General features: G+C 43.8%; 3 protein-coding genes and 1 long non-coding RNA gene across 17 annotated transcripts; 2 read left to right on the top strand and 2 right to left on the bottom strand.

Annotated features, from left to right (window-relative positions):
* Positions 1-9,630: 9,630 nt before the first annotated feature.
* TPRKB (TP53RK binding protein) lies at positions 9,631-29,702 on the bottom strand. Of its 9 annotated transcripts, none has more exons than XR_014516619.1 (10): positions 29,118-29,261; positions 27,155-27,226; positions 25,914-26,097; positions 24,406-24,528; positions 23,502-23,678; positions 19,334-19,458; positions 16,814-17,061; positions 14,717-15,733; positions 14,513-14,580; positions 9,631-11,503 (listed from the first exon to the last, which is right to left on the bottom strand). XR_014516619.1 is itself a non-coding variant. In XM_083463798.1 (6 exons), exons 3-6 carry the CDS (start codon positions 26,055-26,057, stop codon positions 22,025-22,027), a joined length of 531 nt encoding a protein of 176 aa, XP_083319924.1. In that variant the 5' UTR covers positions 26,058-26,097; positions 27,155-27,226; positions 29,118-29,261; the 3' UTR covers positions 21,690-22,024. The 9 variants fall into 9 exon arrangements, 2 of the variants coding, with proteins under 2 accessions (XP_083319924.1, XP_083319925.1); XR_014516621.1 differs by lacking the exon at positions 14,513-14,580 and having other exon boundaries at positions 14,717-14,904; positions 15,606-15,733; XR_014516623.1 differs by lacking the exons at positions 14,513-14,580; positions 29,118-29,261 and adding an exon at positions 27,468-28,886 and having other exon boundaries at positions 14,717-14,904; positions 15,645-15,733.
* On the top strand, positions 11,387-14,731 carry LOC310687946. Its single transcript, XR_014516667.1, has 2 exons — positions 11,387-11,510; positions 14,243-14,731. It is a non-coding gene; the product is annotated as an uncharacterized lncRNA (long non-coding RNA).
* On the top strand, positions 29,204-41,785 carry ALG10 (ALG10 alpha-1,2-glucosyltransferase; the record flags this gene model as incomplete). Of its 4 annotated transcripts, XR_014516609.1 has the most annotated exons (4): positions 29,204-29,368; positions 33,600-33,794; positions 34,967-37,321; positions 37,442-41,785. XR_014516609.1 is itself a non-coding variant. In XM_083463647.1 (3 exons), 3 exons carry the CDS (start codon positions 29,204-29,206, stop codon positions 36,020-36,022), a joined length of 1,416 nt encoding a protein of 471 aa, XP_083319773.1. In that variant the 3' UTR covers positions 36,023-41,785. The 4 variants fall into 4 exon arrangements, 3 of the variants coding, with proteins under 3 accessions (XP_083319773.1, XP_083319774.1, XP_083319775.1); XM_083463647.1 differs by having other exon boundaries at positions 34,967-41,785; XM_083463648.1 differs by lacking the exon at positions 29,204-29,368 and adding an exon at positions 29,563-29,656 and having other exon boundaries at positions 34,967-41,785.
* LOC310687917 (uncharacterized protein) lies at positions 36,978-106,132 on the bottom strand. Of its 3 annotated transcripts, none has more exons than XM_083463874.1 (5): positions 105,784-106,132; positions 105,347-105,474; positions 61,171-61,296; positions 53,615-53,669; positions 36,978-43,108 (listed from the first exon to the last, which is right to left on the bottom strand). In XM_083463874.1, the coding sequence occupies exons 2-5, from the start codon at positions 105,368-105,370 to the stop codon at positions 42,933-42,935; spliced, it is 381 nt and encodes a 126-aa protein (XP_083320000.1). In that variant the 5' UTR covers positions 105,371-105,474; positions 105,784-106,132; the 3' UTR covers positions 36,978-42,932. The 3 variants fall into 3 exon arrangements, with proteins under 3 accessions (XP_083320000.1, XP_083320001.1, XP_083320002.1); XM_083463875.1 differs by lacking the exon at positions 105,784-106,132 and adding an exon at positions 105,619-105,776; XM_083463876.1 differs by lacking the exon at positions 36,978-43,108 and adding an exon at positions 52,318-52,824 and having other exon boundaries at positions 105,784-105,919.
* Between the last annotated feature and the right edge of the window lie 20,521 nt (positions 106,133-126,653).

Genomic DNA, 126,653 nt, shown 5'->3' with positions numbered 1-126,653 from the left:
TGAACGAAGAATGATCCGATATAAAAACATGAACTCCAAAAGAGAAGATTCACCTGCAGATGGAACAGCAGGTGCTTCAAAGTTCTGAAGAAACATCGGGGGGGGGGGCAAGTTTGGCCCAGGGTCAAGGTGGGTGGGTTGCCATGGGAAGAATGACCTGCCCTCCTTTGTGACATCTCTTGCTTCCCCTTTAAAAGCCACCAACTACAGGTGTCCATTGTGGGATAGTGAGGAGAGACAGAGAGCGAGTTGTTGTGCAGTGCATTTGGATTTGACCATGTTCAGAGCGTAAGTAGTATTTCTTCCCCTTCTCTATGTCTCCTGGGGTGGGATCCTGGAATCCCCTGCACAGCCTCAGCCCCCTGAAATTGCCTTGACCAGTCACTCCCCTCCCGAAGAGCTCAGCTCCTCCACACTCTTTCCCTGCCTTCCTATTTCCTCTCCTCTCCCATCTCATCAATTACATTCATTGTTTACATTCATAGGCCAGCCATCCTCCCAGGAGCTCAAGATGGCATACATGGTTCTCCCCGCCACCAGTTTTTACCCCCTCATCAACCCTGCAAAGTAAGCTAGGCTGAGGGAAAAAAGACTGGCTGAAGGTCAATCAGTGAGCTTCATGAAGATTTGAACCCTGGTCTTCCAGGTCCCACTAGTCCAGCACTCTAACTACTACATGTCTCCCCGCCTCCATCTTCCATCTCTCCGTCAAGCCCTTTCTGTGGGTCTCTGTCTGTAAGCAAGACTCCACCACTTTCCTCTCTCTGCCGCCCAGGGTTGTTCTGCTCATCTTCTTGGACCCCTTGATGCTTGGAGGACCCACCTAGCAGTCTCCTCCCTCTCTGGGCAGGGCTGTCCTTCAAAGACTAGGCAGAGGCACCCTTTAAATGCTGGCATGCTTCTCTTTCCTTCAGGGTGGAGTGTTGCAATCCCTCATGGGATTAGCATAGCAGGAAAAGGAGAGCAAAGGCCTCTTTGGTCCAGCGGCCAACCAGATGTCTCCAGGAAGCCCACAAGGATTGTCCTCTAACAGGTGGCTTCAGTGGTAGATTGCCTCTAAACCTGGAAGTTCTACATACTGTAGCTATTTCAGATCTTAACTGCAAATACTCTCCTCCTCCTCCATGAAGAGGTGTGACCCCCTCTTTCCAACCTTGCAAGGCAGTTGTCCTTTGCATATTTTGGCTGCCAATTTCACAAACCAATTAAGTGTTATGTGAAGAAGTGCCCATTGATGTTAATGAATGACCCAAAGCTCTGCTATTCGATGGGGCAAAAATCTCTCCCATGTTTGTTTCATAAAATCTATATACCACTTCATTGTGTACATATATCTCACACCTCGAAGCGGTTTACAAGAGGGTAAAACAATGTCGACAAGGCCTCGTTCCTGTCAGCAATCATGCTGCAGTATCCTGCACTAACTGCAGCTTCCAGGTCAAACGCAAGGGAAGCCCGACGTATAGTGCATGGCATCTAGTCTTGAAGCAATCAGGGCCTGAACTATGGTAGCCAGGCTCTCTCGGTTCTGGAGTGGCAGGAGCTGGTACCTCTTTTCTCTCCAAGCCCTGAATGCTCTTGGCTGCCTCTCTGCAGCTGTTATGAAGTCCTACAGTTCATTCAACTGCAGAAAGAGGGAAGGAATTGGGAGGGATGTGCTGGCAATTCTCTATTAGGCTAAATGTATCTCTGTTCTGCATCATCTCTTCTAGGTTCAAGCAACTGAGAAGCTTCATGCAGCCAGAAAGGAGCAATGAAGTGGCCCCGCTCCAGCACAAGGAACAGCCTGTGGCCAGTGGCGGAGGAAGCCAGAACATCAAAGAAGACGGGCACCCAGAGGAGGGGCGATCTGCCCACCGTGATGGGGGGATTCGCCCTTCTAGGGTGCCATCGGGGGTGCCCAATGCTCTAGGAGGTGCCATCGCCTCAGAAAGAACAGAAAAGTGGCCCCGCTGCAGTGTGAAAAGAAGCTTATGCCTCCAGGTGAGGAAGTTCCCCCCGCGCCATTTTTGGAAGGGCAGGAATAGGCTAGGGTGGCAGCTCAGGGTATAGGATTTGTGGGGGAGGGGAAGCTAGTAAGAAAAAACCAAAAGAGCCAGACTGCTGGATCCAACCCAAGGTTCATCTGGTCCAGCATCTGGAAACCCACCCCAGTGGCCAGCCACTTTTGTGGGGTTGATGAAGATGCTATTGACTGAGAGAGGAGAGGAAGCATTTCTAGTGGAAGCTGGAGGCAGAGGCAGCTGGTAGGACAGGGCAGGGGGACAGCGGTCAGCTAGAGGGCCACATTCTCTTGTGAGCCGCATTGTCGAGTTGCAGCTCGGCATCCAGAGAAAAATCAGTCTCACACCAAGATAGGTTCCGAAATATGGCTGCTCCTACACTCTAGGAATATTGATACCCCTGATAGATAAGCTCCCAGAGGTTCGTTTGCGTAACAGAAGGGAAGTACAATCACCTATTTCTCAATATACAGGGACAGCCATTTCTAGGTCTCTTCTGCCTTCTTTAGGTGCAGCCATGAATTACCGTGATTTGCATAAATTGGCAAACTGGACAAAAAATTTGTTTAATTCCACCATTTTGGCTTTAAAAATGATTAACAAAGAAAAATCAGTCTCACACCATGATAGGTTCCGAAATATGGCTGCTCCTAGGGAAATATGGCAGCTCCTAGGGCTAATGCAGCACAGCTTTTATTGTGTGAAATAGCAAGATACAAAAAATACAAATCAAGCAATTTGTTCTAGCCAGCAGATAAAGACCTTGGTACTAGACCATGCGAGCGATCAGGCCATGCTACGTTAGCCAATCATATGGGACAGCACGAGCTGTTCACGCGCTATTCATGCTCCAAGGATGCTTCTAGCTATGAGATCACCCTGTAACAATAAGAACTTTGCTCATGCTCTCATGTACAAGCAATCATTTTCCCACATGTCCTCTTTTCTTGTTTATATTGTTAGAGGAAAAGAGGGACCATTAGTCCAAATCGTACACTTCATTGCCTAAGCGTCTACACTTTGCAACATAAATTCCTCTTGTACCCCTGTGGTGGGCCGTGGTCGGTACCACCATGCAGTGCATTGGGAAATCAAAGAGGGTATGCATTGAATGCAACAACACACCATAATAAAACCAACAATACATGCAATTACAATCAATAATATTTTTCTTAACCATACTCCATTGGGTAACCAAGAAGACAACCACTCCCATGGATCAAAACCTTCAGGTGGATTCAAAGGATTATGGGCTATCATTTGTTCCATATGATCAATAGTAGCAGAGATATTGGTTGATTGATCAGTTATATACATGCAGCAATGAGAATGAATTAAGGCACAAATTCCACCTTTAGAAGCAAGGATCACATCTAAAGCATAATGATGTTGAAGAACTACATTTCTTATTTCTGATATTTCTTTGTTAATCATTTTTAAAGCCAAAATGGTGGAATTAAACAAATTTTTTGTCCAGTTTGCCAATTTATGCAAATCACGGTAATTCATGGCTGCACCTAAAGAAGGCAGAAGAGACCTAGAAATGGCTGTCCCTGTATATTGAGAAATAGGTGATTGTACTTCCCTTCTGTTACGCAAACGAACCTCTGGGAGCTTATCTATCAGGGGTATCAATATTCCTAGAGTGTAGGTTCCAGAAAAGGCAAAGGGGATTACTGCAAGCAACAAAACACAGGTGATAAACTTATACGATTGTCCTTCATATTATTGCTAATCTTAAATGAAGCATTTACTGGAATGCTAGAATACCACCACCAAAAAAAAACCTCAAAGCTTCAAGAAGCTTTTAAAAATCATTTTTCTCAGCAGCTAAATGGCACTAGCCAAGCATATTTTTTTTCAAGCATATTCCACTTGCTGTAACTAAAAAGATTGCAACAAGGTCGAGAACAGAGCCCATTGTCTACGCGAGCCTTACTAAAGAACCACATTGCAACTCGCTTTCTGTCCGGGAACCATGCCAAAGCACAAGAATGAAACAACTGGAACACACTAAAATCCCCTCACCCCCTCCCTTGCCAAGAGTCCACAATAGTTCCAAGACAGCCCTCTGTACATGCTCAGGGGAACACATAATAGGGCAGGACTCCTGAGGGAGGAGAAAAAAGGAAGAGATCTGGGGGGTAAAATCCAAGTGATGTCAATAAGGATGAGAATGGTAAATTAGTCCAATGGCTACTTCCGAGCAACCTGTGTGATATTTCATGGCTCGATTATTGGCATGTAAAAACCACAATCCAGAAGAAGTCACACAACCATTTCTGCAGATACAGGAGCCCATTTGCTGTAAATAAGTCTGATGTATTGCTCCTTGTACTGCTGAGTCAAAAGTCCAAGCCCAACGAAACGTGGTGACACAGATGGGATGGTCGCTATTGGGAGGCAGCAAAACTATAATGATGTTTGGTGGTTGAAGTGGCTTCCCAGGGAAAAGGGGGGCCAATGCAGTAGGGATGAAGATGGCCTTTCAGCGTGCCAGGAAACACTGGAACAGCTGTGGAAGAGCCTCTTCCATCGCAGAGGTGATTGTGATCTTGTCTGCTGGATCCTTATGTCCTTTAAGGGCAGAAAATAGTGGAGACAGAGTAGAGGTGGGCAGGTCCAAATAACTCTTTATCCAATTCAGCTGTCCAAGAATTTGTTGTAAATCCACCAGTTTAAAATCAGGAAACTGTAGTTGAGGCGTGACTGGAATGGCTGCAGATGCTGGCAGCTTGTGTCCCAGGCACGTAATAGGTAAGGTCCGCTGGATTTTTTCCTTAGCCACTGTCAATCCAACAGGTTGTAGCCTTTGCAGGATTTTGGGACACGGCGGAGGATAAGGCCGTGGCTAGAAGATGAGCTTTGTGCGTCTCAGTGCCCACTGACTGGCAGGCTGTAAGGATATCAGCAATGGCTATATTTGATGTTGCCATTAGAGGGCGCAGCGCTTGCTCATGTGCATTATCAAACGCAAGCTGGCGTACAATCAGTTCTTGTGCTGCCAGGTCCTGAACTTGCCGCTTGAAGGTATTGTACAAGCGATCAACAAATTGTCCATAGGGCTTTGCAGGATCCTGTCTGATGCTTCCCCATCGGCCATCTCGCTCATTCTTGTCATCAGGGACAGAGGCCAAAGCCTCTTGGGCAGCAGTAAGAAAATTGCCTCCTCCCGTCAGCCCATCGAGAACATCGGTTTGGGTCAGCATGACGGGGGCTGGGGGTGCAGGAGCAATCACAGGAAAGTGATTTGGAGTATCAGAATCAAAAGGCAACAACGGAGCGGTGGTACAAAGAGTCTCTTCTTGGAGAGGAGTAGTGGAAGCGGTGCCAAATGCCTTGGGCGGAGGAGGTGGAAGAACGGGGGGTGCTGCAGAATTTGAAGAATGCAGGGGAGTGACAGGATGAGCCGGAGAGAGAATGTCCGGCGGTTTAGGAGGAAGGTTTGAGGCAGGCAAAGCGGGAACCGGGGGGGCGTTTGAAGAATCTGTTGCCGCAGCCAGAAGAATGTTTGAAGGAGTTAAGCACGACATAGCTTTGTAGACGTTACTCCAGGCATGCAAAACCTTTACATCAATCTGCGGATGATTTTGAAAGAAGTGTCCAATTTTTTTCCAATCGTCTAACTCCCAGTTTCCGTCCTGGGGGAACCACGGACAGTGAGTGTCCAGGGCTTTTATAAGGGACTTAAGGTCAGCTTTCCGAACAGCAAGGTTGTTACTGGCCAAAAGGAATTTAAGGTCTTTAAAAAAATTTTTCTGTGGTGCAGAGAGAGATTTTCCCATGATTGCAAGAGTTGCAAAAAGAGCAGGGAGCACTTACCGAGGGATCCGTAGGAGGATGAGAGAGAGGCGCCTTTTGCCCTGTCCGGGCGGAGATAAGTGCTGATAAGTCCGTAACGTAGTCCAGAATCACATTCACACGGGAGCTCTCACCGGGGATCCACTACGTGGATGAACGACGCGTCTGCAGCCCTTGCGGGGCGAGGTGAGAGCTGAACGTTGTACACACGGGAGCACTCACCAGGGATCCACTATGTGGATGAACGACGTGTTGGTGAGTGCTGAATAATGAAAAACAGGCAGTCACACGGGAGCACTCACCAGGGATCCACTACGTGGATGAACGACGTGTAGGTGAGTGCTGAATAATGAAAAACAACGTGAAGTCCGAAGGCCTCACACGGGGCACCAAATGTCGAGTTGCAGCTCGGCATCCAAAGAAAAATCAGTCTCACACCATGATAGGTTCCGAAATATGGCTGCTCCTAGGGAAATATGGCAGCTCCTAGGGCTAATGCAGCACAGCTTTTATTGTGTGAAATAGCAAGATACAAAAAATACAAATCAAGCAATTTGTTCTAGCCAGCAGATAAAGACCTTGGTACTAGACCATGCGAGCGATCAGGCCATGCTACGTTAGCCAATCATATGGGACAGCACGAGCTGTTCACGCGCTATTCATGCTCCAAGGATGCTTCTAGCTATGAGATCACCCTGTAACAATAAGAACTTTGCTCATGCTCTCATGTACAAGCAATCATTTTCCCACACCGCATTTGGGGGGCTGCAGGCCAAGACTGGCCCCCAAGGCCTGGGATTTGGTACCCCTGTAGTAGGAGTGTAGAAGCAGGGAAATCAAGGAGAAGATTACTAGAATAATCTTTGAAGCTGCAAAGGGACAAACTAACCTGTCCCCATGTCCTTCTCTTGTTGCAGTTGTGCCGAAGCTCTTCGAGACTCTTCCGAAGCCTGAGGTTAGTACTGGGGGGAACAAAAGAGGAGGGACTGGATCCCCCAGACCCTCTGCCCGCTGACTGTGGTCTTTGTTCCCAGTTCTGTAGTCTCTGAATACTTCCACCCCCACCCTCCAAAAGGCTCCCAAAGCAACTAATGCAAATAATGTGGCATGTGTCCCTGGGGTGTCAGGATGATGCCAGAGGCATGTCCTGCCCTCTTCCCTGGTGCTGCCCTTCCACCTCTGCCCTTCAGGAGGCTGCAGGGCCCATGGAGGTCCTCTGGGGCAAGGGATGGGGCCCAAGCCTGAGGGAGGCCAGTCTTTCCTGGCTTGGGCCTCCTTGTGGGCTCCCTTGCACCTGTCAATGGTGGGTTTTGTAGTTTCACCAAAGGCGTCTCATCCAGCTCTTTCCTCTGCAGAAGGCAATAGCTCTACAACAGCTGCCACACATGTGCCCAGCACCTGAAGAAGGTAAATGAATCTCCATACCTTGGGACTTTTCACTTAGTAGCTTTATGGTTCATGCCCGGGAAAGACCTCCCATTTGCTGTGCCTTGCAGGCCTTTTTCACTTCGCCTCAGTAGGCAGCCCTGACTGACTCCAGCTACAAAAGCTGAGGTGGCTGAACCCTTGGTTTTGGGTATTGTTTAGAATGCTTAGTTGAGAAAGGCTGTTAATTCAGTCTCTCTTTTTCATTCTCTTCCAGAGGACATCATTGTCGAAGATATAGAATGACCTTGATTTGGAGAACTCTTATACCTTTCTTGGATACAGAAAGTCCCTCTTTTTCATTCTCTTCCAGAAGACCTCCTTATTGAAGACCTAAAATGAGCTTCTGGTGTGCTGCGCTCAGAGACGGGTCGAGGGAAGGTGCTCTGCTATGGTGGAGCACACCATATCGCGGAAAAAGGGAGTTAGGGGAGAACGAGAGTGATGAGATTGAGATTGAGAAGAGCCAGGAGAGGGAGAGGCAAGACGACGCAAGATTGCCTTGAGAGTTGGGAGGAGAAACGCAGGAAGGCGAATGAAGACAGGGAAGGAGGGAGAAAGGATTGAAGAGAGGTGAAAATGGCGGGGACAAATGCTGACTGCTGACTCACCCTTACCGTGTCAGGAAGAAACCGGAAACAACAACAAAAATTAGTCCTTTTGGGGATGAAGTCTATTTAGAACTCTAAACCTCAGAATGTATCATAAGTTGGTATCATAGTGGCTTTATGATGTGGAGGGTCTTAGTAACTCATTGCCAAATTTCATCCACCATATAAACAAGCAGGGAAGGAATCTGCAGTCCAGGGATAGCACAACACCTCTTCTTCTTTGGCGATCCCTCATAGCAGAGTAAGATTGTCTTCCATAAACACGGTTTTAACAATGAGTCCGTAAGTGACTGTGGAGGCCAATTCTGGATCCACACGTCCTTCCACAGTGGGGACATTGGTTCCCTTGCGTCCTGAGTTCAAGTGCCTTCAAAGCCCATGACACGTTTGGTAAAGGCTGTTCTCCAATTGGAGCGCTTGCAAGCAAGTGTTTCCCAATTGTTGGTGTTTATACTACCATTATATAACCATATTTAAAGATTTGCCTTGAGACAGTCTTTAAACCTCTTTTGTTGACCACCAGCATTACGCTTTCCACTTTTAAGTTCAGAATAGAGTAGTTGCTTTGGAAGACAATAATCAGGCATCCGAACAACACGACCAGTCCAACAAAGTTGATGTTGACGCATCATTCCTTTGACACTGGTGATCTTTGCTTCTTCCAGTACACTGGTAATAAGTTCGCCTGTCTTCCCAAGTGATGTGTAAAAATTTTCAGAGACACCATTGATGGAATCTTTCGAGCAGTTGGAGCTGGCGTTTATAAGTGGTCCATGTTTCACAAGCATACAGTAAGGTTGGTAGTACAACAGCTTTGTAAACAAGCATTTTGGTTTCCCTGCAAATGTCCCAGTCCTCAAACACTCTGCACTTCAATCGGGAGAAAGCTGCACTCGGAGAGCTGAGCCAATGCTGGATTTCGGCATCAGTGTCGGTCCTTGTGGAAAGATAACTGCCCAGGGTCTACATTGGTATCTGTTGCCCCTGTAGATCATGCCACCTGAGGCCTCACCTTGCCTCTTGGGAGGGCCGGCCATGAATTAGGGCCCTGCTCTGCTGCCCTCTGTGATGCCAGTGTTGTGCTCCACTGTTCCACTTGCTGAATGTGTGGGAACGGGGTCCCTGGTGGCAGCCGCCAACAGCAATCCCAAAAACAGGGATTTCTGTGGGTGAGAAGGAGCTAAGCTAGCCTGTGGCACCTTGGATCCTGAACTGGGGCAAACCATGTGCTCTAAATGCAGTTTTGACTGTTATTACAGCATTGCACATGGAGCAGGGGGCGCAAGCCTGAGGTAAAGGCTCTCATAAGGCCATCTAGCAAATTTGGGGCTGGACTGAGCTTTCAACTACGAGCTTTCAGCCCATAAATTTAGTCACGAAACTTATTCTGGTTCTCAGTGCGGAACGATGAAGCATGTTTAGTGCGTCACTGAAGCCATAGCACAATTTGTCCTGTTTCATACATTGCAATTAGGAATAATATGACTGGAGATGATTTCATAAATATCTTATCAGTTTCATCTTGGGACCTCGGTTCCATTTCTGCAACCTTCTCCGGATTTTTACTGTTGGTTTTTACGATTCCTTTTCCACTTACGAGCGCTAGAAAAGAAGAGCAGATGATGGATTGCTTTCATGAAAGTTTTCCAGGCAAGTCTCACTTTGAGTTTAAATGCACAGTGCTTTTTATACGTTGTGTGAATCATTTTAAAGTTTCTCCATAAATTTCAAGCCCTAAAGACCCTTCACACCAGTTTTTGTTTGTTTGTTTACATTTTTTTTTAAAAAAAATCTCTTGATGGCTGCTCCTATTCACATTATTAGCTGTGGGTGAAGTATAATTTGTTTTGGCTCAGAAAATGTATGCTACAGAAATGCCAGGGCTTTTCAAAATGTGTCAGAGCTAACGGCTCACATTTGCACAAGCCAAGAAAAACTATGACAAAGAGCATAACAATGGCTTTTGAACTTCTGTTGGAGAGGAAGAAAATCCATCTTTCTATTTTTGCTTTTGGCAGCGGAGAGGCAAACTTGACATACGTTCCCCACCCTCAGAAAAAGATTTGAGTGAAAGCGCTGTCTCTGATGTCGCTCTGCCTCTTCTGTTCTCTCTCCTATCTTTGGCCAGCCAGAATAGCTGGATTTTCACACTGAAAATTTAGAAAGTACAGGATGAAGGAACTAGGAAGGTGGCCCTCCATGTGTTCCTGTTTTCCAAGAACAGTCCCGGATTTACAGAAGCTGTCCTGGTTTCTGATTTGATCCTGGAATGTCCTGCTTTTCCTTAGGACGTCCCTATTTTCATCAGAGAATTGTTGGAGGGTATGAAGTTCTGCAACCCCTGAGCCAAGGAGATACAGCCTTTAGAAGACATCTGAAGGCAGCCCTGTAGAGGGAAGTTTTTTTGATGTTTAATATTTTATTATGTTTTTATATCTTTTAGAAGCTGCCCAGAGTGACTGAGGCAACCCAGTGAGGTATAAATAAATTATTATTATTATTATTGAATTGGATGTCCCTATTTTCATCGGATAAATGTTGGCGGGTATCAGATTGGTAGGTCGCAACTTGTATACGCCTGATTTAAATAAAGAAGCCTTACTGTACTAAAGATCTGAGCAGGTAATGTAGGAAACCGTACTCCTTTTATTCTAAACCTGCTGGTATAAAGCCGTACATGTTCGTTGGGCCATGTACTGTGTGAGGACTGAGGAGGGACTGCTGGAGTTTGTTTATTTAGGGCAGGGTCAGCAACTTTTTTCAGCCATGGGCTGGTCCACTGTCCCTCAGACCTTGTGGGGGGCCAGACTATATTTTGGAAAAAAATAAATGAACAAATTCCTATGCCCCACAAATAACCCAGAGATGCATTTTAAATAAAAGCACACATTCTACTCATGTAAAAACACCAGGCAGGCCCCACAAATAACCCAGAAATGTGTTTTAAATAAAAGGACACATTCTACTCATGTAAAAACATGCTGGTTCCCAGACCATCTGCGGGCCGGATTGAGAAGGGCCTTAGGTTGCCTACCCTGATTTAGGGGCACACATCTGTCGTTCAAAGTGGTGCAATTCCAGCAGAAACGTGTCATTGTGTAGAATCCAAAGTTAACTTCCGAGAAGTGACTTTCAATAAGCCTCCCGCTCAGACTGGCTATTGCGAGCCCTTGGGGTACCTGTGAGATCTGTTTGAGAAATTCCCATGCTCGTATCGCAAGAGAAGAATCGTGGAAAGGTGTCTGTGTCCTGCATAAGGGTTGGCTTGAAAACAGAGCGGTCTATTTTGTCAGCCAAGTGTCTCCCCCACTTCTCGCACACCTCCCTTTTGCACACGTGCATGCTACAAACAGGGAGGGCTTCTTTCATTGCTCCACATTTGGCAGAGACTTAGCTGCTTCTGTTTATAAAGGCCCAAGCAGTCAGCGAGGGGAGAGAACGTGCTATTGGTTTAGTTAGTTCATGACTTGCAGCAGCAGCAGCAGCTCCAAAGTTGTATCCCGGAGGATCTCAATTCTCCGCTCCTCTTTCAGCTGTGCAAAGTCAGCATCACTGCTACCGACTGAGGGCTTTCAGGTCACTGATTGACGGGATCTCGGCTGGTTTCGCGCTTTCAGGGAAGAGTTGCAAGAGCAATCCACCGAGGAAAAAGAATGCATGCCTCTAGAAGGTAGGTGAAACACGTTGGTAAAAGGGAAAGCAGAAGGAGAGCACGTCATGCAGAGCTTTCCATCCTGACAGGCAAATATTATGGATGCTGGTGCTATATAATCAAAACTTTATTGCGGTCCCACCAAACAATTTCAAAACTAGATATGGTTAAAATGACCAGACAGACAGAAGGAAGAAACCAAGGCAGTCATTTTGTTTTATCTAGGGCATAGTGATCTTTGTTTCTTATAACCTCTGAAAGAAACTTTGCCACGGCCAGTGTACTATCATCTGACCTGTCTTCCAAAATATATTTAATATGGGAGGCTTTGGATTTTCCCTGCAAATTTGCCAATGAGGGTTTACTCAGTTGATCCCTTGCTTGCTCATATTGCCCACAATACAGAAGGATCTGTTTCATGCAATCAACGTCCTGGGAACATAAACAAAGCCTATTCTGATAGGGGATGCCTCTTAGCCTGCCATTTAGAACTTCCGAGGGAAATACGTTTAGTCTGGCTTTGGTAAATAAACGCCGATAGGTAGGTACAGTGGTGCCTCGCAAGACGAAATTAATTCGTTCCGCAAGTTTTTTCTTCTTGCGAGTTTTTCGTCTTGCGATGCACGGTTTCCCATAGGAATGCATTGAAAATCAATTAATGCGTTCCTATGGAAACCGACTTCAGACCAGGTCCGGGGACAATCTGTCCCCCGACCTCTTCTGAAGGCTGGGGGGGGCGAAAGTCTTTGCTCCCCCCCCCCCCACGGCAGCATTTTAAAATCGCCCCGGACAGCGGAGGACTTCTCCGCTGTCCGGGGCGATTTAAAAGCCCTCCCGGGAAGGCAGCCAGGGGGGACAAAGATTTTCGCCCCCGGACAGCCTTCAGAAGAGGTCCAGGACCTCTTCTGAAGGCTGTCGGGGGGCGAAAATCTTTGTCCCCCCTGCCTGCCTGCCTTTAAAAGCCCTCCCGGGAGAGCGGAGAAACGCAGCGCGTTTCTCCGCTCCCCCGGGAGGGCTTTTAAAGGCAGGCAGGCAGGCAGGCAGGGGGGACAAAGATTTTCGCCCCCCGACAGCCTTCAGAAGGCTGGGGGGCGAAAGTCTTTGCTCCCCCCCCCCACGGCAGCATTTTAAAATCGCCCCGGACAGCGGAGGACTTCTCCGCTGTCCGGGGCGATTTAAAAGCCCTCCCGGGAAGGCAGCCAGGGGGGACAAAGATTTTCGCCCCCCGACAGCCTTCAGAAGAGGTCCAGGACCTCTTCTGAAGGCTGTCGGGGGGCGAAAATCTTTGTCCCCCCTGCCTGCCTGCCTTTAAAAGCCCTCCCGGGAGAGCGGAGAAACGCAGCGCGTTTCTCCGCTCCCCCGGGAGGGCTTTTAAAGGCAGGCAGGCAGGCAGGCAGGCAGGGGGGACAAAGATTTTCGCCCCCCGACAGCCTTCAGAAGGCTGGGGGGCGAAAGTCTTTGCTCCCCCCCCCCACGGCAGCATTTTAAAATCGCCCCGGACAGCGGAGGACTTCTCCGCTGTCCGGGGCGATTTAAAAGCCCTCCCGGGAAGGCAGCCAGGGGGGACAAAGATTTTCGCCCCCCGACAGCCTTCAGAAGAGGTCCAGGACCTCTTCTGAAGGCTGTCGGGGGGCGAAAATCTTTGTCCCCCCTGCCTGCCTGCCTTTAAAAGCCCTCCCGGGAGAGCGGAGAAACGCAGCGCGTTTCTCCGCTCCCCCGGGAGGGCTTTTAAAGGCAGGCAGGCAGGCAGGCAGGGGGGACAAAGATTTTCGCCCCCCGACAGCCTTCAGAAGGCTGGGGGGCGAAAGTCTTTGCTCCCCCCCCCCACGGCAGCATTTTAAAATCGCCCCGGACAGCGGGGGACTTCTCCGCTGTCCGGGGCGAATTTAAAATGCTGGCGGGCGGCAGCGAAGCCTTCGCTGCCGCCCGCCAGCATTTTAAAAAACCTCGGGACAAAGGAGAAGTCCCCCGCTGTCCCAGGGTTTTTTTAAATGTTGCTGGGCGGCAGCGCTGCCGCCCGCCAGCATTTTAAAATCGCCCCGGACAGCGGAGAAGTCCTCCGCTGTCCCGGGGTTTTTAAAAAACCTCTCCGCCCCCCGCCAGGCTTCAGAGCAGCCTTCCGAAGCCTGGCGGCGGGAGGAGGTCCGAGGACAGTGGCAAGACGCCCTGTCCCGGAGATTTCCCTATGGGCTTTCGTCTTGCGAAGGAAGCCCATAGGGAAATTCGTTTTGCGAAGCGTCTCCAAAACGGAAAAACCTTTCGTCTAGCGGGTTTTCCGTCTTGCGAGGCGTTCGTCTTGCGGGGTACCACTGTACAGACAAATTCCTAAGGTATGAGGATATCTGAAAGTCATACCCATATTGGATTCCAGCTGCAACCGGGCTACAAATCCCATAAGATCGGGGTGGTGCTATATTTTATCTGCAGCTTCAGACTACTGTGATGAAAGACCTACTAGGGGATAAATAATGAGGCTGCTGAAACGGTGGTTTGGTTTTGCAATGGAAAGAACTAAGGGTTTCTTCATACAACATTGTTAAGACACAAGTAGCACAATTAGGACACTTCCTGGGGGAAGGAAGGGCCATAGCTTTGTAAGAGAACATCTACTTTGCATGCGGAAGGTTAGGCTTAGGCTTTAATCTTTAGCATCTTTAGGTAGGCCTAGGAGAGACTCTCTGTAAAATAACACCTTAAACGTTAGTAGTGGCAACAGGCTAAATCTATTGTTTCTTTTTTTCTTTTGGCAGAATACACTGCCTTCGCGCTCACAGGCCAAAACCTGCTGCTACCACTGGAGAGGCAGTGCAGAATTCTTGTGGGTGCAAACAGCGGTGTCGAAATGAGCAAACTGCCGTCGGTACACTCTACACACTCATTGTCATGGTCATCCTAATTGCAATTTGGGGAGTCTGGGCCAGGAAAGATTTCTGAGCATGCTGAAGGAAGGCGTTCGATATCAAAAGCTCAGAGAGACCCTCTTAGGGACAGGAAGGGCAAAATGCTCGACTTATACACACCGGAACTGTTATCGAAGGACAATTGCTGATGGATGCAAAGTCTCTCTCTGCCCCTCTTTCTGGCAACACTCAAAATTCAAGAGAGAAAAGAATGCAAAGTGATGATTCTTTCGAGACTGCTTTGTATAATGATGATCATAAAATGATGCAGCTTTTGTAAATCCTGTAAATGTAAAGTATGTAAAATATAAATATAAAATATACCTATTTTAAGAAGGCTGGGTCAGTGTTTTCGCTTGGTGTAATTTCTTCTTTGATTTAACAGGCTCCCAGTTTTGTAGCACCGAACTTGGGCGGGGTCATCCAGAAAGAGTGGAGTGGTTAATCATATCATTGGATCTCAGTAGATCTGGTTCATTATCTAATAACTCACGTCAACATTCGGTCAATCCCTAAAATAGGACAATGACAACAAGGATGTGACTGCTCTTCCTGCTGCACAATGGTAATAAGAGAACTAGACTTGATGTTGTTGTCATTTAATTCATTGTGTGATGCTTTGGCTGCAAGTTGCAGGTGCAAATAAGTCTCTCTCTGGGCACAGCACATAGACCATGTGAATCTCTGCCTTAGTGGAACACACCCACCCCACCTCACACCACAGAAATTAGACAGTCTTCTTCCTCATACCCAAGCAATTTGCTGAACAAACCACACATGCATTGAGCCATAGGAAAGAACATTTCATTAGGTATCTATAGGGCAGCTAAGTTGTTCAGGCGACCCCTGGGCATGTTGAAAGTGTGTGTGCACAATGCACAGCGTCTTTCAGTTAGAACTGTTCCATCTCTTGTGGGGTGTGCATGCAGTGTGGAACAGAACAGATCACCCATCAGGCCCAAACATCATGAACAAATTCCAGTGATGCTATTGAACAAGGGTAACCATCATAAAACTCTTCGATTGTTGTGGACTACAACTCCCATCATCCCCGAGTACCTGTTGGCAATGCTGACTAGGCCTGCTGGGAGCTGTAGTCAAACACATCTGGAGGGAACCAGGTTGGTTACACCTGCTACTGAGTACCACTGATATTATCTGATCCCCTTGCATGATGTGAGAGAGCAGGAGCACAAATGAAGAGGAGAATCACGCAAGGAGAGCTCAAGTCCATATATTTGTAGTTCCTCACCCAGATGTAATGAGATCCAGACCTGCTTAGTTTCCACAAGGTGCTGCATTTAGACTATGCACTCAATTCTGTAGAGGAAGACTTTGGTGCTGTGGGAAAGGCAAAGTTGCATCTACATATCAGTTGTGCTGCTGACTCAGTAGCTGGCATTTAGAAAGCCCTTAACCTCTCTATTTTATCTGTAACGTGAATGTGTAATACTTGCTCGTCTTGATGGGTTTTTGGAGAGGTGAATTAATTAACATTACCAAAGCACCGAGCTTCTGTGATAAAGGTTATGTTTAAATATGCTATGACTGTAATGTTGCTTCTTTCCTAGAAGGTCAACACTTCGTTTATTGCCTCTCATTTTAATTTGTGGGGGCTGGCTGCACCGTATAGACTTATGTCAATAACAATAGGGGATATAAACCTGAAGATCTGCGTGAGACCTGAAATAAAATATTGCAGTGGATCACAAGCCCCCAAGAGGACAGTTCCTGTTTATAGCTCCAGCCCCCCTGGGAGAAGAGCCCTGTAGCCTGCACAAGGGGGTCAGTTGTGAGAAAGGAGAAAACAACATTTTCCCTCAATCCCCACAGGCTTTCCCTAGGTGCTAAACAACTTGAAAGTCCTGCACTATTAGCATGGGTTAATGTTTTCCCTCCAGCAAGTTTCCACAACCTGTTGCCCATTCAAGATGTTGGGGGCTGCCACTCCCACCATTGCTGACCATTTGGCATCCTGGCTGAGGCAGTTGGGAGAGCTGTGGCCCAAGACATCTGGAAAACCCCAGGATGAATTTTCTGCCAAAATATAGGCATTCATCAGCAGATAAGGCGATGTGAAAAGCATTTGTTACAGGCGGACAGTTTGGTACCACTGCCTCAGATACCATCAGCTCAGATTTAAAGCAATAAAATTTATTTTCCCTTTAGAAGGATAAAATGATCCGTACAGCTCTCTTGACAGCATCCTTCTAACAAAGGAGACATGAGCAAAGTATAGCTGGTGTGTTACTTAAAGGGCAGCAAAAGCATTCATGCAAACCCTAAGGCACTGTTGGTGTGTTTCAACTCTAGGGGCACAAGCGGTGAAAAGGAACGGTTTTACGATCCCTTCTGTTTATGTTAACTGGGCTGGAGTGATTTTTCACACATGTTCAAAAAAGGATATGACTTGAAACGTACCTGCTTGCCGTTAGTTCAAACTACCAAAAATAGTGTCTGCTCTCCAGCCAACAAGTTGGATGATATATTCCATGTGCCATTTGCTTTGTCAGGCAATGAAAACAAGCCTTTAATTTTCCATGATAATACTGCTGAAGTGTTGTTTCAGAAGCTTCAGCTCCTTCCCTCTTCCAGCTCTAGATATTATCCTACAGATCCCACACCCCCACACCGCTCCAGCTTTTGAAAAGACAGATTATCCTGAAAACCTGTGAAAACAACGAAATTGTTGGCACTACCATTTCTTCCAATCCCTTTCAAAGGAAAATATTGCAGCTAGCATAATCTTTAGCATGGGGTCCCAATTTGGAAGAATTCTCTTCTAGCGTTAATGTATTGTTTCTTTTAAGTTTTGCAAACACAGGAGCTTAGGGGAAGGCTGCTAGGCTTGCCAAATAATTAAGTGACTTTTATTTTAAGAACCGATCACTACACGATTCCTAATTAGGGAACACTTATAAATGAACATCTTTCCTAGACCAGCTCTCCATTTAAATACCAAGTTACTCTCCTCATAAGTCAAATTTAGGGCTTCTGCTCTTCAAAGTTATTGTTATTAGTATTATTATTAGTATTGTCAGATTTTTATCACACCCTCCTGTCTGAAGGAGCCTAAAGGGGCAAAGTTGTGGTATTTATGGGACCGCCTCTCCTGGTATGCCCCACAGAGGACCTTAAGGTCCATGAATAACCATAGTTTAGAGGTCCCGGGCCCTAAGGAAGTCAGACTATTCTCCACCAGGGCCAGGGCCTTTTTAGTGATGGCTCTGACCTGGTGGAATGCTCTGTCCCATGAGACTAGGGCCCTGCAGGATTTAACCTCCTTCTGCAGGGCCTGTAAGACCGAGCTATTCTGCCTGGATTTCAATTTGAATTTAGCCTGATCTTTTATTCCTCTCTTTTCCCTCCCCCTCCCCTTTTTATGAAGATTACCTGCTCTGGGACCCCACATCTAATTTTCCCCTGGCCTCGCTGGCCCAAATAGGACTAACGTAACCAGCTAGCCCTGGTGACCATCTAATGTTTACTGGATGGATTTCCTTCCAACTTGATTTTTGAACTTTGAATTTATTGTTATTCACGCTTTTATATTGTATTTTATGCTGTTTTTTGTTGTATCACAATTAAGTGTTTTAAATTTGTTGTTAGCCGCCCTGAGCCCGGTTTTCTGAACCAGGAAGGGCGGGTATAAATAAATTATTATTATTATTATTATTATTATTATTATTATTATTATTATTATTATTAAATTTGGAGTGTGATCTCAGCAGCAAACCCTCACAAAACATCACCCCTAAGTAGTAAATGGTGGTTTGTATTTGCCTTGGAAACCACGTTTAAACCCAAGTCTGCAATTATGGTTCACCGTCCATGTTAGTTTGGATGTAACTGCAAACTACTGTATAGTGTGTTGCAATCCAGGAAAAAGAGGAGCCATTAGTTCCTGGTCTTGCATTGCATGTACCTAATGTAATATGTTTATTGTATTAAGGTTAAACCAGCAATCTTTAACAAATACAGAACAGGGTACGATATCTTACAGGACAGAGATGGGGAGCATATGGCTTTCTAGGTATTGTTCAATTCCAGCTCCCACTAATATTTCCAATGGTTAGAGGGTAAGAGAAGCTTATAATAGGGCCAGAGTTTTATCTGTTTGACAAAATATCTTGACACCTTAATATTAGGACAGATTCTAAGTTTCTCAATCCCTTTTGCCAAATTCATTCAAATGGTGACTTTTACCATCTCTGCAACATGTCAGTTAATCTTCCTTCTGTTTACTCCTCCATCGAATACAGGGTTTTGCAAACTTGGGTCTCCAGCTGATTTTGGACTACAACTCCCCATCATCCCTTGCCAGCAGGACCAGGGATGATGGGAACTGTAGTCCAAAAACAGCTGGAGATCCAAGTTTGGGAAACCCTGATCTAATACTATGGCTGGCTTGTGACTGGCTTCACATTCCTCATGACCTCAAAGCTGAGAGAATGCCAGACCAGAGACCAGCAAGCCCTATCCTTTCCCTGATCAATGCCATGCAAGCGTCCCTGAATGGAACAGATGAACTGTGGTAGGATCAAGGGGCATGCGCAAACTGAATAGCACTCACAGCTGCTGTGTTCATATGGAGGCTGGAGCCAGGCCTATTTTAGCACTTATATGCAAATAAACACATAACGCTGCTGTATAATGAATACAGGTGACTCTTGGCTTATGCTGGGATTACGTTTTGGGGATATCGCATAATGCCCAAATGCTGTATAGTAGAAACTCATTGGGTTCTATATATATCTATATTGAAATATCTATCTATCTGCCAAGTGCATAAAGCTGAATGTGCCCAAGTTAAATGTGTGCAAGCTGCCAGTTACTTACACCACTAAAAGAGCTAACATGTGCTCCCTTCCATTTTTCCTGGGACACCAGAAACAGTAATAATCAGGGGCAAGGGGGCATTTAATAACCAGGTGAATTTACCTTGAGACCACTGGTGGAAGGTGTTTGCTTGCGTTCAAGCTCCAATATTTCCTTTCAGGCAAACAAAGATGGCATTTTTCATTGGGCCAGACTGGCAAGTGTCCTCGTGGTTTTTTTCTCTTTTCCTGTGGTGTGTAAGCACAGCCCATTGCAAAAGTTGTTGGGAGCAATTATTGTACAATGTGCATCTTTGCTGTGTGGCCAGACTTGGACAGGCTTGATTTTTGCAGGGCGGGGGATGCAACAGGGGTTAATGGAGGGTAGGGTACTAAATGGTAGCCCAAAATTTAGGTCCTTTCCAGCTTTCTAATACCCTCTGAGAAGAAGCATCTGCAGATCATCATCTTGTTATGATTTGTACAAGCATGTGGGTTTTGTTGCATATACAGCTGCCTTTCTGATTTCAAAACAACCTAACTTCCTAGGAATATACGAAAGATGTCTAACTTTCCCTTGTTAATCAAAATACAAGCACTGTATACATTATAAAGTGTTGGATCCAAAGCTTAAATGATCTCTGGGCCATTTTGCTGATGTCATTGTAAAAAAACCTGTGCATCAGATCTATCCAGTTAAAATACTATCACGTTCCAGGAGCAAACTTGGTACTAAGGCCAAGTATGAGAGGACATTCTCTATCAAAATACTACAGCATATGCAAATCTGTTTACCCTTAGCTTCTTGTACAACTATGGGAGAAAAATGAAGACTCAGCACACTGTCCAAGTTGCACAGACTGACATTCTCAGAATCTATAAGCTACAAAAGATATGAATTATACAGCCGTACCTTGGTTTTCAAACAGAATGTGTTCCAGAAGGCCGCCCGACTTCCAAAATGTTTGGAAACCAAGGCACAGTTTCCGATTGTGCAGGCGCGCTGGAAACAATAGCGGAAGCCACATTAGATGTTGGGCTTCCAAAAAAAACCCTTTGAAATCTGGAAGACCCACTTCCGGGTTTCGATCATTTGGGATCCGAAACATACAAGTACCAAGGCGTTCAACAACCAAGGTACAACTGTATATCCTAAACTCCTCTTAATGCTCCTCCCTTGTAACATTCAGATGATTTTTTGTAATATACATCTATACAGCAGCAAAGGAAGATAAAATCCTCCATCTTAATTCTGAGTACAGTGGTACCTCTGGTTACATACTTAATTCGTTCCGGAGGTCCGTTCTTAACACGAAACTGTTCTTAACCTGAAGCACCACTTTAGCTAATGGGGCCTGCTGCTGCTGCCACTCCACCGGAACAGGATTTCTGTTCTCATCCTGAAGCAAAGTTCTTAACCCAAGGTAATATTTCTGGGTTAGCGGAGTCTGTAACCTGAAGTGTATGTAACCCGAGGTACCACTGTATTGGTTTAAGGCACTAAATGCTTTTGTTTCAGCCTTGGAAAAAATACCTTAAAACAGGAATGGGGAACTTGTAACCTTGCACTACAGCTTCCATAAGCCCCAACCACAAGTCCAATGATCAGGGATGATAGCAGTTGTAATCCTGGATGGTGATAAGGGTTTATTCTAATGAAGAGAATATTGCAGATAGGGAAATGTTTTAAGGAAGCAGCATGAATACTGAGGATCGTAAGCAGGGAGTGTGCTGCTGTCTTAAGTCCTGCTGGCAGACTTCCTGTTGGAATATGGTTGGCCACTGTAAGAAAAGGATGCTGTTCCAGATGGGCTTTTGGCCCTGATCTAGCTGCTCTTCGAGTACAGCAGCATCAGCCTCTCTGCTCAGTGGCACAATTTGGCAATTTTAGACTATGGCTTCAACAGTCCTATTGTGGGCGAATTTTTTTGATGACAGTGTGTTTTCTTCTTTGGCGATCACTCGTAGCTGAGTAAGATTGCCTTCCATGAACACGGTTTTAACAGTGAGTCCGTAAGTGACTGTAGAGGCCAATCCTGGATCCACATGTCCTTCCACAGTAGTGACATAGGTTTCTGGATGGGAGTTGATCACGGTGAGGATTTGCTTGCGGTATCTCCAAATTTGGGAGAGATGTGTACAGCTATTAACCAAATGAAAAACAACAAAGCCAGTGGACCTGATGGGATACTTGCCGAAATCTTCGAAGTGGACAGAACTGAACTGATACAACACCTTCACAAGCTCATCTGGTAATGTGTACCACTTGCTTCAAAGTGTGGTAAGCCAGCCATAGTTCATTTGAAGGCCCCTGTCCTTGTTTTGCTGAGGGCAGCCTCCACTTCTGCCCAAAGTCCTTATCTGACAGCGCTACTAGCTCCACCACACCCCCAAGGGTTAATTCAAAGAACTGTGTTAACTAAGGGGGAAGGAGAAGGCCAAGCCACAATGCCCACACCATTCGCACGTAGCAAGACCAATAACCCGAGAGAATGCTGTCATTTTATTGTTTTGCTTTTTGTATCTTTTACTCTCTCTCTCTTTTAGTCTTTTAAATTGTGCACCGCCTGGCGTACATTGCCAGAAGGGCAGTATGCAAAAATACAGTGAACAATAAACTTTTACTTCTTGATTATAAAATAATCACAATACCCAAACATTCTTCCATGTTTGTAATAAAATTGTGACAGCTTCCGTTTTCAAACAAAATAAGAGTTAGACTTCAGGGCATTTTAACACTGGTTCGACCAAACAGAAAAATTGAAAGAAACATTTGTTTCAGGCTAAAACTGTTTCAATGTCCTAACTTTTTTTTTCATGAAACATCTTTAGTTGCCATTCTACAAATGATGCCATCCAGCAGCGTGCCTATTTTTTCTTCCTGTGGGGTTAGCTTGTACAACTGCAAAGAAAATGGAATAGTCACTTTCCGGAGGAGCAAAAGATTGTCCAGCTTTATAGGTCAAGTTGAAAAAATGGGCACAGCAATCCTATGGCAGGCAGAAGGGAGAATCCAAAGCATAGCTACTATAACTTCCAATGCCCTTCTAGAGCAAATAATAAAATCTTAAGAGTTGTAGAGTTGGAAGGGACCATGAGGGTCATCTAGTCCAATCCCCTGGACTATGCAGGAATCAAATGCAGGAATCAAAGCTGGGGAGGAGACAGCTAGAACGGAAATAAGTATGGCAGCTCCAAGGCTGTCATATTTTTTCGCACCCTTCTTAGGGGAATGGGGTGACTTTTGATTCTATGAATCCAAGATCTCGCTTGATTCAGCCCCATCGTGCTCCTTCTCTCTCTCTCTCTCTCTCTCTCTCTCTCTCTCTCTCTCTCTCTGTCCCCCCTGCACCAACAGTGGAAGAGGGATGGTTTCAGAAGTCTCCATGGCTGAATTGAGAAGATCTCCAGGGGTCTCCAGGGGTGGACCTACTTTTCTACTTCTGGACCTCCCTCTACACCCACAAAAAATGGCAACATAAATGGCTGCTGGGATGACCTCTCCAGGGACCATGGGACTGCACCCTAATGTACTTTGTAGTCAAAACTCTCAATACAGAGTGGGGGAAATGTAAGACACAAAAGAAGATTAAGAAAATGTAGGGGTATGCTTGCATTCCTAAGGATGCTTAAAGGTAAAGGTAAAGAACCCCTGACAGTCCAGTCGCAGACGACTTTGGGGTTGCGGTGCTCATCTCACTTTACAGGCCGAGGGAGCCAGCGTTTGTCCGCTTCCACAGACAGTTTTTCCGGGTCATGTGGCCAGCATGACTAAGCCGCTTGTGGCACAACGGAACACCGAAACCAGAGAAGCGCACAGAAATGCCATTACCTATTTATCTACTTGCACTTTTTCAGCGTGCTTTTGAACTGCTAGCTTGGTGGGAGTTGGGACCTAGCAACGGGAGCTCACCCTGTCGCGGGGATTCAAACCGCCGACCTTCTGATCAGCAAGCCCAAGAGGCTCAGTGGTTTAGATCAGTGGTTAGGTCCCCTCATGCTTAGCTGGGGGGGGGGATCCAACTGGATTTAGTGAGCTTAAGACTGCACTATATGTCCATCTATCTCAGAAATTAATACCTTGTGGCCCACCACAAATTGAATTTCAACTCCCATTTGCCACACTCCTTTTAGTTTGGGCTGTGGGAATCTGGAGAGTCACAGGTCCGTCCCCTCCCACTCTGTACTAAAAGTAATTGCAAAATTACAATTACAAACTGTCATTACAAACCGAATAAAATGCTATATTTTGTCTTATCTCAACCCTTAACCCGGGACAAACTTGTACAAACCTTTTTAACTTTCTGTAGGTCTGTTATTTTGGGGAGGTCTGCTAATGGGACTTGCTGGCCTTCCACTTGACGTATTACGTCATCCAGATTCACGGTTTTCTCTTGGTCTTCAACCAGAACAACGAGTACGGCAGTGTCACTGTCGGAAATGCCAAACTTTCTGAAGGCATCTGAAATCTAAAACACAGAATTGTGTGTTCTTATATACGTCAGTCACATCCTAGCAATCCAAAGCATCTCACAAAACATATTTTCCCATTTATTTGGTTCCAAAGCTCTGAAAAGATTAAATTAGTTGTTAAGTGAAATGTTAACTATCTCACAAGATAAATACTTACAACAAATATTTTATCATAGGCAGTTTAATATTCATTCATTTGTTTTCAAGTCACTATATGAGGGACATGCAGAGGATTTTAATGTCAGATTTAAAGAATGATAAGCTGTGTCAAGGGATGGGCAGGAGTGGTATAAACTTCCTGTATCTCATAAAATGAGCACCCAGATTACATATTTTATGAACTCAGTAAAAGGGTAGCAGTTGTGAAGCCTAAGACTGAATGCTTTGTTAAGACCTTGTTTCAGTCTTGCAGAGACGAGGGTGGCTTAGTAAGAGGGTATGTGTGCAGGCAAACTGATGGTCAGGAAATATTTTGTGTGGTGAATAATATACATAACACCTTTCAATTAACAGGCTTCTTCAGGGACAAGAAAATCTTATTTCACTGTTACAGTCAGGAGGTCCTGCTCAAATTCTTCCCATAGGCACCTGTTTGGCCACTACGAGGCCAGAATACTGGACTAGATGGGCCTTTTGGCTTGATCTAGCAGGGCTCTTATTGTGCTCTTATTGCAAAAAAATAAAAAAAAAAAATTCAGAGTATGCTGTAGGCAGCCATCTTACATTATTGTTCGGGGAAAGGTTGAATATTATTTCAGCGTTAAGAGTTCTTGTCTTCATTTTATTGATCTTGTAGAGATGTACAGCTTTATTAGTTGCCACGAGTAACTGAAATGGATCAACAATCTGCCAAAAAATACAGAATAAAGTTTGGTTTCCAGGGGTAGGCCTTAAAATAGACCCACTGCTTTCCTTAGCTCAACAAGGAAAAATATACTTTAGAAATGGCAAAGAGCCTGTTATGCCATCAATTAAATGTTGAAACAAGGAGCAAAGGGGGGGGGGGGCAATTCCACACATTGTAAATAACTTTGGTCTATCACTAAAACCATGTCTGAGGTCTAAACATACAGTAGTAACAGTACAAGTAGATATTTAAATGAAAATTAAATTCACACATCACATTTCTACCAGGGGAAACTGGAATCCTATTAATACAGCTCTCACTATCTTGTAAAGAATCAGAAAAAAGCCTTTTGCAGAGAGTATAGCAGTATAATGAGAAGAAACAAAGAAGAAAAAATCATGAGAAAATGTGGATAAACATTTAGAAATCCTGAGGAAAGTGAAAACTTTTCTACAGCTCTTCTCTCACCCAGATGTGAAATTTCTATTTTGCAGGTTTTTTTAAAAAATGAGAAACTGATCTAGCATATTCAAAATGGTTTAATATGAGAACAAATAAACCAAAGTCCAGATAAGAAGCAAAAATACAGCCAGCAGGGCAGTGCTTCTCAAACAGTGGTTTTGGGCCATTTTCAGGCAGCCATCAGCATCTAAACATATCCAAAATAAAAAAATTCATTCCAGTAGCACCTTAAAGACCAACTAAGTTAGTTCTTGGTATGAGCTTTCGTGTGCATGCACACTTCTTCAGATACACTGAAACAGAAGTTGCCAGATCCTTCTATATAGTGAGAAGGTGGGGAGGGGTATTACTCAGAAGGGTGGTGGGAATGAGAGATTGGCAGATAGCTGAGATGAGCCTGTTGACAACTCTTAACGACTGCAATAGGCATATCCAGTATTTCCTCATTTGTCTGCTCTACTCACTAGCCATGCCAGCACAGCAGTTTCCAGCAAAGACATCTGGGAGACAGAGGGAGCAATAGAGATCAAACACGGTTGGCTTGAACCAAGGATGGGTAGAGAACGAACACACCCATTAAAATCCCCTTTCATTTTACTTTGTGTTCAGCAAAACACAATGTTTCTTGGATGCAGGAAAGTTGCTACAGAAAGGGCAGAGCGCCCCGGTAAATGTTCCATCCATTCTCTCACACAACCTTTCACAAGTTTCCTGAAAGATCTGTACTTTTGTCCAACTGGGCACAGTTAACATTCTCGCTGACCTGCTCCTACCTGAATAGCAATCTATTGCCTTCTCCTTCAAATCTAATACAGCTCCTGAAACTCGGAATTTCACACAGGCAGGATTGCAAAAGCTCTGTGAGTTTTGCAAACCTTGCGTTACCACAGTAATGAATACATAAAAAAATTAGTTTGCTCACCATTGCAGGATTAATTAATGCTCCATCAATAGCTCCTTCCATTGCTTTTTTTCTTAGCATGGCAGCATTTTTCACATCATTAAACAGGATAAGAGTAACAAGGCAGTCAGGAAACAGTTCCAGTCGATGTCTTAAACACTGCATCTTGCAACACAGCAGTACGCTGCTTCCGAATCAGTCAAACCTGGAACATTTATAAAAAGTGACCAATGGGTATTGTTGATACTTTTGTGTTTGCTCTTTGCCTAGTAGTTTTACTTAATTAAGCTTAAGGCTACATTCCATAGAGACGTTTCAAAAGTTGTCAAGTCTGCACAAGATTAGTATGAACTTGGCCTAGTGACCGTGTTCCATGTCAGCAGCTGGAAAAACCGAACTACTTTGAAACGTTTATGCTCTAAATTTATTCTGATTTAAGCAGTCTGATCTTGTAAGTATAAAGGGTTTATGTGGCCTGTCATTCTTCGACAAAGACACAGTGCAAAAATGCAAAACGTGCATCAGCTTTGGGAATATCGCTCATACTAATTTTTATAGTTATATTGAGCTTTTCTGCTTTAAACAAAAATGTAAGACTCGTACCCTCTCATTGTGCAGAAGTACAATACATACATGACTTTCACGGCCAAACCAGCATTTAAAAATACGTTGCATTTCAGTGTTTATACATTTTGGCTCAGCCGGTCATTATCTGGAGTTGTCATTGACCCATTCTCTGGAAAACCCTGCAGAAGCTGGACTCCAACAGCCATACTGTGTTTTTGCAAAAGGCAGCCTGAGTTGTTATCACTGCTTTTTTTCTTTTCCAAACCATACACAAAGTGACAGCAGATCCACCCCGCCCCCCCAGTTCTCTGAAATGTGCTGGGACTTTTGTGATGGACAGAGTCTGTTCACAGAGTGAACTGGTGCATAGTGTTTCTTTAAAAAAAATCTACAAAATTCCATAGAAATGTTATTGCTTAGAATAAGAGACACTCATTATGGAAAGAGCGTTCAGGAGTGATGGGTCAAATGACATATGCTCCCCCCGCCCTCTGTTTCTCTCTCTCTCTCTCTCTCTCTCTCTCTCTCTCTCACACACACACACACATCCCATCAGTAAGCTTAAAAAATGTTTCCAAATGTGTTCTTGAACTTTTCACTTGACAAAGGGATGATTCTGATGCAATCTTTGCTATTAATGGGCAATCTTTGCTGTCAATAGGGTCACTTTTAAAATAAATTCCATAAATGAATACCTTTAGCGTTGGTGATCCAATTAATTTTTCCGAGACGATCCTGTGAGTAGTTTCAGTGAGTCACAGTTGGTCCTGTGCAGAAGCAGATAAGCAAAAACAACAAAATAAGATCTTAATAGACAATTATCTTTCTTCTACGCAAGTGTGCACAGCCAAGGGGTGGGGCAGGAGGGTCTTTTGGCCTGCGGCCTCACAGGGGGCCTCAAATTTAGACCCTTGTTTATATTCTGGCATTTAACAATTTCTACAACTCCCCCCCCCCTTGCACATCAGATCAAAATGCATGGAACCTCAAGATTCAGGGACAGTCTACCTCTGAATAAAGTGACTGGCTGGCTGACGACAGGAAAAGGATGTTCACTCTCAAACCTCCTTAGGGATGTCGTAAAGAAAAGTGGGGTATTCAGAGTTCAAATTGAAAAGCGTGATGGCTTCTGTAAATCCCTTGAAAATAGGAACCTTTGGGAGTGCTACAGGAATTCTAAGATCTCAAATATAGAATAAATGTTGATGATTGCACAAGGTAAACACACATATGTAAGTATACGAACCACGTGTCTAAAATAATACAGGAGAGCAATCCAAAAGCCATCTTGGCTCTCCTAAAGACTGCAAATATTTCCTCTGCTTCCTTAATCCCCCTTGCCTGAGAACAGGTAAGCAGATAGCCATCAGGGGAAGTTCCAGAAGGGATTCATCTCCTATATCTATGAACCTCCTTTGAATTAATTGTCACTGTTTGCCCAGATTGAGGGATGCCTGACAGGCATCCTGATGGTCTTATAAAATGCTAACGTTTTTGTGTAAACTGGAACTATGTAAAACTTGCCAAATCCCAAGGATTTGCCACAGTAACCCCATCTTAGGTGGGATGTAATTTCTGCCTGTTTGTAGAGGGGATGTCCTTCTCCATCCAAAATGCAAACCCTGAAAAGAGATGTTCTGGGTCTCTCTCACCTCCTTGTTAGGAGGCGGAGGGAACTCTGCTGTAACAGAAAAATAAAGATCCGCCTTGCTTTCCATTGGATCCTGCCTCCATCCATTCATCTCTGACTGATCCTGGACTTAGGGATCCTGGGGAGTTGGCCAGCAAAAGCCAACCACCCCTATTTTTTCCTATATCAGGAGGGTCTGCAATCTGCACACAGGAAGCTTACGTGTGACAAGTCCCAGCAAAGGAAAAATGGATACAAAAACTTATGGAATATGCAGAAATGGGGTGAAACTTACTGGAAGAATAAGAAATCGAGATAACATTTTTTAAAAAAAATAAAAGAATGGAAATGCTTTACTGAATATTTACAGAATAATAATAATAATAATAATAGTAGTAGTAGTAGTAGTAGTAGTAGTATTATTTATACCCCATCCATCTGACTGGGTAACAGGTATAAATATTGGCAGGATTATTGTAATAACATGCCGTTTTCATAAGAGTATATATTTAAAGAAGATGAATAAATGAGCACACTGAGTTAATTTGCAATACGCAGAAGATATTGAAAATAAAGTTATGGAGCCGTAGAAAGAGGGGAAAGGAAGTCCAAGTATTGAAATGTGAAAAGGACTGTAAAATGAGTGAAATGTATAAAGCTGGTGAAATGCATAAACTTGAAAGTATAAATAATTTTTCAAAAAAGAAAGGATTGTAAAATGAGTGAAAGGTATAAAAACGGGTGAAATGCGTAAACTTGAAAAGTATTTTTTAAAAATATTTTTTTAAAGCTCACACGCGACACGGAAGCCGTTGCACAAAGTGCGGCAATAACACACACACACACACACACCCTTTCAAGGCGAGCTTGACAAAAAAGGGAGATATTCGCCAAGCGCCCGGCCTGGCGGTCCCCGGCAGTCCCTTCCCCGCAAGGCTCGGCTTGAAGCAGCGGCTTTCCCCGCCTGAGAGGACAACGCCGAGCCGGGGGTTGGGCGGCCGCGCGAGGCAGCAGCGCCTCAGGCTTACCGGGCTCGCCTTATCCTGAGACAGCGGGCGGGCGGGCGGGCCTCGCGTTTCGTGCCCGGTTCCCCTCCGGACCCCCGGCGCCAGCAATGGAGCGCTCCGAGGCCTACTACTTCTCGGCGGCGCTCAGCTGCGCCTTCCTCGCCTCGTGCCTGCTCTTCTCGGCGCTCAACCGACAGCAACGCTCGCCCTACATGGACGAGGCCTTCCACGTCCCTCAGGCGCACGCCTACTGCGAGGGGCGCTTCCAGCAGGTAGGTAGGCCGCGCGAGCCGCGGGGATAACCAAACCGCCTCTCTTTGCCACGGCCGCCTTCCTCGCCCTCTTTTATCCCCCGCGACTAAAAGGGTTTGTTCAGGGGTGGCTAGGTCGGGGGGGGGGGGCGCCGGGCCACAGCTGGACTACAACTCCCATCATCCCTCTGCGTGGCTCTTGATGGCGGGGGTTGATGGGAGATGGAGTCCGACGACCCCCCCCCTACTTTCACCTGCTCTTAAGACGCCCGCCTTGAGTCAAAGCAGAGGGGTAGTTTGTCGGATCTTGTAGGTTTTAAACCTCACGCATGTACCTTTCCATTTATGATTTGCAGGGCATCTGTCAAGGGGTGCAGGGAAGCCAATGCTTAATAATAATAATAATAATAATAATAATAATAATAATAATAATTTCATTATTTATACCCCGCCCATCTGGCTAGGTTTCCCCAGCCAGTCTGGGCGGCTTACAGCACGTTAAAGAAATGTCAAGCATTAGATATAAAAAATTTCCCGATACAGGGTTGCTTTTAATGTTTAATAGGTTCTTGTATTTTACTGTATTGTGTTTTGTTGGAAGCCGCCCAGAGTGGCTGGGGAAACCCAGCCAGATGGGTGGGGTATAAATAATAAATTATTATTATTATTATTATTACTACTACTACTACTACTATTACTACTACTCAAGCCCTGCAAATCCGAATTTGGCCATCAGGGTTTAGAACAAGGGTTAACACTTTTGTTCTGGCAAAATATAGGGTGGGGTGGGGTGGGGCAGTTGGGTGATTATCAGTGCTTTTTCCACTTAAAAAATGTTTAGGGATACTCTCATTTTCCTACTCGTATTGAAATATTGCCCCTCAATGAGGCCAAACTTAGATTCACAAAATGTTTAAGGGTATGCATCCCCCCAGAAAAAAGCACTGGTGATGATGATGATGGTGATTTTCCTCCCCTAAGTGACTTCAAAGCAATCCATTGTCATCTATTGCAGCCTTTTAGGGTAGCCCGTCTGGAATTTGTCGCATGCACACACATACACATGAATTTATAGATCTGTCTGTGCTTAAATGCACAGCTTTTCAAACACGTTCCTTGGGAGAGGATCTCTAACTTGGCAAAGAGAGGGGAAGACCTGAAATGCAGGACAAAACTGTTACCGATACAGGACGTAGAATTTTACATTGAAATATGGGGCAATCCTGTACTATACAAGACAGGTGGCGAAGGACAACTTCTGTTATACATCTATAAGAACTAAATCATGTGCGTAAAAGGGCTGCTTTCAGTCTGCAAAGCTCTTCATGTGTTTCACTTTCCCAACGGCACCGCAAGGTCTTGATGGTGCCCAGTTGTGTCCCAGAATTCTGATTTTTAAGATAAGTGCTGGGGCTCAAAGTGCCCCCAAACTGCACCCTTTGATACTGAAAGTCCACCCCCAATTCCAACCCTAATTGGTGAGGCATTGTACAATGCAATCTGCTCACGTTCAGAGACTCCTCCCTTTATCAAAATCAATTTACATGTTTCCCGTCTGAGCCCTGGCATGGGAAACAGATTCTGGAGCTGCATGTGTGCTGCACTTGCAGTTCCTTAGAAACTCCATTTCCCCCCTTTATTTGTGCAGCCCAAGGGATTACAGTCCTAATCTCTCTAAATCCTTCCCTGTCCACTTTACTCACCCCCTCAACTGTCCCCAGTAAATCTGCAGCAGCAATCTGTGCGCATCATACATGAACATCGAAGCAGAGCACATTAACAACACAATTCTACACATGGGTATTCAGAAGTAAATCCCATTGAGTTCGATTGGGCTTACTCCAAAGTAAGTGATACAGGATTGTTGTATGAGGCAAAATTCCTGCCTACATGTGGGAAAATGATTGCTTGTACATAAGAGCATGAGCAGAGTTCTTATTATTGCAGAGTGATTTTACAGCACGAGATATTGCTAAGAGCTTGATGAGCACGTGAACACCTCATGCTAGACTAAATGATTGGCTCACGTAGAATAGCACCCTCTTTGTCTGCGGGCAAGGGCAAGGTTGCATTCCTTTTGATTGTTACTTTTGGGTACGAGGCAGAACAAGCGCTGTGCTGGAGGAGAGAGGATGAATTATTTTCACTGCGCACAATAAACATTGCTGCTGAAGCCAAAGCTTTTTCTTCAAGTCATCTTGGTGTGAGACTGATTTTCTTACTGATGTCGAGCTGGTTCTCGACACCTACAGTTATTTCAAAGACCCACTTAATTTATACATAGGCTCCACCTACAAGCCTTCCTTCAGAAATAATAGCATAATTTCAGTGGCAGCTTATAAAAAGGTATATGCACTTAAAAATGGCATGTACTTGCATTAAATGGAATATGCAACACCACTCAGATCTTGCTTCACACCCAGTGACTATTACCACGCAATTTGCCACTTTCCCGATATAAGTAGCAATGGGTAATAAATAGAATAATCAAAATAAAAAAATTCCTTCCAGTAGCACCTTAAAGACCAACTAAGTTAGTTCTTGGTATGAGCTTTCGTGTGCATGCACACTTCTTCAGATACCAGTGTGCATGCACACGAAAGCTCATACCAAGAACTAACTTAGTTGGTCTTTAAGGTGCTACTGGAAGGAATTTTTTTATTTTGACTATGGCAGACCAACACGGCTACATATCTACTACTGGAAATAGAATAATCGTTAGACTGCACAAGTTCTTCTCACCGAAACAGAATGTCTAGTAGCCATTTTGGGACAAGACAGCTCTAAAGTCATATTTTTCAAAAGACTGGCTGACTGCGATTGATTATCCGTTAAGCATCTGGCTAGTTCTGATGAAACCTTGAGCTAGGTTAAGAACTTTGGGAACTTAAAGAAGAAAATTCACTTTATCCAGGGACAGTCCACATATATATTGACCCATTCCTACCTGTTATGATCAATGGTGATCAGTTGATCAGCACTGAGAGGGAACCCTGCTTGCAAAGGAACAATGAGGACCTCACCTTATGCAGCCAGTTGCTAGCTGCACCCATACCTGCATCACACGTGACATCATATATATGATGCCGGCTGTGGGGCAGAGTGGCAGCTTGTGGGAACTGGCCTCAAGTGTCAAATTCGGACCTGTGCCAGCCTAGTTAGGCCAGCTGGCTGGCAGTTCCCCATTGCTGCCCAAATAGCTTTTATGCAGGGATTAGCACATATAACTTTTCTAGCCTGTTGCAACTGTTTGGCAGTAAGCATGCAGTGGTGCAGAGATCGGCTTTACATGGACTTAGCGGTTGGGATAGTCAGAAAGCGACAAATTATTATAATATGTCAGGAAAAAACACACTAGATTCTTGGCTAGCGGTTCAGAATGAGCTATCAGAGACGTTTCAGAAATGAAACCCAGTTGCCTATATGAGACAGCTAAGAGGATGCAAGGGCCAGTTCATCCATAACACTAGATCATGATTTGGAAACAAGGCTTAATTTGTAATTTCCCAGTTTGTACCCAGCGCTGTTTGGCATTAAGGGTTAGCCAACTCATATAGTCAAATATTGACATATCAAATTGTATAGCATACAGTGGTACCTTGGGTTACGTATTCTTCAGGTTACAGACGCTTCAGGTTACAGACTCCGCTAACCCAGAAATAGTACCTCGGGTTAAGAACTTTGCTTCAGGATGAGAACAGAAATCATGCTCTGGCAGCGTGGTGGCAGCAGGAGGCCCCATTAGCTAAAGTGGTGCTTCAGGTTAAGAACAGTTTCAGGTTAAGAACAGACCTCCGGAACGAATTAAGTACTTAACCCGAGGTACCACTGTATAAGAACCAGCTAAATGGAATTCAGTTAAGATGGAACTTCGTCTTCTGTTTAAACAAAAATTCTAAAACATGACTTCGGCAGACTGCGTCCTTAGCAAAAGAAAAGTGACACAAATGATGTGCATTTCATTTTCGAAACTGCCAATGTAATGTGAATCAGGGATTTTCATCTCTCTCCCAAGATGATTACATTTCCCATATACCTGGAACACTAATTTCTGCACAGGGAGATGTACAAATCTCTGTTTCTCCTCCTCCTCCTCCTCATAATAATAATAATAATAATATACATGGGAATAACAGAAAGAGGAAGCAGGAGTTTAATTGAATTCATTAATTTTGCATTCTGTTTTTCTAATTATAAAAACACATTTCTGAGCTGTTTAATTTTATTGTCTTTCTGTTCTCTCTTTTTGCAGTGGGACCCCATGATTACTACACTTCCTGGTTTATATTTGGTGTCAGTTGGAATTGTGAAACCTGCAGCGTGGCTCTTTGGGTGGTCTGGAAGCATAGTCTGCTCTACAGGAATGCTCAGATTCATCAATCTTCTGTTCAGCATTGGGAACTTCTATTTACTATATTTGCTTTTTTGCAGGATGCACCATAAAAAGGTACAGGGCAAATGTATCACACTTAAAAGAGTGTCATTCCTATACACAGCAGCACCATTAATGTGTCAGAGGCTTGGCAAAACTCTGAACTCTTCCATTATGATGTAGCTGCATTTTATTCTTTTTCTGCAATAACATTTGGATCGTCCCAGCATCTTAGATTATGTTGCCTTCCTGTTTTTCTAAAAGCAAGTACTTTTAGAAGCTTTTTGCGCACGTGGCAAGCAAAGACTTATGCATGTGCTTAATATTACACCTGTGACTACAAGTCACATTGGTTTTTCATAGGCTTGTAATGCAGTCATAAGGACTTTTTAAGGATTTTGCGATGGTTTACACTATGTTATGTTCAGGATCTTAGCAATATTCATTTTGGGTGCAATCCTATACAAGTCTACTCAGAAGTAAGAGCCATGTAGTCCCAGGTTTAAGGGAATCCAGTCTTAATCTTGATGGGTCATTTGGTCAGAAATGTGGTTTTACTAGGGTTGCAGCGCTTGGTAGATTAATTGGTTAGGATTAACCAGTTAAAAAATAATAGTAAGTGAGAAAGTTATCCCTTTCCATTAATCAGGTAACGTACTTTTTAAAAGAAAAAATGTGCTTCTAAATTTTAAACTCATTGAAATCAGTGGGAATAAGCACACCCAATTCTCTGTTAGATTTAAGCCGTTATTTTTAAAATACAAATGCTTATATAAACTGCAAATTACAAACACCCTCTTAGAACGGGGATTCTTTGTGCCTGTGAGAGAAGGGGAAATCCTTTTTTTTAAAAGAGGATGCCTACTGTGACATATATGAGACCTCTGGGTATAGGGCAGTATATAAATTCAAATAATAATAATAATAAGTGCCTCACATAAAAGCAAAAAAGCATTCTTCTTGCTTCCGAAGTATTGTTTTTATCAATGCATGATTTTAATCAGTACATTAATCAAGTGAAATGCACTTGATTAAAGATGATTTAACTTATTTAATCAGTTGGCAATTCTGTTTTTAGCAGTTGAAATCCTGGAAGTTACCTTAAAACATAATGGTTTGCGACAAATGAGATGCCTGTCCAATTCAGTGGTGCTTGCGCAAACAAAGTTTCCAATGGTTGTCCATTTCGTTAATAATTTGTAACGGAAGCAACAGTCCTAATTATTCTTTTTCGTCGCCCTTTCTAGGCTGCCTCTGGATTCCAGAGAATTCTGTCAACCTTGACGCTCGCAGCATTTCCAACTCTTTATTTTTTTACATTCCTTTATTATACCGACACAGGCTCAACCTTTTTCACTCTCTTTGCTTATTTAATGTGCCTTTACGGCAATCATAAAACGTCGGCCCTGCTTGGGTTCTGCGGCTTCATGTTTCGTCAGACCAACATTGTATGGACTGTGTTCTGCGGAGGAAGTGTTGTTGCACAAAAACTAAGCGAGGCCTGGAAGACAGAGCTGTCGAAAAGCAAAGAGCAGAAGAACTCGCCTGCGAAAGGATCCTTTTCAGAACTCATCAGACTCTTCAGGTTTCTCCAGGCCTACCTCATGTCACTTAAAAACCTAAGCACTCTCTTTCTCTTGACATGGCCGTACATCATGATGGTGCTTGTTTTCTTTACTTTTGTGGTCCTCAATGGCGGCATTGTCGTTGGCGACAGGAGCAGCCATGAAGCCTGTCTGCATTTTCCCCAGCTTTTCTACTTCCTTTCTTTTACTCTCGTTTTTTCCTTTCCTCACCTAGTAACCCCTGGCAAAATGGTCAATTTTCTCCGTTCCGTCCAGAAGCATTTTTTGCGATACAGCATCCTCACCATCATCTCTCTATTCCTCGTCTGGAAGTTTACATTTGCTCACAAATACTTGCTTGCAGACAACAGGCATTACACATTTTACATATGGAGAAAGATCTTCCAAAGACACGAACTGGTGAAGTACATATTAGTTCCAGTCTATATATTTGCTGGATGGAGTTTCACGGATTCACTGAAATCAAAATCTGTTTTCTGGAATTTGGTATATTTTTTATGTTTGTTTGTTGTCACAGTTCCCCAGAAGCTATTAGAGTTCCGTTACTTCATTTTGCCATATATCATATACAGGCTGAATATTCCTGTGCCATCGCTTTCTAAACTTTTCCTGGAATTGGCCTTTTATATTTTGGTGAACGTGGTGACTTTCCATATCTTTTTGAACAAACCTTTTCAATGGCCGAACAGCGAGGAAATCCAAAGGTTTATGTGGTAGTTTTGGGCAATGGGATGACTAAATTCTAGGACTTTTCCTGCAGCAAATAAGAGTCTGCAGGCTTTGAAACTCTACCAAGGAAAAAAGAAACATTCTGGATGTTTGTAACTGGCAGTGAATGTGAAATCTGATGCACTGTTTTTGCAGATATTGAAAAGCCATTTTTATACAGTTAAAATCCTGGGAATTAATAAATATAAGATCAGGGAAATTAAACCACAAAAAACTAATGTGAATAAATTTGTTTACATCATGCTTCCTATGTTGTAGGGGCTATAAATCTGGGATGCTTTCAGTAGATCTATGTGTGTTCCTAGCTGTATGCAATGAAAAGGTGGAAAACAGTGGCGTAGCTTAAGTCCAATAGGCTAATTTTCGATATGGTTCGTTTACTGCAATGCGGCTCCTAAACATAGTTTTTGCTTAGTGAGGATGCCTTGTTCCTGCACTTGTGCTATCAAGAATTCAGATTTTACTACTTGGACAGCATGTCTTCTCCAAAATGGGTTGAGTCTCACATATCAATACGTTGAAGCTCATTTGCAGGAACTGTTCACCATGGAGCAATTTACGCGTGAAAGTTAGCGGATGACGATGACCTTTACTGCAACCCAAATGAACCTAAAAATGGGGTTTCAGGAATAAAATGGCAAGAATAAAGAACACTGAAATCTACTGCGGGCTCAAGGACCACAGCTGATTTACACATCATGCAATTAACCTAATCTGCATGTCACTTAACATGCCGGATGCCAGACTGAAGTTCTGATGAAAGCAATGAAGTTTAAAGTATAGCTGAGTATTTTAAGGTTGCGTTCCTATGCACACTTTCCTAAGTAAGCCCCACTGAACACAGTGGGTCTTCCTTCTGAACATGCATAGGGTTATGCTACAAGGTTTTAAGTCTCATAACTTATCAGAAAGTTCCATTGAACCCAGTAGAGTTGTGTGTGTATTTTTAGCATAAACACCCTTAAGACTTGAGAGGTTCAACCTTCCTTGTCTCAATGCCTTGCCCAACTTTTGTGCCCACTGCATTGATTCTGCAATGTTTTGAGAATTTTGTATCCATTGAGGATGAACAGGCAAGAATTTCCAAGGGCTGCCGCCATTTGTTCGCTTTCAGTGTATGCCAGTACCCAAAACGTTGTAGAATTATCTTCCTTATTGTTTCTATGCTTGCTTTTGTTACTTTCTGCTATTTCGTAATTATGGCAGCTGGAAATTTATGGTTTCTTTTAAAAATAAAATCACGGGTTCCCCATCTCTCTCCTAAGATAGAGCAGGGTATATGCATTTGCCAATCCATTCCGATAACCTTGGGCCTCCAGCTGTTTTTGGACTACAACTCCCATAATCCTCAGCTAGCAAGACCAGTGGTCAGGGATGATGGGAATTGTAGTTCGAAAACAGCTGGAGGCCCAAGGTTGGGAAACACTAGAAATGGGCTCCAAGCAGTTCTTATGTGAAATAACAGGATGAAATTTAGCAATGAAAGATTTTGAACTTTAAACCATTTCCAAGCAAATGCCGTTAAATATCTACATGATAAATAATACTAAAAATATTTCAAAAAAATCTGATTAACTTTAGTGGCTGATGTCCAGGGTACAGGGCTTCAGAATACAACATGAATTTTCCTTATTGGTTTAACAGGAACATCTTACGCCATGCAGGATGGGAACATTTTAAATTGAAACACAGGCCAAAAAGAATAAATTACTTAGCTTACTGGTTTAATAAAAATAAGATGCAGCTGAAGTTTCCTAATCAAGGTTCTTGGAGGAATAAACAAAGCAATAATGAGCTGTTTGTTATTGCTTTCAGCAATAACACTAATCTGCTTTTTGAGATGAGTCTTGTGGGTTTGATTGGAGTCTTTTGGAAAGGCAGTTCAGAAACTCAAAAGTCAATAGTACAAAGATAACTGGCATTGTTCATTGCTTCTATTAACTGTAAATGAAATCCGCAGGGCTTCTGAAATGATGCGCACAACTTACAAAAGATTGCAAAATAAGCATCTTCCTTATTATCACGGACCTTTTAAATTTACCGTTCTTCAGCGTGCCAGTATAATTGCCGCTTGTGGTTAATACAAAGTTTTGATTCATAATTCTTCATTCCCATTCCAGCCACCACTAGGAATAGGCACTGGTGGCACAGAGCATCTCTCCATGCTGCAGAAATGCAACACCGAACTGATCCTGCAGCTTCGAGTGCTGGGGAAATCTCTTTCAATAGTTGCGTGTAGAGTACCTTCACATATTGACTTCAGTTTCCTTCATTTTGGAGGATTTTTCACCTCTGGGAAAAACTCATAGCTCAGTGGGAAAGTGCATATTTTACATGCAAGTCTCAGGTTCACTTTCTTATACTTCTAATTAAGGATCCTTTTGGAGCAGTGTTGGGAAGAGGTTCCAGAAGATAACCTTTGAGAGCTGTTGCCATTCAGAGTAGTCCCTTTGGGACACTTTCTTTGGACTTTAAAAGCAGGCTATAAATCTAGGTTAGGTTAATAAGTAAGCTAAAACAGTTCCCTGTGTTAACTAGCTTTTTGGAAAGCAGAAATCCAGGAGGTGTATTATCTGCATTCTAGAAAGAACTGCACCTGTTTTTTTTCTACCTGACATGTTGAAGACACAGACAGAAGCTGTGGATAATAAGGCATGGCTGAAGTACCTTATGCTAACTATGATTTTGCAGCAAACTTCTCTATAACTTTACATAAGTTTTATATCAGAAAATGCAATTGGAAAGACTTCTAGCATACAATAATGTCTTAAGAAATCTATTTCAGACTACTGTTTTTTGTCCTAAACCAAGCTGCACATTGGCATAAATCTCTCATCTCTCAAAACATGAAACCTGGGCAGAGTTTCTTAACCGAAGGTTGTGTCACACCAGCTGTTGCAAAGTCCCTTCTTTGTGGCAAATTCTTCCTCTGCTGCACTGTGACAGTATTGCACTGCGAAATGTGGACATGAATGACTATGTAAGGGGTATTGTGCACTTTTGGTATCAAGGCCTGCCATTTTTGTGCGATGCAATTACCCTGCAGCACAACATGCGGGAAATTCAACCCAAAAGTAATAATAGACTTTGTCCCACACGGGGATCAAACCTGCAACCTTGGTGTTACCATAATCTAACCAGAGCTAGGACTATCTGCATAACCCCTAGTTGAGAAATCCCCCAGGATCAATTTAATTGTTTTGCCCTGTTTTGCAAAACAGGGAGACATATTTGTTCAGAATTTATCATTTTATTCAGTGTTTAGCATGGGAAGAGTGAGCAGTGTTTCTAAGGGCCGGACTTGTGGCTATTTTCAGAGGAATAACTGAATTTTTATACCTTTCCCCTAACCCTTTAACAAATTAAGTGCTTGCTAATTAGAGATGCCCCCTCTTCCAGATGTTTATTGTCAGTGGTTTTAAATAGATTAGATTAAAGATATGCATTCCATAAAAAAGCCAATATAACCCTAAATTCTTTAAACAGCAAGGAAGAAATACTGGTTAACTAAATTCACAAGGTGGCACTGTTGAGTTGTCTTTTCTATTTGTATGTCTAGCAGGGTTTTATTACTCTTCTTTTTAGAAATTTTATGTCACTTCTAGAGTTATTGAGGTTAAAACATTTGAAGACCATCACGTTCTGTGATTCCCCCCCCCCCAGTAATTTGTGTTTATCTTAGTCTAACGGTGTGTTTCAAAAATCAGCTTTTCTTAATGCATTGTGAATATATTTTTTTTAATAGTATTTGTAGACTGCAGTGTTTAAAGCAGTAGAAATCCTGTTGAATTTCTAGAAAATTCCTGTACTTTATACTTAGGATAATCATTCTTTCCCTATGACAGGGTTCATCTAGTTCTGTTACGGAAAGGAAGAGCACCGTATTGTTCAACTAGAGCAGAAGGCCTCTCTCTAAAATATTAATTATTTTTTAACGGTGGAGTAAGTTGGGCTTAAAAAAGATGTATCCTCAGAGGGCTTGGAGCCATCTGCTAGTTTGACTTTGTGTGTTAAATGTCACCTACATTCTGCTGAGGCGTGCAGAACCAAGGAGGTTTGCTTCCCAGAATATGTACATCTGTCACATTTCCTTAATTCTCGACAACCACAACCACCTTTTCTTTCTCTAGATAGTTTCCTTTTGCCAACATATCACATGGCAATAGGTTCCCAGTATGTGAAGTGGAAAAGTTATCATTGGGATGATCGCAGAATGGAAAGGCTAGGTGCAGCTCAGTCTTATCTATAGATAGTCAACTTGGTTTTGCAGTCAACTAACTCCCACTTTGGGAGGGACGCGGGTGGCGCTGTGGGTTAAACCACAGAGCCTAGGATTTGCCGATCAGAAGGTCGGTGGTTCGAATCCCCGCGACAGGGTGAGCTCCTGTTGCACGGTCCCTGCTCCTGCCAACCTAGCAGTTCGAAAGCACGTCAAAGTGCAAGTAGATAAATAGGTACCGCTCCAGCGGGAAGCTAAACGGCGTTTCCGTGCGCTGCTCTGGTTCGCCAGAAGCGGCTTAGTCATGCTGGCCACATGGGCCGGAAGCTGTACGCCGGCTCCCTCGGCCAAAAAGTGAGATGAGTGCCGTAACCCCAGAGTCGGCCATGACTGGACCTAATGGTCAGGGGACCCTTTACCTTTACTAACTCCCATCTACTGGCATTTAGGCTTGGCATAGCAGACGATAAATTTCTGCAACCCGTTCTAGACAATACCGAGCTACATGGACCAATGTCCTGGGAGCTTCCTGTGTCAAAAAATGCAAAGATAAGAAAACAGTCCTGGGATTATGGGCCAGGACTTTGTGTACTCGCCTCTTGCTTTTCTGTCTTGGAAGAGAAGGCGAATATGTTTCTCTCTGCTGGGCACAAGAGGAAACAAAAAAAGTAAAATAGTGGGTTTGGAGAGATGCTATCAATTGTGCCTGCAGACTGTGAGTAGTGATATGACCAGGTCAACAAAGTTTGCACTAAGTATGAACCCATTTTACCTATGGGTATGCCTGATCCGTAACCACTAAAGGCCAAAGTGGCTGAACAAGCTGACCATAAGGTTTCTTTTCCGCGGAAATGTTTGGAACGAGTTCTACAGAACGTTATAGAATGGCTATAACGTTATGTGGAGCTACCATGCGATAGGAAAAAGTAAGGGAATCTGATCCAACTTATCTATTGTGCGCCGAGAAAGAAATAGTTGTGTTCTTAATGGCTTGTTGTACATTAACCTGCAGTATAGAGAGTCCTGTGTGTCTTGGCTGCTGCATTTACTTCAATGGAGAGGGCAGCTCTGTGTGTGCAAAGGGGTGTATTTGTGAAAGGGCGCGCCCTTGTAGGTTGTATATTTATTGCTGTGACTGTACTGCGTACACAATCACTGGTTTAAGATGCTGCTTTTTTGGATAGTTTAGGATGCCATATAAATTGCAAGGCAAGCCACTGGAGATGTCCCTTTATAGAAAAAAAGTGGCTCTGGGACTAGATAGCTGGTCTCAATTATGAGAATGATCTAAATACAGGATATATGAAACATGAAGGAATCACTTTCATGTTAAAGATGCCAAATCAAGACTGCTGTTGTTTGTGAGTATATAAAATAAAGCAACTGCCTCTTCATTTTTAGGAAAATTGTTGGTTTTTAAAATTGTAACCTTGTGTCCTTTTGTTACATTATACGTGTGCTTTCCCTTAATAATTTTGGAATACCCGCATTATTGTGGGTGCGATGTTATAATAAAGAATTTCACTAAGGTGGCTTGTAGTGAGGATCTTTCATTTACATGCTATTTGATTACTAAATTAATGTAGTATCATTCTTCGGCATTGTATGCACCATATGTCTGAATCGAATGGATTGATCGCGGAATATTAACAGTTTTACAGTTCATATTTCTACATCGGCCACCTTCAGTGTTTTCACTGATTAGGTGCCTTTTGCTCTCTCTAAATCTGCAGCTTTCCTGATTTTGTCTTTGATTAGCTGTCATATTTAATTGGTGGAATCTATGAAATGTTTAACACTGCCTTGTCCTTGTATCCCCTTACAGCTTTTAACTGTGATATGTTATTACTTTATACAGACCATTTTTTATGTTGCTGGCCTGTGACTGAGTGAAGGTTTGGGTAAGCAATCTGGTTATTTGGCCATAAAGTTTGGCCAGTGTTAGGAAACACTGTAAGCAGATGTCCCACTTATCATCAAGCCTTCACTTTCTCATCCAGCATTCCCCATTCCTATTTTGTTGCATATATTTCTTTTTTAATCTCACAATTATCTCTGGGCATATTTCTAGTGCCGCATGGAGGATCTGTCCTGAATCCAGGGTTGGGTGAATCAATCAGTTTTGGTTTCTCTTGGTTTCTCATTTTTCCAACCATAAGTTCTGTTCCCATTTCCACATCAGTTTGTGAATTGTTTTTAAAGTCCTCATGGAAATTCTTTAAACCCATCAGCTGATTTCTCCTAAGAAGATTTTCCCTAACGGAGTCATTTTTGAAAAGCGATTTCCCCCAGTATAATGCATTTTTCAGCAATTTGCATACTTTATCCTAGTATGTGCATTTTGGGCACGTTCCTTGGCTGTAGAATGACATTTCTAAATTCAGAGAAGTGTAAATTTTGAGGTATGGCTATGTTTCAGTTTGCATATTGTTTTGGAAGGTCTGAATTTGGTAGGTTTCTCTCTAAATGCGAATTTAATCCCTACCAATACCTGCATCCTTCTCTGAACATTGTCTGTCTGTCACTGCCTCCCCAGCATTTTGTGGCATCTTCTTGCAAACTGGACAGGAGCATTTTCATTGGGAGAAATGAAAGGAAATCTTAACTACATTCATTCATTCATTGAAACGTCGGTCTTTTGTCCAAAAATCTTCCAGGAAGCTGGGAGCTGGTGCTGTTTCATACAAAGTATATTTTCTGTCCGTGCAAGGATATGTAATATATGAAGTAGCAGATAAAAGGAATTAAATCCACGGGCAAGTATAAGGCATGGCAGCAATTCTTCCAGCCACAGGATTTGCAGGAACTGATGCTATTTATAACTACGGCCAACCAGTTCTTATATTCCTTTCTCCCTGCAAAAGCACACAAAGAGAAGGTACAGGGCAATTTGTGGGTGAATTCGAATAAGTTTTACTCAGTCAACTCAGTGAAATTAATGAACATTGAAGCCTTTTCCCTAGGTATTATAGGTGAAGAGTTTCCAAGAGAAGATAAAATACTTTTTATGTATGCAACAACGGCAGCGAGAAGGCTACTAGCTCAAGGATGGAAGGAAGAAGAAATGCCAACAAAAGAATGACAGATGAAACTGATGGAGTACGTGGAAATGGCAAAACTGACGGGGAGGATCCGAAACCGGGAAGATCAAGTATTTTCCAAAGACGAGTAAATTTGTCATTTACTTAAAAGACCACTGTAAACAGTTAAAGTCTTTGGCAGGGATATAAAGACACTTGTAATGTGGAATTGTTTTAATGGTAATTATGGTTATACAATAGGTAAAGGTAAAGGGACCCCCTGACCATTAGGTCCAGTCGTGACCGACTCTGGGCTTGCGGCGCTCATCTCGCTTTACTGGCCAAGGGAGCCGGCATACAGCTTCCGGGTCATATGGCCAGCATGACTAAGCCACTTCTGGCGAACCAGAGCAGCGCACAGAAACACCGTTTACCTTCCTGCCGGAGCGGTCCCTATTTATCTACTTGCACTTTATGTGCTTTCGAACTGCTAGGTGGGCAGGAGCAGGGACCGAGCAATGGGAACTCATCCCGTCACGGGGATTTGAACTGCCAACCTTCTGATCAGCAAGTCCTAGGCTCTGTGGTTTAACCCACAGCGCCACCTGCGTACCCTTATCTAACAATAGTTAGATAAGGGTAAAAGATGCAGTAAATTTAATCTTAAAGATGGAACCCATGGAAGGAGAGAAGGAGGTCTAAGGGTTCGAAAGAACTCTGTATTTTAATGTTTGAAATCGCTATGTTTTATATATATAATTTTTTTAAAAAAAAAAACTTAATAAAAATTACACACACACAAATATATATATATAGATACACACACTAGTAAAAGCTATGGTTTTCCCAGTGGTGATGTGTGGAAGTGAGAGCTGGACCATAAAGAAAGCTGATCGCCGAAGAATGGATGCTTTTGAATTATGGTGCTGGAGGAGACTCTTGAGAGTCCCATGGACTGCAAGAAGATCAAACCTCTCCATTCTGAAGGAAATCAGCCCTGAGTGCTCACTGGAAGGACAGATCCTGAAGCTGAGGCTCCAAAACTTTGGCCACTTCATGAGAAGAGAAGACTCCCTGGAAAAGACCCTGATGTTGGGAAAGATGGAGGGCACAAGGAGAAGGGGATGACAGAGGATGAGATGGTTGGATGGTGTTCTTGAAGCTACCAGCATGAGTTTGATCAAACTGCGGGAGGCAGTGGAGGACAGAAGTGCCTGGCGTGCTCTGGTCCATGGGGTCACGAAGATTCGGACACGACTAAACGACTAAACAACAACAACAGATACACACACACACATATATGAGAAATTAATGAACATTACCAAGATAGGTCCATTAGTTTCAGTGGGTCGACTCTTGAGTAAAACTTAGTTGAGTCCCGCCCTGTGTGAACAAGCTCAAAACTGCATGCAGAATTATGGGACGTAAACAGCAGGAGCAACTGGGATCTACTGATGCTGGATTTTTTCTGTCTTAGATCCCCTAAACTGCTAATACAAAGACCATAAGAAGTTCCCCATTTAAAGGCTTATGCTGAATGCTCTTACTATGCCTGTGCTGTGTTTCCTTGAGCCAGTTACCTCTGCCCTGTGTTCATAGTGGGCTCGTAGAAATCAAAATATAAAAATAAAAATACCCCGCACATATAAAGACATAATAAAACGTCAAACATTAAAAACCACCCAATGCAGGGCTGCCTTCATATGTCTTCTAAAAATTGTGTAGTTCTTTATCTCCTTGACATCTGAAGGGAGGGTGTTCCACAGTCAAGAAAACCTTCTGCTTTGTTCCCTATAAATTCACTTCTTGCACACATACACACACAACACATATGCAGCTGGTTGGCAGAGCCAAACAAATCTGCCGAGAAAAGCTGTTTTTAAAAATGAATGAATGAATAAATAATGTTTGTAGACGTATTCCAAGCAGCGATGAATTCTATTTAGCCTCTAAGGAGAAGAGAATTTTGGTCACACCTATTTTATGAAGCAACAAAGAAAAAACAGACTGTGTCGGTTCAAAAGCCCCAGAGAAAGATTTTAGGCTTTCTGTGTAATGTTGAAAAATGGGAGCAATTAGGGATTACACTTAACCCCAAGTACATATCATTTTAGACTGCTGGTTTGTTTTGTTTCCAGGCAAGCCCTGGAACAAATGAAATTGCCATTAGGGTCAAGGGAGGACTGTTCCTGCCGACCTGCTTTTCCCTTAGACAACTCCTCTCAGTTCAGCTTTGCATTGATCCTTTTCGTTGACTCTTCCAGAAAGTACCGTATTTTTTGCACCATAACACTCACTTTTTTCCTCCTAAAAAGTAAGGGGAAATGTCTGTGCGTGTTATGGAGGGAATGCCTACGGGTGGCATGCCTACAGATTTTCCTCCTCTAAAAACTACGTGCGTGTTATGGTCGGGTGCGTGTTATAGAGCGAAAAATACGGTACTTTCTTTTCCTTCTCGTGTTTAGCTTTCAACCTACATTCTCTGGGAGTGTAACAAATGCTCCTCTTTACCCACACAATCCCTCAGGTCTACGCTTCTCAAAGTGTGAAGTACACTTCCCTATGCAGTCGCCTTGGCTTCAGGTCACTTCAAACGTTGAGCGAGAGCCTCCTGTACATAGCTGTCAACTTACAGATTTGAAAATAAGGGACCAGCAGCCTCAAAAATAAGGGATCAGCAGCCAAAATAAGGGATTTTGGCTTAGCTTATACAGAAATCCGCCACTGATGGAGCCAGGCTGCTTTGGCTGCCACTGACTGTGTTTTGCAGGGGATTGGACTAGATGATCCTAAGGATCTACAACTCCCACCAAAGAAGAGGGGCAGACAAAACTGATGAACAGCGTTGAGATGGCAAAGCTTACAGGCAGAATTAGGAACCAGGAAGAGGACCTCTTTAATAAAGAATGGGGAGAGTTTATAATTTAGTTGAAAAGCTATTGTAAAGAGTTACATACATTGGTAGGATTGACAGAAAACTTGTAGTAAAAATTTGAACTACAGTGGTGCCTCGCAAGACGAAAATAATTCGTTCCGCGAGTCTTTTCGTCTTGCGATGTTTTTCATCTTGCGAAGCACGGTCTGTTGCAACTGCGCCTCTTCAAGCGGCTTTAAAAAAAAGCGCAAGACGTTTTCGTCTTGCGAAGCAAGCCCATAGGGAAATTCGTCTAGCGAAGCAACGCAAAACCGAAAAACCCTTTCGTCTAGCGAGTTTTTCGTCTTGCGAGGCATTCGTCTTGCGGGGCACCACTGTATGGATGGACAAATGATTGTTAAAAATAGAGTTATGAAAGGGATGCAGAGGGGGAAATCACTACATTAAGATGCTGCACTGGTTGGAGGGGATGCTAAGCAGCACGTTGGGGCTGCCGTCATCCTGGCGCGAGGAATTCCATCGGCCCTTCCCCACCCGAGAGGGAGGGAGGGAGAGAGACTCTCATGCTACCCGCGAGCCCAGCATGAGGCGGTTGCAGCGCTGCAGCAGCCACTAAAGCGCCGCCCTTCTGCATCCCTCCCCATCCCCTCCTCTTCCTCCTCCCTCAGGCTGCCTCCTCAGCCGCTGCCGCCACCTCCAGCTTCCTCTGGCAGTGGCGGAAGTCTCACAAGACCCCTGGACCCTGGGCAGGAAAGTACGTGCTTCAATGCGTAGCGTATAAATGGCATATGTAAAAATGGAAGCCCATCACAGCAGTCAGAATGCATTTGTGTTCAGATTCCCTGCCAAACTCTTGCCTGTCGAGACTTGAAACCTTTCCAGTTGTATCTGTGCATATCTGTGATGACGGCAGCTGTCTGAAAATGGGATATCAAAAGTTGGTTCTTGTAGTCAGCATTCTTTCCCCCTGCAAATAGGTTTAAAGGATTTGTGACTGCATTCGGCACGATGGCTTTCCTGTGACTGATTCTCTCTGATGGCTTTTTAAAGCTGTCTCTCTGAAACAGACATTTTGATCTTAAAACTGACTGAAGTTATATGTGCTTTCCCTTCAAAGAATTGCTTTTCTTTTTTAAAAAAAATGTGGGTGGTATATACACGCCCAATGGCTTTTATGTGGGCACTGTTAAAAGACATTTAAACCCTTTTTAATGAATAGTGGAATCATATGTGAGGGAAGAGTTTTAAATTTTGGGGAGCAGGTGCTTTCAAACATCACCAAGGTGTCGCAGGTTCCTGTCAATGCTAGGTGTCAAAACACTAAGCTGGACAAATTGGGTTGTGGAAGAGGGGATCATAGTCACAGGCCCCTTCTCACAGACCTGACTTGGCCATGCTGGTAATTTCCAGATTCGATTACTGCAATGCAACCCTTCCAAGTGTCTCTATTTTCCAGGACCAATCCCAGATTTAGTTGTCCCGGTTTCTGATTTGATCCCGGAATGCCCTTCTTTTCTTGAGGGGATCGTATTTTTATCAGAGGAACGTTGGAGGGTATGGAGTTATGTGCTCTATATCCTTGAAGACGACTCAGAAACTTCAGCTGGTCAAAAATGGAGCAACCAGATTACTGGGGTTCCATTTAAAATTTACATAAACCCTTGTTTTGAAATTGCTGCACCGGGACTGTCCTTGTAAAATAGGGACACTTGGAGGGTCTGTAGCATGTGAAGTAGCCGTAAGAGAATAATGTAAGAACCAATCCTCACTTGGGAGGAACAGATAACTCCTAGGAGTCATATGAGAAGACAGTTGAACAAATTCATCATCAGGGTATCTAAAATTCTGTAGCAAGGAAAGCCCACAACTTTTGTTTGAGCAATGAAAAGAAACAGCAAATCTTTGAAGGGAGAGTACCTATAACTTGGGTCACTTCTAAGGTCAAAAGGTGTGTGGTTTGGATGCCAATGCCATTTTGAATCATTACAGTGGACCAAAATGTGACTTGGGTGTGGCTTGCCCGGTTTTTGGCATGACAGGCCTAAATTCACAAATTACACTATCTATTTAGCAATGACAATTTTTTTGGTTCCTAAAAATTCCCAGGCAGTGCCAGGCACTCCCTGGCTACTATTATATCAACTAATTCCAGCCTATTAAACACAGAGAAAGTTGTTGCAGTGACAGCAGGATTGTGATTGGCAAGGCTGGAACAAGCATCATATTATCTCTTTTCACAGAGACAAGCTCTCTTGACCCAGTGGTTTTTTCAAAGAGGGCTCAAAGTTGTTGAGCTTTTTTTAGGATTTACCTCAGGAAATGATAAACTAATAAACTGCCACAGGGGCTGGATTAAACTGACTGGAGGGCCGGATTAGGCGCCCGAAACGGACTTTGGACATGCCTCTGTATGCTTTCTTCTTCTTGCAAAGATTTACTCCTTGCTGTCTGCCTCTTGTCATGTTTCTCTGCCTGGCTGGGACAAAAAGAGCAACCAAGAGCCTTAGAACAAGCACCCCCTGAGAATCTCTGCTTCTCTTTGACTTTAACCCTAGTCTAACCAATTCTTTCTAACTGTCTAATAATATGCCTCTGGTACTGCCTAGCTGTAGCACAGATACACATGGAAAAACTATGACTTATCACAGCGCATGCCACATTCAATGAAAATCTTGACCTATTATTTCTTGGGGCAAGCAGAAAAGTGAACATCAGGTTCATCGCAGAAATAGCAAGCAGGCAACTATTTAAAATAAAAATGGATTGCCTATCCCAGCATCATCATTAATCGGGATCAAATATATATGTATCTCAAAGGGCAAAATCCCCCACCCCTGATTTTCTCCCTTTTTAAAAAAGAATAGCAGTGTTTGTTTTTATCACAGGATATTTCAGAGATGTTTTTATGTTTAAGTGGCAAACATTACTCTTTGCAACGATTTGAACAAGTTGGCTGGCAGATTCCATGGTAAAGATTTCCATGGACCCTTTAGCATTATTTAGCTCTGATATGAGGAAATGGAGAGGGATGCTAATGCAATGCAGCTTTGCAATAATCAGGGCAGGGCTGTGGTTTCCGGCAGTTCCTCCCTTGTCCTCTCACAGCTTTTAGCTGCCAATAATTATTTTAAATTATACTGTAGTCAAAGTGCCTTGTCAGCCAGAGTGCAGGGATACTCTACTGTTAACTGCCACCCACAGGTTATTGTTTCCTCGTCACAGCTTCTCGGAATCACAGAAAATAGATGAGAACTGTTATGTACTGTTTAGTTCAATCTCTATTAACCGAGACAGGATTCACTAGAGCTGCCACTAAACAGGGTGGGGGATGGAAATGTTTAGTAACGAATATCCTGAATTTGGATTAGATGTCTCTGTCTCCGTTAGAAGCTTAGTTTATAACCATTTAAAGATCATCATTTGCAACGGCACTTATTAGGAATAAGCATATTAGATTGTGCCTGCTCACTGTTCTTTCCCAAGTAGCTATTCCAGGTGAAGCATATGGTAATTTTCAGTCGGTATAGCACAATGGCTTTTGGCGTGGACTGGTTCTCTCTCTCTCCACCCTAATTTCTACCGTCAGATATCGGAGGAAACGAACCTGCCCTAGAGCAGTGAAGTAGCATGGGGGAAGCATAGGGGCAGTTGCCCCGGGCACAAACTGGTTAGGGAGCACAACATTTCAACACCTGATGCTGACTCAATACAGCTGCATGCTTCCGTCGCTGGGCTCCGTTGAAAACAGCTTCTCTGTGCGAACCAGGAAGTGACCTCTCCAGACAACGGAACGACTCTTCTTATTTCTGCAGCTGTGATCTCCTGGGTGACGCAGACGCCGTTAGGCAGTTTAATGCGCATGCATAATCTGTCCGTTTCCCTGCCTCTGCACAGCCCAGGTCACTGGCAACCCACGCTACACCACTGCCCTAGAGTAAAAGGTTTGGAATAGACTGCCTGTGGGACCCCTTCCAAATCATTCTCTGTGGTAGGCGTGTCTCCCATTTCTACCTTAAGGACCACACTAGGAGTAACCAATGTGGTACCTGGCAGATGCTGCAGACTACATCTCCCATCACCTCTGATGGATAGTCCTATTAGCTGGATCTGATGGGAGCTGTATTCCAAAACTCTTGGGAGGGCAGCCTGTTGGCCAACTCACATGCCTCTGTGGAACTACATAAAGGGCATACCAGTCTCCATGGCACAGAACAGAGGCTGGAAGTTGTCAATGACTCCAGCTCCAACAATTGATTCACAGTTTTAGAAACAAGACCTAGCATTTACGCGGGGGTGGAAAGAGGCAAACAATCCATGTGTAGGAGGTTAAGATTATACCAAAGAGCGCCTTAATCGTTCTATTCTTATCCCTTGCAAAATACAGCACAAGTGGAGAGGGAGATGGGGGCAGGGTGGAAGAAAAGGGGGGTATTGCATTGAATTGTCACAATTGCCTTGTGGGGGAAGCCATTTTAGAATTATTTTTAAATCCGTGTAGAGGTCTCTTTCTTTTTTAAAAAAAATCTCTGTAGGAAGATACAGGATGCAGCTAGGTATTTTTTCCGCTTTTCTTAATTGCTCTCAACATTCATGCCTACCAGGAGGTGAATGAGTAACACAGGCTTTTGTTTTATTATCACTATTAAATAGAAATTCCCTGTCTTAAATATACAGCCTACTTACTTCCAGGAGTATTTGTTTTGGTGCTAGGACACATTGACAGGTGCCTTTTATCAAGGACCTGTGTTGGTGTTGTCTATACAGCACTGCATACCCTCCAACATTTCTCCAATGTAAAGAGAGGCATCTTATTTAATAATAATGATAATGATCATCATCACCCATCTGAGTAGGTTGCCCCAGCCATGCTGGGTGGCTTCCAACTTTTAAAAAACATAATACAACATGGTGCTGGAGGAGACTCTTGAGAGTCCCATGGACTGCAAGAAGATCAGACCTATCCATTCTTAAGGAAATCAGCCCTGAGTGCTCACTGGAAGGACAGATCCTGAAGCTGAGGCTCCAATACTTTGACCACCTCATGAGAAGAGAAGACTCCCTGGAAAAGACCCTGATGTTGGGAAAGATTGAGGGCAGAAGGAGAAGGGGACGACAGAGGACGAGATGGTTGGACAGTGTTCTCGAAGCTACCAGCATGAGTTTGACCAAACTGCGGGAGGCAGTGGAAGACAGGAGTGCCTGGCGTGCTCTGGTCCACGGGGTCACGAAGAGTCAGACACGACTAAACGACTAAACAACAATACAACATTCAACATTTAAAGAAATCCCTATACTGGGTTGCCTTCAGATGTCTTCTAAAGATTGTATAGTTACTTATCTCCTTGGCTCGAGGGTTGCATAACTCTACAGCCTCCAACATTTCTCCGATGAAAATAGAGATGTCCTAAGGAAAAGCGGGACATTCCAGGATCAAATCAGAAACCAGGACGGCTTCTGTAAATCTGGGGCTGTCCCTAGAAAGTAGGGATACTTGGAGGGTCTGGAATTGACTGGCAGCAGCTGTCCAGGATTTCAGGCAGGGATCTTCTCCACCTGTACCTGGAGAGACCAGGGATTGAATTGGGGACGTTTTGCATGCACAGGACATGATCTGCCACTGAGCTCTACCCAAAGAAGGCTCAGCTTTGGAATATATTAAACCACCACCAACATCCTGGCCTCCCTCCATGGAATTTAGGGTGGTCTGCATAATCACCCTGGGAGGTAGATGGGAAGGACCACCCTACTGCACCCTATGTTCTTGTGGGAATGTTGTGGACAACAGGAGAGGATATATTGATTAATATTATCCTTCCTAACTCGCACTAGCAAGTTTATTCAGATAGCACAGTGCGTTCCCCTATCACACAACAGGAAGCTGGTTGCAGACTCGTTAGAATCTCTTAAGATAATAAGCAATCCAATCTGGCTTGCCCAGATTGGAGTATGTTCCTGGTAAGACCCCTTTGATTCCCTCATAAAAGAATAAAGACACAACAGTCTTATTCATAAGCAGTGCTTTTTCTGGGGGTACGCAGGGATACGCATACCCCTAACATTTTGTGAATCTAAGTTTGGCCTCATTGAGGGGCAGTTTTTCCATATGAGTAGGAAAATGAGAGTGCCCCTAAGCATTGTTTTAAATAGAAAAAAAGCACTGTTCGTAAGTAACAACAAGAAGTTTTATTCACAATCAGGCAGAGCACAGTGATCCCTGAAGGCAGGCATAAGTCTTGATGTTATAAATTTGTACAAATAGGTTTACCCCATATAGGAGATAACCCACAGCCAGCAGTGCAGTCCAGGTGAAGCAGGAAGCAGAAAAAGGAGAAAGGGAAGATGGCTATGTGACTGGGCCTTTTACCAGGTCTGGAAAAGTCATGCTAGTCACATGCAAAGGAAGGATGCTCCAGCCAGGTGTAACAGGAAGTTCGACTGGCTGGACCAACATCTCCTACATGTCCACTCTAGCAAAACAGGTAATGTTGTACTTGACTGCTCCGGTGGATTACACCCCAAAGTTCCCACCTATGAGGATGCAGAATTAGGACCCCGTTTCAGATGTTGTAAGCAGGGACTCAGATCGAAAACACCTGGAGTTAATCATCACCATCATCTGCAGCTGCTAGGACTGGCCTTGTAAAAGCCACAGATCCTTCCGTTGTGAGGGTCCTCCCTGGAGGGCAGGCTAGAAATGTGTTAAATAAATAAAGGGAATTCTTCAAACCTCCACTTTATTTGCATAAGCAGCAAAGAATTCGCATAATATGCAAACAGGTTGGAGGTAGAGGGACTAGAAAATGGAAATTTCAGCAGATGCCACCTTTTTGCTTCAGGACGAAGCCATTCCCCAGGTTATCTGCAGAGATCAACCTCCCTCCGTTTAAATTAATGTGACATGTTTCGCCCACAACACTGATATAAACTATAAATTCCCTTAATGTCCCCCAGGACAGATGGACGCTTCAGGGTCAATTGGGTGACATGCTGTTATTCTGGCATTTCACGACATCATAGACCCTTGAGAGGAGCTACATCAAAATTTAGTCAGAGGCATTCTGCTTTATTCGCATGGGTAGAATGTGAAATACTGATTTTCACAGGATTAAATTGATTCCCCGACACTTTGGAAACCGAACGCAATCCCTAGAAAGGTCTTTATCAAACTATCCGAAACAATTTGCTTTTGGATTTGGACGAGGCGTAAGCAATGCCATTCCAAACAGTGACACCTAAAGAAAGTGACAGTAACTCGTCCCAGTCTGTAGGCGAGGATTATAATGTGATGGGTTCGCAGCAGACTGTCACTCAAAATGAAAATTATATTGGAAATGTTCTCAAGCATGCTGCTGCCTTGTGCATTGCTTTCCTTTCCTGAGGCAAGAAATAGTTGCATGCTCACTTTATGAGACGGGAACCGGCAGGTCATCTCAATATATCATGAAACCGTAAAATAAGCATCCTACCTTTTGTAGCTTTAGCAACTCCCTGAAAACATTGAAAAGTCCCGTTAATCAGCTCCTGAAATGAAAGCAAGAAAGGCATGTTAGCCATAACCATAGAACCCAGTCGGTAGCTTTAACATTAAATGAGACAGCCAACTCCTAGGCTCCGGAAGTTCATCACAGACAGTACAGAAAACATTCCCTCCATTAACTGCTTGTGTAAGAACAAGTACATCCAGGTACATTTTTTTCTTAAAAAATGTTTAGGGGTACTCTCATTTTCCTACTCATATTGAAATACATCTCCAGGGCTTTTTTTCAGGTGGAACTCTCTGGAACTCAGTTCCGGCACCTTTCAGGTGGACATCATTGCCATTCTATAAGAATGTTCACAGTGAGATTCGGCACCTCTTTTTCTGCAAAAATAGCACTGAATTCTACACCTACCTACCTACCTACCTACCTACACACACACACAAACACACGGGCTTCCTTTTTATTCCACATCCATGATGATTTGGGCTCTTGATGCTAGTGGGGCAGTCACATGTGATCTCACTTTCTAAATCAGACAGAGGCAAACTTGGCCCTCCAGATGTTTCGGGACTACAACTCCCATCATCCCTAGCTAACTGGACCAGTAGTCAGGGATGATGGGAGTTGTAGTCCCAAAACTTCTGGAGGGCCGAGTTTGCCTACGGCCGTTCTAAGTTATTTGTATCCGCAAAAGTTTTGAGGCAGTCACACTGCTTCATTTCCCAAAGAGCTAGTATTGGTGTGGTGGTTAAGAGTGTTTGACTTGGATCTTGGAGGTAAAGGTAAAGGGACCCCTGATCATTAGGTCCAGTCGTGACCGACTCTGGGGTTGTGGCGCTCATCTCACTTTACTGGCTGAGGGAGCCGGTGTACAGCTTCCGGCCCATGTGGCCAGCATGACTAAGCCGCTTCTGGTGAACCAGAGCAGCGCACGGAAACACTGTTTACCTTTCCGCCGGAGCGGTACCTATTTATCTACTTGCACTTTGACGTGCTTTTGAACTGCTAGGTTGGCAGGAGCAGGGACCGAGCAACAGTAGCTCACCCCGTCGCGGGGATTCGAACCGCCGACCTTCTGATCGGCAAGCCCTAGGCTCTGTGGTTTAACCCACAGTGCCACCAACGTCCCCTTTTATGATTATTACTTTGTTAAAATAAAATTAAAGAAGAAGAAAATAAGCAGACACTGTTCATTCCATGCTGCTATTTCCAAAACACGCCTTGCTGCTGCTGACGGCCTTGTACCTCGGCCAAACCTATGGGCATTTTCTGGGCCTTAAGGATCATTCTGCAGCAATCGGGGGGGGGGGGATTCCTCGTTCTGCAATTCTCACATTTAGAGGGCAAATGCACCCCCAAAAGCATCCAGAACGTGTATTAGGGGAAACAGAAGTCAAGCGCATGCTGGGCATCTATGCTAATGAGAGAGAGCAACAAAGACACAAGCGAGCATTTCACCACAGGCAATGCAAGGCATATCAAAAGGAAAGGAAATAAAAGAGCACAGCAGAGGACAGAGATGCTTGTGGAGGATAGTTGAAAATAGGAAAAGGCAATCAAAACAAGCAGCTAAGACGGCAACCGTACTTGTTCCCACCGTCTGAAAGCACCTCATATCAGCAATGAGAATAAAGAGCTAATTTATTGGACCTGTGTACAAAAAATGCCACAGTCTGATCAAACCATCCAGTGCTGATTATCAGGTAGGAGGGTTTCTGTGAAAGACCAGAGAGGTTATATGTGATGATTATAATTGTGTTCAAATCTGGTGGTTCCTTGTTTTCCACTTACATTTTGCAATCAAAAGGTAGCTGTTCCAGAAAAACGTACAAGCAAAACCGATTAACTGTGAGCGTTTCATATAGCAGGCCTCACAAGCTGACCTTTTTAAATTGTCAACTCTCATAATGCAGATTTCTTTGCTGCCAAATGAGCAAGTAATAAAATGCTGCCAGATTACATCATTCCTTCTCTTTCTGAATCTTGGGTGGTGAGCGACATTGCTTAGGAAGCTGAAACTACGTCACACATGCACAGGAGAGAAGCATTTAGCAGGATCGAGGGACCCCTAGATTCTTAAAAGTACAAAAACGTAAGAGAGGGAAAGTATTTAATCCCCATTTAATCTACCCTGTGCGGTAGGTTAGGCTGAGAGGCATTGATTTGACCAAGGTCAGCTTCATGGCTGAGTGGGGATTTGAACCCAGATCCAATGGGACACAGGTGGCGCTGTGGGTTAAACCACAGAGCCTAGGACTTTGCCGATCAGAAGGTCGGTGGTTCGAATCCCCACAACGGGGTGAGCTCCCGTTGTTCGGTCCCCGCTCCTGCCAACCTAGCAGTTCGAAAGCACGTCAAAGTGCAAGTAGATAAATAGGTACCACTCTGGCAGTACCTAGCTATCATAATTTGTGCATCTGTCAATAAATTTGTGAGCGAGTCCTTCATAGCCTGCGAACCTTCCACCCCATCGTAAGTTGATAATAATGCTACTTCTGGACTTTCGTTCAGTTGTAACCCAGTGATTTCTGTTATCGCCTTGAATACCCAGTTAGAGGTGGAGGGGTTATAACCATGCCAGTAGATGTGGGAACCAGGAGGGTATTGGTCTGCGACTGATATCATAAAGACCTTGAAACCTGCATGTGCATATTATATAGCCTTGTTCCCCTCACAACTGTCCTTCTTTGAAGAGAGAGGCTCCGAGGTGGAAGGTTTCTTAGATAACAGCTCTCACCTGCTAACTTCGCTATCTGAGGCAGGTGAGACCAATGAGAGCGAACAGAAGTGTTACGTGGGGAAACAGGACATTATATACAGAGGTTTTAAATAAAGGTGGGGTGAGCTGTGGCGTGGAATTCTGGAAATACTACTAATAATAATAATAATAATATCTTTATTGTCATTGCCCCCTTCAGGGACAACGAAATTACTTGCCTGCTCCATAAAAACACTAATTAAACAATACAGTATAATACAGCAAGGGAGATTAGATGACTTTCAAAGTCCGGGCTTCCCATTCAGGGCCGAGATCGCTCTGGAGAAGAAGCTGTTCTTAAGACGGCTCGTTCTTGTCTTCATCGTCCTGTATCTCCATCCCGACGGCAAGAGCTCGAAGAGACAGTGACCAGGATGCGATGGATCTTTTACTATGTCCAGTGCCTTCCTATGGCACCTTGTAGCATAAATCTGCTCTAAGGTGGAGAGTGGGCAGCCAACAATGCTCTCTGCTGCCTTAACAACCCTGCACAACCCCATCCTGTCCTGGGTAGTACAGCTTCTGTACCACACACATAAGCCATAAGTGAGCACGCTCTCAATGGCACAGTGATAGAAGGCAAGCAGCAGTTTCTGCGGAAGATGGTTTTTCCTTAGTATTCTCAAAAAGTACAGTCTCTGCTGCGCCTTCTTCACAAGCCCCCTTGTGTTGACACTCCAGGACAGATCCTCTTGTAATTCAATGCCCAAAAATCTGAACGTTGTTACCCTCTCCACACAGACCCCATCAATCAAAAGTGGCTGGACGTTGCTCTTCTGTCTCCTGAAGTCCACCACAAGCTCCTTTGTCTTCCTTCTATTTATGAGCAAGTTGTTAGCTCTGCACCACTCTGTCAACCGCTCCACCTCATCTCTATAATCTGTTTCACCCTCCCTTTCAGGGATGAGCCCAATCACAGTTGTGTCATCGGCAAATTTGACAACCCTATTACTAGGGTGAGTAGCGACACAATCGTACATGTAGAGAATATAAAGGAGCGGACTGGGTACGCATCCCTGTGGTGTTCCTGTGTTAGTCTTAAGCGTATTAGAGGTATAAGGGCCCAACCGAACCCTCTGGGGGCGGTCTGACAAAAAGTCCAATATCCACCCACAAAGTGATAACGGAAGCCCCAGATCTTCCAGTTTAGACATCAGACGTGGTAGAATGGTCTAAACTTTGAAATACATTTCAAAGTCTTGTGTAGCACACTTCAAGGCTGCTTCTTACTGCCATGGATGAGCAGAACAAGCCGGAATGGGTGACTTTGGACTTTTGCCGAAAACCATATTCACCCCCACCCCAAGTAATGGCTCATGGACCAGCAGCATCATTTGACCACACCATACTGTGAGTTTCCCCACTGCTATGCTACATTATTGGCTGCCACTGGTCAGGGCAAGGAAACGCGCAGCAGGGTCGTGTCATGTTACGGGGTTCAAGGAGAATGAGATATTTGTGGGATGTTTTCAGCAGCAGCCTCAAGTGACCCACTCTGTCTGATTCTGCTCATCAATGGCAGCTACTGTAGGTGCCTTTGGAAAATCACAGCAGCTCTGCGGCGTACTTTGTATGCAAAATGCAGGTTTACTCCCTGGCCTCTCCAGGTAGGGTTGAGAACAATCAAGAAGGACCACAGCCATCTTCAAAGAAGATGGTACTGAATTGGGTGAGCCAATAATCTGACTTGATACATGGCACCTTCCCATGCTTTCCATAAGATCTTGTTTGAACATTATACACTCTTTATACAACGGCATGAATCATGTCCCCAGACAGGTATTATTAGTATTAGTATATTAGTATTAGTATTTAAATTTGTATACCAACCTTCATCCATAAATCTCAGGGCAATTCACAACATAAAACTGCTGCTTACAAAGCAGACAGAATCTAATAATTGAGCCATTTTCTTCCCTAAACAAGGATCTAACCTGAGTATTAACTTGGGACTCAGCTATACAGCTGCAAAGATAACATTTTAAGTGTGTTTTCAGTGCATTCTACAAATGTGACACTAGATGGCGCTGGTGGGCTAACAACAAATTCCATATATATTTTAAAATCTTTTTTAAAAAGCATTTTCACAGTGTTTTTTTAATATATGTGTGTAGATTCAGCCTTGCAGAAACAACATCGCTCAACATTTTTACGTTTAAACTTCCAACAGGATGGGATTGTAGTCTGGTAACTACTGGGAAATAATTTATTTTAAAGCTGCTTAGCCCATCTTTGTAAACTCACTTGTGCGTTTTCTCCTTTTTTCTTTTTAATAAATTCTATTTTCTGCCATTGCTTCTGCAGCCCTGTATTTCAGATGACAGCTTTTGGCCTATTCCCCCCAGACTTCATTATTCTAAAAGGGAAAAGAGAAACATTTGCTTGCTTCTCCTTGGCATGCGCCGCGAAACGTGTGGGCCGAGCTGCGTTTGCAGACAAAGAGAACATACTTAAGCAAGGTAATTGAGCAGATCAGTACAATGATGATATTGGAAGATATTAAACCGGGAGGCTGACGTTACAGTATGTGCCTTTGTAAACAAAATTAGCGAGCTATTTAAAATGGCATCATTAACATAACTGTCAGGAAAAGGAAATTCTCAAGAGCTCAGAGCTTTTAAAAGCCCTGGCTGTAAAAATACTTAGGGTTTCTGTTGAAAGATGCTGTTTAAAATCAAGCAGGGGAGAACATAAAAAAACAACCCCCAAAACCCCAATAACTGGATGAGTAAGAATGATGAGACAAGGATGTTTTAAGGTTTTCCTGTCAAAACACTTGGGAAACAAACGAAGGCATGAATTATTATTTGGGGGGGGGGATCACTAAGAAAAGCATACAATCTGTGCTAAATACTCTCATTGGTTCCTTCTTCCAAAAGAATAACAATAGAAGATGGTTTTATCAAGGGATTTAGGGGAAATGATAGGAGCATCACAATACAAATGTAGATGGCTCTCCCCTCCTCTTCATTTAGGGATTTGAAAAATAAATTACTGTATGCACCTTTTCAGCATCTGTTCCTGAGCACGAGCCAACCTGTGCTTAATAATGATTATATAGGCTGAGACAACCTTATGTTGGGATTTCAATGAGACAGTTAGGGGTTGCCTCCAGGTTGTCAGTATTTCGTGGTTCAATCACCGTACTGGAAATGGAGGTTTGTGCAACTAAAGTAGATGAAAGTGTTCTGTTGATCTAGTGCTCTATCAGTTTGAATGTGCTTTAAATGTATAGTAGTACCTAAGGAGTAAATCTGAAGCAGCGATGCAGTTTAGGTAATGTTAGCCTCTGGGCTGAATGACCTTACAGGGACTGCCCACTTTAGATGGCAATGTGTATTAAAATGGCATTAAGCCACCCCTGCTGTGTTTGGGATGCCTCCTGTTCATTCTGCTGAAGTGCGCCCTAGAGTCCTACAGGCTGAAATGAATAGGACCACCTCTCCCCATAAGAACCGCCCCCAACCTTGTTATGATCATCTTAGGTCCTTTTTGGTGTGCTTCTGCCACAAGACGTCCAGAGGGTGGCAATGCAAGAACAGGGCCTTTTCTGTGGTGGCTCCCCACTTGTGGAATGCTCTCTCCAAGGAGGTTCACCAGGCACCTTTGTTACATATCTTTAGGTGCTGGCAAGAACATTCCTCTTCTCCCAGGCCTTTGGCTAAATAAATGATCTATGGCCTTTTAAATTCTGGGTGGGTATTGTTTTTGCTTGTTACTTTGTTGTTCCTTTTTGTGATTTTATACTGTAAACTGCCCCATGATGCTCAGGTGAAAGGGCACTATAGAGATTTAATAAATAAAATACCAGTAATAATAGCATCTTTAGATACACTAAAGGTCATGTCTTCAAAATGGTAGCCAAGTCCAGACCTTCCAAGTATCCCTATTTTCCAGGGACAGTGCTAGATTTACAGAAGCCATCCTGGTTTCTAATTTGATCCTGGGATGTCCTGCTTTTCCTTAGGACATCTCTATTTTCAAAGGAGCTATGTGACCCCTGAACCAAGGAGATAAGTAAATACACAACCTTTAGAAGATAGTTGAAGGCAGCCCTGTATAGGGAAGTTTTTTCAATCTTTAATGTTTTATTATGTTTTTATATCTGTTGGAAGCCTCCCAGAGTGGCTGGGGCAACCCAGTCAGTTGGGCAGGGTAAATAATAATAATAATAATAATAATAATAATAATAATAATAATAATATCATCATCATTATGGAGTAGGATGTCCCTATTTTCATCAGAACGCGGGTGGCGCTGTGGGTTAAACCACAGAGCTTAGGACTTGCCGATCAGAAGGTCGGCGGTTCGAATCCCCGCGACGGGGTGAGCTCCCATTGCTCGGTCCCTGCTCCTGCCAACCTAACAGTTCGAAAGCATGTCAAAGTGCAAGTAGATAAATAGGTACCGCTCCAGTGGGAAGGTAAACAGCGTTTCTGTAAGTTGCTCTGGTTCGCCAGAAGCGGCTTAGTCATTTTGGCCACATGACTCGGAAGCTGTACGCTGGCTCCCTCGGCCAATAAAGCGAGATGAGCGCTGCAACCCCAGGGTCAGTCATGACTGGACCTAATGGTCAGGGGTCCCTTTACCTTTATTTTCATTGGAGAAATTTTGCTAAGTTCATTGCCTGCAATCAGCCTGGAATCAGCTTGAGATCAGTCAAGATGTTGGCATCATGGTATATTGTCATTGGCAATGACAAACGCCATGGCGTTGTTTGAATTAGAAAACCAGCACATAAGTCAACCGTAAATGTTAGGGCAGATGTGCTATCCTTACTTACCATTTCACATCCCCCAGTAGATTCCTTCTTCACTTGTAGCAGTCTGTTGGCTGACTCTTTCAGAGCCCCCAGAGACCATGTGCTGGGGGATCTTTTGGCATTAAGCTGTTCTCCGAGTAGGCGAGTCTAAAAGGGAAAACAGATGCCACTATTAAAAATGAAAAAGTGATGTGGTTATTTTTGGCCAAGATAGTTGCTATTGCCAGACTAGGTAGCTTTCCTCTCCTGCTTGAGCCAAAAATATGTGCTGTAAAACAGCAACTTTGACGTCGCTGCTGTTTACAAAAAACTTACGAATCACGACCAAATCCCCCACCACCTGCACACCTATTTTAAACTGTGTTTAAAATATGCTCAGATTCATCAGTTTTAATGTCAGTAACTTCCTAAGAAAATGTTGTTCCTCCTAACAGGTGTGAAATGTGCAAAATGTGTCTCTCATGGGGAAAGAGAAAGAGAGAGAGAGAGAGAGATTAATTTGCAGTTAATTTATTTTACAGTAGTCTCTGTAAACCCAATGACCACATTTTATCCTGTGTCAGCTTGCAACCAATGAGCTGCTCCGAAGCAAATAGGCTTTGCATAGTTAAACTGCGATCATTTGCATATCCTGCACATTAGACTGTGCCTTTTTCCTCTGTCCCTTCTGATTTACAGAAAAATGCAGAGGAAACCACAACAGACCCAAAAGTATTTCAGGGAGCAAAGGACTTGGTAGGGGGAGGATTCTTAAAAGAGCAGCAGTCTGTGTTGGCGGAACAATCTCCCACATCCTGCAGCCTTCCTTGCAAACAAGCCCCTATAAATTGCTTTGTGGTCCAGCAATTTATCCTTAGGTGTGGCCATCACATGCACAACATTTAGTTCTTTGTGGGCTACAAAACAGGCAGATCCACGGATACCAGGCTCCCTGATTGGTTGTCCTGGGACCGTGGGTCCCATCAGGGAAGAATTTTGGAACAGAAGCCCCCTTAGCAGAATGAGCTGCAGGGCCGCAAAATAAAATAAAATGCAACAGGACTGGCTTGCTACATTTTGATGCACATGCAGCATTCATGCACTTCCTAAAGAGCCCTTCTGTCAAGACAATCTCTCTCCCTTTCCGCCTTATCTACAATGTTCATTGCATTATTATTATTATTATTATTATTATTATTATTTTCAGGGTAGCTATACTTCTTCATTTCCAACATGTACATGTCCCTGGAGGAGACTGATCATCTAGATCCATTTCAATCTGGTTTCAGGCCTGTTTAGGATGAGGGTGAACTGACTGAAGCTTAATCCAGACAAGACAGAAGTCAGAAAGCAGTACAGGGAATGAGGGATTCAGCCTGTAGCTTTTTATACTTCAAATGTTCCATTTTTAAAATGCCTTTTTAAAAAGCGTTTTTAAAAAATACATTGAATTTTCCATAAGGCTCATCATTGCCATCTAGTGTCACATTGTATATTGCACTTAAAATACACATAAAACATTTTATTTGCAGCTGCATTGCTGAGTCCAAAGCGTAATTCTTAAAACAACAATGACAGGAGGGTAGCAAAATAACATCGCCTGTAGGACAACATGGAGATTACCTATTAAAATGATGATTCCCCTCATTTCTGATAGAGATGACCTCCGATTTCAGCTTAAAAGAAACCACAAAAAATCTCGAGAGGCATCACTTAGCTTCCAATTTACACCTATAAAACATTGCACAGAAGTTCTAAAACCCTCCGCTGTGCACTAATGACTTTCTCCTGTGAAGGGAAAATATTCAAAGAAGACTGCAGCCTTCTTGAAGGCTCAGGAGCAGGAAAGGGGGAGGGGGTGATGGGAAGGAAGCTTCTCAAGTTTGGCACACTTTGAAATAAATTGTGCAATGCTATCTGCTATACTTCAATGGGATGATGATATGATCTCCACTGATGCCAAACAGGACCAGCAAATGTCCCTGATGGTTAAACTACAATCTATCAAGTTTTATCAAAGGGAAACACTTCGTTTATTATCTGTGCTTCAGAACGGAGTCAATGTTATTTCCATAATGCAAAGTGTTACCGTTTGCATCTGGAAACAACCTGGAAGGATAGGAATTCTCTTCCTTGGTGAGCTCCAGTTTCCCATAAAGCATATATTTGGGGATTCTGCCATCTTCCATGCTGTGGGCATGACCAAGCCAGGATCGACATCACTGAGACAGGCGTGCAAACATAGGCAATGTGTTTCTTTGTCTGAAACTCTGTCCTGCTATGTGATACCCAAAATCTTCCTGACACAGCACATGTGGAAAGCACTGAGGCATCGCTCCTGACGGTTGTAAGTCGCCCACGACTGCCAGGCTGCTGCCAGCGACTCCTGGCCGGTTGCCAGGAACGTACAAAGACAAGGAAATGATTCTTACCGTCCAGTATTTACAGAGAGAGGCTATATAACCCTGCCTCTTGGATAATGGCGTTGTCCCAAGTGAATCTCCAGCCTCTGTCTCTCCTACTTCCTCATTCATCAATCTCATTGTCTCTCATTGAGAGCCAGTGTGGTGTAGTGGTTAAGAGTGGTAGTCACGTAATCTGGGTAACCGGGTTCGCGTCTCCACTCCTCCACATGCAGCTGCTGGGTGACCTTGGGCCAGTCACACTTCTTTGAAGTCTCTCAGCCCCACTCCCCTCACAGAGTGTTTGTTGTGGGGGAGGAAGGGAAAGGAGAATGTTAGCCGCTTTGAGACTCCTTAAAGGGAGTGAAAGGCGGGATATCAAATCCAAACTCCTCTTCTTCTTCTTCCTGCTAAGTGCCCTCTGCCTTTGAGCTTTTTGCTCTCCTACTTTCAAGGCTCACCAGGTTCTGGGATAGGTGGGGATCTGGAATGCTTTCTAAAGGCACTGTGTCCATCAGCTGCCACCTCCCTGGCATAGCTGTCAACTTACAGATTTGAAAATAAGGGACCAGCAGCCTTGAAAATAAGGGACCAGCAGCCAAAATAAGTGACCTGCAGCCTCACTTGTTCCAGGCACTCCAGTCTTCCTGTCCTCCTGCAGTCTGGTCAAACTCATGCTGGTAGCTTCAAGAACACTGTCCAACCAACTTTGTAACCAGAGGTTCAACTGAATAGAATCTGAATCACATGCACCACAAGGCCTATGCAGCCTCAGCTTAAGATGGCTCCCCAGCCTGGCTTTGCACTGCAAAGTTTGCAGCAGCACGTGCAACAAAATGGCGTCCAGCATTCAAAAAAAACCCCTCAGCTTGCATTAACTAGCCCCACACAAGGCATGCAAGCTCCACCCCCCAGTCATTCTTAGACTTCTTATTGGATGAGCAACACAGCCAAGCAACACAGTTGGAGCCTCCCTCCCTCCCTGCTGGCCAGCAGGGAGGGAGGGAGAGAAGCTGTTTCCTTTGAAATTTAAGGGACATCATTTAAGGGACATCCATCAATAAGGGACAGCAGCGGGACATGGTGCTGGAATAAGGGACTGTCCCTTCAAATAAGGGACACTTGACAGCTATGCTCCCTGGTGCTTCCTCCTTCTCCTCTCCCATCATTTCCCAACTTTCCCCCTCATCTTCCTCTGAGCTGTGGTCTCCCTCAAACCCCTGTTGTAGAGCTAAACTGTCTTCCTCCTCCCTGGAAGGGTCAAGCTGGGGAGGCGGTCTCCACCATTCCTCCTCTGCCCAGTCCTTGACAACTACTCACTTCCATAAAGCAGCGGGCTCAACACACAAGCCTGGTAGACCTTCGTCTACCAGCATCACATTCTCCCATACCCTTTTGGAGACGTGAGCCATTGCCATAGCTGCCTTGCCAACATACCTACCCTGCTCAGCATCGATATAAAGGCTGCTGGTTGTGGTGAAACCCAGTTAGACAAAATTGCCTCCCACCATGACTATGCCATTTTTCTTTTTATATATTCTATCACAAGATTCTGGAAAAAAAAAGCTCAGGATCCTATGACTAGATTATTAACAAATAATTGGTTTCATATTAATTATATGGTGGCACTGCTTGCCACAGCAGCTAGAAAATGACATGCAAGTGTTTTAACCGTAGTTTGAACTGAATTGATTAAGATGCAGCAAATGTGGATTTTAATGGTGGTTGATTTTTGTGAATATAGTTAACACATTATAATAATGATAATTATTAATATTTATATCCCGCCCTCCCCAGCTCAAGCCGGGCTCAGGGCGGCTAACAACAATAAAATAGTGCAACATTCTAAAAACATTCTAAAAAAAGTTACTTTTGACTGTGTTTATAGGATGGAATTGGATGAAGTGAGAGGTTTCACAAAGGTCTTGGGCAATATGCAATAGCATTTTACTTACTTATACAGTGGTACCTCAGGTTGCAAAAGGGACGCGGGTGGCGCTGTGGGTAAATCCTCAGCGCCTAGGCCTTGCCGATCGCATGGCCGGCGGTTCGAATCCCCGCGGCTGGGTGAGCTCCTGCCCACCTAGCAGTTCGAAAGCACCCCTAAAGTGCAAGTAGATAAATAGGTACCGCTTTCTAGCGGGAAGGTAAACGGCGTTTCCGTGTGCTGCGCTGGTGCTGGCTCGCCAGAGCAGCTTCGTCACGCTGGCCACATGACCCAGAAGTGTCTCCGGACAGTGCTGGCCCCCGGCTTCTTAAGTGAGATGGGCGCACAACCCTAGAGTCGGACACGACTGGCCCGTACGGGCAGGGGTACCTTTACCTTTTTACCTCAGGTTACAGACGCTTCAGGTTACAGACTCTACTAACCCAGAAATAGTACCTCGGGTTAAGAACTTTGCTTCAGGATGAGAACAGAAATCGCACGGCGGTGGCGCAGCGGCAGCGGGAGGCCCCATTAGCTAAAGTGGTACCTCAGGTTGAAAACTGTTTCAGGTTAAGAACGGACCTCCAGAACGAATTAAGTTCTTAACCTGAGGTACCACTGTACATGTAAAACAAGCAATGTCTTCTTTCCTTTCCATTTAACTCACGGTTCAGTACTGGAAAATGCCTCAATTTTCACTCTAATTTATTTGTGGCCTTGCACTATGACCTAGTTAAAGAATCTGGTCTAACCTCTGCCTCAAGCCAAAATACTTTTCCTATTAACCTACATACACACCATATGGTGGTCTTGAGATTAACCCCTCAACAGCCAGATGACAATGTCTCACAAGCAGAAATCAGAATGAAATAGAACAAGCTGTGTTAAGACGCTCAAGAACGGCTTATCGCACCAATCTGGACAGCTCCAGAAACTGGAACAAGTCACATCCCAACAAGAGAAAGCAAAACATGCTCCTCACTGCTCCCAACCTAGAAGACTATTAGAAACCAATGTTTTCTAATCTGGGTGAAATTTTATTCTCAGCCTTCAAAATGGCAGCCTTCCATTCCTTAACCTTCAACATGGAAAGACTGTGGTTCAGCAGTAGAGCATCTATTTTGCAGGTAGAACATCCCTGGTTCAATCTCAGGCATCTGAAATCAGGAGGAGCCATTGCCTGACAGTGTCGAGCAAGATGGACCAATGGAATGACATGGTTTACGGCAGGCAGCTTTTTATGTGAAGCAGAATCCTCAAATGTGAAGCCAACTTGAATGTCATGGACTGGTTGGATGCAGATGAATGGTAGAAGGAACCGGCTGGGGACCCCCAAGGGAAGAAGGCTCAGAGCCATGGGATTGGTGGTGGGACGACAATAAGAGGTCAGAGGGAGAAGACTGGGAAGAGGAGGTGTCAGAAACTGAGGAGGTAACAGGGCTTAAGTGAGCTGGGAGAATCTGTGGCAGAGAGAAGCCCAGAATCAGAGGCAGAAGCTGAAGCAAGGAGGGTGGGAGGAGAGAGACCAAGAGGCAGAGATGAGTCAGGCTGGTGAAGATTCACAGTTGTCTCCCTTTCCTGCTGCGACAAGCTCCCTTCTCCCTTTGTCTCTCAGAACCAGAGGAGGTATGAAAAGGATGGAGGAGAGGTTAGCTTCGTGCAGACACAGTCTCCGATTGCTTGGAAGAAACCCAGGAGAGGAGGAGACCTATGCAGCTGTGGGAAGGCAGGGACCTTCAGTTCCAGCAACTGCTTCATGGGGGGGGGGGAGACCTACAGGAATTGAGTTGTAGGCAGTCTCCGAACTACATTGGCATTATACTCAGCAGGTCATTTCAGTCGCTGCCTTACATACTTTGGAAACGCCACCCTTGCAAAAACAGTGGGAGGCTTTGGGATGAAATATTCAAGAGAGCTCCCACTGAAGAAAGCTGGTTTTCAGCGAGCCGTTTCAATTTTTTATGAGGACACTAATTTCATCACAAACGCGCGATTTTATTTCTGTGTTGGGCTTTGTCACATCCCAGGCACCCTTTAACTGTGTGTGTGCCACATAGACAACAGCTTGTCTTCCAATGAAACTCACCTTTTAAGTCGGGCACCATTGCGGGACGGCGACAACGCCAGCCCCAAGATTCAGCAGCTGTGCTGGAGACACGGGGTTTTCCCAGGCTTGGGTGAACCCTGCTTCTCCCAGGCCCGGGAAATAGATTGCAGCCTGCCTGTGCAATGGGCCAGTGGCAGGCTGCCTGCAGTACAGCCCCACGAGCTGCTAATAACACCACTGTTATTCATTGTTCATTCCAGTTTTACTTTCCTGGGCTACTACTGCCTTCTAGTCAGTGTCAGATTTATGTATAAGCTAAACAAGCTATAGCTTAAGGCCCCACTCTCTTGGGCCGCCAAAAAAATTTAAAGGGGAAAAACCTGGATGTACATTTCCAAAACGTAAGATTAAAAACAAATAAAATAAAACCTACATACAGCAACAGTGTTTTGTGTCGTGTAGGCTCCTATGATGTACGTAATGGGCCCCGCCTGCTAGCTTGCTCCCTAAAATATCACTGGTTTGCTCGATATATAGGGTGCCTACATTTTGCATGTGAAAATGGCTTTACATACCTATTAGGTCCATAAATTACCATATAGCATATATTCAACACAAAACAGTGTTTTGTGACAATTTGTTGTTGACCAAGGACATATAAAGGGCCCCATTACCTTCAGTAGCTTAGGGCCTCATCAAACCTAAATTCGGCCCTGCTTCGAGTTACCCAGTTTTCTTTGTCCCATCCTCTTTTTAAAGTGTTACCTTTCTCATTCTTATTTTTATATCATTTTGGACACTCATCAAACCTACTTCTTTTGGGGAAAAGGAGTTAATACAAAACCGTGACTCTTAACGCAGCGTGCCAAAGGCAACAGAGGCAAAGAGAAGAAAATCCTCCAGTAAGACTCCTTTTCCGCTCCAACAATCTCCACACATGAGTAACGCCAGCTTGAATTCAAAAACTGGCAAGTGTTTATGCTCACATAAACCCACCTTTGTTAATGCTCTTAGGCATTTCGCTGGAGGTGAGGGAACCACACATCTCTGAAAGGCTTTTTAACAATATCTGGAGAGGGAGTGTGTGCATGTGTAGGCAGTCATGAGGCATAAAATACAGCCATACCTCGGGTTACAGACGCTTCAGGTTGTGTTTTTTCAGGTAACGGACGCACCGAAACCTGGAAGTACCGGAATGGGTTACTTCCGGGTTTTGGCGGTCGTGCATGCACAGAAGCGCTAAATCGTGCTTTGCACATGTGCAGAAGCGCCGAATCGCAACCCGCACGTGCGCAGACGCGCCACTGCGGGTTGCAAATGCTGCAGGTTGCGAACATGCATCCTGCACAGATTACGTTCTCAACCCGAGTGTCCATTGTACAATGTTAAAGGTAAAGGTAAAGGGACCCCTGGCCATTAGGTCCAGTCGTGACCGACTCTGAGGTTGCGGCGCTCATCTCGCTTTATTGGCCAAGGGAGCCGGCGTACAGCTTCTGGGTCATGTGGCCAGCATGACTAAGCTGCTTCTGGAGAACCATAGCAGCGCACGGAAATGCCGTTTACCTTCCCACTGGAGTGGTACCTGTTTTTCTACTTGCACTTTGACGTGTTTTCAAACTGCTAGGTTGGCAGGAGCATGGACCGAGCAACGGGAGCTCACCCCGCCGCGGGGATTCGAACCGCCGACCTTCTGATCAGCAAGGCCTAGGCTTTGTGGTTTAACCCACAGTGCCACCCACGTCCCTGTACAATGTTAAAGCAAAGTACAAATTTGTTTGTTTGTTTGTTTGTTTGTTTGTTTTTAGCATTATTATTAGCATTGCTAACTGAGTGTGCTGTCACTACTAGTCATTTCCCCAGACTGGCTCAGTGGGAGAGATGGAAAGCAGGGCTCACTCCATGAGGTATCCTCTTTCCTCTATTGTTACCTGGGGGCAGGTAACCATTATCAGGCTGCCGCAGTGGGCTGGAAAGGAAGCAGAGCTCCTTTCATCAGCTTTCTCGGAGGTCCAGTGCTATCGGGCACCTCCTGCCCCTGAACTGGGCCAGCCAGTCGCTACAGGAACAACTGTTTAGAAATTGGCACCCGGGTTTTTATTTTCCTCATCCCTCCGTGTCTCTTTTCCTCTTTGCTTGATGCATTATTGTTTAATCCCCTCACAAATGAATTGGAATGGATGCTGGACAGTGTGATTTTTGCAGCTGCTATTAGGGTTGCAAAACAATGAAGTCTGGGGCAGAGCAATGGAGAATTTCTGAAACAACAATGGGATATTTCTCTGCCCAAGGCATGATGGAGAACAGCAACAAATGGGAAAAGATAGACATAACATTTTACAAGGACAGGCAGAAACACCATGGACAGAATAATTGCCACACACAGGAAGAATAAGGATATAGACTGAATGCCTCACTTGTAGCTTCATAAATCATTTAATGCATGGGTAGGCAAACTAAGGCCCGGGGGCCGGATCCGGCCCAATCACCTTTTAAATCTGGTCCGCGGATAGTCCAGGAATCAGCGTGTTTTTATATGAGTAGAATGTGTCCTTTTATTTAAAATGCATCTCTGGGTGGGGCATAGGAATTTGTCCATATATTTTTTTCAAAATATAGCCCAGCCCCCCACAAGGTCTGAGGGACAGTGGACCGGCCCCCTGTTGAAAAAGTTTGCTGACCCCTGATTTAATGTGTCAAAACGAATAAAAGTTGTTAATATTGCAGTTGTTGTATGAGGGATTGTTATCTTGACTGGAGTGTAATTGAAATTAGTAAGATTTTGGAACGCAGAAATAAAGAAAAGCATCAAACCATCAATTCTTGCACGAGTGGGGGAGCACCTAAATTACATAATTTGGTATCCAAATGATTGGTATTAGTAATTGTATTCTAATTTGGCATTGTTACAATGAGGCTATCATTGGACTGTATAATAAAAATTATTATAAATAAATAATAATGGAATGGATACTCGATAAATAGCCAAGGTTGTGTAATCTTTCCAGAAACAAATCAAGAAGAATGCTCAGTAAGCAGGCCATCTGACAGAGGAGAAGGATGTTTTATGTGGAGTCTGCTGCAAGGCACTCACAGGCTCTGCCATTGCATATGTATCTGTAATGGGTATGAGTTACTCGTGCATAAACTGGTGCCTTTCTCGGTTAATTTGCCTTGTAAACTTTCTGACTGCGCAGCCCCGTCTCATGGTGGCTGCCTCAGTCACTGGCAGAATCCGTCAGTGGGCATTTCTTGAACCTCTTCCAACATAAAAGTTGTTTGACACCCAGTCTCCTCCTCCTCTCACTGCGCCGGGAGTCTTCTGCGCAGGGCAGGCATGGGTAGCGGAGGACCTGGGCTCTCCTCACTGATGTCCAGTGAAGAGTCCTTGAGCCCTCTCTCCACTTCCCCCGTCTGCCTCTCTTTATCCCCGGTGTTGCGCTGATTGGCTTCCCCCTCTACTGAGCTGTTTCTCCCCCTGCTGCTGGGTCCTTCGCCAGCATTATCTGGGAGCCTCCCCTTTGCCTCTCGCTTCGAAGTCAGTTCCCTGACAGTATCCTGCCCCACGCACCTCAGGAAGCCAGATATATATATAGATAGATAGATAGATAGATAGATAGATAGATAGATAGATATAGATATAGATATAGATATAGATATAGATATAGATATAGATATAGATATAGATATAGATATAGATATAGATATAGATATAGATATATTTATATATTTGGCAGTAAGATATATATATATAAAAATAGATATATTTATATATTTGGCAGTAAGAGCACACCTGATGGCACAGCCTATGGATCCCTTGGGGCTGAGAATATGCTCCATCTAACACATCTAACACAGAGAGTATGCTCCATCTAACACATGGAGCTACTGCATGTGCTTCCAGGTCTCCTGCCACCAAACGGCTGCCATCCCTACTTGGTGCCGGCGCTCCCAGCCTCATAGATCGCAGCATGATCTATAGACTAAAAGTGTGCCACAATTAAAAACAAGCCAGCCCACGACAGCCTCATTGCTGTCCATTCAAGTCATCCAAGCGCCTTCGTGTAGATGTGAAAAAGTATGGAGGAGAGGACAGAGCCCTGAGGGACCCAGCCGCCCTAGGCAGTCCAGAAGGAGACCATGGATAAAGGTATCAAAAGCCCCGGAGAGATCCAGCGGAATCCAGAAACAGCTTTCACCTCTGTACCTTGCCCGCTGGAGATCATCCTGCCTGGAGGGTCAGCAACCTTTTTCAGCCATGGGCCGGTCCACTGTCCCTCAGACCATGTGGTGGGCTGGAGGTTATTTTGGGGAAAAAATATGAATGAATTCCTATGCCCCACAAATAACCCAGAGATGCATTTTAAATAAAAGGACACATTCTACTCATAATTATAATAATTTATTATTTGTACCCCTCCCATCTGCCTGGGTTTCCCCAGCCACTCTGGGCGGCTTCCAACAAAGATTAAAAATACATTAAAATGTCACACGTTAAAAACTTCCCTAAACAGGGCTGCCATCAGATGTCTTCTAAATGTCAGGTAGTTGTTTATCTCTTTGACATCTGATGGGAGGGCGTTCCACAGGGCGGGTGCCACTACCGAGAAGGCCTGGTTCCCTGTAACCTCACTTCTTGCAGTGAGGGAACCTCCAGAAGGCCCTCGGAGCTGGACCTCAGCATCTGGGCAGAACGATGGGGGTAGAGATGCTCCTTCAGGTATACTGGGCCGAGGGCTTTAAAGGTCAACACCACACTTTGAATTGTGCTCGGAAACGTACTGGGAGCCAATGTAGGTCTTTCAAGACCGGTGTTATGTGGTCTCAGCGGACGCCCCCAGTCATCAGTCTAGCTGCCGCATTCTGGATTAGTTGTAGTTTCCAGGTCACCTTCAAAGGTAGCCCCACGTAGAGCACATTGCAGTAGTCCAAGCGGGAGGTAACTAGAGCATGCAGCACTCTGGCGAGACAGTCTGCGGGCAGGTAGGATCTCAGCCTGTGTAACAGATGGAGCTGGTAGACAGCTGCCCTGGATACAGAGTTGACCTGCGCCTCCATGGACAGCTAGTCCAAAATGACTCCCAGGCTGCGCACCTGGTCCTTCAGGGGCACAGTTGCCCTATTCAGGACTAGGGAGTCCTCCACACCAGCCCGCCCCCTGTTCCCCAAAAACAGTACTTCTGTCTTGTCAGGATTCAACTTCAATCCATTAGCCGCCATCCATCCTCCAACCGCCTCCAGGCACTCACACAGGACCTTCACTGCCTTCACTGGTTCTGATTTGAAAGAGAGGTAGAGGGGTATCATCTGAATATTGATGGACACCCAGTCCAAACCCCCTGTCATGTAAAAACACACTGATTCCCGGACTGTCCACGGGCCGGATTGAGAAGAAGATTGGGACGCATCTGGCCCCTGGGCCTTAGGTTGCCTACCCCTAGCCTAGATCCCATCTGTGACCACCCACTCAAAACGCGTTCCCGAGAAGGATTGAACCTGAGACCTTCTGCATGTAAAACAGATGAGCTATGGCCCTCCCCAAATATATGGCAGAAAACTCAAATCAAGTGCAGGTTTGATAATTCAAGACAATGAGCCCTGCAGACATTTACGATACGATACGATATCTTTATTGTCATTGTCCCTTGCAGAACAATGAAATTGAAAAACTACATAAAACTACCGGTACATAAAAACTACATAAAACAACCATAAACTTACATATAACTACATAAAAACTACATAAAACTACTACAAAACTACATAAAACATTCAAAAACCCCTAAAAACTCTAAAACCCCATTTTAAAATACACTATACTACAGAGACCCCTTATGCTGCATTTAGAACCAGAATCGCATTTGCGTAGAAACTGTTTTTTCTTCCCACCACCACAATTCCCTCATCCACAATTGGGCTCCTGTTGCTGCTTGCTTCTGTTTTCAGTGTAAGCAACACTAGCAATTCCCAGGGAATATGTTGATCCTCCTTTTTCCCCCCTTGCCGATGTGCAAATCCCAGGCCAAGAGATGAGGGAGACTGACACGCTGAGCATAATCTGAATAATTACAGATTGCATGAAGATCGCTCTGCCACCGCCGCCACCCCAAACCCTGGCTGCCATTCCCCACACTTCTGGGGTTGTTCTAAGTTGTAGAACGTAGTAGTAGAAAAACCCCACAGTTTTGACACACCCTTAAAGAGAGCTGGGCTATAACTCTAAAACCAAGGTAACCCCCCTCCCCACTCAGAGATGAGTGGGCTTCTGTGCTATTGATTCCAATTATACAACTGTCAGACATGTGGCGAGCCTCATTCTTCTCCCTGTGCAACAATACAAATAGCTCCTTGGATTAAATTGGCTAATGTTTACGATATGCTTCGGAGATGAAGCTCTATATAAATGCTAATTATTAACGACGCTACCTGTCAAGCAGAGTGGGAAGACGCATAAAAACAACGAGGAGGAGGGCAAGGGAAGCCGGGGAGCACAAAAAGAAAGTACTCAACAATTTTCAGTCAGATTAGCTCACCGAAGTCAAATGCTGTCCTCTAGCAAATTCATTTCTACATTAATCCTGTATGAAAATATCAACATCTGAAAGAAGGCTAGACATGCAGAAGTCACCCAATAGACCCCTGTCAACTGTCAGAGTTTGCATTCCGCTTGGGGGGGGGACCTTCTCGTGTCCCAGTGATTATAAACTCTGAATATATGAGACACTTGAAATGTTTCTCCCACACAACTTGGATTCAGTTAGAAGACGTAGCTACTTTATTCTCACACTCAGAAAGATATCAATCTCTCACACACTCCACTTCAAGGACAATGGGCAGGCAGCCTCCTTGCAACACAAGGAACTCTGATATATATAGATATAGATAGATAGGGATGTCGGTGGCACTGTGGGCTTGCCGATCAAAAGGTCAGCGGTTCGAATCCCTGTGACAGGGTGAGCTCCCATTGCTCGGTCCCAGCTCCTGCCAACCTAGCAGTTCGAAAGCACGCCAAAAAGTGCAAGTAAATAAATAGGTACCGCTCTGGCGGGAACATAAATGGCATTTCAGTGCGCTGCTCTGGTTTCGCCAGAAGCAGCTTAGTCATGCTGGCCACATGACCCAGAAAAACGTGTCTGCAGAGCGGACAAACGCTAGCTCCCTTGGCCTGTAAAGTGAGATGGGTGTCACAACCCCAGAGTCGTTCGCAACTGGACTTAACTGTCAGGGGTACCTTTACCTTTAGAGAGAGAGAGAGAGAGAGAGGGAGAGAGAGAGAGGGAGGGAGAGGGAGAGAGAGAGACTTCCCTTCTTCTCTTTCCATGGTTCATTGCATATCATAAAGTAAAAGGTAAAGGGATCCCTGACAATTAAGTAAAGTCGCAAACAACTCTGGGGTTGCGGCGCTCATCTCGCTTTACAGGCTGAGGGAGCTGGCATTTGTCTGCTTCTGCAGACATTTTTTCCGGGTCATGTGGCCAACATGACTAAGCTGCTTCTGGTGAAACCAGAGCAGCACATGGAAACGCCATTTACCTTTCGCCGGAGTGGTACCTATTTATCTACTTGCACTGCATGCTTTTGAACTGCTAGGTTGGCAGGAGCAGGGACCGAGCAGTGGGAGCTCACCCCGTTGCAGGGATTCGAACTGCCAACCTTTCAATCGGCAAGCCCAAGCAGCACAGTGGTTTAACCCACAGCGCCACCCGCGTCCCTCTTATCATAAACCCCTGCATATTTTACATAAAGTAAACTATTCAGTATTCCATTATTATATCCATCAAAACTAATTTACGCTGTTGAATTTATCTTAATCCTGCCAGCATTTTCAAGTGTACACAATTTCCCCCTATATATTCAATAAACGTTTTCCAACCTTTTTAAAACGTTCTTGTTATCTTATTCTATATGTTAAGTCTGCAAAATGCGCATATTCCGTCAACTTTAGTTGCCATTCTTCTTTAGTTGGGATCTCACTCGTTTTCCATTTTTGAGCTAACGAAACACAGGCCGTAGTAGTGGCATACATAAATAACAATTTTTGACACCTGCAAATTTCCATCTGAATTATCCCCAACAAAAAGAACTGGGGTTTTTTTTGGGGGGGAAGGTGCTTTTAAACATTTTTTTAAATTCATTATGGATCATTTCCCAATACTCTTTTACCACATATTTTTTTTTATCTTTTGTCACATCCTCCCCAGTGATGCAACCAGGTCATGTTTTGGGGGGCGGAAGTCCAGGATCTTGCTCAGAGAATAAGCAGAAGGGTCCCCAAATGCAGCAGGACTGCCTTACCACATATTGAAGGAAGTGAAATAATACATACTATTTTAGACCAAAAAAAAAATAGACATAAAATTTCCATAATGCACACCACAGAAGTTTGCACCACTGAACCTCCCGCTTGCCCAGCCGGGACTCAGGAATGGGAAGGTATTCTCTCAGCAGTGTGATGCTTTTGGATTCTCCAACATCTGCTTGCCATAGCTGTGAAATAGTGCCCATTTCTGACCTCAAATATGAACATCTAGTGTCAGATCCCGTACACTGAACAGAGACTCTACCTCAGAATTTGAAGCATGTTGACTCCAGATGCGCCTCACCTGAAATCCCCTCCATTGGGGAGCACCCCCAAAATGTAATCAGCTTTGAAATGCATGTTTCAGCAAACCACATGCGTTTTGGGATTAAGTGTGACCCGGCTGGGAAGAAGGAAGGAGCTCTTTTTGATCTCCGCTGCGGTTTATTAAACGGCAGGTTTAGTTGTTATGCCTCACTTAACAGTTCCACCTCTCCTCTTTTCTAGGCCATTTGATGCCATTAACCGAGACTGCATGTCAGACTGCCATGCCACCACCTTCGGTTTCTTCTGCCTCACGTATTAGCCCCATTTGACCTTGACATCCGTCTGACACCGACAGCTCACTTGGAGATGCTTCTGTGCTAACAGCTTATCACTTGCTTGCGAGCTCAAAGAGTCAGAGAGTGTGGAGATATGCCGCCCATGTCCTCCGTAATATCGTGTACACCGAAGAGCAGATGATGTACAAAAAGAACCCGGTGAGGACACCTGTGGCAATCACACAGGGTCCCCAGACGTTTGACGGTCTACTGATCCCTGTGCCACCACTGTGATTGCTTTCCCGCTGCCACCAACCCATTTCTCTCAGGTACACACAGAGTCCAGACAGTTGTTAACATTAACAAATAATCAAGTTTATTTTATAGGCATGAACAAGTTTATGGTTTCAGTTAATTTTTCTTGGCAGTTTCTTAATCTTAGTTTCTTTACTGACCTATACGTTCCTAACAACTTCAAACCGATCTTCCCAACTATCTATCTGACTCCACCTAACAGTTCCTCTCACTCTCTCACAACACAGCTTGACCAACCCACAGACCTATCCCCCCTCTTCCTTCTCCAACGCCCAACTCTCAACTGACTTCCAAACATCACCAACTCTAACTCTAACCCCTCCCCTTGGGTTCCCACTGGCCAATCACTTCACACTCATTTAACCCTTTCCTTATGACCCACCTAGGAGGGCAAACGCCACAACATCCTGGTGGCGTAACACAACATGGCGGCTGGGTGAATAGCGTAATGGCTGCCATATCTACTGTAAAAGAGCAGAAAAAGAGCCAAGACCACAAGGGGGGCGGGGAATGCACCTGGGGGGCGGGGAATGCATCTAGATCAGCCCCTGCCATGTTCACTCTCGTATCTCGACATAGCTCCTCTGTTCAGAACAGAGGAGTGGGTGAGTGTCCGATCCTGGCAGAAGCAGAGCAGAAAAAGCAAACAGTGTCTCGTGGATCCCCCCCCCCCAACAGTTTTATTAAAGTTTTCACAATACAGCAAAGTAATATCTAGAACAAATGAAATCAAAAATACGAAAAGGAAAGAGAAAAGATCAAGAAAAGATCAAGAGGAATAAGAAGAGGAAGAGGAAGCAGAGAGATAAAGAGCATTAAGAATAACATCAATAATAGCAGGAAGAAGCCCATGTTTTGTAAGCCCCAAAATGGAAAACGAGTGAGGTCCCAACCAAAGAAGAATGACAACTTGAACTGATGGAATATGCGCAGCTTGTGGATCTAACTTATAGAATAAGAGAACAAGAAGAGCATTTAGTTAAAGGAGATTGGAAAATGTTTATTGAATATATGGGGGGGGGATTGTGTACACTTGAGAACATTGGCAGCATTAAGATAAATTCAACAGTATAAATTTGTTCTGATGGAAGTAATAATGGAATACTGAATGGTTTATAAAATATGCAGGGATTCATGTTATGCAAAATGAACCATGGAAGGAGAAGAAAAGAAGTCATTGATATTTTAAGGTTGTCTGTCAGGGAACTGACATCAGAGCGAGAGGCGAAGGGGAGGCTCCCAGATTCTGCGGGCGAAGGACCCAGCACCAGGGGGAGAAGCAGCTCGGTAGAGGAGGAAGGAAATCAGTGCAACACCAGGGATAAAGGGGGGCAAATGGGGGAAGCGGAGGGAGAGCTCCGGGATTCTTCTCTGGAGATTAGTGAAGAGAGCACAGGTCCTCCACTACACACGCCCTCCCTGCGCAGAAGACTCCCGTGCAGTGACAGAAGGCGGCGACTGGGAGTCAGACAGCTTTTATGCTGGAAAAGGTTTAAGAAACGCCCACAGACAGATTCTGCCAGCAACTGAGACAGCCACACGGAGATGGGCTGTGCAGTCAGAACGGTTTAACCAAGGCAATTAAGCCTAGAGAGGCGGCAGTTTACGCACGAGTAACTCATACCCACTACATTGTCTAAATGAATATTCTAAATGGTAAAACAGAAAATTTAATTAACTAAAAAAAATGAATAACACCAATAAATAATAATAATAATAATAAACGACAAAATTATTATATGTATCTAGTTCTCTGTTATAATTATACCTTAATCTTCAATCTAGTCAGATCAACCAAAGGACTGCTTAAAAAGGAACATTTTTGCCTGGCACCTAAAGGTGTATAATGAAGGCACCAGCCGAACTTCCCTGGGGAGTGCATTCCACAAACAGGGAGCCACTACAGAGGCCTGTTCTCGTGTTGCCACCCTCCGGACCTCTCGAGGATGAGGCATACGAAGGAGGGCCTCAGAAGATGATCTCAGGGTCCGGGTAGGTTCATATGGAAAAAGGCAGGCCTTGAGGTATTGCAGTCCTGAGCTTTTTAAGGCTTTATAGGTCAAAACCAGCACTTTGGATTGGGCTCTACAGAGCAGACACACCTGTACCTGCTTCTCGCATGCACACAGACACTCCACATGTGAACAGCCACACAAACATTTCTCCTCTCTTTGCCATGCATACTTTCCCCTCCCTCAAGTCTCAGGATAGAACACATTGGGATCTTTGCTGCCCGAGGAATACCCTATTGAGACATTCAGGCTGCAGAGGTACTAACTAGAACATGCCTTTATCTGCACATCATTCTTCAGGGTTTTGTGTATTGCCCAAGTCAAGTATTAAGGTACTTGGGGAATCAGTTCTGCTATGGGGCAAAATAATTCTTATTTATAAATCTGATTCTCAATGCTGGGCAGAAGGTTTGTACAAGAAGTGAGTCCTCGCCTCTGGTTACATCTGTGGAGGGCACTTCAAATCATATGATTAGTTGTTTCTGCCTGGCTCACAAGGTTGAAAATCTCAAAAGCTTTTTTGTTTGTTTGTTTCAAAGCTCTGCCCAGAAAGGATTTGTCGCTGATTTTTTTTAAGGCAAAAAAGCAAATTGAAAGAAACAAAAACCTTGATGCTTTGAACTGGGCCTTTTTTCTTTCTTTCTGATATCTGGGGACCACCTGTGATTTAAAACTCTGCTAGCTTGTTAAAATACATTTCTTTTTGCAGAGGACATTTCTCCAGCACACATGCAATGTTAAGGGAGAATTTATATGCAGCATCCCATATATATATGCAAGCTATAGTACGGTTCCGTAAGCAAGGGGGAAAGGTTTAATTATTTAGCGAACAGAAAACATCCAAATTCACTATATACATCAGTCACATCTATTCCAGAAGGTAATTAGAAGGACAGCTACGACCCAGAGTATTACAGTGAAACGAGAGTAGAAAGAGGACTTGAATAATGAAACTATTTCTTGACTGACTGACTCAAAGGATGAACAGAAAATTGTGCGGAGAGGGGACGATGTCTCTAGGAAAAGTGAAATAAATCAAAGTTCAGGAACAGCTGTCTGTCAAATACTTTCCCCTTTGATACGAATAATATCGATGAAAATGTTGGTTGAAAGATTCCAAATGCAAGGGGTAATAAGAAAGATCTACTCTTTTACTAGCTAAGATGTACGCCGTACGGAAAGGCTGTGAATAAGTGGAGCAAGAGATTTTTAAAAATATATATATTATTGCACTGTTTCATCCTGATTTCATCAAAGGAGCTGCCCAACTCAAGACTGATCATGCCTAATTCTTGGTTTGCAATTGGTTTCAGATGAAAAAAACCCAAAATGGCCTCTTTAGAGTGCTGCATTTTCAGAAAAAAATCAGGGACATGATCAAATCTCAAAAACATCAATGTGTTCTGACACATAGGATGTCTTGCTTCCATGGGGCGATTGCCCATTTACTGCCGGGTAAGCAGAACGTCATCCAGGCATTTCAGTAGTTACCTCAAGGTAAGTAGGAACCTACCTCCGGCTGCTGTCTTTTGGATACAGCATTCTGTCTCTTTCACTCTGCGTTTGTAAATAGTTTGAAATACAGATATAAATCCCAGAAGATAGGTCATTGGACATAGCAACATTTTGAAATAAGTAGGCAGTGTATAAACTTTGGGTGCTTGCACCCGTGTGCAAGACCCTCCAATCAGCTATAAACTACACAACCTGAATTTGTTGGCACGTGATTGGATTCCACCTGAAAAGAGCAACAGTCTGCAAGCAGCTTTGTAGTTAGTTATGTACGGTGGTACCTCAGGTTACATACACTTCAGGTTACATATGCTTCAGGTTACAGACTCCGCTAATCCAGAAATAGTGCTTCAGGTTAAGAACTTTGCTTCAGGATGAGAACAGAAATCGTGCTCCGGCAGCGCGGCGGCAGCAGGAGGCCCCATTAGCTAAAGTGGTGCTTCAGGTTAAGAACAGTTTCAGGTTAAGTACGGACCTCCGGAACGAATTAAGTACTTAACCTGAGGTACCACTGTATACTGATTTGATGAGAAATGGCCATGTGCAAAAATGCAGTGATGGAGGAACTGTGGACCCCCAGACGTTGCTGGACTCCCGACTCCCATCGTCCTGGACTGTTGGCTTTGCTGGCTGGCGCTGATGGGATTTGGAGTCCAACGGCATCTGGAGGGCCAAAGGTTTCCTTCCCCATATATATTAAACAACAAGAAGAACCATTGTTTCACTGAGTGGTGCTGTCATCAGGGCAGAACTTTGCAGCAGAAGTCCAAGCCCCAACTCCGCAGAAAGGCCCCCAAACTCAGCACAGTAACCTTAATACATTTTGGAGTAATACACATTATCAACTAAAGAGGGAGCCCCATATAAGACTATTAACGGACCCTCCAAGTGTCCCTATTTTCCAGGTTTACAGAAGTCCCAGATTTATAGAAGCTGTCTTGGTTTTCAATTTGATCCTGGGATGTCCTGCTTTTCCTTACGACGTCCCTATTTTCATCAGAGAAATGTTGGAGGGTATGGAGTCATGCAAACCCCCAAGCCAAGGAGATAAGCAGCTTTGTAGTTAGTTATGTACAGTGGTACCTCAGGTTAAGTACTTAATTTGTTCCGGAGGTCCGTACTTAACCTGAAACTGTCCTCCAGATGCCGTTGGACTCCAAATCCCATCAGCGCCAGCCAGCAAAGCCAACAGTCCAGGACGATGGGAGTCAGGAGTCCAGCAACGTCTGGGGGTCCACAGTTCCTCCATCACTGCATTTTTGCACATGGCCATTGCTCATCAAATCAGTATACAGTGGTACCTCAGGTTAAGTACTTAATTCGTCAACCTTGAGAAGACATCTGAAGGCAGTCTTGTATAGGGGAGTTTTTTTAATGTTTAATGTTTTATTATGTCTTGGAAGCCACCCAGAATGGCTGAGGCAACCCAGTCAGATAGATGGGGTACAACAACAGAGTAGGACGCCCCTGTTTTCATCAGAGAAATGCTGGAGATTATGCATTAAGTCCAGAGTCTAAAATTACCTAACTGCATGACTCACATTACTTTTTAGCAAAACTCTTTTAAGACAGTGTCTTTCATCTCTGCTATCTTGTATGGATCAGGTGGCCCTGTTTATCTGTACACAAACTATTTGTTTTATATATTTAAAAAGAACCATAAATTGTCTTCTGGTTGCCGTAAGCCCCGCAATTCCCACAGTTCGGCATTATTCTTCCTGTCCTGGGTTTACTAGGCAGACATTTTAAAGCGGCCCTATAAAGCAGAGTTCTCATTATCTGCACTTGTTCAATGGTCCATGGGGGAAGCGTTTAGTGTCTGAATAAAACATTGCACACAACATGCACTGATGCAAAGCCCACAGAGACAGTTCGCATTGTCAGCTAATTAGATGTGTCGATTCGTAGGGACTGGGCACAAAACAGCAACACACACACAAGACAAGGCCCTTCGGTATTCCTAATACATTCCACCCCTACCCCCATTTTAAGTCTTCAGCTAAAGTGAAATAGAGACGAGATGGATAACAGGCAATGCTTATACAAACCCAAGGGAAGGCAGTTTTCAGATTTTCCTTCCTACACTAAATCTCTCTCTCTCTCTCTCTCTCTCTCTCTCTCTCTCTCTCACACACACACACACACACACACACAGAGTTGCTGTATAATAGCAACAGGGAACAACACCCTACAATTCCAGGAAATATCTACAAGGTGGCAAATCACACTCACTTCACAGAAGTCATCTAGAACATAACTGCACATTTCTCCCTGCAACTTTCTTTCTAGGAGGGCTAGAGACTTTTTTTTTTAAAAAAATAAAGCTTAGAGTCTGGGGCACCTACCCAGGGATACCAGAAAAGCCTTTCTGGTGCCTGGGGGCGCCAGGTTGTCTACCCCGTCTTAGGCATAGGGTTCCTGACCTATCCTTCTGCTTCTGGCTTCAAAATACACACTCATTGTGTCCTTACCAATTAACAGCTGCACTGGGCTAAAGGTAAAGGTAAAGGGACCCCTGATCATTAGGTCCAGTCGTGACTGACTCTGGGGTTACGGCGCTCATCTCGCTTTATTGGCCAAGGGAGCCGGCATACAGCTTCCAGGTCATGTGGCCAGCATGACTAAGCCGCTTCTGGCGAACCAGAGCAGCGCACAGAAACGCCGTTGACCTTCCCGCCGGAGCAGTACCTATTTATCTACTTGCACTTTGATGTGCTTTCGAACTGCTAGGTTGGCAGGAGCAGGGACTGAGCAACGGGAGCTCACCCCGTCACGGGGATTCGAACCGCCGACCTTCTGATCGGCAAGTCCTAGGCTCTGTGGTTTAACCCACAGCGCCACCTGCACTGGGCTATGGATAGGTAAACCTTTAGAGTGGGTTTTCCCCTTGTCCCACTCCTTTCCCAGGGAAAACCTGCTCTTTAGCTCTAAATCGGAACAAAGAATAATCCATGGAAAACCCAAATTGCTGTTTGCTCCAATTGAGCTCTCCAAGTGAAAGCATTGGGAGAAGAGGAAGTGTGGATAAACCCTTTATTTATCTCTGTTTTCTGGAGTGTCATGTAAAGTTCACATGCTCCCAGCCTTTCCCTTCATTTCTTTAGCGCAGGGCTCATATTCTTTAAGGTTGTGAATGTGTTAGGGCAGGGGTCAGCAAAAAAAATTCAGCAGGGGGCCGGTCCACTGTCCCTCAGACCTTGCGGGGGGCCGGACTATATTTTGAAAAATATATATGAAGAATTCCTATGCCCCACAAATAACCCAGAGATGCATTTTAAATAAAAGGACACATTCTACTCATGTAAAAACATGCTGATTCCCGGATCGTCCGTGGGCCGGATTTAGAAGGCGATTGGGCCGGATCAGGCCCCAGACCTTAGTTTGCCTGCCCATGTATTAGGATATTAAATACACAAGTGAGTCAGGACTTCCTCTTGTTAATGCACACAAGTGTTTGTTGTGATACTAAATATCAGTACGTGGAAGAGTAATCCCATTAGTTTCTCAATCCCATTTTAATTTAATGCACATTTTTATGGAGGCCAGATGGTTTTGTTTATAGATCACACTGCAGCATCCTTCCAGCTGAAAGCAACAATAAAATCTATGCTGCTAATAATTCATAATTCTTATGAGCACCATAACTAAGGAAACAAAAGGGTTGGGGGGTTTTTTTGTTCATGGCTCATTAAAATATTGCTGAGTAGCATTCTGTTCTCACCCCGCTGCTTCTGTACTTCCTGCTCCTTCTGCACAGATCTCTCAAGAAAGATGCTTTCAGATATCTCAAAATCAGCCCAATTTATCTCCCCCTTTGCTGAACATCTGCTCAAGGCTTGTTTTGTTGTCCCTTAGAATATTTCCTCTTTGATACGCCTGGGGTGGTTGCTATGTTGCCTTTGGGCAGCTATGCAATATTTTGCCAGAGTAGTCTAGTAAAGCCGCTAATACTTGCTTCCTATGTTATTATACATTCATTCAATAGCAGCTTCTTGGGGGCAGATAAGCTAACCACGCTAAACTGCATTCCAGTAGATTAATGTCTCCCTGTGTTTTCCATGGGTGGTGGGTGGGTTCTGTGGGATACGCAGCCTCATATAACCAACATGCTTACTTCTTATGAAGGGGTTAATACCATAGAGTAAGCTGTCTGAACAGGTATAGCTAAATCCGTTCAACTTGGGAGGAACTAGGTAAGCAAGCATTTGTTCCCTTTTCAGTCTACTTGATAAATTTAGCATGTGGAGAGGCTAAGCTGGTTGCTCCAGTTTAGCCGAATGTCTCGCACTAGCCATTTTTGTATTTCTAAACCAATAATTTAGGAACTTTCACCACTTTGGAACTTATGCTAAGTTTTACTGCTTGCCTGTGCAACCTTTCTGCCTGATGTATGGAAAAACACATGAACCTGACCTTTCAAGAGTTTGTTAGTAAACCACTTCTAATGTACAAAATCTGGGTGTGTCCCCCCTATGCTTGGGGAAGAGAGGACTATTTTGGAACTAACTTGGAAATGCATATTTTAAAGGTCTAACAGCCTATATTTCCACCTTCCACTTTGTTACATATTTTGTGATTTTAAATCTCTGCTGGCATTCTCTCACCAAAGAGTATTTGTTCCAACTTGGCTCTGGACATCCAGAATTTCTCCTTTCTATATACCTATTTTTTTCCTTGCATCAACAGGTTCAAGCTCAACATACCTAGCAAATCCCCATCTTTCAGTGTCAGCTGTCTTGCATCGCAATAACAGTGATCTATATTCCAGGCTTGTTGTCAGGAAGAGCACAGCGAGGATGGTAAACCAACAAGGATATTAAAGTAAAACTGAAGTACAGCAAGAATGCTTAAAAATATACATTTTGTTATTTGAGTTCATTGAATTCAAATAAAAAACTCAGCAAACCACGATGAATGGAAAAGGTTTTTTTCCTCTTTTTCTGACCACAATGATACTGATTCAGTAGGTTCCTGCTTATTTGCCGATTCTGTACTAAAAGGCTTTTGGGGTGGTTGTTTTTTTCTTATATTCAGGTGATTTATTGTGTTTCCGCGAGCTAAGATGGAAGAATCTGAACACAGTTATTGAGAGACCGTGACACCTTTTGACCTCGCCATGTCAGCACAAAGCCATTCAACGTGCTCCGAGTTCAAAACCAATTTAAAGTGTTCAATATTCTTTTTGCCTCCTGAACCTTGCAGCTCTTTGGTCAGCAGTCTGCGGTGAGGGAAGGCTGTCTGCTTCTGTCAAGCTGTAATTGGTAGTTTCCAAAAATACATATGAGAGCCATATATCTCCTCCGAGCTGAAGAAAACTTGTCAAGATTGATTTACCGTGGCGACGATATTAAATTGGAAAAAAGAGTGGCCATTTGTACATGACGTATGACGGCAGTGTATAAAATATTTAATGATGATGCTACGGTTAAACCACAAGAAGGAACACACTATTTACAACAGTGGTCTCTTTCTTTTTCCAGACTCATTTGTCTGCTAAGGAGCTCCTGTTCATCTGCCACAGAATTCCTGAATATTGCATAGCGTTTTGAGGAATGTTCTACATCTCTTTTCCAAATTAAGGTGCTGAGTGCGCCATTTTGGCTTCAATGTAGCCCCAAGGTGAAGCATAAGTGAATCCCAGCTAGGGACAGACGGACCTGCCAATTTGGGGTTTCTTATTTTCTCATTTTCCGGACTTCCGGTCGGTGCCAGCGCTTAATGGCGGTCCTAGCTCCGAGCTCCGGAGAAGGACTGCTTCGCAAGTTCGGGTCTTACCCGCTACGGCAAGCGGGGGACCCCTAAAATCCCAGGCGCTGAAGCCTGAGAACAAGGAGACTCGGTGGGCACCTTTGCGCCCCCCGGTACCGTGAAAGAGCCTTTTTAAAGGCTACGGATCGACATCGGGAGTGAGCGCGGTGCTGAGAGTCGCTACCCAGCCTGCGAAGTGAAGCCGCGTCGCCATAAGCGGAGAGCGCCGATTCCTTCCTGAAAAGAAAATTTGGACTGAATCCCCGTGAGTAAGAGCTGAAATATAATCGGGACCCTTTAAATTTCAAAAATTGGGCTAAAAACGGGGGAGATCTAAACAAAGGAAGTCTGCCTCCCCCCGACTGCATGAAAGTGAAAGCAACGGAGCTTTAAACCTGCATCCGTTTAAATCTGCTCTTTGATCAGCTTAACCGGACATTTAGACCCTTTGATCTCCCCTCTAGCTAGCAGGGCAGAGGGGAGGTGAATTTGAACAACAACTGCATGATTTGTTGGAAGTAAAAAAACCTCTGCTGTCTCATCCATCTGAAAACGAAACGGTCTGCCTTTGTACCACACTGAACTGACTTTTCCTTGTGAAGTGATACCTTGATACAAAGTTTCCACAGTGCCTGGCTACTGTACAATACAAGAAGAAGTAGCATAAATTGGGCAACTGTGGCAATTTGAAGTAACAAGTTTTTAGTAATACTGACTTTGATTGTGTTAACCTCCCTTTTTACATTTTGGACATTCTCCTTTGTTTCTATACTTGGAAACTTTGTTCTATGGCCATTTTGATTTGCTCCCTCTAGAGGACAAAGTGAGGTCCGGCACGGCCTAAGACAGTGGAATTTTCCAAGGGAGAATAAATCCCGTGGGAACTGACCTTGACATGAGTGGCGCACAAGAGGAGATAGTCACAAGAGCCAAAACCAAGCAACAACAACAACAGCTGCAGCAGCTACAGGTAAAGAAAAGAGGCTCAATCTCAGGCGCAACAGTTGGATCAACAGGAACAACAGGGCAAGACAAAGGAGCAGCCGTCTCCATGGAAGCTGTGACAGATGCTCTGCTCAAGATAAATCAAACTCTGGAGTCTCTGACAAAACAGACTTCAGAGAATACACTAAAACTAACAGAAATTTCAGCAAGATTAAACCAGAATACAGAATCTATAAATAAATTGGTGGAGGAAAACGCCACTACGCGCCAAATTGCCGAAGACGCCAAAGCTACTGCGGGAGAGACACAGGAGAAGTTAGAGCCGATCGCCAAGAAGGTCTATGAGCATGATGCAACTTTGGCCTTATGGGAGTTACAGAGGAAAGAGAGAAATTTAAAAATAAGACTGATTCCGGAGAATGAAAGAGACAACCTTGTGGAATACTTGACACGGGAGTTTGTGGACTGTTGGGACCTCCAGGAAGACGAATTCAAAATTACGACTGCCTTTAGATTGGGCAAAAAGCAAAACAGAAAGACCCCGAGAGACTGTTTGATCACACTCAGATCCAAGGAGGAAAGAGACAAAATATTGGGACTACACTTTGAAAAGGCCTTGCAAATTGGAAACTCAGCTGTACAGATCTTCAAAGACATCCCAAAATACATTCTGGACTTAAGAAACTTCTATAAGGACTTAGCCCTTTTATTAAAGAAAAACTCTATCCGCTTCAGGTGGGAATTCCCACAAGGGCTGTCATTTGATTACAAGGCAAACAAGGTGAAAATAAAGACAATTCAAGATAAAGACAAATTTTTGGCAAGATACCAGGAGGATCTACAGAAGGGGACTGTGGACGCACTTGCAGAACAGAGGAGAGCGTTGGACATCCTGAATCTCTCGTTTGGACAAAAACCACCACCATCAGAAGAAGAGCAACAACTGGGAGCTGTTGGAGGAGCCTCAGAAAAATAGAAAGATGGCTCTGCAATTCCTTAGTTGGAATTGTAATGGGCTCAATGGGCCTTTGAAGAGAAGACAAGTATTTCATGTATTAAATAGAGAACAACTGGACTTGATATGCTTACAAGAAACTCATATAACTAGAGCCCATAGGAGATTACTTACAAACAAAAGGCTAGGACAAGAATTTATTTCATCAGACAAAGTCAAGAAGAGAGGAGTTGTAATATATGTGAAAGAGAAATGGGCTCCAAAAATGATATTCAAAGATGAACAAGGGAGATATCTGGCTGTGGAAATACAAGTACAAGGAGAAAAATTTCTAGTTGTCGGAATTTATGCACCAAATGAAGGCAAATCCGACTTCTTTAAGAGACTTCATGAAACGTTGATGGATTATTTGGATTACAATATGATAATCATGGGAGACATGAATGGCGTGGTCTCCACCAATATGGACAAGGCACAAAGACTAACAGTCACCAAAGAAGGGAGACTCCCTAAGACTTTTTTCGAAATGACTGAAAACATGGACTTGATAGACATTTGGAGAACAAGGAACCCTCTAGAGAGAGAGGGAACCTTTTTCTCCCAAGCAATGATGACCTGGACCAGAATCGATCAAATCTGGGTTACTAGTGGAATGGCTCCAAAGATTAAGAAAGTGGAAATCTGCCCAAAAACTTGCTCCGACCATAACGCCGTGAAGATGGAGATGAAACTCACAATAACTGGTCAATTTAGATGGAGAATGAATGACACCCTCTTTTGTGATAAGGAGATTCTCACGAAGGCCCAAAAGACTCTAAAAGACTATTTTGAAATAAATTTGAGGACCGACGTGGAGAAAAGAGTGATCTGGGATGCAAGCAAAGCGGTCATGAGAGGATTTTTGATTCAACAAAATTCAATAAAGAGGAAAAAACAAAATGAGAAAAAAGAGAAGATTTTGGAAATGATAAAGGAAGGAGAGAGGAAATTAAGAACAAAACCAAAGTCTCAAGACATTTTAAGAGAGATTAAGCTATATCAAACACAATACATGGAATTGATGAACCAAGAGATTGAATGGAAGATAAAGCAAATGAAGCAAAAGACCTTTGAATCAGCAAATAAATGTGGTAAACTTTTGGCATGGCAACTGAAGAAAAGGCAGAAACTAAATACAGTTACAAGCCTTGAGGTGGATGGAAAGAATATATCTAAACCCAATGAAATCAGAAATTGCTTTTTAAGTTATTTCAAAAAACTCTACACTCAAGGCCCGCAAAATGAAGAAGATATAGATAAATTCCTTGGAAAATATGGATTACAAAATATCTCTCATCAAAGCAAGATGGACTTGAACCAGAGAATCTCAGAACAAGAGATAGAGGCTGCCATTCAGAATATGCAACTGGGCAAATCTCCGGGACCAGATGGACTGACTTCCAGATACTACAAATCGCTGAAGGAATGGTTGACTCAACCACTAAGAGAAGTTTGCAATGAGATCCTTGAGGGAAAAAGGGCGCCTGAATCGTGGAAAGAGGCATATATTTCACTCATACCAAAGTCAGAGACTGAAAAGACTCAACTCAAGAACTACCGCCCAATATCACTCCTTAATGTGGATTACAAAATTTTTGCAGACATTTTGGCAAAAAGATTTAAAAGAGTTTTGATGGAGAAGATTCATAAGGACCAAGCAGGCTTTCTCCCTAAAAGACACCTGGCAGACAATGTAAGGAATGTAATAGACATTCTGGAAAAGCTAGAGGTGAATATAAACACTAAAGCAGTATTGATTTTTGTGGATGCGGAGAAAGCCTTTGACAATATTTCTTGGAGTTTTATGAAGAAGAATCTTCATGGGATGGGGGTAGGCCGGGGTTTTGAGAATGGTATGGCTGCAATATATTCTGAACAAAAAGCTAAACTGATTGTAAACAATGTTGTGACTGAGGAACTTAAGATAGAAAAAGGAACACGACAGGGGTGCCCGATTTCCCCATTACTTTTTATTTCAGTTCTGGAGGTGTTGCTGAACATGATAAGAAATGACCAGCAGGTCAAAGGTGTGCAGGTCGGAGCTAAACATTATAAGTTAAGAGCGTTCGCAGATGACCTAGTATTGACTTTGCAAGAGCCAAACACTAGTACGAAAAAGGTTTTAGAAATAATACAACAGTTTGGCCAGGTAGCTGGATTTAAGTTGAACAAGCAAAAAACCAAAGTTTTAGGGAAAAACTTAACAGATATGGAAAAGGAGAAATTTCAAGAGGAAACAGGTTTGACTGTGGTAAAGAAGGTGAAATATCTAGGGGTTTACTTAACATCTAAGAATGTGAATTTGTATAAGGACAACTATGAAAAATGTTGGTCAGAAATTAAAAAAGATCTAGAAATATGGTCAAATTTGAAATTGTCAATGTTAGGCCGAATTGCAGTAATCAAAATGAATGTATTGCCTAGAATGTTATTTTTGTTTCAGACCTTGCAGATTCTTGACAAGATGGAATGTTTTAAGAGGTGGCACAAAGACATTTCGAAATTTGTCTGGCAGGGCAAAAAGCCCCGAATTAAATTTAAGATATTGACAGATGCTAAAGAAAGAGGGGGTTTTGCCCTGCCGGACCTAAAATTGTACTATGAGGCAGCAGCTTTTTGCTGGCTGAAAGAATGGTTGCTCCTCGAGAACACGGACATCTTGGATCTGGAAGGTTTTAATAATGCTTTTGGTTGGCATGCATATCTTTGGTATGATAAAGTTAACAGCGCCTTTAAAAATCACATTGTTAGGAAAGCATTGTTTAATGTTTGGATAAGATACAAAGATCTATTGGAAAACAAAACCCCTAGATGGGTCTCACCAGTGGAGGCTAAAGCAGTGAAGAAACTCAATATGGAGGTCGGATGGCCGAAGTATTGGGAAATTTTAGAACAGGATGGAGATAAGTTCAAACTACAAAGTCAGGAGAAATTGAAGCATAAAGTAGAAAATTGGTTCCAATATCGTCAAATAATGGAATTTTTTAAACAGGACAGGAAAATCGGTTTCCAGGTGGAAAAATCAAAATTAGAAACCGAACTGTTAGAACCCAATACTAAGAATTTATCTAGAATGTACAACTTGTTGTTGAAATGGAACACACAGGATGAAACAGTTAAATCGGCTATGATTAAGTGGGCTCAGGATGTTGGACATAACATTATGTCAGCTGACTGGGAATGGTTATGGAACACCGGTATAAAATTTACGGCATGTAATGCCTTAAAGGAAAACATTATGAAAATGGTATACAGGTGGTACATGACCCCAGTCAAGCTAGCAAAAATCTATCACTTGCCCGATAACAAATGTTGGAAGTGTAAAGAGACTGAAGGTACCTTTTATCACCTTTGGTGGACATGCCCGAAGATTAAGGCCTTCTGGGAAACGATCTATAATGAAATGAAAAAGGTACTTAAATGTACCTTCTCTAAAAAACCAGAGGCCTTTCTCTTGGGCATTGTCGGCCAACTGGTGACAAAGAAAGATAGAGCTTTTTTCATGTATGCTACAACAGCAGCAAGAATACTTATCGCAAAGTATTGGAAGACACAAGATTTACCCACTGTGGAAGAATGGCAGATGAAAGTGATGGACTATATGACACTGGCCGAGATGACAGGCAGAATCCGTGACCAACGAAAAGAGACGGTGGAAGAAGAGTGGAAAAAATTTAAAAGTTATCTTAAGGACTACTATAATCTTAATGAATGCTAAAATGTTATGGTTTCCAGAAGCAAAAGGGTACAGGGATACAAGGTTAGACTATAAAAGAGGACTAAGATGATAAAGATTGGAAAGTTACAATTGGAAGTTGCTAGTTGAATTTTGGACATTGGGATGCAGAGAGGGGGGGTATGGGGAAGTCTAAGAAAAGAGGTTTATGAAAAGATGTGTGAAACTATACGTGTATGTTTGTCATTTTTAGTGTTTGTCTGTTTTTCTCAAAAATTTTGTAAAACCAATAAAAATTTTATAAAAAAAAAAAAAAAATATTTTCTCATTTTCCAAATCTTAAATTTAGTTCTCCACATTTCTACAGCAAATTGCAGGGTTTTAAAAAAAATCCCTCATACAAATTCATCTGCATTTTAGGGCAAATTTACCCTAATAAACATGGTTTTGTCTGCCATTTCAACCTATGTCCATATTTTGCAAACAGTTTCCCTAAACCAGGGGTCTGCAACCTTTAAGACAAAAAGAGCCACTTGGACCCGTTTCCGAAGGAAAAAAAAACTGGGAGCCGCAAAACCACTGTGACATTTAAAACAAATATATCTCCGGAGCCGCAATCTGACAGCGGGCGGGAAGGTGACGTTGGGACGGTGCGTGACTAACGCATGCACCGCCCCCATGTGACATCACAGCCAGTACAGCGCCCGCCACAGTGGGGAGTGTCAGGGCGCACAATGCGCCTCCTCCCCTCCCTAGTATCCGCCCCAGAGCCGCGGCAAAGGTGTAAAAGAGCCACATGCGGCTCCGGAGCCGCGGGTTGCAGACCCCTGCCCTAAACAGATGGCATTGCTGTATGAATTTGTTGTTACTAACAGATCCACTGGACTGCACACTTTTCCTATTATGTGTATTTTTGCAAACCTTGTTTGATCAGAGGAACTGCATTTCAAAATGTGGAAGAGGGTGAATTCCAAAGGATGGCCGAGTTCAGGTTCTCACCTAGTTTTGGAAAGTGTGGATCTGAAAGATTCTTCTTGAAATACAAACTGAATTGAATCTCTTCCCCAGTTCCATAAACTCTCAACATCCTTCTGTGCATTCCAGGAGAAGATCAGCAGTGGTTAACCAACTTTTATAGGGACGGCCCAACCATTAGGCAGACTGTGATTCAGGGTTCCATGAAAGGACAGCGACTCGTTGAAAATTTCACTTATTGTTGTTTTATTTTTACTGAAGGAAGAGGGGCTGTGGGATCTCCTGCCTCAGTGGCCAGAATTACTTGAATTGCTTTAGATCAGGCATCCCCAAACTTGGCCCTCCAGCTGTTTTGGGACTACAATTCCCATCATCCCTGACCACCGGTCCTGTTAGCTAGGGATGATGGTAGTTGTAGTCCCAAAACAGCTGGAGGGCCGAGTTTGGGGATGCCTACTTTAGATAATATGCACCTTAACTCAGGCAGCAAAATGTCTCGGGGCAGCTCTGCTGCTTCCAGGCGAGCTTGCCTGCCATTATTGAACTTCTCGCTGTGGAACATGACAAGCTTCTGAGGAATCCCAAGGTTCCCTGCAGTTTGGGAAAGCTGCCAGCTTTCGGAGAGAATGGAACGCTGTTGTTTCTCTCCACAGCTAGCAATAGGTTTCTTCGCACAACCACATATTTCAAAGATCTGCATGTGCAACAGAGCTCAGTCTCTTGCATGCCAAGGTACTGATTGTTCCTCTGCTTCTAACTGTTAGGTAGATGCAGAAGATGTTGCTGCTTTCTCTTCTGTCTCAAGTGGATGGAGATGCAGGTGGACCAGAAGTGATACAGCGAGATGACGGCAGGGATGGAGAGTTAAGCAGATGCTCATACATAGCATCTTTGTAAAGAGTAGGGCCACACACAAACCATTTATGTAAAGCACGTGGCTTTACATAACTGTAGTTTGTTAAAGGGGTGGGAATTGTGGCTCTGTGAGGGAGAAACTACAGTCCCCCTCGTTCTTTGGGGGTAAGGCCATGTGCTCTAAATGTATTGTGTGGCCTCGGATAGGACAGCATCAGGTAGAGGTCCTACGGCTCTAGAAGGCGAGAGTTGGAAAAGATGGTTAGAGAAGGCTTTCTGGGACACAGAAAGCAAAATGGACAATCTAGGAGGTAAAATTGAAGGATTTCAAGGGAAAATAAAAGTACAGTAAAGGGTAACGAAGCAGATTGTGGGTTTGCAGGTCCAGCAGGGAGCTGGGAGGGAGAAGGCTGAGGATGAGGGAAGGGAATCACAACACTACAGAAAACAAGAGGGTGTGCGGGTCCAAGGCAATTTGGCACCCGAGGCAAAGCGCAAAGTGGCATCCCTCTCACTGGGGAAGAATGGGTGAGTGAAGAGCTACATGTCATCCTGAGGAGGGCTGCACTGAGGAAGAATGGTGGGAGCCACCCCCCTCCCCCCGATCCTGCATCTTCCCAGGAACAGGAGGACAGTATAGATTTGGAAGAGTGGTTTGCAGAGGGGCATAGTTCAGAAGCCAGAAGCTGGGAAATACTGGGTGGGGAACAGCTATCAGAAGAAACACTGGAAGAGAGAGAGTTAACAGATTCACAGTCTCTGGACAGCACTCCCCCTTCCCTTCTCCAAAGTCACAGAGAGCTCAGAAAGTGTCAGAACAAAAAGCGCAGAGGTTACAAACTTAGATTACAAGATGTAGGAGTGATGTAGATTAATAGGGACGTGGGGGGGAGTAACCCTTAATTGGGAGCACCGCCATTTCTAGGAGACGTGTTCTTTGTTCTCTTGCTGTGATTATTAAAGATTCTAACTGGTAAGATGTTCCTTTTGTTTGATCTCTTATCTACTGCCACGGGGGGAGGAAGCTGATTCCCTGAAGCCTGACACTACATCAAGAACAAGGAGGGAATAAAGATCTACCTTGGGAACAAAGGTGGGAGGAGAACAGCCTCCTATTCACCAAGAAGTTGCTGTAAAGGTAGCATTGGAGGGGCTTCTGAGGAAGAGGCAGATCCAGCTTCCGAGGAGACCACCCCAGTTGTTGATGCCACTGTAGTGGCAACAGTGGGCAATGCATTTACCAGCAGCCAGATCTGCTGCCCCTGTGGATCCTGCCTTCTGAGTAACCTTATGGGTGGGCTGCCCTTGGTAGGCAGAGAGTACTACTACTACTTATAATAATAATTTATTCCCCAGCCATTCTAGGTGGCTTCCAACAAAAGATTAAAATACAGTAATTCATCAAATATGAAAAACTTCCCTAAGCACGGCTGCCTTCTAAAAGTCAGATAGTTGTTTATTTCTTTGACATCTGATGGGAGGGCATTCCACAGGGCAGGTGCCACTACCGAGAAGGCCCTGCATTAAGGGGATGGAGGAGAATTGCAATTCAGTTTGTACTTTAAGGAAGACTTCCCTCATTTGGGCTTTTAGAAACAAAGTGTGAACCAGAATTCAGCCTTCTTTCGAAATTCACATTTTTCTGAATTTTGCAATGTTGATCTCCAGCCAATGTATAAAAATGCATATATTTTTTAAAAAAGGAAAAAGAAAAATGCATATACTAGGTTAAAGTGTGTGTGTAATGCATATATTTGTGAAAATAGAATACAGGGTGTACATTATGGGCAATTGCTGGCAGGAATATGTGTGTTGGCCTAACTGCATATACAGAAGAGCTCATTAAGAGAAATTTGCACCAAAATGGTAACGAATCTTCATGAGGGTTAAAAAAGCAAATCAGAAATTACTGCAGACTGTAAGCAAGTTGAAGATTGGAAGAATGAGAAACGTAGAGAACTGAAATGAACTGATTCATCCATTTCCTAGCTGCACCACATAAAATAAAACAGCTGGCCGTCTCTGATAGGAAAAAACAACAGAATTCTCTGAGGAACTGAGGACCTCTAGCAGTGTGATTCTATCTAATCCTAAAGTTCAGGAATTAAATGTAATTGCTAAAACAGCACCACAAGGGGAGTATCATCAGGGTTAAGAGGACCCAAAGGTAGAAGGAAGTACATATTTTTAAGAGGAAAAACCCTAAATACCTCAATGCCGTCCATTGCCAATACCTCAATGAAGACCATGTGGGTTTAGTGGCCATGGAATACTGACTGACTGATGAAAGAGAGGGGGACACAGAAAGTTGGGCAGGAGGGACAATGGAACAGAGTGGGTGGAAACCTCAACAGAAACACTTCACGCTGCAACATTTTGTTGTAGGCCCCACTTGTATTTCGGAAGATGCACTTGCCTCCCATACACTTACAGTTTTGAGCATACATTTCCTGCATGCATTAAACACTTGAACACGTAAGGTTTCTCTTGACTACCACTTGTACGGGGTCAAGGCTGCTTCTCCTCAGTCTTTTTTCTATTAAAAAACCCCCCATTATATCACAAATGAGGAAAAATTGTAGCAATTTTTTTTAGCCCACTTCAGGCCCTACCGCAGACACAAAACATTCTGGCTCTTAAAACAACCAATGGCTTGCTTTCAGGGTAATTAATTTGAAGCAATTCATTTCGGCACTGACAGACTGAAATAGCTATTGCACAGTTGTCTCCAAGATTCTGCTTTTTGACCTTAATAATAAAGGCAACGCTTTCATAACGAGAAGAATACAATATGCCTTTCCTCTCTCTTGCTGAGGTGAACCAGCTACACACACACACAGAGGCAGATGCCACATTTGATTATACATATGGCATGGCAAATTTTCCTGTCTCGGAAGCTGCAGCACTGCTGATAGAACATGAACAGATCTTCCTCCCGGCACCTTTCTGATAAGAGGCATCGCTATGAAATTGCCAACTGTTTTCCATCCATCACAATCAAAAACCTTTTAATTAGAAGGATGCAAGTTCAGCTGCCATCCTGTCTTCTCTCATTTATCTTCCATCGCCATCACCACGCCTTTCAGGATACAAATCCTTCCAAGGTTGGTTACAAGAAATTAATAAAATCACAACCCCCCCCCAAAAAAAAACCATTACAACTCATTAGGACTGGACTACTGCCATGCAGTCTATATGGGGCTTCCCTTGTGCTTGATCCAGAAGCGGAAGTTAGTGCAGAATGCGAGACCAGGGATGGATCTACACACAGGAAACCCCCCGCTATAGATAATAAATTAAATGGTTATAAGAAAAGAAAATATCGCTATGGACAAATTGCATAGAAAATTTATTTGCTCTCCAGTGCCATCTTGGCATTGCATGTTTATAACACATTCAAAATGTACAAAGCCATGTCATGGATTGGTTACAATACCATCAGTTACATAAAATGTTTAAATTAGATAGGAAAAAATGGTTTTCTGGACCAAAGTTCACAATTCAAAAGAACTATTACAAAACAATGAGTAACTTTTCTCCAAAATGTAGAATCTGTTATAAGATTGGGAAACAAAAGATGAGTTTGTTAAAGCCTCAATGACACACTGGGCAATAGATATAGGTCACAATATCGATTTTTAACCTCTGGGAAAAGCTCCGGAAAAGTGATTTGAAGTTAATAGCATGCTATTCTTTGAAGGAGAACTACTTGAAAATAATGTACAGACGGTATTTAACTCCGAGTAGGCTTGCTAAGATGTATAAGTCTGAATTAGATCAGTGCTGGAGATGCAAAAAGGTTGAGGGAACATTCTTTCATATGTGGCTGACTTGTAAAGCTGTAAGAGAATATTGGGAAATGATACATAATGAATTGAAAAAAATGTTCAAAAGTACTTTCCCCCAAAACCAATGAGTCCTTTCTGTTGGGGAGAATTCAGACTGAAATTCCCAGGTGTCAAAAGAGGTTATTTATGTATGGCACTACTGTGGCCCGTGTTTTGTTAGCACCAAAATGGAATACGAGCGAGGTCCCAACCAAAGAAGAATGGCAACTTAAGTTAACAGAATATGCGCAGCTTGCAGACTTAACATAAGAGACTGAGAAGAACATACGTTTAGAGATTGGAAAACGTTTATTGACTATATGGGAAATAACTGTGCACAACTGAAAATGCTGGCAGGATTAAGATAAATTCAACAGTGTAAATAAGTTTTGATGGATGCAATAAAAAAATACTGAATGGTTTAGTTTATGTAAAATATGCAAGGATTTATGTTATGTAAAATGAACCATGGAAAGAAAAGAACGGAAGTCATTGCTATTTTAAGGTTGTTTAAATGAATATTCTAAATTGCAAAACAGAAAATTTAATGAAAATTATATATATGTTCAATGCAGGATTGGTGGTTTGCTGTTTGTTTCTGTTTTTGTTGTTGTTTGTAGTACAAATGTGTTTGTAGTGTGCACAGGGCAGATAGATGCCAGGAATGAGGTGTGCACCTTCGACAGGTACCACATTAAAGACATGCTTTTGAAGGGTGAATGAACTAGGTCTCCAAGGACTGAAGCAGGCATATAGAGAAGTGATGCTGCATAAATATAACAGGACCCAGGACAGTGGAACTGGGGGCCACACCAAAAGCCATCTAGCCCAACACCCTGCAATGCAGGAATCACAGTGAAGAGTCCCTGACAGATGCCCCATCCAATTGCTCTGCTTCAGGACCCTTTGCCTATTGCTTCATTACAGAGGTCAGAATCCTCTCATATTCAAGATTTCTAAATAGAGAAATTGATTGTTGGTCTTGTGGAGAAGTTAGCTTGCTTGTCTTCAGGGTAAATGACTTAAGAGGAATATTCATAGGAAACTGCCTTGGACAGTGTCAGGCATTGACCCATCCACCTCAGCGTCGTCTACACTGACCAGCAGCATCTCTCCCGGGTTTCAGACAGGGAACATTCCCTGCCCCACCTGGAGATGTCATCCAGGATTATCTGAGGATGGTGATAATGCAAAGCAGATTGTCTAATCCTGTGCTATGGACACCCCTAGACTTGGGAGTCTTCTACTGCATTTCAAGGGACGTTGGGATTGTCTTCCTTTGGAAATGGGGCTGAATGAAGAATGATCCAATATAAAAAGATGAACTCCAAAAGAGAAGATTCACCTGCAGACGGAACTGCAGGTGGCATGTGTCCCTGGGGTGTCTCAGGATGATGCCAGAGGCATGTCCTGCCCTCTTCCCTGGTGCTGCCCTTCCATCTCTGCCCAGGAGGCTGCAGAGCCCTTGGAGGTCCTCTGGGGCAAGGGATGGGGCCCAAGCCCGAGGGAGGCCAATCTTTCCTGGCTTGGGCCTGCTTGTGGGCTCCCTTGCACCCGTCAATGGTGGGTTTTGTAGTTTCACCAAAGGCATCTCATCCAGCTTTCTCTTTCCTCTGCAGAAGGCAATAGCCCAATGACACCGGTCCCGCGTTCGGCCAGCACCCGAAGAAGGTAAACCAATCTCCACACCCTGGGGACTTTTCACTTAGTAGTGTCATGGTTCATTCCTGAGAAAGACCTCCCAGGCCTTCTTGCTGTGCCTTGCAGGCGTTTTTCACTTCACCTCAGTAGGCAGGGCCCTGACTGACTCCAGCTACAAAAGCTGAGGTGGTTGGACCCTTGGGTTTGGGTATTGTTTGGCAGGCGTTGTTGAGAGAGGCTGTTAATTCAGTCTCTTTCATTCTCTTCCAGAGGACATCACTGTAGAAGAAATTGAATGAGTGTGGCGCAGAAAGGGAATCCGTCCCGGCAGCTGGGAGAAGACGGCATATGGCGGAAGGTTGCAGGAGGAGCAAGGAATTACCGTAATTTTTGCACCATAACACTCACTTTTTTCCTCCTAGAAAGTAAGGGGAAATATCTGTGCGTGTTATGGAGGGAATGCCTACGGGTGGCATGCCTATGGATTTTCCTCCTCTAAAAACTACGTGTGTGTTATGGTCGGGTGCGTGTTATAGAGCGAAAAATACGGTACTTCATGAGGAGGAAGACCCCGGAAACCCCGTTCCTTACTGCTTTTGGAGTACATGGTGTTTTCTTGAGGCTTCCAGTGGACTAAGCTGATCAGTGGACTTTGTTGGGGGATTTTAAGACAGTGTTGGAGAAGGAGATTTTGGCGCTGGGACTTATAAAATTCACGCCCTTACCAGCATCGTTTTGTGAAGAGGAAGACATTGGAAATCCTGTTCGTTATTGTTGCTGGAGTTTGTGGCGCTTTTCAGAGGTCACCAGTGGATTAAGCCGACAAGCGGCAGAAAAAGAAGAAGAATGCAAATTGGATTACAAATATCTTCCTTTTAATGTTTTAATGTATTTATATCTTGTTTTTTTCAGTTGTATTCATTCAACTTGCTTTTATTATTGGCTGTTAGCCGCCCCGGTGCATCCTTGGCTGGGGTCTAAATAAAATTTATTATTATTTATTATTGTTGTTATTATTATTCCTCATATACAGTAGTTTGGTGTTTCTGCTCTTTGTTTCCTGTGAGCTTTCTTTGGACGCGACGGTGTAATAGACAAAGAAAACGAAAGTAACTGTACTGAAGGAAAGGTCATTTCTGTGTTTGCTGCCATTGTGTGGGACGGGAGGGAATTTGACCTAAAAATAGAAAGATTGGACTTTCTGGAGATTGTCAGACCCCTGGAGGTTGTCAGAAAAATTACACAGGACAATTTAAGACCCAAGCAGTATTTTGGGGCAAAATAAACATCATGTCTGGGAAATATGAGGAAAAGGGAATAGCCACCCCAGGGGTAAGACGTCCCTCTAGGCAGGAGAAAGGGAAGGAGGGGAAGGAGATCAGAGACTAGGAAAGTTTAATGGTGGAAATAAGGAAAGAATTTAAACAGAATAAGCAATATATGGAGAAAAAATTATTGGAGATACAGGAAACATTAGATAAAAAACTAGAAGCAGTTGGGGGGGGGGGGAATTGTCAGGCAAAGTAAAAGACCTTGCAGTTAGATCCAAGGCTGTGGAAGACTCAATGAAACACACACAGAAAGAATTGAAGGAGACAAAGAGGGAGACAGAACGGGTTGGAGGAGAGGTCATAGAAATTAATAAAACACAAGAAGAGATGTTGGACAATATAGCCCTTTTGGAGATGAGGCAAAAACAACTGAATCTGAAATTATCTCAATAAAAAGAAAAACATGGAAAAATTGAAGTTACGTATAAACAACTTTTAAAAGAAGAACAAGGACAATTAAAATTGAAACCATAAAATTGAAAAAGAAGAACAAGGACAATTAAAATTGAAACCGTATGAAGAACTCAAACAGGCTTGTTCTACTTGGTTACAATATCATCAACTATATGATAAATTTAATTCCGATAATAAAATTGGCTTTCATAAAGAATCAAAACTCAAGCTAGAACTTCTAAATAATTCCAAATTAATTTGTCAAAAATGTACAATTTATTACTTGAATGGGAACTTAAAGAAGAACAGATTAAAGAAGTTATGATAAGGTGGGGGCAAGATTTTGGGTACACGATTTCACTTGATCAATGGGAAAATCCACCTCTCCCTGCCTTCCTAGTTTGGTGCCATCCAGCTGTTTGGAAATCAACTCCCATCATGACCATAGTGACTGGGGTTGCTGGGAGTTGGAATCAAAAACATCTGGTTGGCAGCAGAACAGAAAAGGCTGCGACAAACCACCCAAACACCATGCGCATACACACACACACATGCATAGTTGAATGCTCCTTATTTCTTAGTCCTTATTCTCAAATTTATACCTCATTTTGCCTTCTGTACCATAAGGCTAGTTGCTGTGAGCAAAGCAAAAAGCAGTGTAACAACCAGGAACTGTTGTGTTCCTGAAAATTGTTTTAATTTCCATTGTTTTATTTTAATTTCCATTGTTTCGAATGTTTTCCCTGTAACTTAAACCTAAACCAAGTGAGGAGTAAACACGAGGAAAGAAAACCCATTAAAATTTGAGTCACCTGGCAATCCTATATAATTACTAGCCAGGAAAACAGAGCAGACCTTATATATATAAAAAACCCTGAAATGTGCAATGGGGATGTGAGTGTGTGCATGGGGGGAAAGAATGCTGATCTCACAGCATTTTAACCATAATGGCACTTTTCATTTTTCTCAAAATATCAGAGCAGCTGTGGCTCAAACAACAGCCTTCACCACCCTCTTTTGACTGAGTGGGGAAAGGGGTTTTGAAAAGCACAAGTTATTACAGAGCACTGTGCTCCAAATGTAGCCTTAAAGATTGGGTCGTTTCAGCCCCCCCTCGCCCCCGTTTCTAAAAGACTACACAATGCAGGCATCTGAATGTTAATGACACATTAGGGCAGTGGATTGGAATTTGATACACTACAGATGTCATTTCTGTGACAATGCACCTTCTGTTACATAAAGAGGCCGGTGGCATTTTTTGGTTCTTGACGATTTTTTGATCCCTACACCAAAGAGGCAAATTTCCTCAGGGTATATATAGATATTTCTATATGTGCACCTCAGGGTATACAGTGGTACCTCATGTTACATACGCTTCAGGTTACATACGCTTCAGGTTACAGACTCCACTAACCCAGAAATAGTGCTTCAGGTTAAGAACTTTGCTTTAGGATGAGAACAGAAATTATGCTCCAGCGGCGCAGCAGCAGCAGCAGGAGGCCCCATTAGCTAAAGTGGTGCTTCAGGTTAAGAACAGTTTCAGGTTAAGTACGGACCTCCGGAACGAATTAAGTACTTAACCTGAGGTATCACTGTACTATATGCTTGTGAAACATGAACCATAAACATCTCCAACTCCTTGAAAGATTCCATCAACAGTGTCTCCGAAAAACGTTACACATCACTTGGGAAGACAGGCAAACTAATATCAGTGTATTGGAAGAAGCAAAGATCACCAGTGTTGAAGCAATGATTCTTCAACATCAACTTTGTTGGACTGGTCATATTGTGCGGATGCCTGATTATCATCTTCCAAAGCAACTACTCTATTCCAAACTTAAAAATGGAAAGTGTAATGCTGGTGGTCAACAAAAGAGGTTTAAAGACTCTCTCAAGGCAAATCTAAAAAAATGTAATATAAACACTGACAACTGGGAAACACTGGCCTGCGAGCGCTCCAGTTGGAGAACAGCCTTTACCAAAGGTGTCATGGGCTTTGAAGACACTCGAACTCAGGACGCAAGGGAGAAACTTGCTAAGAGGAAGGCAGGCTTGGCAAATCCACACCGTGATCAACTCCCGCCTGGAAACTAATGTCCCCACTGTGGAAGGACGTGTGGATCCAGAATTGGCCTCCACAGTCACTTACGGACTCACTGTTAAAACCATGTTTATGGAAGACAATCTTACCCGGCTACGAGTGATTGCCAAAGAGAAGATATATATTTCTATATGCGAAAACTACGTTGTAAGGCAAAGAAAGCACTAGCAAAATCTGATTTGTTTGAGTAAGAGGGGGGGGGAGTAAAGGACACCTGAACAGTTAAGTCCAGTCAAAGGCAACTATGGGGTTGCAGCATTCATCTCGCTTTCAGGCCAAGGGAGCCGGCGTTTGTCCACAGACAGCTTTCTGGGTTATGTGGCCAGCATGACTAAACCACTTCTAGCGCAACGGGACACCGTGACAGAAGCCAGAGGGAGCGAAAACGCTGTTTACCTTCCCGCTACAGCGGCGCCTATTTATCTACTTGCACTGGTGTGCTTTTGAACTGCTAGGTTGGCAGGAGCTGGGACAGAGCAACGGGAGCTCCCTCCTTTGGGGGATTCAAACCGCTGACCTTCTGATCAGCAAGTCCAAGAGGCTCAGTGGTTTAGACCACAGGGCCACCCACGTCCTTTACCTTTTATTTGTTTGAGTACTCCCAAAGAAACCCATACCCTCCAACACTCCTCCAATGAAAATAGGGATGTCCTATTTATTTATTTAATAATAATAATAATAATAATAATAATAATAATAATAATAATAATAATAATAATAATAATTTTACTGTTTATACCCCACTCATTTGACTGGGTTGCCCCAGCCACTCTGGGCAGCTTCCAACATACATAAAAGCATAATAAAACATTGACCATTAACCAATTTCCGTGTAGAGGGCTGCCATTAGATGGCTCAGGGGTCGGATAATTCCATACTCTCCAACATTTCTCAGATGAAAATAGGGACGTCCTGTGGAAAAGTCTAGGATCATGTAAGAAGAAGAAGAGGAGTTTGGATTTGATATCCCGCTTTATCACTACCCGAAGGAGTCTCAAAGCGGATAACATTCTCCTTTCCCTTCCTCCCCCACAACAAACACTCTGTGAGGTGAGTGAGGCTGAGAGACTTCAGAGAAGTGTGACTAGCCCAAGGTCACCCAGCGGCTGCATGTGGAGGAGCGGGGAAGCGAACCCGGTTCCCCAGATTACGAGACTACCGCTCTTAACCACTACACCACACTGGCTAAGAAACTAGGGCGGCTTCTTTAAATCCAGGACTGTCCCTGGAAAGGAAATCTGGTGCAGAAAACTATTGCGTGGTCAAGATGAAGCACTTGCACTCCCTTTCCCCCATGGAAATCGGTGAGATTTAAAAGTGCTTCATGTGAACCAGATCATGCTCTATGCATTTCCCTATGCGCAGATCCTGCAAGAGGTGGCCGCTGGTTTTCAATTATTTCCTTAACTTAGACCAAAAGCAATCCCTGCTTTTCAGATTCACAAATCGTTTCTGAATAGCCCGTTTCTGAATAGCCAGTCCCTTTGACAAACAACTCTAATTCGTATTTGTGCAATTGCAAATTGCATGAAATTCATCCACTCGGCTGCAGATGCTTATTTCAACAGTTTGTTAAATGACCTTTGGGGAAATAGCTTCTGATACTACAGCATAATTCATTCTGGAGAACCATGTGGAGCTCTGTATTATTTATTAGTGAAATGGATTATACGCAATAGATGCGATCTACCATAGTTCCCACATACAATTTGATAGCTCCCAAGCCAGCCAGAGATAGGCTTTCCCTAAGCTTTAGAAAGGAAATTGTCTTAAGAGAGGGGGCAACCGTAAGGGCCCAGAAAGGCTAAATCCTGGGTCTTTTGTGCCAACCCAAGATCATCCCTTTTAATTATTTAAAAAATCTTTTCTTTCCCCCCAAAAGCAGCTGGGGGTACTGCAAAGAACCCAGTCGCTCACAATCTTAATTTTCCCAGAGGCATCACTAATAATCAAACTCCATGAGAACTCAGCGGCTAGAGTGAGACTCACCCCGGAGGGTGATCTCACCAATCCAATTCTCATTAACAGAGGTGTCCGACAGGGTTGTATATTGGCTCCATTCCTGTTCAACTTGTTCATAAGCGATATGAGGACTCCCCTAATAGAGGCTCAAGAAAGGATTCATGCACCCCGCCTAGCACTTTATCGCTGCCCTTTGTTACTATATGCGGATGACGCAGTCACCCTTTCCTTTTCTAGAGTAGGTCTCAGGAGGGCCTTAAAATTTTTTGGATAATACTGTAACGCAAATTCCCTTACAATTAATTATGGAAAATCTAAGATCCTAATTTTCTCAAAGAGCCGGAAACTCCACAATTGGAGAATTGATGGGAGAGTCATCGAACAAGTCTATAGATTCCAATACTTGGGAGTTTGGTTACAACATAACCTTAGATGGAAGGGCCATGTAGCCTATGTTACAAATAGAGCCAAAGCTACCTCCCTGGCGATCTTGCGATTCTTCTTCACCAACGGGGTTATTCAAAATCAGTTTTTAAGAGGGATATTGAAACTGCCCAACTGTGTAAGTAATACAGCGTTACGCATGGAACTTAATATTGTGGGATATTTACAATGCAGACAAACCAACGATTCGTGTTTTGCTCAATAGGCACATGATAGTTTTCTTGTAAATTTGCTAGAGAGAACTCTGTGAGAGACACAGATATATTCTCTTACCTGCCTGGGCACACCCCAGCCCATTTCTTCTCTTCCTCTTCTTCATCGGATCACCGAACCAGAAATGTGAAGAACAATCTGCATGCCAATCCTCAGACCCCATTTTAAACTGTATTAAGGTGGAAAATCTAATAATTAAAAAACAAACAAACCAAAAACTGTATTAAGGTAGGTCTTGGTAATTGAATCACCATGTTAAGTCTGCCTTAAAGCTGCTGCACCCGTTACTCTTCAACCAGTATTCCGAGCGAGTAAATCTTGTTTTTTTTTACCGTTTCCAAGATGGTGTGATTGTTGTTTCATGGGGAAGAAAAGGGGGAAATATCCGGAGAATCCACTCTGCCTTCAGGGGCAAAGGAAGGGGGGGCGGTCTGCCCCAGGTGCCATTGCGGAGGGGGGGTGGGCGGCAAAATTATCAAGAACAATGACTGCCCTACCCTCTGGGAGGTGGTTTGGGACCCGGCGCTGGGCTTCCGGGGTCCCAGAAGTTGGCCTGTGTGGGGAAAATGAGAGTAGGCCGAGTAGACTAGGCCTTGCCTTGCCTTTGCCTCGCCTGCTGGAAGCAGCCGATTGGCCAGCTGGGTTGGGGGTGGGGCCAAGGCAAGGCAAGGCCGAATCCACTTGGCCTAGTCTCATTTTCCTCACACAAGCCGGTTTTCTGGGCTGCCGGGGAGGCCTGCCAAGGCCGCTGCCTGTCCCCTGCACCCCCTTCAGGCCCCAATCCTCCTCCAGAAAGCCTCTGCTGCCCCCAAAAGTGGAGCACGCAGGACAGTAGCAGCGCTGCCACCCTGTTTTGCCCGCTTGTGGCGCCAGGAGGAGCAGCTCATCGCCGCCCTCCTTCCCCATATCTGTTACCATTTCACCCACTGTTGGACTGAACAATAAGGGGTGTATGTGGATCATTTTTAATTGCTCCTTATAACCATATGTTCTAATTGCTGACATCTTGAATATTGACCTGGGATTTTGGGAGGAAATGTGAAAACAACAGGGAGAATTTAGGGATGCTTGGCAGATAGTATTTTGCTGGCCTGACAGAATTTTACCCTCTTGGTAAGTTGTCAGGAACAGAGAATGAAAAATACAGAAAGTCTTCCAACCCCTCCCACCTTTTTTGCTGCTCATATGTGCACTGACAGAGCATAACCACACGTCCCAGATCTAACTGAGGAAACAGTGCCCCACCCCGATGTTATCGGTCTCCAGCTCCCATCAGCCCCAGCCAGCGTGGGGCTTGTAATCAAATAACATCAGGAGGACCACAGGTCCCCATTGCTGGACCAGATGACCTCCAAGGTCTCTTGGTGTCCTGAGTCCCAGCATACTCAAAGTTTACTCCCAATAGGCTATGCTGCTTGCAATGTGCACTAAGTAGGAAGTTCTATTGACCACAGTCCCAAAGACAACGGTGGAGAGGAATCAGATAGTCTAATGGCTGAGTGCAAGTTCAGGTCCAATGCAATGAGAAAGGTTCAAATTCAAACTTTAAGGCCAGGTTCCCATCTCTGAATAAGATCCAGGGTTGGAACCACAGTCTGGTGGAGATCCCAAGACAGTCAAGCCATGGTCCATCAATGGTGAATGTTGAGCAGACTCTGCCTTCCTTCTGCTTTTATTCCTCCCAATCTTATTGAATGCACCTGAGCTTGCTCCAGCTGACTAGCTGTGTCTCTCTCCTTAATGAAGCATATGATCTTCACCTGCCCTGAGTTCAGTCCAGCTTAGTGACCACAAACCTCCTCCCAGACCTAGCGAGTCCCATGATCTTCCCTGATCAGCTAGTAAGCTGGGCTGTCTTCTTTCGCCTGTCTCTGTCTCTTAAAGTGTAGTTCCTGCTGTTCACGTTGCCTCAGAGACTGTCATTTTTGTGAAGAAGGGGAGACTTCCGGTTCTGGTGATGTGTCCACTTCCCTTGGTTCCCATGAACTGTCAGTTGACCCTTTGATGTTCCCTGATGTCCATTGAGTAGCTCCTCTTCCCCTTCCTCAGCTGGGATCCCCTTCCTCTTCCTGGGTGTCCTGCCAGTTCATGACACTCGGAACATTAAAATTCCAGGATTCAAAAGGGTGACGAATCCCACTTGCTATCACTTCCTGGTGGGGCAAGAGTGGGAAACTGGTAGCTATTCTGATGTTGTTGGACTCCTGCTCCCATCAGTCCCAGACAGCAGGGACAATGGTCAAGGATGATGGGAATTGCAGTCCAACAACTTCAGCAAGACTCTCTGGCTGCTAGGGATGGGGGAGGGATTTGATTTGGTTGGCATTTAAAGCCAAATCCATTGAATCCACACCTTCCAAAACAATGTGAGAACTGAAACACAGCCGTCCTTCCACTTTTGTACGTATTTGAATTTTGCGATGTACTCCTCTAGCGAAATAATGTTCCCAAAAATGCATACATTAGGAGAAAGCATGCATAAAGATGAATTTATTTGTGAAAATGTATTATATGTTGCTTTGAGTCATTTCTATTAGTAGAATGTCTAATAAATATTGTTGCTATTGATTATATTATTATTATTATTATTATTATTATTATTATTATTATTATTTTTTTATTAAAAATCTGTCTGTTGGTCAAAACTGCAAATTCCTGTAGAAATGTGGAAACCTGAATTTAAAATTGGGGGGGGGGGATAGAAATTAAGAGAACCACAATTGACATTTCCTTCCATCCTTACCTGTTGCCCTAGGGAATTACGGTTTACCAAAACTACTTGGTTTCCAACTTCCTGTGCAAATGCTGAAGTCAGTACCCTCATTTAGGAAGCAACTGTGTGATGAGCTTAGGCATTTTGGTTGCTTCATGTTTGAAATCGGGCAGTGCCGTTCATTTTTCTTAAGATGAAGCCATAAATCAGGAGTGATAACTTTCCCATCTTTACCTTCTTGTGGCTTTTATGCACCCAACTTAACCTCTTCTTTCTGACAGTTCAGTGCTTCACCTCAACCGTTATTCTACCACATTAATTAACAGTTAAGCTATCAACGCTTTGTACGTCTTCATGACAACCCCTTAAAGGCCTGGAAGCAATTAGCAGAATATAAAACTATGAGAGAGAGAGAGAGAGCGATCGTTGGAAAGGGTAGGCAGATTAGCTATCACAGAGGGAATAATACGGACAAGCTTCTTTTATTTCAACATATGGTCCTTCTGCTATTCATATTGCTGGGGGAAAGGATGCCCATTGAGAAAGAGACATGCTTCCTGTCACATGCGGAAACCAAAAGGGGTCAGCTTAAAAACATATATTCAAATATTGCCAGATATTCAACTATTTCAAGCATTGATCTATTAGGAGAATAGCAAGAAACTGATAAAACGTAGCTGGTTACACAATTAGGGGCAGTGAGAAGGTAGATTTCCAGGAACATTGCAGTGAGAAATATATGCTCTGGACATCTCCAGGGGCGTTTCTGGACTCCATGTATCCCATACCCTCCAAGTGTCCCAATTTTGCAGGGACAGTCCCGGAACTGAGAAAGCAATCCTGGTTTCTGATTTGATCCCAGAATGTCCCTGTGATCCGCCCTGAGATCTTGTGATGAAGGGTGGTGTACAAAATCAAGTAAATAAATATTTCCCCTGCCAGAGCCACCGCCAACAAGCTCAGAGAGGAGGATGAGTGGTGGTGGCTGTGCAGCAGCATCCTCCGGCATGGCCTCTCTGTGGCCACTGCTGTGGGCCTCTTCCCTTGCGCAGCTGGAAGCAAGGAGGAGCAGCAGCTGCCACTGCTGAAGCCCAACCCTGCATGACCCACTGGCTCTGAGGGGCAGGCAGAGGGCAGGGCCGCTCTGGGCGGGAAGAAAGAAAAGTGGATCGGAGCGCAATGAGTCTTTGATTTATTTTTAAAAATGTTTTGTGCATCCACCTCTAATCTTGGCTCTTTCGATCTGGCAAGAGGCCGAATTTGAGAAGAGATTTTGCTTTCAACTGTGTGCCGAGGAAGAACTCCAGAGTAGAATTTTAATGGTGGAGACTGGAGTTATTTATGGCCGCAGCTCGTACGTCAAGGGTCAGCAAGGCTTACTGAGCATGGGCTGGATCACTTCCGTGGACTGGTGCAGCGCGATGCCAAAAATCGCATCTGCGCATGTCTGTGGCGCCGGAAATCACTTCTGCACATGCTCAGACGCTGAAAATTGCACCTGCGCAGAAGCGATTTTTGGCATCTGGGCAAGCGCAGAAGCAATTTCCAGCACCACAGACATGCGCAGACGTGATTTCCGGCGTCTGGGCATGCGCAGAAGCGATTTCCGGAGCCACGGGAGAGTCCCCGCGCCGCACTGCACCAGTTTAGCATGGGGACTCACCGAGCGGGCGGCTTGGTTCGGGGGTGGCTCGTGGGCCAGTTAAATGGCCTCCGTAGGCAGCTTCTGGCCCATGGGCCTTAGGTTGCTGACCCCTGCGCTAGTCAGTAAACAGTGGAAGGAATGGAATGTGACCTTGTCCCATCCAGATAAACACTGCAAAGAACTGAACAAGGAAGATAGTAATTAATTCTCCCAGCACACCAGGTCTGAAACAACAATGTATATGAAGGACTGCACACGTGAAATGGATTTATATTTATAAGATGTAACAGAGGTGCTGTTTGTAAGGAGGAAAAAAATGTGGTCAGCTGCAAGGATGGACAACTGAACATTAAACAAGAGATGATGCAGCTATGGGAGGAAATGGTCGACGTATGTTTGCAACAGGAGTGGGAAACCTGATTTTAAGAAACTGTATTAAATTTAAGTAATTTGGTTAGATTTGTAATAATTTGGAAAATTAATAGAAATAATTTGGGGGGAAATAATCTTGGCTCTTTCTAAAAAATATTTATTAATGTGAGTCTTTTTAATTTTTGTAAATCTACCAAAGAATAAAATAAAATACAATCGGAATTGGGGGTTTCTCAGGATGGTGGAGCGTGTGTGTCCTGTGTCCTGTTAGTGTGTTGTTGATGGCAGTCGCCCTTCTTCTGGTAGGAAATGTTTGGAGGACATGACCAAAAAATGAGGGTTGGGGAGGAATGTGAATTGTCCCATTTTCATCTGAGGAATGTTAGAGGGTATGGTGTCCCAAAGCCAAATCTTGGCTCCCATTAAGTTCTGGTTGCCCCTGATTTACACATATGGAGGAAATGCCTCTCTCTGAAAGCATCTCTGTAGACCTAATCTAAACAATACTGTGAATAACCGAATCTTCTGTGCCTTTCTTTGTTCTTCCCCATTATTAAAGGCCACGTTTTCGTAGGGAAGGAAGGCGACACGTGGAACGTTGCCACTTAGGAGAAGTAAGAGATTATTCATTTAAAGTTGCAAGCACAGGCATATTTGCTCTTCCGCACACACACAAAAATGTATTTTGTACATTGTCTAGTACAGCAGAAATTTCAATAAGTAAATTGTATGATTGGTTACAGAGCTGGAAGAGAATGAACACTGATTCAGAATGAGAAATGATTCAATAGTCTTTATGCAGCCATTATTGCTGTGGAAATGAAGAATTATGTAGAGTTTATTAGAAGCAGCACTGATTTGGTAGTTTAACATAGTCGTCTTGAGTTTCTTCTTAATATAGGCAAATTCCATCTTTGGCAAAGCTGCAAGAGTTGACATAAACCAGAGGATGGACATATCCATAATTGACAGCTTGGTATTATGGGCCTCTTCAGACACATTACCAAACCTTGTACAGTGGTACCTTGGGTTACAGACACTTCAGGTTACAGATGCTTCAGGTTACAGACTCCGCTAACCCAAAAATAGTTAAGAACTTTGCTTCAGCTGAGAACAGAAACCGTGCAGCGACAGTGGGAGGCCCCATTAGCTAAAGTGGTACCTCAGATTAAGAACAGTTTCAGGTTAAGAACAGACCTCCAGAACGAATTAAGTTCTTAACCCGAGGTACCACTGTATCAATACCATCCTCTGCTCATTCAGCAGCAATTGAACAACATATTAATAACACAATCCTATGCATATTTACTTAGAGGTAAGTCTGTGATGCTTTGACACAGCATTATTGCCATCTGGATAATTTCATTTGCATTATGAAAAGTTACATGATTTTAGCAAGAAGCTACAGCATACGCACTTATTGGAAATAATAATAATAATAATAATAATAATAATAATAATAATAATAATAATAATTTTTTTATACCCCGCCCTTCCCAGTTTAAAAACCGGGCTCAGGGAGGCTAACAGCAAATATAAAACATTGATTAAAATGCAACTTAAAAACAGCATAAAACAGCATAGAATACAACATAAAATGCAGCATCAATATTAATAAAATTCAAAAAGTCATTCTTTGGGGAGGAAAACCCCAGGCAGTAGACATCGAATGATCACCAGGGCTAACTGGCCAAGTTGGTCCTACTAGGGCCAGCAAGGAGCTGTGTGAATAAGAATTTAAATGTGGGGTCCCAGATAGGGTAATGAAGCAGTATGTCCACCCCAATACTTTTGCAGGTGCAAGCAGTATTGAAAGCAAGATTATAACCACCCCATCATGAGCACAAACCAACATGAATGCATGATAAAATGGTGTCTGGAAAGGCTCCAAGTACAGTCATACCTTGAATCCCGAACGCCTTGCGAATCAAACATTTTGGCTCCCGAATGCTGCAAACCCGGAAGTGAGTGTTCCGGTTTGCAAACGTTCTTTGGAACCCAAATGTCCAATGTGACTTCCACATCTTCCAATTGGCTGCAGGAGCTTCCTGCAGGCATAGGAAGCCGCGCTTTGGGTTCCGCACATTTTGGAAGTTGAACGGATTGCCAGAATGGATTCCATTTGACTTCTGAGGTACCACTGTAATGTGTAAAGTTATTGTCATTGCTACATGTTGCCTGTTATCCTTGCAGTCAGTCACCAGCATGTTGAAAAAATGGTGGCTTGCAATCTTGGGCTCGGGCCATAAATGAAGCAATCTACCTTTGGGAACGAAAAGCTTGGGGACCTCGCTAGATTTCTGCGTTTTCTATTCATAGAACCGAATCGTGGCAGGTCTTCCTGGTGTCGCACAATAGCACTATTAATGGCTTCCTTTTCAGAGGCAAATCTTTTATAATTTAACACAAAAGACTGAAATAAGGCTCATTAAAATGGGGGGGGGGAAGGTGGAGGAGGAAAAATAAGGAGAGAAGTTAGCAGTGCTTGAAGTGGAAACATCAGGAGATTTGAATGTACCATGAGTCGCTGGTGAATTTTCACTGCATTATCACACACAGATTGAGGAAGGAAATAGGCTCCTGCGGAGGAATCTGGGAAGAAGCCAAATTGTTTGAAAGGCAAGCGGTGAGGAAAAGGTAAGGGGGAGAATGGTGTAATTGTCAGAGATAAAGCAGGTTTTCCAAATCATTCAATATGATGCCTCAAAAGAACTTGTCACTTTAAAACAACAGCGTTTTCTGGCAATACACTGTCAACGTTGACACCTGCTTTGCTGCCTTGACATTCCCTCATCTTTTACTTTAGTTCGGCGGCAATCTTTGCGTATCTGCTTCCTCTCAAGGTGAAGCAGAGACAAAACTGAGTGGGAAACATTGTGTTGAAGTCTGGAGGTTTGAAAGCAAAAGCTCACTTTCACATAGGTAGCGTTGTTCCACTTGAGACGCCTGCTCTTTAAACAATTGCACGCCAAGAAGAAATTCTAGAGATGAAATCTTCCTTCTGTGTGGAGACGCAGCAATGGGGGAGGCTGCGATGGCTGGAATTTTTTATGCTCTTTGTGCAGTTTTTCAAACCGTAACAACAACAACTTTATTATTTGTACTCCACCCATCTGACTGGGTTTCCCCAGGTACTCTGAGTGGCTTCCAGTATATACAGAAACATAATAATACACGAAACATTAAAAACTTCCCTATACAGGGCTGCCTACAGATGTCTTCTAAAGAAGAAGAATATCTAAAGAATACAGTGGTACCTCGGGTTAAATACTTAATTCGTTCCGGAGGTCCGTTCTTAACCTGAAACTGTTCTTAACTTGAAGCACCACTTTAGCTAATGGGGCCTCCTGCTGCTGCCGCGCTGCCAGAGCACGATTTCTGTTCTCATCCTGAAGCAAAGTTCTTAACCTGAGGTAATATTTCTGGGTTAGCAGAGTCTGTAACCTGAAGCGTATGTAACCTGAGGTACCACTGTAATAATAATAATAATAATAATAATAACAGCAACAACCCTACCCAGCGGTGGATAAGAGTATTAAACAGAGCCACCAAGAGATCAGGTTGTCAGCTATTTTTCAGGAAGCAAAAAAAGGATGTGAAGGTTTAAGCAATCCCCTTCAAAATGCTTGCTAGGAGCACAGCAAGGAATGAAGGAGAGAGATTTGATTAAGTTCACTGTCTTGTAAACATCATTCTCTGGGTTGAAAGCTTCCCTTATTGGGCACTTTATTGTAGAAATAAAGGTAAAGGTAAAGTTTGGAAAACCGGTGTCCAGGCTGTTGGATCAGGGAGCCTCCCTACCTTTCCCCCTTTAAGCCTTAGCTTGGGGCGGGAAGATATTCATGGGGGAGTTCTTGGACTTATCTTATCGAGGTTAGGCTCAATGGAGTTCAGCGGTTTCCTCTGCTTCTTTGGTTGTATTTCAAGCCAATCCGTCATCCGGGAGCTCCAAGGTTGTAAGTCAGTGTAACAGTATCAGTAAACAGTGTGGCGATAAAACAATAAAAGAATAAAAGAATAAACTAATTAAAACGAGGCGACAAGACAGACAGCCAACAGTCTTTAAGGTTCTTAAGGTGCGGTTTTGGGGTCTTTTAAAGGAGAACCAAATCCACAATTCCCCAAATGCTATGTAAACCAGAACACAGCCTTCCTTTGAATAGGGCACGTCTCTGAATTTTGCAGCGTGGTACTCCAGCCAATGTGTACAAAATATGTACAAAAACACATGCATAAAAAACCCACATGTACTTTGTGACAATAATTGAAGATGCACTATACTAGGGGGATGGCAGAAATGGGTACATTAGGCACATGATGAGAAATCTGCAGTAAAATGTGGATGAATTTCAATTATTCTTAATTTTTTTAAAAAGCTTGCAGATTGCTGCAGGAATGTAGGGAACTGAATTTAAGGCTGAAACTGGACATGACTGTGACAGACCAGTTTGTTTAAACCTTGGTCTACCCTTATAGTTTTAGCAGTTCGAAAGCACATCAAAGTGCAAGTAGATAAATAGGTACCACTCCAGCGGGAAGGTAAACGGCATTTCCGGGCGCTGCTCTGGTTCGCCAGAAGCGGCTTAGTCATGCTGGCCACATGACCTGGAAGCTGTACGCCGACTCCCTCGGCCAGTAAAGCGAGATGAGCGCTGTAACCCCAGAGTCGGCCACGACTGGACCTAATGGTCAGGGGTCCCTTTACCTTTACCTTTACCCTTATAGTTTAGTTAAGGAGCAAAACTGGCACAGAAACCTGCATCCCATGCTTCCTGCAGGTGATGTGCAGCATCGCCATGTGGCATCCTCTGGAAGTTGCCGGGCCACAGCAGAGCTCACTGGTGATAACACTTGCTCTGTGAGTCGCCATTTCCCCCCAGAGTAGCCCAATGAGGAGCACAGTGCTACCCAGCAAGCAAAGTGGGGGAATTGTCAATGGTGGTTCGTTGTAGCCTGCAACTGATACCAGGTAACCAGAGATTCCTCAACATAAAAATAGACCCAGCAGAGGACAGTAAGCCTCTAAAACCTAGAGCTTTCCTACATACTGATATTTCAACTACTCTCCCCCCTCCATTGGGCTCCATTACCTGAAGTGAGTCTAGCTGGGTGGGTGTACAGTCAAACCTCAGCGCCTGAACTCCTCTGTACTTTACCCCACTCTAAAGTTGGGGAGTCGGGTTCAGATGCCCGAAGCCGGAGTGGCGGAGACGGGCGCCGCGAGGCGTCCAGTGCGGAAACGCGACTGATCCCGGAGAAGCCGGCGGGAGCCCCAGGGAGAGTTCTCTTTTCTTTGCTGGACTTTTCTTTCACCTGGACTGAGAGGGAGATTCCTGAATGGCAGCCAGGGAGTGACCATCGGAATGTTTCGCCTTTGGAGTGCACCGGGAGGCTGGCACTGCTCCCGGGAGGCGGGCGTCGTTCCAACAGTAAATGCTCTGGTTTACAAAGGTTTTTCGGAAGACAAATGTCCGACACAGCATCTGCTTGAGTGCAGGAAGCTCTTGCAACCAATCAGAAGCCGCGCCTTAGTTGTTGAATATTTTGAAAGCTGAACAGGCTTCCGGAACAGATTACGTTCGACAACCGAGGTTTGACTGTACTCGGTTATGGATTTGGGGCCTAGTTTGCCAGCACACAAGCAGAATTTCCTCTCATCAAGTATTTTGCAAGGCTGCCTAGTCATTCCAAGTGGAGAAGCGATTTAATATATTGCTTAAACTCAGGTGGCATCTAGACACATATCAAAAAATGCTGTGAAAATGCTTTTTTTAAAAAAGTTTTAAATATAAATATTGAATTTGCCATTAGCTCACCATCGCCATCTAGTGTCACATTTGTATAATGCACTTAAAACATTTGCAGCTGTATAGCTGAGTCCTACGTGAAGAGGTGTGGCAGCAACCATTCTGAGTCCCAATTCTTCGCACGTGAGCACAACAAATGATATTTTAAAACTGGGAGGGAGGTTTTAAAGTGAGAAGAGCACAGCACCAACATTTTAAACTGAGAGCAGCACAGAGGAATTCCCAGTTGAAAACTGCAGAAATGGCAGTCTGTGTGGGTTGAGAGGTGCTTTCACATTTAAATTCTGTCTCTTCCAGTAGAGCTCATTTTATGATTGAAATCCCACCAGCCTGACTCTCGCTAGTAACTATAGAATGTTATTCTCCATCAGTCTCACTTCTTCCTTTGCAGAGCAGGAAGATTAGTATTCAGATGGAAGTGGAAACCAATTCGCTGCCATTCTATAACTTCTCGTTCCTGCATTTCCCATGAGAGGCGATTTTAATTCACTGAAAAAGCTTTTCTCTGGAGTATATTATCAACTTTGGATTTTTTCAAAAAAATATTACTGCTTTTATGCTGTAACTTTATCTACTTTTTAATGCCATGTGTGCACAACTTCTCTCTCTCTGACACACACACACACACACACACAGAGAGAGAGAGAGAGAGAGAGAGAGAGAGAGAGGATTCAATAGTACTTGAAACACAATCTCTCTTTTCTTCCTGAGTTTCCCCCTACGGTACACTTTTAGCAAGGAAGGAATGAGGCAATGGTTCGTCCTTCCATATATCTGGGGTAGGTTGACTTCAGTTCTGTTATTTGTGCTTCTGAAAAGCTTGGGGTTCCTCCTCAGAAGATGCTGGTACCTCCTGATGCTCACATTCACAGACTTGCTTCGACTCATTGCTGTTTCACGTGAACTGTATCCATATTTGTCTGTTGCAGCAAAAACGAATCTAATAACTACTGCAATGCGCTCTACGTGGGGCTACCTTTGAAGGTGACCCAGAAACTACAACTAATCCAGAGTGCGGCAGCTAGACTGGTGACTGGGAGTGGCCGCTGAGACCGTATAACACCGGTCTTGAAAGACCTACATTGGCTCCCAGTACGTTTCCGAGCACAATTCAAAGTGTTGGTGCTGACCTTTAAAGCCCTAAACGGCCTCGGTTCAGTATACCTGAAGGAGCGTCTCCACCCCCATCATTCTGCCCGGACACTGAGGTCCAGTTCCCTCACTGCAAGAAGCCAAGTTACAGGGAACCAGGCAGAGGGCCTTCTCAGTAGTGGCACCCGCCCTGTGGAACGCCCTCTCAACAGATGTCAAAGAGAAAAACAACTACCAGACTTTTAGAAGTCATCTGAAGGCAGCCCTGTTTAGGGAAATTTTTAATGTTTGATGGTTTACTGTATTTTAATATTTTGTTGGAAGCTGCCCAGAGTGGCTGGGGAAGCCCAGCCAGATGGATGGGGTAGAAATAATAAATTATTATTATTATTATTATTATTATTATTATTATTATTATTAACAACGGCACTTTAAAGGCTAACAGATATATATATCATGGCAAGAGTCCACAAAAACCTAGGACAGTGTGCATTTTCTAGGCTTCAAAGTGCCACAAGACTTCATGATTGCCTGGAAAGCTTCCTAAGTTCTTGGAGATTACCATTCTAAAAATGCCACTTCTACACAGGTGTGCTGTAAAAAGACCAACAACTTTGACCATTAAAGGGATCCTCTCGACATCCATTTGTTTTCTAAGGAACAACAACAAGGAACCACCAAGGTTCATGTGGCAGAGAATTTATGGGGACGATAGAGTGTTCAGATAGTTCAGAATGGTCAGACAGAGTGCTAGAGAGGCGTGTTTAATTTCACAAATAGAGGGAATAATTGTCCTGGCTCTACATCAGGGGTCAGCAACCTTTTTCAGCCTTGGGCTGGTTCACTGTCCCTCAGACCATGTGGTGGGCTGGACTATATTTTGGGGTGTGTGTGTGAAATGAACGAATTACAGGAAAAGGCTTCTCACCTTCTCACCCCTTGCCTTTTCCTGTAAGACCTATTGCAGTCGTTAAGAGTCGTCAACAGGCTCATCTCAGCTATCTGCCAATCACCCATTCCCACCACCCTTCTGAGTAATACCCCTCCCCACCTTCTCACTATATAGAAGGATCTGGCAACTTCTGTTTCAGTGTATCTGAAGAAGTGTGCATGCACACGAAAGCTCATACCAAGAACTAACTTAGTTGGTCTTTAAGGTGCTACTGGAAGGAATTTTTTTATTTTGACTGATTCCTGGACCGTTCATGGGCCAGATTGAGAAGGTGATTGGGCCGGATCCGGCCCCTGGGCCTTAGGTTGCCTACCCCTGCTCTACATCAATCTGAGAGCACCTACTTATCTCTAGGATCAATGTGGCTTTTTGGGGGAGGGTTTTGTTTTTTTGTTTTTTGCAAGAGTGGTAGCACTGAGTCAGCCTGGAGATTTAGCACATCACTTCCCCAGTAGGATGTCAGTTGGAAAGACTGCACGATACGGCACAGCAGGAGTTCATTTCTTCTGTCTCCTTCTAGAGTTAACATTTACAGTACGATTAATTTGGATCCTAAATTATTGCCGCTCACGCTCGTTATCTGACAATGACTGCCTCCTTCCCAAGTCCCCGATTTATTAAGAAAGCCTGGTAAGAAGAAAGTATAATATAGCTCCAACCCCAATTACACCAACTCTGAAATACCCTTTGCACCAGACTCCCTGCAGAATTGTGTGTTCTTGTGATAAAATGTCACAGAATGCACAGTGTAAGACTATCATTTATTCCGCCTTCAAAAAGAATGACATGTATTAAATACCATATACAGTGGAATGAAAAGGGTGTTTAAAATAACGTTTGTAAAAAAATAATAATCCGGAAGCCTTTCTTTTGGGAATGATAGGGATAGAACTACCTAAATTGTATAGAAATTTATTTATGTATGCAACTACAGCAGCAAGAATGTTACTTGCCCAAAAATGGAAAGAAGAAGAAGTCTCAGCAAAGGATACAAAAACTTATGGAATATGCAGAAATGGCAAAACTTGCCGGAAGAGTAAGAAATCAAGATAACAATTTTTTTAAAATAAAAGAATGGAAATGGTTTATTGAATATTTACAGATAAATTGTAAACAGATAAAAACTATTGGAATCACCTGCAGCTATATAAGAGTATACATATAAAGAAGAGAAATAAATGAGAAATTAATTTGGATATGCAGAAGATATTAAAAATACGTTTAAGGAACCGCAGAAAGAGGGGGAAGGAAGTCAAGTTTTAAAATGTCAAAATGATTGTAAAACCAGTGAAAAGTATAAATATATTTGAAAAGTATAAATATTTTTTATTTTAAAAATGTATTAAATACCATTGCTTTTCATTTAACTTAACCACGCAGCACTAATTGCAGATGAATGTTTTCAGTTAAATCACCCCTTTAAACAACAACAACCTCTTGCCTTTGTCTCTCTTCCCCTCTATTTCCTGTCTCCCTGTCCTATCAAGCTTTAGATTACTAACTCCTAGGGAAAGGAACCTGTCCTTTTTTCTTATGTTCCTTTGCATTGAAACATGTACATAGACAGTAGTAATTAATGACTAGTCTGGCTTGCAGCAAAATGTCTTAGTCTGGACTGCCTCCTCTTCAGGATAACAAACCATGTTTTCTTTTAGGATGTTCTTTTTCAGCCTGGGAAAAAGAGTGATCTGTCGAACGATGAGTAAGGTAAAGTAGACCACCATGCTGACACTTTGCCACATCCCATGCGCAGCGCCGTGTCTCTCACCTAAATCGTCATAGACTTTTATTGTGCTAGCCATAGGCCATGGCATCATTCAGAAAAACAACAAAAGGAAAAACAGCAATAACCATAAAAACCATCAGGCACCACACATACAATATGAACCACGGTCACAACTACTAAGACTGTTTGTTGCATAAAACAGAATAGCAGAAGATTCTCTAGTAAAATGTGCCAAATTAAATATCCGAATCCCCTTTGCAGTTGACCGCTATTTTATCTAGTTCTTTCCTCCTGATCTTCTTAGCTGCCAACGCATAGAGTGCTACTTTGTAAGTTACAAAGTCATCAGTATCGCTCAGCAGCCATTTCATGCTTTCCACCCTATTCAGGTGAGTTCCATTCGGAAACAGGGGTTTTATGAATCGGTCTCTTGGGTCTATATGTAACGGGCACTGCAATAAATAGTGGCACAGGTCCTCCACACAGGGTTTCCCACACAGACAAAGTCTCTCTTCATAATGTACTTTGCTGTAGCATCCCTCCAACACCGCCAAGGGCATTGATTGGTTAATAATAATAATAATAATAATAATAATAATAATAATAATAATAATTTACTATTTATATCCTGCCCATCTGGCTGGGCTTCCCCAACCACTCTGGGCGGCTTTCAACAAAATATTAAAATGCAGTAATGCATTTAGCTTCCCTAAACAGGGCTGTCTTCAGATGTCTTCTAAAAGTCTGGTAGTTGTTGTTCTCTTTGACATCTGGTGGGTGCCACTACCGAGAAGGCCCTCTGCCTGGTTCCCTGTAACTTAAATATGTATCTATCTTCTTGCTCAATATATGCTTTGCATATGAACGATCCTGGGTCCGATCCCTACCACAATTCCAACTGTGCCGACTTAAACGGAACCCAGTTAGCGTGGTGCCAGCCAGAAGAGGGAGAGAGAGTACTAGGCTAGGAGTATCAAATGTCTAATTCAGTATAAGGTTGTTTGAGGATGCTTGAGTCATTCTCAGATTCCTTCTTCAAGACGTCCCTGGCACGATAATCTGCAGTGCTCCCTTGATTCATAAATAATGCCGCAGGGAGACGCAGTGGGATCTCTTGGTAACACAACGGCAGTGACCAGCTCATTTATGAAGCTCCATGCTGGGGCTTTCCAGAGACCTTGTCCTCTTTTATTAAGTTCTGTTCCTTCTACTCATTGCCAGCTCTGGCAGAAGCCCTTCTCTCATTCAGGCAGGCTCAGCCCGACACAGAGAAGGCTGGCACATCTCTAGATTTTCAAATAACCACGCAGTCAGACTGGACATTTCCTGGAGATGATTTCACATTTAGCCCATGTATCAGAAGAACAGTATTTTTTAGGTCTGGGGTTGTACACTGATGGAGGTGGTAGATGGAGGGACCCTGGGTGGGAAGCAGAGAAATGTTGGGCATGTCAGTTTGCATTTCTTAGTACAGCGGTACCTCGGGTTACAGACGCTTCAGGTTACAGACTCCGCTAACCCAGAAATAGTACCTCGGGTTAAGAACTTTACTTCAGGATGAGAACAGAAATCGCACAGCGGCAGCGGGAGGCCCCATTAGCTAAAGTGGTACCTCAGTTTAAGAACAGTTTCAGATGTGTAGAGATCTTTCCTTTTCTAATTAATTCAGGAGGGTTCTGGAAGCTTCTCAGTGTGAAAGAAACAAGCAGAAGGTTCGTGATGTTTGGGTTATTCCTTCAGAGAAGCTGAGTACAGCTGGCTTAAACTGGTTCTCTTATCTCTTCTGTCAAGGTCATGCTGACTATAAAAGTAGGGCCAGAAGAAGACTGGGTTTCACTTTCTATCTCTCTTCCTTCTGGAGTGGTGTTCTGTACATGGTATGCTTAGTGTTAAGGTTTTAGACTTATTGTAAGTTATTGTAGGGACGCGGGTGGTGCTGTGGGTTAAACCACAGAGCCTAGGACTTGCTGATCAGAAGGTCGGCGGTTCGAATCCCCACGATGGGGTGAGCTCCCATTGCTCAGTCCCTGCTCCTGCCAACCTAGCAGTTCAAAAGCACGTCAAAGTGCAAGTAGATAAATAGGTACCGCTCTGGCGTTTCTGTGAGCTGCTCTGGTTTCGCCAAAAGCGGCTTAGTCATGCTGGCCACATGACCCGGAAGCTGTATGCCGGCTCCCTCGGCCAATAAAGCAAGATGAGCGCCGCAACCCCAGAGTTGGCCACGGCTGGACCTAATGGTCAGGGGTCCCTTTACCTTTACCTTTAAGTTATTGTAAGTTTAAGTTAAGTCAGCTGCAACTGGATTTCTTATGGCCAGTGCCAATCCTGAATGTATTGGATTTGTGACCATTATGCTTATTTGCCTTTGGTAGCAGTAAAGTTCTGCTGGATGAAATTCAATTGCCTCTGGTCTATATTTTGGGAATCCTGTGACCTGTTTAAGTTTTTACTCTGCTGACTATACACTGGATTCCGTTCTGGATCAATATTGAGTAGAATTCCACAACAGGCCACCCAGGGTGAGAGGCTGGGAGGAGAAAGGAAATATCCCAGGTGAGAGCTGGGAGGGTGTCAAGGAGCTGTCGGTGAGGCAGGTAAACCACAGGGCAGGCACACACAGGACAGGCATGGAATGCAATTAGCTCTTTATTTTCTTTTTTTATTTTCTTTTTTTAATATATATTTTATTAAGGATTTTCTTGTTTTACAGAAGTGTAGTGCCTCGTATTATTTTTTCCCCCATGTAACATTTATACAAATCCGTTTCATTTGTTGAGGCATTAGGGGGAGAAGAAAAGAAAAAAGAAAAAAGAAAGGGGGGTGGAGAGAGGGAAGATGGATAGGGGTGGGGTCGGGTGGCGGTGTTTCTATTATGTTTAATGTATGTAGAGTTTGGTGTCAGCGTTGCTTGTGTTGTTCACTTGTGTTCCTTTGGTGGTGAGAGAGGTTGGGGTTGGCCTAGGGTGTGATTGTTTGCTTGTGATTGGCTGTGGGGATCTTTGTTTTCGTGTGTGGGTGAGGTGGGTGGGTGTTTTGGATCAGGTTAGCCATATTGATTTGTATGCTGTTGGTGGATTATTGTCATTGTCCTGTTGGGCTGTGTATGTGATAAAGGGGAGCCAACACTCTGGTTAGCCTTACTCCAGTTAAGACTGAAACTGACCAGTAGCTCTGCCCTTCCTCCTCCAGCCTTTCACTCTAGATCCTTCCCACAGAGGCTGTGTCGATGGGGCAAGCTCATCCTCCGGGCCTTTCTGGCCCATTGCTCTGCAATGTGCAGGATTCTCCTAGTTTGAGGTGTCAGAGGGGGAGGCAAGGACTCAGACTCTCCTGCTACCAGGTAGCAGGGGCAACCTCTGACATCCCTCAATCTGAGTCTGCACTGTCACTATGAGTCTCAGTCTCTAACCTATCTGTAACAGTCTGAGTCTGCACTGTCTGAGTCTGAGTCTGCACTGTCACTATGAGTCTCAGTCTCTAACCTATCTGTAACAGTCTCTAACCATGCCCTGGAAGACCCTCCTTCTCCTGACCAGCCCCCCTTGATCGCTCAACTCCCCTGCTTCTAGCACCTCCCATCTCATCCCTTTTTCAGTGTCCCACCACCAGGATCTGGGATCTAAGTCATCTTCTTCTGTGCCCTCCCTGGGAGGCTCTTGGGTGAACAGCTCCCACCACATCATTTTTAGTCCCTCATTTTCAGGAATTCTTCATCTCCATTCATTATGAAAAACTGGAGACCACGACTTGCAGTCAGGCAACAGCTTCAGTCAAAATAAGTCTCACCATGTTTTGCACATCCAAAGTGACTATAGGCAGCTACCATTTTATGCGCATCCGATTGATGCGCGATCACACACGAGCTTCTTGCTGATGACCCAGAAGTTGCCTGAAAATGGGGTGGAACGGGCTGGGGGAGGGGCATGCTCTGCCAATACGCTTGGGGTGGGGGGTCAGGAACAGAACCCCCAACCTTTGGCTGATTAATATTTGGCTGATTAATATTCTTAAATATGTTTGTGGGAAGGCGGTTATTGTTTTGTCAATCAATCAATCAATATCCTTTATTCGACCGATAGTCAGAAATAAAACACAGTAATTATAAACTATAACAGTTATTGTTTTGTTGTTTTAGCTATTTCCTTGTGTTTTTACCTTGTATTTTATTCTGTGACCTCCCTGAGATCTTACGATAAAATTTAATAAACAATAATAAATAGTTCCATGGGGTTTGCTGTTAGTAAGTGTGTATGAGACTGAATCCATAATCTCCTTCCTTTGTCTGCTTTAAAATTCTGATAATGTCCTCTGACCAACAAACTTTAATCACATCTTTCATTAAAAAAGAAATATGACAAACAACCCCCTAGGCAATGCAACTAGAACACTGAAATGATGCTCAAGAGCTGTAATTAAAACGATACCTCCCGCAAGTTGCTTCTGATTACCTTCGGGTGAGCCAGGCTAACCCTCCATTTATCACAACATGAAAGAGATTGCTTAGGGGAAATGGTATCCCGGACACAGGTTTACATTAATTGGCTGGGTGTTCTGGCTTCTAGGTCCCTCTTTTAGTCATTGACCTCCACCTCGTGAACACAGTTGGTAGAAAGAGGGCAGGGCTGTGTCTGTGAGCCCCACCTCCCATTGCACACACGTCGAGGGGAGGCCTGAAGTGTGGGGCCTGCTCCACCTGCATAGGCTCCCCTCCCTCGCTGAGAACCACCAGGTTTTTCCATCACAGGGACAGCCTGCGCACATAGAGCAGTCTCTCTGCGGCAGACCTTGTGATTCGAGGACCCGTCCCACGCTTGGGAATAATAAAGACACATGGACACAGTATATTAGGTTAATGGGCTAAAAAAGGCCACAACTTTATTGATTACAGCATGTGAGAAGGTATTGGCTTAGGCATTGGACCACAGAAAATTGGACTCCACCCACTCGGAGAGGGGTGAGTCTGATGAGGGGTTAACCACCAGTAGGGGGAGCCTGTTGATGCAAATACAACTATAAGCTCTCCCCTGATGTCATAGAATCATAGAATCATAGAGTTGGAAGAGACCACAAGGGCCATCGAGTCCAACCCCCTGCCAAGCAGGAAACACCATCAGAGCACTCCTGACATATGGTTGTCAAGCCTCTGCTTAAAGACCTCCAAAGAAGGAGACTCCACCACACTTCTTGGCAGCAAATTCCACTGTCGAACAGCTCTTACTGTCAGGAAGTTAGCTCTTACTGTCAGGAAGTTATAATGTCACTGGGGGTCGTGCCATGGCCCCCCGCCACACAGAGCATTGGACAGGATACACAACCGCCGGATTCCTTTAACAGAATACCCATAAGTGAAGGAGTAGGCGATGGCCACACCTTGCCCTTCCACACACCAACAGCACATCCCAATGCCTAACTGCCAAATACCAAGAAAGTTGTGACGATTGCTAAGAGGTAGATGAAAAAAACCAAGAGGCCGGTGCCAATTTGCCAATTGGAAAAAGCTCCTACCGGGCCCCCTGGGCAACCAGGGCGACCAACCATGGGTCCATAGCAAGGCCAAGCAAGAAGCTACACCCTATAGGGAGTGGTGGGTGGGTGACTCGTGGAGATTGGCAGAGCAATGGCGGGGAGAGCTGGCACGGCCGCATTTCAGTGGCTAGACCATGCCCCCGCGCTGTCACCCGATTGGGTGCTCAGCTGGGAGGCGTGGCACGCCAGCGATGATGGCCAGGGCAGGGGGCAGAACGTCCCCTGCGTGACACGGGAATCAGCTCCCGCTCACAATCCCTCCCCTCCGGGAGGCGGAGAGGCTTTTCCAGACACGTGCACAGGGGGTACATGATGTACCCTGCTCTCTTCCTTCGTGTAATGTTGACTGTGCAGGAGAATGCTCAAATGGAATTCCCATTTCATTTACCAAAATCTTGGGAGTCAAATTCAAGAAATTCAAACGTGAGACCTCTATGTCAAAATAAGCAGGGCGAAAGGTACCCTCTCTCCATCATCCATCAGTGTCTTGCTTTCTCCTTGCGCTTTTCTGGATGGGAGAAAGCATGGTTTCCTGCTCCTTGAGTATGCTACAGGGACCCCCAAGCTAGCGCGTTCTCCCACACTGGTTTCCTCACATGCCAGTGCTGCTTTTGAACTAACCACAGCTCCCTGTGACATCGGAATTCATGAAACGGTCGTTTGCTTAAAGTATGGTTAATGAGAACAAGTCAGGGTCAAAGCATTCCTTGAGGTCTTGGATTGTTCTACAACCATCATTTAAACAAACCACAGTTCCCTTGGTTTGGAATTCATGGGAAACAGTGGTTAGTTTAAAGCAAAATGGGTGCTTCTGACAGGTGTGGGGAGTGTGAGAGCCTGGGTTTATGCAGTCTTCCCCACATAGCAGAGGACCATGATTTCAAACTATGTCTGAATTGGGCCTATATGTCGATTATGAAACTTACAATTTTCTATTGCATATATATATATATATATATATATATATATATATATATATATATATATATCACCTGTTGACATTCATTCTCTGAAAGCATCAATTGTGAAAGTGAGTTAAGATTTAATTTACCCCCTAGTATATTCCTTAAATGTCAAGAGGAGAAATGTGCATTAGCAGGCATTGCTCAAGGTCTGGAGCCCATGTGGCAGTTCAGGTTAACAGCTAATGGCATTGAAAAATGCTTTCGCTTCCCTTCTTTGAACTTAGCGTTTTAAAAAAATAAACAAAACAATGCCAATGTGACATGGTATGAATTCGCTGCTTCATTTCTTCAATTTCATCCACTATAAATAGACATAAAATTATATAGATGTCAATTAAACTGTTACGTAGCATACAAGCTCGTACACAATCTCCACCAACCATATTACCCAGAAGTAACAAATGCCAAGATTGGAACCATAGTCTTTATTCTTTGTGATAACTCCAGCAAAACATGCTAAACCTCTGCATGTCGCCTGGTAAATCAAATCAAAACCCCAAAACGAAGACACAGAGCACCAGAACATGCGGTTACAAAAATTGGGTGCTTCTTTAGGGAAGTTTTTAATG

Source organism: Podarcis liolepis, assembly GCF_965112155.1.
Source record: "Podarcis liolepis genome assembly, chromosome: 10".
NCBI lineage: Eukaryota > Metazoa > Chordata > Lepidosauria > Squamata > Lacertidae > Podarcis > Podarcis liolepis.
This window is presented reverse-complemented; position numbering and strand designations above follow the sequence as displayed.

Bases quoted from the DNA above. Each gene is read 5' to 3' on its own strand.
- TPRKB (XM_083463798.1), bottom strand. From the start codon at position 26,057: ATGCAGTGTTTAAGACATCGACTGGAACTGTTTCCTGACTGCCTTGTT. The intron at 24,529-25,913 runs GTGAGCAAACTA...ATTTTTTGGCAG, and splicing joins CATTAATTAATCCTGCAATG to ATTGTTGATCCATTTCAGTT. The intron at 23,679-24,405 runs GTAAGATGGCTG...TCTGTGTTTTAG, and splicing joins ACCTTTCCCCGAACAATAAT to ATTTCAGATGCCTTCAGAAA.
- LOC310687917 (XM_083463874.1), bottom strand. From the start codon at position 105,370: ATGGGCTGGGGTGTGCCCAGGCAG. The intron at 53,670-61,170 runs GTAAGTAAGGAT...CTTTCATTTCAG, and splicing joins CTACTGGGGGATGTGAAATG to GAGCTGATTAACGGGACTTT. The intron at 43,109-53,614 runs GTAGGATGCTTA...GTGCTTTTGCAG, and splicing joins AGTTGCTAAAGCTACAAAAG to GGAGAAAGGAATATAAGAAC.